A 144,179-nucleotide genomic window follows, 5' to 3' on the forward strand; every position below is an offset into this window, starting at 1 on the left:
TCTAGAGCAGTGGTGGCCAACGCGTGGCTCTTGAGCCACATGTGGCTCTTTCTTCATTCAAATGTGGCTCACAACACTCAGTAACGTGACCACAAGAGATCTGTAAATCGCTGCACTCCAGCCAGACATGCAGCAGCACTACGTAGACTGAGAACTGAGGAAGCCAAATACACATGAGGGAGCTGGCTGGAGTGACACAGGCGGGTGCTGGCTGGAGTGACACAGGCGGGTGCTGGCTGGAGTGACACAGGCGGGTGCTGGCTGGAGTGACACATGGGGGAACAGAAGCGTATTATGTGAATCTGGATTTTCAATATATTTTATGCAGATCTGGCTTTTTCAATTATTTGATGTAGAAGTGGCTTTTTCATTGTATTTTATGTTGGATCTGGCTTTTTCAATGTATTTTATAACAGGGGCGTGGCCTAGCAGGCACAAGGTCACACTCCATTTTTGCAAGTGCGCCTTCGGCTCGAAGTCGGCTCTTTGATGTACCTAACAAGATTTCTCGGCTCTTTGTCTCCGACTGGTTGGCCACCTCTGATCTAGAGGGTTACACGCTGTTCAGGAGAGACAGATTAAATAAACGGGGTGGAGGGGTATGTCTTTACGTAAAGCCATTTTTAAAACCTGATATACGGGAAGATATTCAGGAGGGGACTGTAGACACCGTTGAGATGTTATGGGTAGAAATTGCATGCGGGGGTAAAGGAATAAAAAAGTTAGTATTGGGTTTATGCTACAGGCCACCTGGTATTAATGTGTCTGATGAGGAAATGTTACTGAAGCAAATTGAAAGAGCAGCAGGAGTAGGAGACATAGTAGTGACAGAGATTTTAACTATCCAGAGATAAATTGGAAAAATGATTCATGTGATACTGCTAGGGGCAATATGTTTTTAAACACACTTAATGATAACTACTTAGTTCAACTAATTGAGGAACCAACTAGGTACAATGCAATCTTAGACCTGGTATGAACAAACAATGGGGAATTAGTCTCAAATATTATAGTAGGGGAGCCCATAAGAAACAGGGACCACAATATGGTCACATTCAATTTCAGTTTTCATAAGCAGTCCTATACTGGCTCAACTAGGACTCTAAACTTTAGCAAAGCCAACTTTGACATGATGAGGGAAGCTTTAAGGGATATTGAATGGGAAAGTTTGTTTCAAGGAAAAAATACTACGGAGAAATGGGATGTATTAAAATCACTGCTAGTTAAAAATACTCTCAAATGTATTCCCACGAGCAGCACAAAAAATGAATAAAAATCCCAAACCAAAGATAAAGGAATTTATGGGCAAGAAAAGGCGAGCATTCAAAAAATACAAATCTGACGGGAATGCGGAGTCATTTCAGCACTGTAAGGACTGTAACAAAATATGCAAAAAAAGAAATAAGGGGTACATTTACTAAGCAGTGATAAGAGCCGAGAAGTGAGCCAGTGGAGAAGTGCCCATGGCAACCAATCAGCACTGAAGTAACATCTATAATTTGCATACTATAAAATGATGCAGAGCTGCTGATTGGTTGATGGAGAAATTTCTCCACTGGCTCACTTCTCTACTCTTATCACTGCTTAGTAAATGTACCCCTAAGAGCGGCTAAAGTAGAAACTAAAAAACTAGTAGCACAGGAAAGCAAAGCGAATCCCAAAAAATTATTTAAATACATCAACAGCAAGAGATTAAAGAAGGAGAGTATAGGTCCTTTAAAAGACAAGTTGGGAGTCTTAATCAAAAATGATAATGACATAGCGGAGAAACTAAATGAGTTTTTTTCAACGGTATTTACAAGAGAGGACCAAATTCAGGGACTAACACACAATCTCAGTAATGATAATGTCCTACTGATAAGTGCTTATTTAAGTGAGGAGGTAGTCTGTAACCGATTAAAATTTTTAAAGATTAATAAGTCACCGGTCCCGATGGAATTTACCCAAGGATTCTAATGGAGCTTCACTCTGAATTTGAAAGAAGTAGTGCCAATATTCAAAACGGAAGTAAAGCTGATCCGGGTAATTATAGACCAGTTAGTCTTACATCTATAGTGTAAGTTAGACAGTCTATAGTGTAAGTTAGACAGTCAATAGGTCAACAGCATATGGTCGACATGCATTGCGTCGACAGGTACAAAATTCAACAGTAGTTAAGGTCGACAGTGGTTAAGGTTGGCCAAAGGTTTGTACCAAAAGGTCAACATGGCAATGGTCACAAGTCTTTTTGCTTTTTTAGGCCATTTCTTGTATATTCCATGTCATGTGACCACCATCAGCACAAACGTGTACCCTCGTGAGCTCACTTCGCTTGCTACACTTCGGGAAAGGAGGCTCACTCTGCTACCGCTGTGCTCACCACAGGTTACTACTCCCAGTAGATGTCCACGTGGATAGTGAATCAAGCAAACGTTGGCCAAACATGTGAAACCCCCAGCAAAACATGTTGACTATTTGTGTGTCGACCATTATCCTGTTGACCTTTTGAACCTGTCGACATTAAGCACTGGCAACCTTTCATCTGTTGACCTTTTATACCTATCGGCTTAATGCATGTTGACAATATGACGTCGACCTATCAACTGTCTACCTAGACATCGTAGATCTATCATCCGGATACCGATAAGACGTCTACTGTATATAAGTAATATTCAAATTCACAATGTTTCAAGTATCCTAGTCTCTTCATTAAAGGGTGATTTACTGGGTAGCCACTTTAAACGTTGTCTTTTAATCAATACATTTTGTGTTTTGAGCATCTACTGTTACGTTTTTTATACAGTAAATATATTTTATTAAAAAAAACTAATTCTGTAAATAAGTGTGGCTTTTTTGTAGGGTTATCCCCTGGTGTAACTTGTGTTCCTGTGTGTATATGTGAATTTACATTACACGTACATGTAGAGACATATATACCCACAAAAACGCCATTACACCGCCCTCATACCTTTTAAGAAATCAGTGTGTAAATTACAATACTAAACACGACATAGCAAATATAATGTAGAGAGACCAACGTCTATGTGCATCTGGGAAGCCTGAGATAATTGGGAGGCCAAATATTGGTGCCTCTTTTCGCTAATACTTGGGGGATACAAAGAAATGGGCAACTGAGCCAAGAAAGGTGAATACGATGCAGTAAAAGTACTGGGATCTCTTTGAGTTAAGGATAAGTGCCTGTCCAATTCATCTCAGGGTTCTGAGGAAGGTATGAGGGTCTTTGATGGACAGGAAAGATTCAGGACTCATTCATAATTATCTTGTATCACAGTGCATGTGGCTGAGGCTACGACTCAAGCCTAGTGTATCAGGAAGAGCCGAGCTGCTCTTACATCTATAGTGGGGAAAGTATTGGAAGGTATTCTAAGGGATAGTATTCAGAAGTTCCTTGAAGCCAATAAGGTCATTAAAAGGAATCAATATGGATTTGTGAAGGACAGATCATGTCAAACCAACTTACTTGGCTTTTATGAAACAGTAAGTGCGAACCTTGATCAGGGTAAGGAGGTGAATGTAATCTTTTTAGACTTTGCCAAAGCTTTCGACACAGTACCACATATGCAACTTATCTATAAGCTACAAGAAATAGGGCTAGTGAGCACAATATGCACTTACTGTAGGTCAAAAATTGGTTAGATAATAAGTAGCAAGCAGCGCGTTGTGGCTAATGGATCATTTTCAAATTGGACTGAAGTGCTAAGTGGTGTGCCACAAAGGTCTATACTAGGACCACTATTGTTCAACATTTTCATTAATGACCTAACAGTAGGTCTAGAGAGCATGGTGTCAATTTTTGTAGACGATACCAAATTGTGTAAGGTTATAAATACGGAGGGGAACGCTGAGTCTCTTCAGAACGACTTAGTTAAACTAGAAGCATGGGCAGCAAAATGTAGAATGCGCTTCAATACAGAAAAGTGTAAGGTAATGCACTGTGGTAGCAAGAACAAAAATAACACCTACATACTAAATGGGGTAATATTAGGGGATTCAGTACTGGAAAAGGACTTTAGTGTTCACATAGATAGCAAACTAAGCAGCAGTACCCAAAGTAGGAATGCGGCAAAGAAGGCTAATAAGATATTAGCATGCATAAAACTGAAGCAAGGGACAAGAGTGTTATACTAACATTATATAAATCACTAGTGAGACCACATCTTAAATACTGTGTACAATTTTGGGCACCATACTACAAAAATGATATCCTGGAGCTAGAAAAGGTTCAGAGGCGGGCGACCAAACTAATTAAGGGCATGGAGACACTGGAATACAAGGAAAGGCTTGCAAGGCTAGGCATGTTTACACTGGAAAAGAGGAGACTAAGAGGGGACATGATCAACATCTACAAATATATAAGGGGACAATGCGCAAGACTGTTTTTGGTAAGATGAGTACAGAGGACACGTGGCCACTCGCTTAGGTTAGAGGAGAGGAGATTCCGCACAATGCGGCGTAAAGATTTTCTAACAGTAAGGACAATACGTGTTTGGAATTCCCTGCCTGAGGGAGTTGTAATGGTGGACTCAGTCAACACCTTTAAGAATGGGTTAGATAAATTCCTAATGGATAAGGATATCCAGGGTTATGGTGCGTAGTCACGCACTATAGTTACTATAAAAAGAGGAATAAAACACAACGGCTGACATCAGCATCAGACAAAATTTAGACCAAAATAATCTTGCATAGGAGACCACAAATAGGTTGAACTCGATGGACAAATTGTCTTTTTTCGACCTTAGATACTATGTAAACGCTTTCCTTACACTCAACACTACCCAGCTACTAATAGTTGACTGTGAGATTCATACAAGCTTCAATAGAGCCATTAAAGCTACAGATCACTAACACATACTGTATCTTTCTACTGTACATCATAAATGAGTGTACTTCCCTTTTTGTGCCTCAATACTGGCCAATCTACAGCATTGATGTTCCTCAGTAGAAACTAAGATTCCATTGGGACTGAAACTTGATGTGTGCAAGAAGGTGGACGCGAAATTATTCAAATACATGTATAAGAAACAAACCTGAAGTTTTAGAGTAGGCCAAGACGTGTTGGTCCATGATTATAGAGTTGAGCAATGGCAATCTGGTCCTATAACCTCATGGTCGGGATCTCTAATGTATACAGATAATCGAGGGGACAATACATGGCAACGCAATGTAGATTAGATCCTAGACATCCAAGTAAAGGAGGTCGCAAACTGAATTCCAGAACCACGTCAGGTGCAGGATGTGACACTTTGTGTACTGGATGATCCTACAGAAGCTCCTGCTGTTTAGTTGAGTACTGGATAAGAACACAAACCTACAACTGGGCCTGACTCAGATGAGTTCGCACTGCCGATGCAGCAGCGATCCTTTTCAATGACGGAACTGCGAGGCAATGCAAGTGCAGCTGCCCACAAGTGAACAGAAACGCCCACCGAAGCCATCGCAACAATCTCATCAACTGCATACTCTGTCGCAACCGCTACACAAATGCGTGGAACATCAACTCCATGAGTATATCTACATTTGCGCAACAATGGGTGCTGGAGCTGCGAAGGTGGCACCATAATTTATAAGTACGAGACTGCAATCGCACGCCAAGACACTCCCTGAAAACGGTCACCACGTGCCTGCGTTTTTGCAGACACCCCCCTTACCTTCCCCAAATGGCCTCTTCCTGTCAATCACTATGCTACTGATTCTATTCTGATAGCGGTATCGCAAATTACCTTTGGCGCAAGCGCACTGTGGCCATGACACATGTACAGTCTACCGATAATCGCTCAGCTGTAACACCATCGAAGTTGCAACTGCATCTGAATCGGGCCCATTGTGTCAACTGCGTTTCATCTCCCGGACAAACACCACCTGAAATTATTTGTACCTCTGGATTCCATAACCAGTATCCAGAGAGAAACCAGAGTGGACTTGTAGCTAATATGTCGTTAAAACTCTGCAATACCTTGATAAAAAATTACCCAATATGTTTAAATGACCTTCCTTATCTATGAGGAAGAGATTTTACTCTAGGCCTAGGGGATGCATGTCCGTGGGTGTATGTTGTATACTGTATACTGGCGTATGGATATGTTTCCTGTGTAATCTGTTTCCTCCTGGTATGAAGTTAAAGGATCATGAAGTGGTTGCTGTTTCTCATCATCATTGTTCAATGTTTTATTCTGGTCCCCAAATACCACAGGGTCACAAGTAACATAGTATTCGAGGTTGAAAAGAGGCAAAATGCCCATCGCGTTCAACCTGTATTTTGTATTAAGTTGAGTCGATTTTAATGTACCTGCTGAAGAATGTTTTATGACTAGTTAACAACTGCAAATCATGTTACACCCAGATTAACAACTTCAATATTTTAAATGTTGTAACCTTGGATATCCTTTTCAATCACAAATTCATCCAATGCCCTTTTAAATGCATTTACAGTGTCCACCATTACCACCTTCCCTGGCAAGGAATTCTAAATCCTTATTGCCCTAACAGTGAAGAACTCTTTCCTCCGTTGCGTGTGGAATTTTCTCTCCTCCAGCCTCAGCGAGCAAGGAGCAGCCAGGAGCACTTACAACTTATGGGGACTCCAAGTTCAACCACCATTATTACCCCTATTGCTACACCACTAGTTAGTACACAAGAATATTTACAGTAGCAAGATTAAATCAGATCTAGCCATTATAATGAAAACCATCTGAATATGTATTTGTCCATTACATGTACAGTATTCTGTTCCACCCAATAACACATCTGTTTTAGTAATTAACAACTCAGACTCAGTGGAGGTAAAACCCTTTATTCAGAGACCAAAATGAGTAGAGGTTGAAACAAATATGGGGTCAGATAAGCACTAGGAGGTGTTACAGTCACCCCACCAACCCAGCACAGAACAATCCAATCTACAACATATTTCTGAAAACAGACAGAGGTGGACCAGACCCCACATGCTCTTATTTTTCCTGAATATAGCACCAGTATGAAAAAACAATACTAACCCCTGCACTACCAGAGTGTACCAAAATGTGAAGTCTGCCTGCACCCCCAAGTTCAGCGGAAGTGCAGAGGAGCGCAGTGTAGGACCACATCAGATACAAAGTGGTTAATCAATTCGATTGAATGTACAAAATAAAAATAATGGTCCCATTTACTGGGGGAGATTCAAATGTTTGAAAAGTCAGTTGGGAGTCTGTTTTTTCCTATCTAATAGACAGGACACCCAACCGACTTTTCAAACATTTGAATCTCCCCCACTGTGTTCTGGTCATTTTTGAACAAAAAATTATCATGGATAAAAAAATATGTTAAAAAATTCTTGGATTATATATCTGAAAAATGTAATTTACATAGCGGAGAAGAGTTTTTGTTGTGTACAATTCACAGGTATTTGTCTTCACGTGTTGAGTAAAACCTGTACATCTTTTATTTATAAATCACCAGGATCATCTGCATGGCATGTCTTCTACAGATGTCCTAACTGATAAGATGGGTGTGGCATACTAGATCTACAATGCCTAGTTAGACAGTCAATAGGTCAACAGCATATGGTCGACATGCATTGCGTCGACAGGTACAAAATTCAACAGTAGTTAAGGTCGACAGTGGTTAAGGTTGGCCAAAGGTTTGTACCAAAAGGTCAACATGGCAATGGTCACAAGTCTTTTTGCTTTTTTAGGCCATTTCTTGTATATTCCATGTCATGTGACCACCATCAGCACAAACGTGTACCCTCGTGAGCTCACTTCGCTTGCTACACTTCGGGAAAGGAGGCTCACTCTGCTACCGCTGTGCTCACCACAGGTTACTACTCCCAGTAGATGTCCACGTGGATAGTGAATCAAGCAAACGTTGGCCAAACATGTGAAACCCCCAGCAAAACATGTTGACTATTTGTGTGTCGACCATTATCCTGTTGACCTTTTGAACCTGTCGACATTAAGCACTGGCAACCTTTCATCTGTTGACCTTTTATACCTATCGGCTTAATGCATGTTGACAATATGACGTCGACCTATCAACTGTCTACCTAGACATCGTAGATCTATCATCCGGATACCGATAAGACTTCTACTGTATATAAGTAATATTCAAATTCACAATGTTTCAAGTATCCTAGTCTCTTCATTAAAGGGTGATTTACTGGGTAGCCACTTTAAACGTTGTCTTTTAATCAATACATTTTGTGTTTTGAGCATCTACTGTTACGTTTTTTATACAGTAAATATATTTTATTAAAAAAAACTAATTCTGTAAATAAGTGTGGCTTTTTTGTAGGGTTATCCCCTGGTGTAACTTGTGTTCCTGTGTGTATATGTGAATTTACATTACACGTACATGTAGAGACATATATACCCACAAAAACGCCATTACACCGCCCTCATACCTTTTAAGAAATCAGTGTGTAAATTACAATACTAAACACGACATAGCAAATATAATGTAGAGAGACCAACGTCTATGTGCATCTGGGAAGCCTGAGATAATTGGGAGGCCAAATATTGGTGCCTCTTTTCGCTAATACTTGGGGGATACAAAGAAATGGGCAACTGAGCCAAGAAAGGTGAATACGATGCAGTCAAAGTACTGGGATCTCTTTGAGTTAAGGATAAGTGCCTGTCCAATTCATCTCAGGGTTCTGAGGAAGGTATGAGGGTCTTTGATGGACAGGAAAGATTCAGGACTCATTCATAATTATCTTGGATCACAGTGCATGTGGCTGAGGCTACGACTCAAGCCTAGTGTATCAGGAAGAGCCGAGCTGTTAATCTACTGGGATTTAAGAGAAACTCGGCGGCTCACGGTTTTGTACAGGACACCACGATTTAGAGAAGAGTAGTCAGCTACGCGGAACAGGTTCCTGTCACTGAAGGCCACCTTGGAATCTGATGGAGCACCTGTGAGCAGAACTCGTAAATTATCCTCATGGGGCCGGTTTCCGACTGCCAAGACGTAGATCTCAATCCTAGCGTCTCGAGCAGCTTGCACTGCCTCTAATAGTTTTTCCTGTGCCTGCGTGTTCCCATCAGAGAAGAGCAGCAGCTTCTTGCTTGCCCCGGAGGTAGAAACTTCACGGAACAGTTCAGTCACTGCACTCAGTGCTGCTGGCACATCGGTGCCACCATTCAGGAATCTCATCTTGTCTAGAGCACTTACCACCTCGGTGTAATTGGACCAGTACTGTGGTTCCATTTCTATCTGATTGGCGCCACTGTACTGCACTATAGAAACGCGCACAGAGTCAATATCGGGACTCTCAGCCTCCAGGAAACGTTGTGCCAATCGCTGCACAAAGGTTTTGCTTGCTAGGAAGTTTCGGCTACCGACGCTGGCAGAACTGTCTATGAGAATGGTGATGTCAGCAGGAGCCTCAAATTTGACTGTGTGAGAGAGAGAAAGAGAAAAATGAAGCTGAAGTCATTATACAGCTCACACTACTAACACTGCACAGCACAAAACACAAGCTATATATGGCTTGTATGGTTGCTGTAGATCTCAGACATTGCTGGTAACTATGGGGTCCAGTCCAGTGGAGAAGTTGCCCATGGCAGCCAATCAGCATTGTAACATTTATAGCGCAACTGAATGAAGCAGCTGATTGGTTGCCATGGGCAAATTCTCCACAGGCTCACTTCTCCACGCTTTTCACTGCTTCAGGAATAAACCCCTATGGCTCATAACACTGAGTAAAAATATAGTACTTTATATGTGACATTACAAAGTCCTGAGATAAGTGTGAATGGGTGAAGTAGGGGGGAGCAGGCACAATGACTGCACCCACATGGACCTATAATCATGTCATTGGGTAACACCTAGCACAATGGTTCCCAAACTTTCTTAAATCACAGCGCCATATAGTGTTAGCATTATTTTCATGGCACCAATAGGCCCAAAGTGTCTTATTGAGAAATTCAGCAAAAATTCTTAAATTAATTAAATTATACTATATGTCATCCTTAGCGTTAGTTATGGGGCAGTGGACAGGGCGGCGCTTCTGTTTGTCCACAAATTTATGTTTGGGAACCACCAGCACTGGTTATGCTTATAACATTGACCATAAATAATTTTATTTGGTCCTGGACCACCAACCAGTGACCTTTGGCACCCAGTTTGGGAACCACTGACCTAACATATTATTTGGGGTACCCTATTAGCTATGGTAATTCACGATAAAAGCCTGATGGTCAATTCGGGCTATCCAACTTATTGCACGATAACACATAGGGTCTGCGAAAAGCAATGGACCTACAGTATGTGCTTTCGCTGCACTTATCGTGGGGAAAAAAATCATTTATTGGGGATCTGGTTTCGCCTGTCTGAGGCTGGTGACATAAAATCCCCACTATGGGGTATATTCAATACAACTTGGATCCTTTCCGACAAGAACTGTCGGAAAGGATGTGACAAAGCACTATTCAATGCGGCCAAATCCGACTGTCGGATTTGAGCCGCACCGGACCGTCAGCCGCTGTACAGGGGACACAGGAGTCTGGAGGAGGTGCTGCTGCTGCTGCTGCTGAGCCGCCCGGACCATCAGCTGCCGTACAGGGGGAAACAGGAGTCCGGAGGAGGTGCTGCCGCTGAGCCGCGCTGGACGTCAGCCGCCGTACCGGGGGAAACGGGAGTCCGGAGGAGGTGCTGCCACTGGGAGCAGGGAGGCTGCTTCAGGCACCGCCATGCCGCAGTGGAAGGGAAGGCGATAGGAGGTATCCGCATAGCCCGCCGTCTCTACCTACTAATCCTCCCCCGTCCCCACACCCATCAAAACATGTCCCCGCTCCCCTGTCTCATCTCCTCAATCCAACTTTTTTTAAAGTCGGATTGAGATTGTCGGAAACGGGGCCAAAACCTGTCAGATTTGGCCGCTTTTCCGACAAAAGCACGTGGATCCGTGGCTATTACGCCGATCCACGTGTTTTCCGACAAGTCGGGGATTTCCCAACTTGTCGGGAAAAAACAGCCCCTAATGAATAGGTCGGAACCCCTTCCGACCTAAATCTGTCGGAAGCTGCCATCTTTCCGACAACACAGCAGCTTCCGACACTTATTGACTATACCTCTGAGTACAGGTATCCTGGCTAATAGGATAGTCCCTGTTGAGTCAATTAGCCATGGTAAATTACCGTGGCTAATTGGATACTGCCCAATATCTTATATTGTACAGTATATTCAGCCATAATTACAATGCAAAGGAATAATAGGTTTAATCTAGTACAGTAAAAAATGGTCTGAGCCTGTGAAATGTGTAGATTACATGTGTAAACCAGGACACTGTAGATGATTGAAAGGGACACTTACTGGCACAGGTGTAATCCGGACACTTCTTGTCTGTAAAAAAGCAAAATGAAAGTTTTCACAACTGGAAAAGTGACGGTCACATGGTCCATTCCCAACTAGACATATCACCGGTGAGGAAACTACCACAGAGCTTGTATGGTATGCGGCCAGAATGTTGACATTCACAATGTGACAGCAGATGTCAACATTAATATTGTTGACATGGCTAAATGTCAACAACATTAATGTCATCCGCTGCAAAATATCCACACTGACAGAAAGTCAACATCGGAAATGCTGACTGTGTCATAAAGTTGACATTTCCATTACGGTTAGGGTTAGGGTCATGTAAGAAAGACATTGTCGACATTTCAACAAAAATAATGACATTATAGCAGTGGTTTCCAAACTGTTTTGAATCACGGCGCCCTAGAATATAAAAAAAAAATTCACGGCACCCCTAGGCCAAAAATTTCTTATTGAGAAATTTAGAAAGAAATATTACATTAAGTAGATTGCATTTTTATGTCATCCTTAGGGTCAGTTGTGTGGTGAGAGTCAAGATTGGCTCCTGTTTGGCCACATATTTTATGACTGGCAGCCACCAGCACTGGTTTTGCCTATTATACTGACCATGAATTATTTGAATAGGTCCTGGACCACCAACCCAGGGCACCCCTGCAAGTGTCCTGAGGCACCCCAGGGAGCCACGGCACACAGTTTGGGAACCTCTGCATTACAGCATTGTTGACATTACCATGTCGATCTAAAAAATGTCAACATAATATACTACACCCGTTAAAAGCAAAATACCCAAGCCCTGGGTAAAGACATTACTACAGGTTGGGTCTCCCATATCCGAAAGTCCATTATCCAAAATGAGATAGTGGCTCCTGTGCTTACTGCTTGGGCAGTGTACACAAACTGTGTGGGTAGAATGGATGGGTACAGCATAATACAAAGCATCCTTTTTAGATCGGAAGCCACTAGAATGTTCTATTGTACAAAAGACAAATATATATATATATATACACAGATATGTCCTCATACATCTTTGCTGCAGTCCTCCTGGCATGCTAGGTCACATGAGAATCTTCTAGTGTTGGGCGTCTTTTTTGCTTCTTTGCTGCCAAAAATGCATCTTAGTCATGATGCAATGTGGCTAAGACGCATGAGGAGACTGTGCTGATTAATTCGGTATATGACACTTGTATATCTGTGTGCGACTGAGTCCCTGAATCTGCATATGAAGTGCTACAATGTAGCAGCTGCAGTTTTTTTTCCAAATCCGCAGTCACACACAAAACACAAGTGTCACATATTAAATTAATCAGCACAGTCTCCTCGTGCATCGTCCGATTGTGCTGCGACTAAGATGCATTTTCGTCAAAAAAAGACGCACAATGTTAACAGAGTTGCACGTGCCTGGCGGCTCACTCACGCCAGGCATCTCACTCTGCATGGCTTATTGAGGCTAGATGTATAAAGACGCATCTGCATATGTGTGTGTGTACTGTATCTTTAAAATAAGAATTTACTTACCAATAATTCTATTTCTCGTAGTCCGTAGTGGATGCTGGGGACTCCGTCAGGACCATGGGGATTAGCGGGCTCCGCAGGAGACAGGGCACATCTAAAAAGCTTTTTAGGTCACATGGTGTGTACTGGCTCCTCCCCCTATGACCCTCCTCCAAGCCTCAGTTAGGTACTGTGCCCGGACGAGCGTACACAATAAGGAAGGATCTTGAATCCCGGGTAAGACTCATACCAGCCACACCAATCACACCGTACAACTTGTGATCTGAACCCAGTTAACAGTATGATAACAAAACGAAGTAGCCTCTGAAAAAATGGCTCACAACAATAGTAATAACCCGATTTTTGTAACAATAACTATGTACAAGCATTGCAGACAATCCGCACTTGGGATGGGCGCCCAGCATCCACTACGGACTACGAGAAATAGAATTATCGGTAAGTAAATTCTTATTTTCTCTAACGTCCTAGTGGATGCTGGGGACTCCGTCAGGACCATGGGGATTATACCAAAGCTCCCAAACGGGCGGGAGAGTGCGGATGACTCTGCAGCACCGAATGAGAGAACTCCAGGTCCTCTTTAGCCAGAGTATCAAATTTGTAAAATTTTACAAACGTGTTCTCCCCTGACCACGTAGCTGCTCGGCAAAGTTATAATGCCGAGACTCCTCGGGCAGCCGCCCAGGATGAGGCCACCTTCCTTGTGGAATGGGCATCTACATATTTCGGCTGTGGCAGGCCTGCCACAGAATGTGCAAGCTGAATTGTACTACAAATCTAGCGTGCAATAGACTGCTTAGAAGCAGGAGCACCCAGCTTGTTGGGTGCATACAATATAAACAGCAAGTCAGACTTTCTGACTCCAGCCGTCCTAACTATATATATATATATATATATATATTTTTAGGGCCCTGACAACGTCTAGTAACTTGGAGTCCTCCAAGTCCCCAGTAGCCGCAGGCACCACAATAGGTTGTTTCAGGTGACAACGCTGACACCCCTTTAGGAAGAAACTGGAGACGAGTCCCAGTTCTGCCCTGTTCAAATGGAAAATTCTAATATGGGCTTTTGTAAAACAAAACCGCCCATTCTTTTTGACAATCGCCTGGCCGAGGCCAGGACTAACAACATGGTCACTTTCCATGTGAGATATTGGTCAACAGCATGGTCACTTTCCATGTGAGATATTTCAAATCCACAGATTTGAGCGGTTCAAACCAATATGATTTTAAGGAATCCCAACACTATGTTGAGATCTCACGGTGCCCCTAGAGGCACAAAAGAACTGTATATGGAATACACCCTTTACAATCTGGACTTCAGGAACTGAAGTCAATTTTTTCTGGAAGAAAATCTACAGGGCCGAAATTTAAATCTTAATGAACCCCAATTTGAGGCTCAAAACACTCCTGTTTTCAGGAAGTGCAGAATCGACCTAGTTGAATTTCCTTCGTGGAGCCTTCCTGGCCTTACCCACGCAACATATTTTCACCACATGTGGTGATGACGTTGTGCGGTCACCTCCTTCCTGGCTTTGACCAAGGTAGGTATGACCTCTTATGGAATGCCTTTTTCCCTTCAGAATCCGGTATTCAACCGCCATGCCGTCAAACGCAGCCGCGGTAATTCTTGGAAAAGACATGGTACTTGCTGAAGCAAGTCCCTTCTTAGCTCCCCAGGCCCTTAGTCCTCTGTGAGCATCTCTTGAAGCTCCGGGTACCAAGTCCCTCTTGGCCCATCCGGAGCCACTAGTATAGTTCATACTCCTCTATGTCTTATAATTCTCAATACCTTGGTTATGAGAAACAGAGGAGGGAACCCATACACTGACTGGTACACCCACGGTGTTACCAGAACATCCACAGCTATCGCCTGAAGGTCTCATGACCTGGCGGAATACCTGTCCCGTTTTTCGGGCGGGACGCTATCATGTCCACCTTTGGTCTTTGCCAACGGTCCACAATCATGCTGAAAAACTTCCCTATGAAGTTTCCACTCTCCCGGGTGGAGGTCATGCCTGCTGAGGAAGTCTGCTTCCCAGTCGTCCACTCCCGGAAAGAACACTGCTGACAGTGCTATCACATGATTTTCCGCCTAGCGAAAAATCCTTGCAGTTTTGTCACTGCCCTCCTGCTTCTTGTGCCGCCCTTTCTGTTTACGTGGGCGACTGCCGTGATGTTATCCCACTGGATCAATACCGGCTGACCTTGAAGCAGAGGTCTTGCTAAGTTTAGAGCCTTATAAATTTGCTCTAAGCTTATTTATGCAGAGAGAATTCTCCAGACTTAATCACACTTCCCTGGAAATTTTTTCCCTGTGTGACTGTTCTCCAGCCTCTCAGGCTGGCCTCCGTGGTCACCGGCATCCAATCCTGAATGCCAAATCTGCGGCCCTCTAGAAGATGAGCACTCTGTAATCACCACAGGAGAGACACCCTTGTCCTTGGATATAGGGTTATCCGCTGATGCATCTGAGGATGCGATCCGGACCATTTGTCCAGCAGATCCCACCGAAGAGTTCTTGCGGGAAATCTGCCGAATGGAATTGCTTCGTAATAAGCCACCATTTTTACCAGGACTCTTGTGCAATGATGCACTGACACTTTTCCTGGTTTTAGGAGGATCCCGATTAGCTCGGATAACTCCCTGGCTTTCTCCACTGGGAGAAACACGTTTTTCTGGACTGTGTCCAGAATCATCCCTATGAACAGTAGACGTGTCATCGGAAAAAGCTGCGATTTCGGAATATTTAGAATCCACTCGTGCTGACGTAGAACTACTTAAGATAGTGCTACTCCGACCTCCAACTGTTCTCTGGACCTTGCCCTTATCAGGAAAGCGTCCATGTTTCCTTTTAAGAAAAATCATCATTCCGGCCATTACCTTGGTAAAGACCCGGGGCGCCGTGGACAACCCAAACGGCAGCGTCTGAACTGATAGTGACAGTTCTGTACCAGGAACCTGAAGTACCCTTGGTGAGAAGGGCAAATTTGGACCTGTAGGTAAGCGTCCCTGATATCCAGTGACACCATATCGTCCCCTTCTTCCTGGTTCGCTATCACTGCTCTGAGTGACTCCATCTTGATTTGAACGCTTGTATGTAAGTGTTCAAATATTTCAGATCTCACCGAGCCGGTTGGCTTCAGTACCACAATATAGTGTGGAATACTACCCCCTTCCATGTTGTAAGAGGGGTACTTTGATTATCACCTGCTGGGAATACAGCCTGTGAATTGTGTGAGGGGGAGATGTCTCGAATTTCCAATGTACACCTGGGATACTACATGTAGGATCCCGGAGTTCCCTTGCGAGTGAGCCCCCTGCGTACTGAAACTCTTGAGATGACCCCCTACCGCACCTGAGTCCGCTTGTACGGCCCCAGCGTTATGCTGCGGACTTGGCAGAAGCTGTGAGGGGCTTCTGTTCCTGGGAATGGGCTGCTTGCTGCAGTCTTCTTCCCTTTCCTCTACCCCTGGGCAGATATGACTGGCCTTTGCCCGCCTGCCCCTATGGGGACGAAAGGACTGAGACTGAAAAGACTGTGTCCTTTTTTGCCGATATGTGATTCGGGGTAACAAAAAGTGGATTTTTCAGCTGTTGCCATGGCCACCAGGTCCGATGGACCGCCCCTTTATACGGCAATACTTCCACATGCCGTCTGGAATCTGCCTCACCTGACCACTGTCGTGTCTTCGTCTGGCAGATATGTAAATCACATTTACTCTTGATGCCAGAATGCAAATATCCCTCTGCGCATCACGCATATATAGAAATGCATCCTTAAAATGCTCTATAGTCAATAAAATCTTGTCCCTGTCAAGGGTATCAAAATTTTCAGTCAGGAAATCCGACCAAGCCCCCTCAGCGCTGCACATCCAGGCTGAGGCGATTGCTGGTCGTAGTATAACACCAGTATGTGTGTATATACTGTCATGATATTTTTCAGCTTCCTATCAGCTGGCTTCTTGAGGGCGGCCGTATCTAGAGACGGTAACGCCATGTTTTTATAAGCGTGTGAGCGCCTTATCCACCCTAAGGTGTGTTTCCCAACTCGCCCTTACTTCTGGCGGGAAAGGGTATACCGCCCATAACTTTCTATCGGAGGAACCCCACGTATCATCACACACTTCATTTAATTTATCTGATTCAGGCAAAACTACAAGTAGTTTATTCACACCCTACAAAATACCCTTATTTGTGGTACTTGTAGTATCAGAAATATGTAACAGCTCCTTCATTGCCCTTAACATGTAACTCGTGGCCCTAAAGGAAAATTACGTATGTTTCTTCACCGTCGACACTGGGGTCAGTGTCCATGTCTGTGTCTGTCGACCGACTGAGGTAAATGGGCGTTTTTACAAGCCCCTGACGGTGTCTGAGACGCCTGGACCGGTACTAATTTGTCCGCCGGCCATCTCATGTCGTCAACCGTCTTGCAGCGTGTTGACATTATCACGTAATTCCATAAGTAGACCATCCATTCCGGTGTCGACTCCCTAGAGAGTGACATCAACATTACAGGCAATTTGCTCCGCCTCCTCACCAACATTTTCCTCATACATGTCGACACACACGTACCGACATACAGCACACACACAGGGAATGCTCTGATAGAGGACAGGACCCACTAGCCCTTTGGGGAGACAGAGGGAGAGTTTGCCAGCACACACCAAAAGCGCTATAATGTATATAACAACCCTAGAAGGTGTTGTTTCTATATATGCGCTCTTAATATATCATTATATCGCCAATTTATGCCCCCCTTCTCTTTTAACCCTGTTTCTGTAGTGCAGTGCAGGGGAGAGTGGGAGCCTTCCTCACCAGCGGAGCTGATCAGGAAAATGGCGCTGAGTGCTGAGGAGAATAAGCTCCGCCCCCTTTTCGGCGGGCTTTTCCTCCCGGTTTTTTAATAACTGGCCTGGGTTAAAATACATACATATAGCCTTAATGGCTATATGTGATGTATTTATTTGCCAAATAGGTATTTATATTGCTGCCCAGGGCGCCCCCAGCAGCGCCCTGCACCCTCCGTGACCGTGTCAGTGAGCCGTGTGACAACAATGGCGCACAGCTGCAGTGCTGTGCGCTACCTCTCTGAAGACTGTGAAGTCTTCTGCCGCCTGTTTCCGGACCTCCGTTCCGCCGTCTTTCTTCAGCGTCTGTAAGGGGGATCGGCGGCGCGGCTCCGGGACGAACCCCAGGCTGACCTGTGTTCCGACTCCCTCTGGAGCTCAGTGTCCAGTAGCCTAAGACTTCAATCCTCCTGCACGCAGGTGAGTTGCCAGTCTCTCCCCTAAGTCCCTCGTTGCAGTGATCCTGTCGCCAGCAGGAATCACTGATTAGAAACCTAAAAAAAAACTTTACTAAATAGCTCCTTAAGAGAGCCATCCAGTTTGCACCCTTCTCGGACGGGCACAAAAACCTAACTGAGGCTTGGAGGAGGGTCATAGGGGGAGGAGCCAGTACACACCATGTGACCTAAAAAGCTTTTTAGATGTGCCCTGTCTCCTGCGGAGCCCGCTAATCCCCATGGTCCTGACGGAGTCCCCAGCATCCACTAGGACGTTAGAGAAATAGCCTTCATCGGTCATGTGCCAGTACCTTTGCAGATATGTGCGGTCAGGTTCTGCAGGAAGCCATCATCTAGTAGCTCTGCGTAGGTGTTCCTCTGCAGAGACAGGCTCTTTATAGCTTTATGTGTTGGGCTTGAACAAGCAATCTCTTGCAGTTGGTCAGGGTTGGCGGGAGACTGGAAAATGTCTCCTACTCCAACTGAAACAACCTGTTGAAGAGAAGGAGTGTGAGCAAGATGACTTAATGCATAAGGAGGCACAGAGATAATAGGTGTCTTCTTACTGGAGCAACGTTGCACAGGGTGCTCAATGGCATTTTGTCTCTCAGGATATCAGAGTGGCCATCTGTCAGCACAAGTGCCACTCTCTTGTCAGATGCAAACCGTTTCATCAGGTTCTCATTAGTAAAAGCAAGGGCAGAGCCTGTCCACGTGCCACCTGCGATCCAGCGTAAGTTCTTTATCGCCCTACAGAAAGAAGGTTCAAACTCGTCAGCAGAAGAGAAATATAGGAATTCGCCATCCTGTGGTTTCTATTACTGTTGCAGGTATAGTTCTAGATGGTGTTAAGCCAGATACTATGTTGTGCAGGACTATTGGGGAGATATATCAAACCTTTGAGATATAAAGTGGAGACGTTGCACATAGCAACCAATGAACTCCTAAGTGTCATTTCATAGACTGTGCTTGATAAATGACAGCTGATTGATTGCTATGGGCAACTTCTCCACTTTTTATCTACATCTCCCCTTATGTATTGTACTATGGCCCTCATTCCGAGTCGTTCGCTCTGTATTTTTCATCGCATCGCAGTGAAATTCCGCTTAGTACGCATGCGCAATAATCGCACTGCGACTGCGCCAAGTAATTTTACAATGGAGATAGTATTTTTACTCACGGCTTTTTCATCGCTCCGGCGATCGTAATGTGATTGACAGGAAATGGGTGTTACTGGGCGGAAACAGGCCGTTTTATGGGCGTGCAGGAAAAAACGCTACCGTTTCTGGAAAAAACGCAGGAGTGGCCGGGGAAACGGGGGAGTGTCTGGGCGAACGCTGGGTGTGTTTGTGACGTCAAACCAGGAACGACAAGCACTGAACTGATCGCAGATGCCGAGTAAGTCTGAAGCTACTCTGAAACTGCTAAGTAGTTTGTAATCGCAATATTGCGAATACATCGGTCGCAATTTTAAGAAGCTAAGATACACTCCCAGTAGGCGTAGGCTTAGCGTGAGCAACTCTGCTAAATTCGCCTTGCGAGCGATCAACTCGGAATGAGGGCCTATGTATGGTAATTACTGTATGCAAGCTACATTTTTGGTGGTTGTTCCCCCTCCCCTTCTGCTTATGATGCTGGAAATAGTAACATTTCCATGCAGAATAAATGGGTCAGAGCGTCACTCACTCCTTCAGCTGGCCGATGGTCTGGATGTTGGCATCTCCCATGGCTACAGACTCTTCAGTGTTTCCGTGACTGTACTGCACCACCCCAATCCTGGAATCTCCAGAGTCAAACTGCATTTAGGGAACAAAAGAGAACATTTGTATTGTGAGGTCATGGAAACGGGTTGGGTATGTGTGACCGGTGCTTAAGAGACTGCCGGTCACAATACCGACAGTGGGATCCCGGCATTTAGATGGCCTGCGGGGGGGTGAGCGCAACAAAGCCCATTACGGGCTTGGTGGTGAGCTGCGCTTGCCACGGGTTCTATTCCTACTCTATTGGTTTTGTGGACACCCACGAGTGGGAATAGTCCCTGTTTGTCGGCATGCCGACCATCAGGATAATGAGGGGGCGGAATGTAGGTGCCGGTGTTGTGACCGGCGGTCTCCTGACTACATCCCATGGAAACATTTGCCTTGATGCAGCGATGAACTTACACCAATGTATGCAGTACAAATTGTGCAAATTCCCACTGCACATGCGCATAGAGAATGGACGCATACGTGTCAATGTAGACTTGCGCATATCTGCCAACTGCGCCTCATTACGGCTGCAGAGGACCAACGGGGCTACAGAGGGGTATGGTATAGGGTCCATCTCAAGATGCGTATGGTACCACGGGGGAGATTTATCAAGGCATGGAGAGAGGCAAAGTAAAACCAATCAGCTCTTATCTGTCATATGTCAAACAGCCTGCAAACTGACAGAAGCTAATTGGTTGGTACTTTATCTCTCTCCAAGCTTTGAGACATCTCCCCCTATGATTGAGAATTTCTTTAAAAGTCATTTGCACCCATTCCAACTCTGCAGCAGCCTTGTGATAAGTTGGGCAAAACTGAGCATACCGGAACCTTGTAAATATGTTAATAGCAAGTATATGGAAACTGCAGTTACGGTAAAAGTAAATGTATGGAAACATTTTATGTCTGGAAACATAAGAGTACGGCAATATTGTGAAACTATGGAAACATTTACACTGTAAATATGAAGCTAGCACCCAGCATTGCATAATAAGAAATGGTTTGGTGGCATGATTTCTTGTCTGTAATCAGTGAAACCAGTTCTCTCACCTTGACATGTTCATCCCTACTCAGCCGATCAATGACCTTTATGATAAACTCTTTGGAAACCTGGAAATTAGCGTGTCCAATACTCTCGGAACTGTCAACCACGAAGAGGACATCAATGGGACCACAGATGCAGTCTGCAGGACACACAGAAGACATCATGATATCACAGAAACAAACAGCACATTGCAGTAGTACTGCCAAATACTGTGCACTGTGTGAGCACCACCGGTGGAGCCAGCGTGGGGGGGCGGGGGGGGGGGGGGGAGCGGGAGGAGTAGAGGACATATGAAAAGGGTAAATGTGTGGCTGTAAGAACATGTAGTGACACTGGATAAGAGCGTGGACTGGCAGCCTATTGGAAGCGACCATGATACGATATTGATGGAAAGCAATGAGATTAAGTAGACATGAGTCTGAATATGTGAAAAGGTGTCAGCACACTGTAAGTCAGAATAACTATAAAGATGTGAAAAGAAGGCATACAGTAAGCAGGTTAAGTATACATGCAGGCGTAACCAATGCATACTCACCACAGCAAGCTGAAAAGGAAAGACATACCGGTTACACACCAATCAGAAACGGCTTGTCATATGACAACCAAACATGAAGGATACAGGCAAGAATGAGCAGGCCTGACATCACACAGACTAGAGAATAATAAGCAGACAGGAATTAAGTAACTCATCTCTCCAGACTGTTGTAGAACAGTTCTTACTGAGAACACCTAATATTAGAGAAGCAGCACTGAAATCAATGGAAGACTAATTTACTGGTAGCACAGTGGTTAAGCAGTGGAAGATTTTACCTAGGACTTCAGCCCCCTCCCCTCCCCCATCCCCACCAGGAAAATCTGCCACCCGCAGAGACTGCCTAGCAGTGCCCGTGACTTCCCACTGCAAGCGCTCTCTGCTAATCACAGCCAGACAGGCAGACCCAGAGGGAGGTCCTATTCCCCGACCTCACAGAAATGGCAAAAGGAGAGAGAGGGTGGAGCCAATTATGTGATTTGCATAGAGGCTCCGCCCTCTCCCCGTTCACTAACGATTTGCAGCATTATCCTTCCCACAGTGCCCACTTTGCTAGATGTGGGCCTTTTTTCATGGGAACCTGGACATTGTTAATCCGACTCTCACCCTGTACTATGGCCCTTATTCTGAGTTGTTCGCTCGCTAGCTGCTTTTAGCAGCATTGCACACGCTAAGCCGCCACCTAGTGGGAGTGAATCTTAGCTTTGCAGAATAGCGAACGAAAGATTAGCAGAATTGCGAATAGAAATTTCTTTGCAGTTTCTGAGTAGCTCGAGACTTACTCTGCCACTGCGATCAGTTCAGTCAGTTTCGTTCCTGGTTTGACGTCACAAACACACCCAGCGTTCGCCCAGACACTCCCCCGTTTCTTCAGACACTCACGCGTTTTTCCCAGAAACGGCAGCGTTTTTCCGCACACACCCATAAAACGGCCAGTTACCGCCCAGAAACACCCACTTCCTTTCAATCACACTCCGATCACCAGAACGATGAAATTTCTTCGTTAAGTCGTGAGTAAAATACCAAACTTTTTTGCAAATTTACTTGGCGCAGGCGCACTGCGAACGTTGCGCATGCGCAGTTTGCGACTAATCGCTCCGTTGCGAAAAAATCTAACGAGCGAACAACTCGGAATGAGGGCCTATGTCGGGTTTATGGCTTTATGCACAAGTATAGAAACATAGAATGTGACGGCAGATAAGAACCACTTGGTCCATCTAGTCTGCCCCCTTTTTTTTACCATATTTTTTATCTCAAACCTTATTTTATCCTTATTTTTTGTAAGGATATCCTTATGTCTATCCCATGCATGTTTAAATTGCTCTACTGTCTTAGCCTCTGCCACCTCTGATGGGAGGCAAATAGAAGCTGTTTAAAAATATACTATGTACTTGGCATTGCTATAAAGATAATTATATAACAGCTAGAAATTTTGACCCATCTTCAGAAGAAAATAGTCCACAAATTTTATGAAAGTGACATATGTTAAAAGCCTAAATGTAGGTTACTGTCTAAACCGATGATGGGAAGAAGTGTCAGGCAGGTCACCAGACAGTTGTACTCATGTCATTCATTTATGGCTGGCTGGACCAGACTCTTATAGGCCCTCACATTTTTGCCAAAAATAGTTCTCACTGAGTAGGAGATGTCTTACTCCTTCTAAAGAGGACACGTGGAGGAGGTGTCCATAGCAAACAATTACATTCTTCCCATCATTTTATAGAATGTACCAGATACTGAATATTTTGAATATTTTTTAAAACTCTTCTTTGAAAGAGACTATTCTCACTGGGGGTAATTCCAAGTTGATCGCAGCAGGATTTTTGATAGCAATTGGGCAAAACCATGTGCACTGCAGGGGAGGCAGATATAACATGTGCAGAAAGAGTTAGATTTGGGTGGGTTATTTTATTTCTGTGCAGGGTAAATACTGGCTGCTTTATTTTTACACTGCAAATTAGATTGCAGATTGAACACACCCCACCCAAATCTAACTCTCTCTGCACATGTTATATCTGCCTCCCCTGCAGTGCACATGGTTTTGCCCAATTGCTAACAAAAATCCTGCTGTGATCAACTTGGAATTACCCCCACTGAGCGGTGCTTAGGGCCTAATTCAGCATGGGTTGTAGATGTGCGAGAAATACACACCTACCACCCTTTACTCTGACATGCGGGGGGGATGCCCAGCATAGTGAAAATCCACCCCACATGTCAGGTCCTGCCCCCCCACCCTGCAAACATGCGAACACATAGCACGACGGCGATGCTCTTGCATGTTTAGGGTTGCCCTCTACCTACGCAGGCGGCTACCCGCCACGTTTAAGCTCCTAGCGGATGCGTGTGACATCATGCAGCTGCCGCGGCCCACCTCGGAAATGGTTCGGACATGCCAGCATTGTCCGGACCACGCCCCTAAAACGCTGCCGCAACACCCCATCCCATCCCGCGAATGCCACTACCTGATTGACTGTGCCATGCACAGTGAGGCTTCTGCACGTGCACACACTGCAGAGGGCTTCAGCATGGGAACGCTGTCGGAGCAGCATTCCACGTGATGGGCAACAGGCGGCCCTTCTATGTGCTTGCAGCCCCAAGCTATATTTTACTTTGTTGTCACATTTGCTTGCTATATCTTTTAAAGATAGTTTAAAAGACCTGCTGATGTTATTATAGAGTGGTGTCTCTTTCATTGATCAAATACATTAATTTAACGTACTACCGAGACTAAATATGCAGCGCTTTTGAAGGTTAGATGACCGCCCTATATGGCCCCCAAACTATAGCATGTTGCCTATTACTGGACCAGTAGAAAGGCAGCCACTCCTTCAATCATGACTTGGATCACAGCCTCTCTGCACTGAATCTATTCAGTTGCTTGACAGACAGTAAAGCCCATTCTTCAGCCTATCCCCATAGTCTACAATGTCACATCACGGGAACATTTGCAGAATCTTAGTTTTATTGCCTTTACAGGACCATAAAATGTTAGAACCATAATTAATCATAGATGTTTCTTTCCCTGGGATACCACTGTAGCTCACATAACAGAATGAAACTGGGTTAGTAGTACTTACAGCACATCTTCATTATAATGTCCAGAACTTCGCATTCCTGCCGAATACACATAGTAACGATTAGCTGAAATTGTAACTAAATGCATAAACCAGACCACAAACAGTAAAAGTCTTTAACACCGAATAGTTTCCAGGCTCCTGATTGAGCTGAAGAATGAGTCACTGGGAATATGTGTTTCATATGCCTATATGGGGTCTCCTAATGCCAGCAGCTGGCACAGAGGGTGGGTATAACAAGAGTGGCTGTGACGACTCACCAAAGGGTGGGTTACCACCACACACAGTAGCAGTGGAATCTGGCAACCGATACTATGAGTCTCTGGTTATTTGTCATCATAGTCATACTGCATAGTACTGGCTAATTCATTGTGCCACAACACTGCCATCAAGAATTAATTGTGACTTACATCTGGGCCTGGTGGTCCTGGAGGTCCTGGAAGTCCCTAGAAGGAAAGATGAACAAAGTTAAAAATCAATGAACAAAATGAGGACAATTAAAACCAGTCGGGAAGCACGGAAGGGCATCGATGTATAACACGCAGTGACAGCGGGATCCCTATTGTAAACTCAACAGTGAACAAAGAGAGAGTCTAGAAACTGGTATCGCGTGTTGGCATCTGTATGAGCAAGCCCAAGTCTAGAACTGGATACCTGCCCACTTAATTATAGGTTAATAAAGAAAAGACCCAATTTACTAACAATGGATTTATGTGTGACCTGCCATAGCAACGAATCAGACACTTGCTTTCATTATCTAACTTGCACTAGGCCGTTGCTATGGCTCAGTCACAAGTAATGCAGTATTAACTATGCCCTGGGCATGAGAAGCATGGCCTTTCATCAGTCTTTGTATTGTAGTAGTCACCTGTGGTCCTTCTGGGCCTCTGTAGCCCTTCGCGCCATTCAATCCTTTAGGCCCTGTAGCAGGATTCTGGGGGGGAAAAGGTAAAATATACCTGTCAATTGTAGTAATGTATTTACCATGTTACAAAGCTTTGGAGTAAAATGTAGAAGAAGACAATCCATCAGCAGCATGTACAGTGCTTAGCCAGTCGATTCCTGGTCCCTTCATTTTACTTGCACCAGCTTCCCAGTCACTAGAACTTTATACAACTCTCTACGGAAAATGGACACCGACCAATAATAAGAATTTACTTACCGATAATTCTATTTCTCGGAGTCCGTAGTGGATGCTGGGGTTCCTGAAAGGACCATGGGGAATAGCGGCTCCGCAGGAGACAGGGCACAAAAAAGTAAAGCTTTTACCAGATCAGGTGGTGTGCACTGGCTCCTCCCCCTATGACCCTCCTCCAGACTCCAGTTAGGTACTGTGCCCGGACGAGCGTACACAATAAGGGAGGCAATTTGAATCCCGGGTAAGACTCATACCAGCCACACCAATCACACCGTACAACTTGTGATCTAAACCCAGTTAACAGTATGATAACAGAAAGAGCCTCTTAAAGATGGCTCCTTAACAATATAACCCGAATTTGTTAACAATAACTATGTACAGTATTGCAGATAATCCGCACTTGGGATGGGCGCCCAGCATCCACTACGGACTCCGAGAAATAGAATTATCGGTAAGTAAATTCTTATTTTCTCTATCGTCCTAAGTGGATGCTGGGGTTCCTGAAAGGACCATGGGGATTATACCAAAGCTCCCAAACGGGCGGGAGAGTGCGGATGACTCTGCAGCACCGAATGAGAGAATTCCAAGTCCTCTTTTGCCAGGGTATCAAATTTGTAGAATTTTACAAACGTGTTTTCCCCCGACCACGTAGCTGCTCGGCAGAATTGTAATGCCGAGACCCCTCGGGCAGCCGCCCAAGATGAGCCCACCTTCCTTGTGGAATGGGCCTTAACAGATTTAGGCTGTGGCAGGCCTGCCACAGAATGAGCAAGTTGAATTGTGTTACAAATCCAACGAGCAATCGTCTGCTTAGAAGCAGGGGCACCCAACTTGTTGGGTGCATATAGTATCAACAGCGAGTCAGATTTTCTGACTTCAGCCGTCCTTGAAATGTATATTTTTAAGGCTCTGACAACGTCCAACAACTTGGAGTCCTCCAAGTCGCCAGTGGCCGCAGGCACCACAATAGGTTGGTTCAGGTGAAACGCTGATACCACCTTAGGGAGAAAATGCGGACGAGTCCTCAGTTCTGCCCTATCCGAATGGAAGATTAGATAAGGGCTTTTATAAGATAAAGCCGCCAATTCCGATACTCTCCTGGCGGAAGCCAGGGCCAGTAACATAGTCACTTTCCATGTGAGATATTTAAAATCCACCTTTTTCAATGGTTCAAACCAATGGGATTTGAGGAAATCTAAAACTACATTTAGATCCCACGGTGCCACCGGAGGCACCACAGGAGGCTGTATATGCAGTACTCCTTTAACAAAAGTCTGTACCTCAGGAACTGAGGCCAATTCTTTTTGGAAGAATATTGACAGGGCCGAAATTTGAACCTTAATAGATCTCAATTTGAGACCCATAGACAATCCTGATTGTAGGAAATGTAGGAAACGACCCAGTTGAAATTCCTCCGTCGGAACACTCCGATCCTCGCACCACGCGACATATTTTCGCCAAATGCGGTGATAATGTTTCGCGGTGACTTCCTTCCTTGCCTTAATCAAGGTAGGAATGACTTCTTCTGGAATGCCTTTCCCTTTTAGGATCTGGCGTTCAACCGCCATGCCGTCAAACGCAGCCGCGGTAAGTCTTGAAAGAGACAGGGACCCTGTTGTAGCAGGTCCCTTCTCAGAAGTAGAGGGCACGGGTCGTCCGTGACCAACTCTTGAAGTTCCGGGTACCAAGTCCTTCTTGGCCAATCCGGAGCCACTAGTATTGTTCTTACTCCTCCTCACCGTATAATCTTCAATACCTTTGGTATGAGAGGCAGAGGAGGAAACACATATACTGATTTGTACACCCAAGGTGTTACCAGTGCGTCCACAGCTATTGCCTGTGGATCTCTTGACCTGGCGCAATACTTGTCCAGTTTCTTGTTGAGGCGAGACGCCATCATGTCTACCATTGGTCTTTCCCAACAGTTTATTAGCATGTGGAAGACTTCTGGATGAAGACCCCCCTCTCCCGGGTGAATATCGTGTCTGCTGAGGAAGTCTGCTTCCCAGTTGTCCACGCCCGGGAAGAACACTGCTGACAGTGCTATTACGTGATTCTCCGCCCAGCGAAGAATGTTGGCAGCTTCTGCCATTGCACTCCTGCTTCTTGTGCCGCCCTGTCTGTTTACATGGGCGACCGCCGTGATGTTGTCCGACTGAATCAACACCGGTTTTCCTTGCAGGAGTGGTTCCGCCTGGCTTAGAGCATTTTAGATTGCTCTTAGTACCAGAATGTTTATGTGAAGAGACTTTTCCAGGTTCGTCCATACCCCCTGGAAGTTTCTTCCTTGTGTGACTGCTCCCCAACCTCTCAGGCTGGCGTCCGTGGTCACCAGGATCAAATCCTGTATGCCGAATCTGCGGCCCTCCAATAGATGAGCCTTTTGCAACCACCACAGAAGATATACCCTTGTCCTTGGCGACAGGGTTATTCGCAGGTGCATCTGAGGATGCGACCCTGACCATTTGTCCAACAGATCCCTTTGGAAAATTCTTGCATGGAATCTGCCGAATGGAATTGCTTCGTAAAAAGCCACCATTTTTCCCAGGACTCTTGTGCATTGATGTACAGACACCTTTCCTGGTTTTAGGAGGTTCCTGACAGGTCGGATAACTCCTTGGCTTTTTCCTCGGGAAGAAAAACCTTTTTCTGAACCGTGTCCAGAATCATCCCTAGGAACAGCAGACGTATCGTCGGAAAACAGCTGCGATTCTTGGAATATTTAGAATCCAGTCGTGCCGTCGAAGAACTACTTTAGATAGTGCTCTTCCGACCTCCAACTGTTCTCTGGAACTTGCCCTTTTTAGGTCGTGCAAGTAAGGGATAATTTAGATGCCTTTTTTCTTTGAAGAAACATCTTTTCGGCCATTACCTTGGTAAAAAGGCCCGGGGTGCCGTGGATAATTCAAACGGCATCGTCTGAAACTGATATTGACAGTTCTGTACCACGAACCAGAGGTACCCTTGATGAGAAGGACAAAATTTGGACATGGAGGTAATCCTTGATGTCCAGGGACACCATATAGTCCCCTTCTTTCCGGTTCGCTATCACTGCTCTGAGTGACTTTATCTCGATTTGAACCTTTTATGTAAGTGTTCAAAACATTTTAGATTTAGACTATGTGTCACCAAGCCGTCTGGCTTCAGTACCACAATATAGTGTGGAAAAATAATACCCTTTTCCTTGTCGTAGGAGGGGTACTTTGATTATCACCTGCTGGATATACAGCTTGTGAATTGTTTCCAATGCTGCCTCCCTGTCGGAGGGAGCCGTTGGTAAAGCAGACTTCAGGAACCTGCGAGGAGAAGATGTCTCGACTCTCCAATCTTTACCCCTGGGATAATACTCGTACGATCTAGGGGTCAACTTGCGAGTGATCCCACTGCGCCCTGAGACTCTTGAGACTACCCCCCCACCTTGAGTCCGCTTGCACGGCCCCCGCGTCATGCTGAGGACTTGGCAGACGCGGTGGAGGGCTTCTTTTCCTGGGAAAGGGCTGCCTGCTGCAGTCTACTTCCCTTACCTCTATGTCTGGGCAGATATGACTGGCCTTTTGCCTGCATGCCCTCATGGGAAAGGAAAGATTGAGGCTGAAAAGACGGTGTCTTTTTTAGCTGAGATGTAACTTGGGGTAAAAAAGGTTGGATTTCCCAGCTGTTGCTGTGGTCCCCAGGTCCGATGGACCGACCCCCAAATAACTCCTTCCCTTTATACAGCAATACTTCCATCTGCCGTATGGGATCTGTATCACCTGACCACTGTCGTGTCCCTGACATCTTCTGGGAGATATGGACAACGCACTTATCTTGATGCCAGAGAGCAAATATCCCTCTGTGCATCTCACATACATATATATAGAATGCATCCTATTAAATGCTCTACATGAATAAAATATTTTCAGTCAGGGAATCCGACCAAGCCAACCCAGCACTGCATCTCCAGGCTGATGGCGATCGCTGGTCGCAGTATAACCACCGTATGTGTGTATATACTTTTTAGGATATTTTTCCAGCTTCCTATCAGCTGGCTCCTTGAGGGCGGCCGTATCTGGAGACGGTAACGCCACTTGATAAGCGTGTGAGCGCCTTATCACCCTAAGGGGTGTTTCCCAACGTACCCTAATTTCTGGCGGGAAAGGGTATAACGCCAATATTTGCTATCGGGGTAACCCTACGCATCATCACACACTTCATTTTATTTTATCTGATTCAGGAAAAACTACAGGTAGTTTTTTCACTCCCACATAATACCCTTTCTTGTGGTACTTGTAGTATCAGAAACACGTAACACCTCCTTCATTGCCCTTAACGTGTGGCCCTAATGAGAAATACGTTTGTTTATTCACCGTCGACACTGTATTCAGTGTCCGTGTCTGTGTCTGTGTCGACCGACTGAGGTAAATGGGCGTTTTTAAAACCCCTGACGGTGTTTCTGAGACGCCTGGACCGGTCCTAATAGATTGTCGGCCGTCTCATGTCGTCAACCGACCTTGCAGCGTGTTGACATTCTCACGTAATTCTCTAAATAAGCCATCCATTCCGGTGTCGACTCCCTAGAGAGTGACATCACCATTACAGGCAATTTCTCCGCCTCCTCACCAACATCGTCCTCATACATGTCGACACACGCGTACCGACACACAGCACACACACCGGGAATGCTCTGACAGAGGACAGGACCCACTAGCCCTTTGGGGAGACAGAGGGAGAGTCTGCCAGCACACACCAAAAACGCTATAATTATATAGGGACAACCTTATATAAGTGTTTCTCCCTTATAGCATCTTTTATATATATACAATATCGCCAAAATCAGTGCCCCCCCTCTCTGTTTTAACCCTGTTTCTGTAGTGCAGTGCAGGGGAGAGCCTGGGAGCCTTCTCTCCAGCTTTTCTGTGAGAGAAAATGGCGCTGTGTGCTGAGGAGATAGGCCCCGCCCCTTTTTCGGCGGGCTCGTCTCCCGCTATTTTTGAAGTTAGGCAGGGGTTAAATATCTCCATATAGCCTCTGTGGGCTATATGTGAGGTATTTTTTGCCTCTAATAAGGTTTTTATTTTCCTCTCAGAGCGCCCCCCCCAGCGCTCTGCACCCTCAGTGACTGTTGTGTGAAGTGTGCTGAGAGGAAAATGGCGCACAGCTGCAGTGCTGTGCGCTACCTTTATGAAGACTCAGGAGTCTTCAGCCGCCGATTTTGGACCTCTTCTCTCTTCAGCGTCTGCAAGGGGGCCGGCGGCGCGGCTCCGGTGACCATCCAGGCTGTACCTGTGATCGTCCCTCTGGAGCTAGTGTCCAGTAGCCAAGCAGCAAATCCACTCTGCACGCAGGTGAGTTCACTACTTCTCCCCTAAGTCCCTCGTTGCAGTGATCCTGTTGCCAGCAGGACTCACTGTAAAGTAAAAAACCTAAGCTAAACTTTCTCTAAGCAGCTCTTTAGGAGAGCCACCTAGATTGCACCCTTCTCGTTCGGGCACAAAATCTAACTGGAGTCTGGAGGAGGGTCATAGGGGGAGGAGCCAGTGCACACCACCTGATCTGGTAAAAGCTTTACTTTTTTGTGCCCTGTCTCCTGCGGAGCCGCTATTCCCCATGGTCCTTTCAGGAACCCCAGCATCCACTTAGGACGATAGAGAAAAGAAATGTCGGGGCAGGAAAGAGATGGGGTGGCAGGTTCAATGGGGGTATTTATTTTTATTTTATTCCATTACATGCACATAAGGGGAGATGTATCAAGCCTAGAGATACAGGGCCTAGTTCATGTTGGTATGCAATGGGCGATGGTCACGCAATGGAGTGATTATCGTCAAACTGCGCATATGCTGCGATCGCAATGCACAAAAGGTGCGCTGTGATCCCGCTCACACTGAGGACTTTGTCGCAGGGTAATTGTCAGGAAGTGGCTGTTTGGAGGTGGTAACGGGGAGTTTATGGGGAGTGGTTGGGAAAACACAGGCATGTCATGGACGTTTTCGTGGGGGTGTATCTTCTGATGGCTGCGTGATCGTACATGCAAATACATGGCATCTCAGTCGCTACTGCTGTGGCCAGCCTGCATAGCCACAGACAAACCCTTAGCTTTAATATTCTCTGTATTTGCATATTGGCCGCTAATGTGTACGCAATTGTGAATGAGCTTGCGATGAGTCCGGTGGGCGTCTCTTTTCATTTCTGGGCGGCAGCGGCACTTGCTAACATTAGCAATTCCGTAGCCTAGAAAATTGCATTTGCTATGAGTTAGGCCCATACAGAGGAGGAGTTGCCCAAAGAAAGCAATCAGCTTCCAACTGTCATTTCATAGACTGTGCTAGATAAATGATAGAATCTGATTGGTTGCTTTCGCAACATCTCCATGTTATCTCTCTCGAAGGCTTAATACATCTCCCCATAAATGTGCCACAATTAAAATTTTTCTAAAAAAAATTTCAATCAGACGACAGCAATATCAGTGTAGGATTGTATCTCATGGTACCCACATCATCACCAGGATCACCAGCATCTCCCTCATCTCCTTTTGGTCCAGGATAGCCCTTTGTCCCCTGCAGGAGATAAAAGGTAAATTGTGGTATTCTACACACTGGGCATACACAAATCCTTTAGGGATAAGTTGAGTTGGTGTTCTAACGAAAGAGCATTTACTTACATTTTGACCACGATCACCTCGAGCTCCAGGGTATCCCTAGAACAGACACAGAAGCTTTACCAACATATCAGTGACATCTCCTGCAGTATTAATATTTGTCATAACATTTATTATATTGATGACTCCTTCTACGTAGAAAGGGTCCAAAACGTGTGCCAGCCTGACAGAAAGATAAGCGAGCATTGTGCAGGACTTAAAATATGCATTGACCTAAACAGTGGCCGCGCCAGGGTCAGTGACACCTGGTGTGGCCAATAGTCCCACCGCCAGGCGCCTTAAAAGGGACATGGCCTTACTGGAAGGGCCATGGTCTCATGGAAATTCCTCTGTTTATGTCAATACAGGTGCCTACCCAGCTTCCCCGGAGATACTGGCCTGCACCAGAGACCATGGCTGCTCTGACAGGAGCTGGGTGCTGCAGGGTAATGTCACACTGAGAAGCCGTCACTTTGGTGTAACCCACTGAAACGGTGACACGTGGGTGCAGTCTGCACCCCCCCCCTACCCCACTTGTGACCAAGTTGGTTTTGTCTTTAAACTCATTATCGCTTTAAATCTAGGGATGATCTCACAGGAATCACTCCGGCTCCCGCAAATTGTAGGCAATTACATTTGGCCCATCATCTTTACATTGAAAATGTTGATACTGCATCCGTTTATATGAGATGGTCTCTGTTGTAGGTCCCTAAACTTAGGGAGTGACTTCTGTCAGGCATGGCTACTACTGATCTGACCCCAGTGTAGGGTTACATTAGTGGGTATGTAATAAGCTGTTTACAGAGTTCAAGTTCATTACCGTCTAGGTGTCACCTTTAGGGTACATCACTTAAACTGATGAGCAGGATACATAAACAGACAGACAAGAATAGGGGTCATATTCTGTTAGCTGGTGGCCTTACCAGGGTAGCATAGCCTAGAATTTTAACACCTGGAGCTTTTTGATTTTAAGTCCATCTCCTCCCGCGGTAAGCCCAGGGCTAACAGACATTAATATATAGATTCCAGGGTAAGTGCCCAGAGCTCTGAGTTAATGCATTCCAGGTGACCGCAGTAAGGGCAAAAGTCTGCGGTATATGAAACCTGTGGGCTGCAACTGATTAGTACCGGGCATTTCTAGGAGCCCGCTGTAAGCCCTGTTATTAATTGAATATGCCACTAGGATTGCAAAAGGGGCATCGTCACCTGGTAGATATCTGGGCCTCCTTCTAATAACAAGTACGTTCTTAGTATTATTCAGTCCTTCTGATTCCAGGGGGAGATCAAGTTTTAACAAGTTGTGACATGACTCAATGGCATGCCCTGGAAATCAGTGCCCAGGTTTGCTTCCTAAGGCTGTATCTCACCACCCCTTGCGTGCCTTTAGGAAGATAGAAGTTACAGACTGTATCCCCCTCTGGCTGGGACGTTGACCTGTATAAAAGGCAGTCCGACATACATTTCTTCCAACACAGAAGACCCTCATCCTAAGCAAGGTGACTCTATCTATACCCAGGAGTCTTGTGGCTGCTAAACGAGGTAGAGGCCCGTAGATACGATTTAGACCATCAGAAATATCAGGCCAACACTTCACCCATAAACTCACCTGGAATCCAGGGAAGCCATCTGTGCCGTTTCCTGGAAGACCATCTTCTCCCTAATGACAAAAACATCCAATGTTAGGGGTGATATTAACATTGATTGATAGTGCCCTTATATAAGGTTATTATTACACACATAAACTTTAATGTAATTCAGATCAAGAATGTAAAAATAATATAAAAACACTCTCTAGTATAATAAGGAATCATTAAAGGAGAGGTTTACATACTGTACTTGCAGTTCAAGCACTGCCTGCAATTGGAAAAGCTCTGACATACCAATATATACAACATTACGTTCTTCCATAATATGCACTATTTAATGTCTAGAATCACTATGCGGCCACTTTCTATATATAGGAGTTCAAGGATGAAGCTAGAAGAGGGGGACGGGTGGTGCCAGCAAGGGGACCTGGGATTGGTCACTTACAGTTACTCCCCTGTCCTATGATGCACGGGCTCTGTGTGATGACACACTGGTCAGATCATCCATTAAATTTATGGAGTCCCAACATCTACATTTAAAAATGAAAGTCACATTTTTATCATTATTTGGCCTCTAGGGGGCACACTATACCCTAACAGATCAAACGTGTTTAGGTAGGTATGTGTGCATGAGGTGGGAGGTGGACACCGAGGAGAGTTTATGAAAACAAGCCTATATAGATTTGCCCACTTACTTTGCAAGTCTTTAAACGGAAGGTAAATTATATTCTGCACTGTCCAATATATTGAGCTCTCATAAACCTGCCTGTCCCATAAGAAGACGCAGAACTATGGTCTGCCTCTCAGCATAAACCCTGCACTACATACAAATGTATATATTAAGAGTACTCCTACGCTCCTCATCCTCCCAGATCTCATCACTCCCCTCTGTCTGTAGCACTCACCCTCTCGCCTGCCACTCCTTGTTCTCCGGGTAATCCTTTAGCTCCTCTCGGTCCTTTAGGCCCCTGAGTAATAAATAATAAAGCCAAAAATCAGTAGAAATAAAAGGAAAAAAAAAAAAGGATTTATAGCTAATGGGAAACAGAGAGAGACACAGGAAACAGCTGCAGATGATTCCAGTTTAATACACATGCCGGAGAGTCCAGCGGAAATCAGAAGCAGCTCATCATGTCACACTCTGGACAGTTCTCCCCCTAATACAGAGCACAGTGCGGAGCACAATATGCGGAGGACACAGCACGGAACAAAAGACGACACAGGCCATCATTGGTAAATGACGTATCTCAGGACAGGACCTTGAGTGCGTTGTATATAACACAATACGTGGAGACCAGAGTGACTCTGTAGAGGTTCCCAACATACTCTTTTCAAAGTCTATTCCTTGGCGACCCAGAATAGAGGCAGCCTTTCTGCAGTAGAACCAGAATTCATGAGAATGCAGTCGATCAATTCACTAGGAACTAGCGACATCACTGGGACAATTAAAACACTGAATGCTGGGCATGCCCACAAAATGGCTGCCTCCCATAGAAAGAAAGAATGCATGAAATATTCATTCATGACGATTTTTGCCTGTCCTCCCGGAGATGCCAGAGGGGGTGGCCTAATTGGAAGATGCATAGGGTGTCAAATTGCTTCATTGTGGCACACCCCCTCGCCCCTCTCAGTGAAATGCTGCAATACTTTGAATTGTACAGTGAAGGGGTCGGGCCATGATAATTTGATCCACTTCGAGCCCTTGGAGAGGTCAGTTCTCTGGTAAAGTGGGCGGATCCAATAAGCTGCTGCTCTACTCTCCCAGGAGTCAGGAACAACACTCCGAAAGTATTCTGCCGACACTGTACAGCAGGGGGCGGAGCCACAATGGTGCAATTGTAATGCCACACCCACGGACTGTCCACATCCCCGTCGGAACGCCCCCGGACAGCACACATTGACCATGACCACGCCCCGGACAGCCCATCATGCCGCCGGCCACGCCCCCATGCACCTACAACGCTGCCTCCTCCCGGCCTCCCGGAGGAGGGGGTAGCAAAGTAGGCAAGTATGAAGTATGTACATATAGTGTAACAATACTTGCATTGCACCGGTCTGCCATATTTAAATATTTATCTACAGGCCAGACCGCCCAATTCCACATTATTTTCCTTTACATACTGTATGTTTGATAGCAAAAAAAAAATAAGAATTTACTTACCGATAATTCTATTTCTCGGAGTCCGTAGTGGATGCTGGGGTTCCTGAAAGGACCATGGGGGATAGCGGCTCCGCAGGAGACAGGGCACAAAAAGTAAAGCTTTAGGATCAGGTGGTGTGCACTGGCTCCTCCCCCTATGACCCTCCTCCAAGCCAGTTAGGTACTGTGCCCGGACGAGCGTACACAATAAGGGAGGAATTATGAATCCCGGGTAAGACTCATACCAGCCACACCAATCACACCGTACAACTTGTGATCTAAACCCAGTTAACAGTATGATAACAGCGGAGCCTCTGAAAAGATGGCTCACAACAATAATAACCCGATTTTTGTAACTATGTACAAGTATTGCAGATAATCCGCACTTGGGATGGGCGCCCAGCATCCACTACGGACTCCGAGAAATAGAATTATCGGTAAGTAAATTCTTATTTTCTCTATCGTCCTAGTGGATGCTGGGGTTCCTGAAAGGACCATGGGGATTATACCAAAGCTCCCAAACAGGCGGGAGAGTGCGGATGACTCTGCAGCACCGAATGAGAGAACTCCAGGTCCTCTTTTGCCAGGATATCAAATTTGTAGAATTTTACAAACGTGTTCTCCCCTGACCACGTAGCTGCTCGGCAGAGTTGTAATGCCGAGACCTCTCGGGCAGCCGCCCAAGATGAGCCCACCTTCCTTGTGGAATGGGCCTTAACCGATTTAGACTGTGGCAGGCCTGCCTCAGAATGTGCAAGTTGAATTGTGTTACAAATCCAACGAGCAATCGCCTGCTTAGAAGCAGGCGCACCCAACTTGTTGGGTGCATACAGTATAAACAGCGAGTCAGATTTTCTGACTCCAGCTGTCCTGGAACATATTTTCAGGGCCCTGACAACTCCTAGCAACTTGGAGTCCTCCAAGTCCCTAGTAGGTGCAAGGCACCACAATAAGCTGGTTCAGGTGAAACACTGACACCACCTTAGGGAGAGAACTGGGGACGAGTCCGCAGCTCTGCCCTGTCCGAATGGACAAACAGATATGGGCTTTTTTGAGAAAAAACCACCAATTTGACACTCGCCTGGTCCAGGCCAGGGCCAAGAGCATGGTCACTTTTTATGTGAGATGCTTCAAATCCACATATTTGACTGGTTTTAAACCAATGTGATTTGAGGAATCCCAGAACTACGTTGAGATCCCACAGTGCCACTGGAGGCACAAAAAAGGGGTTTGTATATGCAATACTCCCTTGACAAACTTCTGGACTTCAGGAACTGAAGCCAATTCTTTCTGGAAGAAAATTTACAGGGCCGAATTTGAACCTTAATGGACCCCAATTTGAGGCCCATAGACACTCCTGTTTGCAGGAAATGCAGGAAACGACCGAGTTGAAATTTCTTTGTGGGGCCTTCCTGGCCTCACACCACGCAACATATTTTCGCCACACGTGGTGATAATGTTGTGCGGTCACCTCCTTTCTGGCTTTGACCAGGGTAGGAATGACCTCTTCCGGAATGCCTTTTTTCCCTTAGGATCCGGCTTTCCATCGCCATGTCGACAAACGCAGCTGCGGTAAGTCTTGGAACAGACATGGTACTTGCTGAAGCAAGTCCCTTCTTAGCGGCAGAGGCCATAAGACCTCTGTAAGCATCTCTTGAAGTTCCGGGTACCAAGTCCTTCTTGGCCAATCCGGAGCCATGAGTATAGTTCTTACTCCTCTACGTCTTATAATTCTCAGCACCTTAGGTATGAGAAGCAGAGGAGGGAACACATACACCGACTGGTACACCCACGGTGTTACCAGAACGTCCACATCTATTGCCTGAGGGTCTCTTGACCTGGCGCAATACCTGTCCCGTTTTTTGTTCAGACGGGACGCCATCATGTCCACCTTTGGTATTTCCCCACGGTTTACAATCATGTGGAAAAAACTTCTCAATGAAGTTTCCACTCTCCCGGGTGGAGGTCGTGCTGAGGAAGTCTGCTTCCCAGTTTCCATTCCCGGGATGAAAAACTGCTGACAGTGTTATCACATGATTTTCCGCCCAGCGAAAAGTCCTTGCAGTTTTTGCCATTGCCCTCCTGCTTCTTGTGTCGCCCTGTCTGTTTACGTGGGCGACTGCCGTGATGTTTTTCCCACTGGATCAATACCGGCTGACCTTGAAGCAGAGGTCTTGCTAAGCTTAGAGCATTATAAATTTACCCTTAGCTCCAGTATATTTATGTGGAGAAAAGTCTCCATACTTGATCACACTCCCTGGAAATTTTTTCCTTGTGTGACTGCTCCCCAGCCTCTCAGGCTGGGCTCCGTGGTTACCAGCATCCAATCCTGAATGCCGAATCTGCTGCCCTCTAGAAGATGAGCACTCTATAACCACCACAGGAGAGACACCCTTGTCCTTGGATATTGGGTTATCCGCTGATGCATCTGAAGATGCGATCCGGACCATTTGTCCAGCAGATCCCACTGAAAAGTTCTTACGTGAAATCTGCCGAATGGAATTGCTTCGTAGGAAGCCACCATTTTTACCAGGACCCTTGTGCAATGATGCACTGTTTTTAGGAGGTTCCTGACTTGCTCGGATAACTCCCTGGCTTTCTCTTCCGGGAGAAACACCTTTTTCTGGACTGTGTCCAGAATCATCCCTAGGCACAGCAGACGTGTCGTCGGGATCAGCTGCGATTTTGGAATATTTAGAATCCACCCGTGCTGATTGTAGCAGTATCCGAGATAGTGCTACTCCGACCTCCAACTGTTCCCTGGACTATGCCCCTATCAGGAGATCGTCCAAGTAAGGGATAATTAAGACGCCTTTTCTTCGAAGAAGAATCATCAATTCGGCCATTACCTTGGTAAAGACCCCAGGGTGCCGTGGACAATCCAAACGGCAGCGTCTGAAACTGATAGTGACAGTTCTGCACCACGAACCTGAGGTACCCTTAGTGAGAAGGGCAAATTTGGGACATAGAGGTAAGCATCCCTGATGTCCCGGGACACTATATAGTCCCCTTATTCCTGGTTCGTTATCACTGCTCTGAGTGACTTCATCTTAATTTGAACCTTTGTAAGTGTTCAAAAACAAATTTTTAGAATAAGTCTCACCTAGCCTTCTGGCTTCAGTACCACAATATAGTGTGGAATAATACCCCTTTTCTGTAGTAGGAGGGGTAATTTAATTATCACCTGCTGGGAATACAGCTTGTGAATTTTTTCCCATACTACCTCCTTGTCGGAGGGAGACTTGGTAAAGCAGACTTCAGGAGCCTGCGAAGGGGAAACGTCTCGACATTCCCATCTGTACCCCCGGGATACTACTTGTAGGATCCAGGGGTCCTGTACGGTCTCAGCGCCATGCTGAGAACTTGTCAGACGCGGTGGAACGCTTCTGTTCCTGGGAATGGGCTGCCTGCTGCAGTCTTCTTCCCTTTCCTCTATCCCTGGGCAGATATGATCTTATAGGGACGAGAGGACTGAGGCTGAAAAGACGGTGTCTTTTTCTGCAGAGATGTGACTTAGGGTAAAAAACGGTGGATTTTCCAGCAGTTGCCGTGACCACCAGGTCCGATGGACCGACCCCAAACAAGTCCTCTTCCTGTATACGGCCATACTGTGCCGTTTGGAATCTGCATCACCTGACCACTGTCGTGTCCATAACATCTTCTGGCAGTTATGGACATCGCGTTTATTCATGATGCCAGAGTGCAAATATCCCTCTGTGCATCTCGCATATATAGAAATGCTCTATAGTCAATAAAATACTGTCCCTGTCAAGGGTATCAATATTTTTAGTCAGGGAATCCGACCAAGCCACCCTAGCTCTGCACATCCAGGCTGAGGCGATCGCTGGCCGCAGTATAACACCAGTATGTGTGTATATACTTTTTATTATATTTTCCAGCCTTGTCAGCTGGTCCTTGAGGACGGCCCTATCTATAGACGGTACCGCCACTTGTTTTGATAAGCGTGTGAGCGCCTTATCCACCTTAAGGGGTGTTTCCCAACGCGCCCTAACTTCTGGCGGGAAAGGGTATACCGCCCATAATTTTCTATCGGGGGGAACCCACGCATCATCACACACTTTATTTAATTTATCTGATTCAGGAAAAACTATGGTAGTTTTTTCACATCCCACATAATACCCTCTTTTGTGGTACTTGTAGTATCAGAAATACGTAACACCTCCTTCATTGCCTTTAACGTGTGGCCCTAATAAGGAATACGTTTGTTTATTCACCGTCGACACTGGATTCAGTGTCCCTGTCTGTGTCTGTGTCGACCGACTAAAGTAAACGGGCGTTTTAAAACCCTTGACGGTGTTTTTGAGACGTCTGGACCGTACTAATTGTTTGTCGGCCGTCTCATGTCGTCAACCGACCTTGCAGCGTGTTGACATTATCACGTAATTTCCTAAATAAGCCATCCATTCCGGTGTCGACTCCCTAGAGAGTGACATCACCATTACAGGCAATTGCTCCGCCTCCTCACCAACATCGTCCTCCTACCTGTCGACACACACGTACCGACACACAGCACACACACAGGGAATGCTCTGATAGAGGACAGGACCCACTAGCCCTTTGGAGAGACAGAGGGAGAGTTTGCCAGCACACACCAAAAACGCTATAATTATATAGGGACAACCTTATATAAGTGTTTTCCCTTATAGCATCTTAATATATATATAAGCATATCGCCAAATCAGTGCCCCCCCTCTCTGTTTTAACCCTGTTTCTGTAGTGCAGTGCAGGGGAGAGCCTGGGAGCCTTCCCTCCAGCATTTCTGTGAGGGAAAATGGCGCTGTGTGCTGAGGAGATAGGCCCCGCCCCTTTTTCGGCGGCCTCGTCTCCCGCTCTTAACGGATTCTGGCAGGGGTTAAATATCTCCATATAGCCTCCGGAGGCTATATGTGAGGTATTTTTAGCCAAAATAGGTATTCATTTGCCTCCCAGGGCGCCCCCCTCCCAGCGCCCTGCACCCTCAGTGACTGCCGTGTGAAGTGTGCTGAGAGGAAAATGGCGCACAGCTGCAGTGCTGTGCGCTACCTTTAGAAGACTGAGGAGTCTTCTGCCGCCGATTCTGGACCTCTTCTTACTTCAGCATCTGCAAGGGGGCCGGCGGCAAGGCTCCGGTGACCATCCAGGCTATACCTGTGATCGTCCCTCTGGAGCTGATGTCCAGTAGCCAAGAAGCCAATCCATCCTGCACGCAGGTGAGTTCACTTCTTCTCCCCTAAGTCCCTCGTTGCAGTGATCCTGTTGCCAGCAGGACTCACTGTAAAATAAAAAACCTAAGCTAAACTTTCCTAAGCAGCTCTTTAGGAGAGCCACCTAGATTGCACCCTTCTCGGCCGGGCACAAAATCTAACTGGCTTGGAGGAGGGTCATAGGGGGAGGAGCCAGTGCACACCACCTGATCCTAAAGCTTTACTTTTTGTGCCCTGTCTCCTGCGGAGCCGCTATCCCCCATGGTCCTTTCAGGAACCCCAGCATCCACTAGGACGATAGAGAAAAAGGAATATATTTAGTTGTTTTATTTATATGGATTGTAGTGGACTTGGGCTAACAATCTCAATGGTGCTGAAAAGAGGATTCGAGGGGGTTAGGACAATAAACATGGCCAAGGGGGGATAAAAAACAAATCTGCTACCTGAGCAGGGCTGTCTTTAGAGCAGTGTAGGCCCCTGTGCAAAGCAATGCACTGGGGTCCCTAGCCATCCTCCAGTAGTAGGGGTGGGGGTGCTATCAGCTTTGAAGTCCTGCGGGCGGTAGGGGGTGGAGTAGTAATTTCTGCTAATTACTCCTTTACTGCACAGATGGTGGGATATGGGGCAGGAGGGAGAACACTAAACTGTAGAAGGGGGCATTGGGATGAATGAAGGAGCACCGGTACATGACTTCCAGGGTGGTAGGGGGTGTTTAATACACAGGGAAGAGGTGGATAGTGGAGTGGGCTTAATATTCCCCATTTTCCGGTGGGAGGGCAGCTTGCCTGACTGCAGATATCTCCAGTTTCTGGAAATAGATTTCTTATAGACATATTTTTTTTATTATGCAATAGAATGCACCAGACCACAATATTCTGCAATTTTGCTGAAAAATACATTTGCCTATCCTGATTCATCCCATGATGCCTACATCTTCAGCAATTCATCCCTGTCTGAGAAAAATCTTGTTGGACAAATGCCAGAGGGGGGTGGTATTCAGTATACCGGTTGTTGGGATCCCAGCGCCGGAATCCCAACAACCAGCTTACTGACACCTTTTCTCCTTATTGGGGGTCCACGACCCCCCTGGAGGTAGAATAGATAGCGTGGTGCGCGTAGCGTGCCTGCAGCGTGGTGAGCTCAGCGAGCCCACAAGGGGCTCATATGCACTCGCCCCGCTGTCAGCAAGCCGGTGGTCGGGATCCCGGCGCCGGTATGCTGGCCGCCGGTGACCCGGCTGCCGGCAACTCATACTACACCCCCAGAGGGATGATTGTTGTGTAAGACAACAGTATGTGTACATAAAGTATCTAATAAAGAGGCACATATTGCCACCCAATCCATGACAGAATGCATTTTTTTTTATTTATTCAAAATGCATATTTTTATATAATTTTGCACACAAAAAAATCGTCATTGTGCTCTGCTGTCGTCAATTGCATAATCACACAAAAAACACTCCCAAAAAAAACACATCAATTTTGTTCTCATGTTTAAAACAGTTTAAAACAGTGTAAAGAGATAGCTTCCCCTTTAATTTGTGTGCATGTGATACATTTGGGCCAATAGGAAGCAATGAGGTTGTTCTATTTGATTTTGATTTTACATTCAATTTTTCTGGGGATTTCAATGGGGATTTGAGGTTCGATTTAGGAAGGGATTTCATACATTCAATTCTAAAACCCTCCCAAACATGAATCCACATCGAATGTGATTTCAAAATTGAATGCAAAATCGATTTTTAGTAAATAAGGCAAAGTTTAGAATCACCAAAGGAATCGATTTCAATCGATTTAGAAGATTCATAAAGTCCTTCCCAAAATCGAATTTTAGTAAATATACACCCTGGTAGTCCTTGACTTACTGCAGACAACATCATGAAAATGTTACTTAATTTTAATTCTAATATTTTATCATGCATTTCATCAACATGAAAATTCAGGGAAGTTTCAAGAGAGAAACATTTTCTAGGACAAATCTTTAAAACTGGGGACTGTCCTTGGACATTAGGGACAGTTGGAAACTATGCCTTTATTTGCTGCCCCCATTTCTATCTCAGACAGCCCCTACAAGTTGTCGGTTTGTAGGCACACCACTGCATGGAATACAGACAATACCTGCCTACTCAGCAATTCTCCTCTCTGGAAGTTCCTGGAGGGAAGATAGTGAAGGCATATGCAGGAGGCATCGAGCAACCATTAGCATAGTTGTGGCCTTGCCCCATACTGTGAATGGGGTGTGGTATACAGTGTCTAGGTAGACAGTCATTAGGTAGACCTCATATGGTCGACATGCATTAGGTCAACAGGGTCAATAAGTCGACAGGGACAAAAGATCAACAGGTAAAAGGTACATGACAATGGTTGACACAGAAATGATTGACACATATGTGACCACACTTAGTTGAAACGTGTACCCTTGCGGGCTCGCTTCACTCGCCACATTTCAGGCTAGGTGGCTTGCTATGCTCGCCACAGATTACTATTCCCAGTTGAAGTCCATGTGGATAGCAAATCAAGCAAATGTGAAAACGTAAAAAAAATAAAACGTGTGTTGGCCATTTGTGTGTCGACCATTGTCATGTTGACCTTTTGAACCTCTAGACCCTTTGTACCTGTCAACCTTAATGCATATCAACCAAGGGTGTCGTCATATTGACTATCAACCTCGAGACTGTTGACCTATCAGACGGTCACCCTGTGAATGCTGTGCTTTGCACCATCAGGCCACAGGAGGCGGGCCATCATTACATCATTCCCCAGAAATCACATCATCAAGCTCCCAGGCCGCCACTCAGGCTGGTCTACTCTGGACATTCCAGTAGAATGGGCTGGTATATAATACTATTCTTATCATCAGTCAGTTGCTTACCAGTCATTGTGATGGTTCTCCACTGACATTTACCACATTACCAGAATCATCCTGCGTTGTTTGTTTAATGAATGTTGTTACTGAAATGTGTTTTTCTATAAACATTTAGCAGTATACCAACCTCAGGTCCACTGGGTCCCTCGTCCCCTCTGTATCCTTTGGCTCCTGCTGGCCCTGATTCACCCTGTAAAACAATAAATAATTACATCTGTCCTAGACAGTAGAATATCAACCAACATAAATCCGCAATGAAACTGAGAGATTTTGAAAGTGGAAAATGACTCTTGAGAGAAAGGAAACCACAACTCAGGCTGATAAGATTAAGAAAGGGAAAATAGTTATAATTCTCAGAGCTTATCTGCAGCCTGACATGACGCTCTGCAGAGCTGGAGGAGACGAGTGCTGGAGGGACGGGAAGAAAATTATCATTTTTGAGGGATAAAAGAAAAACTTCTGGAGTGAAGAAGACAATGGAAGAGAGGCATGATAGAATAACTGTACTGGAGTAACCCAAGGGAGCTCCACATAAACTGCAACCTTATTTTTAGCAAGGGTGTAACTGCTGGAGTTGCAGCTGCTACTAAGTCCATGACTGATGAACCCTGTTCCCCTAGGAGGTGTCTCAGACCACCGTGCGCCGCATCTGCAGCCTGGCCCCACATACGGTATGGCAGTACCAAAGTAAAGGGGCTTATGCAAACATTTTGGGAACTTGACACCAGATACCTACACCCTCTTCAGATGGTGTTGGTTTCTGGACCCACTGGCATATCTATAATTGGAGCGCCCATATTTAAATACTTATTTCTTCGAAAATGCCACGATCTATTCGCTGCAGCAGCACGAATCACCAGGAAAATGGCACAGCGTCCACTATTGTGGATGCGCAGTAGAGAAAATTTCCGGGAACAAGGTGTGGACGCCACATTCCCGGAGAACCACACATGTGCAGTAGTCTACTGTATCAGGGAGGAGGGGGCCCACACGGATCCCTCCGTAGCATGCGCATTATCTTTAAACGCATGTTGACTAACACTCACTAACACCCATGAGACAGCATATTTTTCTGATAGTTATCAGGTCACCTCCCACCCACCACTTACAATTAACTATGGTATGCATTCGCCATCTCTAACGCTAAAGATCACAAACGCAACTGTGACTGCCATTGTACAGTTAGGTTCTCATATACGCAGGAGTTTTTGCGCAATAGCAGAAAAAACGCTCAGCTGCGCAAAGCATCCACCTCTGAATCAGGCCCATAGTGATGGACATCGACCACCAATGTTGAGCACACATCAGTGGTTTCCTTTCATAGGGTCGTGTTTTGAATGACAGATTCTAATGTTTGATGGCACTTTCGATGGCAGAGTTCCAGTAGTGATGCAGCAATATTTATTTCTACCTGCAGCATGATGCTTAGCCCCTCACTGCCATTAACTGTCCCATAGCCTCGCCCACCTTCTCTAATTGGCTCACTGCCATCACATATCCTCAGTTGTGCCGCCCACCAATGGTTCAAACCGTCAATGGTTTTCCATTGGATGGAGACCATTGATAGTGAACATTTCAATGCCCATCTCTATTCAAATAGTGGAATCGGGAAGAAGGGCATGATAACAGCACACCTGGGGTGTGGCAGCATCATGGTAGGTGTGGCCACTAGAGTGTGGCCGCAACATGGTGGGTGTGGCCATGTCTGCAATCAGTGTTCTAGCAAAAAAAAAAAACATAGAAACACAGACCACTGGGAAATAACTCCAAACATTCCACTCAAACCCATCCCCCCAAAAAATTGTGACGAATGTCTGACTCCTGAACACGGGCCTGTACCATTGAAATCATTGTTATTTGCTAGTGGCATATTTATCCAATGAACTTTGTGTGAAACAGATGTTTTCAGGGAATACCTGCAAAAATGCAGCATCCCCAGGATGTATGAAGGGGTGACTGCAGCAGATTTTAGCGATATCTGCTACAATCCCTCCTTTTTCAATTACAAAAGCAGCCCACATACAGTAGGTTTTTATGAAGGCTACTAAACTGAGAATTTTAGCAAGTTCCGGAAAGCATAGCATGTCTCTGAAAGTTAATGCCATCTTCAGAACGCTTTAACCATTGAAGCCTGTGGGCAGAGCCATCCCTAGGCATATGTAAACTAGGTAAATGCCTAGGGCATTTTGTATGCTATGGGGCACCAGCAGCTTCTGTTGATTAAAATGATATGCGGCATGCCTATATTCTCTGTGTAGCATTTCGTATGCAGATACAGCCACAGTCGCACACAGAATGGGTGTGGGTCATAGGGTCGACATGCATTAGGTCGACCACTATTGGTCGACAGTGAACAAAGTCGACATGGAAAAATGTCGACATGAGTTTTTTGGGGGTTTTTTGGTGTCGCTTTTATCGTAAAGACAGGGAAGCCCAATTAGTGCACCGTGTCCGCTCGCGTCGGGCAAGGTGCCTCATTGTGCTCGGCACAGGTTACTATTCCCAATCGTAGTCCACGTGGATCGTAAAGTATGAAAATGTTCAAAAAAAATTTGTTGTTTTTTAAAAACACATGTCGACCTAGTACATGTCGACCTAGTACATGTCGACCTAATGACTGTCGACCTAAGTGTGGGCGACCTAATGACCGTATCCCCACAGAATATAAGCATGCTACATATCATTTTAATCAGCAGAAGCTGCTTGTGGATTCTAGCCACATAGCAATGCATTTTCATAAAAAAAAAAAAGGTGCCCAACGTTAGCAGAACTGCCAGCTGACTCACGCCAGGCATCTCCTGCTGCATGGCCTATTGAGGCAAGATTTATGAGGACACATCTGTATCCAAGTAGAGGCAGAGGTCACAGTGTTAGCAGGTGTGTGAGTGCTGTGTGTGAGTGGGTTGGTTGTGCAATAGTGTTCGGCATATGTGTAAGGGGCATTATGTGTGTCATTATGTGTTTAAGGGTATTAATAATGTGCGGTATATGTGTAAGGGGTACTACTGTATGTGTGTCATTATGTATATAAGGGCACTAATAATGTGCAGCATACATGAAAGGGACATTATGTGTGTCATGTGTATAAGGGAATTAATAATTTGGGGCATATGTGTAAGGCGCATTATGTTTATAAGGACATTAAGAATGTGTGTCATATGTGTAAGGGGCATTACGGTGTGGAATTATGTGTATAAATGCATTACTAATGTGTGGCATAATGTGTATAAGGTGCTCTACTGTGTGGTGTTACGTATAGAAAGGGCACTACTGTGTGGTCTATTGTGAGTAAAGAGCAATATGGTTTGATGTCATGTGAATAAGGAGCACTACTGTGAGGAGTGAGAATTTATCAAGCCTTGGAGAGTGATAAATAGTACAGTGATAAAGTACCAGCCAATCAGCTCCTAACTTCCATGTCACAGGCTGTGTTTGAAAAATGACAGTTAGGAGCTGATTGGTTGGTACTTTATCACTGTGCTATTTATCACTCTCCAAGGCTTGATAAATCTGGGCCTTCATTTCTAACTACCACCGTTTGCTGTGCTTCAGACTCCCGCCTCTCCAAATCACAAATGAAAAGCAGAAGTCCTTGGCATGAGCGCTTTCTAAGGTGGCACCTCTTTGCTACTTGTGTGATTACAGTAATGCCTGAACAGAATTTATCTGTCATTTAATTTGGTCCGAAACACAGATCTTGTTTATTATTTTTATTATAATGGAGGAACTCCAATTTCTTTCTGAAACGCAGAACATTCACATTCTGGCTAATTTTCTGGTTCATGTCTCCAACATCTCGGCTACTGCGTCTCCTTACAGTGAGTGCACTACAAGTGATATGCCAATGTTTATATTAAGAGCTTTCAGACTGAAATGTTTTTTACAAGGAGAAAATAAGGTCAAATAGGAAGGATTTAGAAAGAAAATGAAAGAGCTTTTGCAAGAAGAAAATTAGATACAGTAAATCAGTGAGCTGAGTTTTTTTTTTTCTCCAGAAGATGTAGATATGTATCTACACATATAAAACTATACACAGTAAAATAGTAAGAAATCATAGCAATACAATCAGAAAGATAAATTGGCAAATATCTATTATCAGTGTTAACTTTCCATGGCCATTGTCCAAAATTAATAACTTCATCTTTCATATCACTAAACAACACAGGGACTAAGGCCCTCATTCCGAGTTGTTCGCTCGCTAGCTACTTTTAGCAGAAATGCAAACACAAAGCCGCCGCCCTCTGGGAGTGTATTTTAACATAGCAGAATTGCTAACGAAAGATTAGCAGTTCTGCTAATATTAGCAGCGAGCGAACAACTCGGAATGAGGGCCTAAGAGGATAATTCTGAGTTGATCGCAGCAGCAAATTTGTTAGCGGTTGGGCAAAACCACGCGGGTCATTCTGACCCGATCGCACGCTACAGTTTATCACAGCAGTACGATCGGGTCAGAACTGCGCATGCGCCAGCGCCGCAGTGCACCAGCGCATGCCAGATGGCCGAAGGCTGTCGCTGCGCTACGATCGCCTTTGCCTGATTGACAGGCAGAGGCGGTCGGTGGGCAGGGGGGGGACCAGATCATGCGTGGCCAGACCGTGCGGGCAGCAGCGGCTGCGTGAAATCACACGCACCCGCTGCAGGCCAGGGAGCGACGAGTAGCTCCCGGTCAGCCCGCTAAAGCTGCACTGGCCGGGAGCTACTCCTAAAGTGCAAAAGCATTGCCGCTGTGCGATGCTTTTGCACTTCTGCAGGGGGGGGGGGGGGGGTAGGGGGCTGCACTGAAATGCGGGGCGGGATAGCCCTGTGCTGGGCGTCTCCCCACATGTCTATGGTCATGATCGTAGCCCTGCAACATTTTGCAGGGCTACGATCAACTCGGAATCACCCCCCATGTGCACTGCAGGTGGGGCAGATATATCATTTGCAGAGAGAGTTAGATTTGGGTGGGTTATTTTGTTTCTGTGCAGTGTAAATACTGGCTGCTTTCTTTTTACACTGCAGTTTAGTTCTCAGTTTGAACACACCACACCCACATCTAACTCTCTCTGCACATGTTATATCTGCCCACCCCTGCAGTGCACATGGTTTTACCCAACTGCTTACAAATTTGCTGCTGCGATCAACTATGAATTACCCCCTAAATCATGTTTAAACACAAAACTGATGTTACCGCATCTGAGTAATTACCGGAATACTGCGCTATTGCTGCGATCACACCGTGCACGTGCCGACATACCATTGCGATTGCGTTCTCACTGACATTTTACGGTAGATGTAACAACTAGTGATATTCTTGTTATCACTCGTTTCATATGATAAATGGTGCTCCAGCCAATTACCTCCTGTCATGTGTTTGAAAAATGACAGCTAGGAGCTGATTGCCTGGAGCTCCATTTATCATTCGTAACGAGTGAAAACAAGAATATCACTCATTGTTAGATCTGCCCCTTTATATGTAGAGCGATTGACAAAAAGGGACAGTTTAGGGAAGGTACCCAGGAGTGGCAGCAAAAACTCAGGCCTGACTTGGACATTTTCAGGGCGTGTATATGCCGTCAGCTGCGATCATGCATGTAAGAAAGCATTGCATATGTATCACTACTGCAGTGTCTACCCTAGCAGTCGATATATTCCTCGTTATTGCGCATAGTCTGCATGTACGCAGTTGTGAATGATTTTGCAATGGATCTGAAGGGTGTCTGCCTTCTTTTCTGGGTGGCAGATTCACTTGAGATGATTAACAATTCCATAGGCTAAAAAATCGCAGCTGCGAAGGCATGTACGTACAAACATAACTTACTGTAGGCCCACAGTTCAGAGGAGGTCAGTGGTCAACTGGAAGCATATTACAGCACAGGAAGGTATATTGTATTTTACAGAAGTACATCATAATGCTATATATATCAGAGACAAGCACATGATCTAATTTGCCCTAATACCTCCCAAATGTCTTGATTTGCAGAAGTCATAAGGGGTGTGTCATATAGGAAATGGGTGTTACCTTGCAAGATATGCACATGCTATTGGCTGTCGGATCAGGGCGTAACCTTCTCTACATGTCCAAACTAATCTTATGGTTAAAGACATAGGGGGCTATTCAATTAGTGCCGGTATTTCTGCCAGTCGGAAATACCGGCACTTTTCTACAGGAATAGGGCGAATTTGCATTCAATCTATTCAGTGCAAGTGCCGTTTTTCTGACTGTCGGAAAAACTGCCAGTTGTCAAAAACCACGTGGATCGGCGGATTAGCCGCGGATCCACGGGTTTTGTCGAATTCACAGCCAATTCCAACAGGATTTTGGCCCGTTTTCGGCAATGCTGATCCGACTTCAAAAATAAGTCGGATCAGCATTGTCGAGAAATGGACAAAACCTGCCGGAAATTGGCCGAGAATTGAATACTGCACTGTCGGGTGCTCTCCGTCAGAGAGGATACGACATGCATTGAATACCCCCCATAGGAGTAGATGTTACTGTAACAAAGTTCTACAGTAAAAAGATGGCAATAGGTTGAGAATTTACTTTTGGCTACAGAGAAACAGAATTTCATGGCTTATAAAGAAATTATTGGTCCTAGTTGGGGATATTTTCATTTTCTTTTCCATTCCTTACTGTAAGATTTATAAACAATGTAATTCTATGTGTCCCAGTGGCATCTGCTGGGAAACTGATACACAGTACAATCACTTATAGGGGCTGAACCCCAACTATCATCTCTTACTGGGTCTCCACTGGGACCAACAGGCCCGTCCCGTCCTTGGTCTCCTGCCTGTCCTGCTTCTCCCTAGAATGAAAACAAACAATGTGAGAAAGTAGATGATCCAATATGTAGTGACCACACACAGTAACAAAGTCGGTAACACTGACTATATAAGGAAAGAATAAAGTATACTTGTGTTTTATTAACAGACGTAACAATGTGGTACAATGATACAAAGAGCAGAGGAGATCGGTAAAGAAAGCTGCAACGGGGCACTTTTGTAACAGATAAAATATAACTTTCATTGTATTCCCTTTATGTGAATATGGTGATTATTATACAAATATTCCAGTGCAGAAATCACCACACTGTTTGTATAATAATGTAGTTATTACATGGCTCCAAAGGGTCAGTGGAGCCCATTATACAAGCTGGAGATGTATGCCACAATTAAACATTATGTGTAACATTAGCATTACTCTTTATCTGCACATGTCACATACAAACTTTACCAATAGAATAATCGACATTTCAAGGTGATGCGGAACAATATCTGAAGTCATCGGAGTCAGCTGATTCTTACGGCAAAGCATAAGTCTTTTGGGACACCTGCTTACTTCCATAATGTGTTCATATGATTCCTTACTCAGATCCCTCTATTGATTCAATTTAACCTTAGGAATTATGTGCTGCTATATCTGTAGTGTGCAATATGAATTTGCATTCACAGGTTAGGGAGAAACATTTTATTTTAAATGACCAATTATTAAAATGAAAACGAGTTTCTTGAATGGCATAACTCTCTTGAACTTGTTACAGTACCCACTGCCTTGAGGACTGCCGTACCAATGGTTAGCTATAGGGTCATATGAGGTATGTGCATAGCTGTGCCAAGTGTTTGTGATTTGCACGGCCAATCCCATGTATTTGTGAACCTGTAGAAACTCAGTACTTCTTCTCGTGTTCTCAGTATCATGTAATGCGTGATGTATAAAAAGAGGATTTTCCAGTTGCATCCGCAGTTACATACATTCTGCTAGAGATCATTCAGTATGTAACCAGCTAAGTCAGGCATGTCCAAACTGCGGCCCTCCAGCTGTTGTGAAACTACATATCCCAGCATGCCCTGACACAGTTTTGCTGTCAGAGAATGCTAAAACTGTGTCAGGGCATGCTGGGATGTGTAGTTTCTCAACAGCTGGAGGGCCGCAGTTTGGACACGCCTGAGCTAAGTAGACAGTCAGATGGTCCTAAATTACCTTGTAAATATGACCCCTTGGTAGGTATCATTTAGAATGTCCTAATTCAGGATCCACTTTATTAACTTGCCCTCATGCAACTTTGATGTACTAGAGGCAAGTTGATGCATGTTAAACTATAGTATAGGGAAACTGGTATAAAGAGACGAAATGCATATACTGTATCTCACTATGAGGTCTATTTACTAAGCCTTGGAGAGAGATAAAGTACCAGCCAATCAGCTCCTAACTGCCCTGTTACAGGCTGTGCTTGAAAAATGGCAGTTAGGAGCTGGTTGGTTGGTACTTTATTTCTCTCCACTTTATCACCCTCCAATGCTTAGTACATCTCCCCCTCTGTTAGTAAATAGAGAAACCCCAAGAGACTATAACTATTATTAGCAGATAAATAAAAAAAACCTTGGAGCTAATGATTAGAAGAGGGAAAGACTCATATATTTGGGGGGGGGGCACTCTTGTATATCAAGAATGTAAAACTTAACTTTTATTTAAGTGTTTAGAAAGTGACATAATAGGACACTAATAACAAGTAATAAAAAATGAATCAACAGTCAATCCCTTATCTTTTTGTCTTCCTTGTGAACTTTTCAGTTTTCAGTTATCGCTTAATTGTATCTGTATTTGGGTAGCGGTCGTTAGGTCGACATGCATTGGGTCGACCACTAAAGGTCGACATGCACTAGGTCGACAGGTTCGTTAGGTCGACATGTGCAAGGTCGACGGGTCAAAAGGTCGACATGAGTTTTTCACCTTTTTTTGTTCATTTTTTTACCTTTTTCATACTTTACGATCCACGTGGACTACTAATGGGAACGGTAATCACCTTGCCCGAAGCATGGCAAGCGAAGCGAGCCATGCGAGGGTACGCGGTGCACTAACTGGGGTTCCCCGTCACTCTACGAAGAGAACAACACCAAAAACAGTCTAAAAACCCATGTCGACATTTTGACCTGTCGACCTTGCACATGATGACCTAGACACCCTGTCGATCTAGTGCATGTCGACCTTTAGTGGCCGACCCAATGCATGTCGACCTAATGTGTCGACCCAATGACCCATACCCCTGTATTTTTGTTAGCCATCTGCTCACTGGAGGGCAGTCAGAAATGCCAACATTCACAATGTCGGTAACAGAAGGGTGTCGTTGATGTGAACAGCACTAATGTCGACACCGGCAAAATGGTAACACTGACACAATGTCAACATTTCCATTAGAGTTAGGGTCCGTGGCTCTAGGGGGCGGATACCACTGCTGCTACAGTAGGCTGCCTTTTGGATGTACTCTGTTAGAGAAGAAGAATACCAGCATTGTTATTTTGATTTTGGGGGACTGGCTTGGGGACTCATGAAGCTTATTGTACTTGTTTTATATAACCAACATTCTAATGTGGGGGCAATGGCATATGGTGCACTACAGTGTAACGGCATACAGAATGGGGCACTACAAGAGTGGAGACATATGGGGTACTTTACAAATGGGCACATATTTGGCACTACAGTATATGGTCATATGGGGAATTATAGTGTGGGAGCATGTGGGGCACTACAGTGTGGGGGCATATAGGGCATTGCAATGTTGGAGCATATTAACTGGAGCACTACTGTGGGGCATACTAACTGGGGCACTACTATATAGTATTAATATTCTTAGTTTATGTTTCATTGGCTCATAGCCCTAAAAAGCATACTGTACCTCCCAAGCATCCTGATTTTGGCAGGACAGTCCCCCACGCCCCTTGCTGTGAGACCGTGCCTCCTTTTTGAGGCTGTGCACAAACACCCTTACTTGGTAGATCGTAAAAGATTTTCAACCTTTAGAGTAAATTACCAAACTCAAAAGTCTGTCCATCCCTGGTGTATGAGGACACATTTGCAACATATGCCTCAAAAACTCACTAATAGTAGGTTACATGGCTTCTTTGGAGTTTGTTTCGAACCTTTTGCAAAAAGTACCATTTTGTAATAGAACATAACCGACATCTCTCTTGCGATAAGCCCCTCCCTCTTGTGCAGAGCCCCTCCCTCATCCTTGTTCCCAGTGGTACCAGAGCCGTTGCAATCTTCTGTGCTGGCTCCATCTTTCTGATTACATTGCTGCAATTAATATGGTATCGCAAAGGGCAAACATTTCTCCTGTGTGTAGACCCCGTAACTGAGCTCCTCTTGACCATGCACAAATGTAGAACATGTAACTGCTTATTTCACTGCTGGGTCAGTCTTTGGTAAGCTTTGTTTCTACAGCAAAGCTAAAGACTGAGGCCCTGCCCTACCAAGAACATAGAGATGGTTTACAATGTTGGTGTTTGAAAAAAAATAATTCTACTTTTACATTTAAATCTCTTTAAGGCCCCACTCGGCACAGATTTGTTAAATTAGTCAGTACCTAAATCCAAGACTAAGGGGGACATGTACTAAGCAGTGATAAAAGTGGTGAAGTGAGCCAGTGGAGAAGTTGCCCATGGCAACCAATCAGCTGCTCTGTATACGTATATAGTATGCAAATTATAAATGTTACGTCAATGCTGATTGGCTGCCATGGGCAACTTCTCCACCGGCTCATTTCTACACTTTTATCACTGTTTAGTACATCTCCCCCTTAGTACCAGCCAGTCATCTCTTAACTGCCATGTTACAGGCTGTGCTTGAAAAATGACTGGAGCTGATTGGCTGGTACTTTATCTCTCTCCACTTTATCTCTCTCTGAGGCTTAGTACATCTGCCCCTGTTTAAAAAAAAAAATGACAACTAGGAGCTGATTGGTTGGTAATTTATCTTTAAGTACTGTACAAACAGGAATCTTGATATTAAAATACTGTACAGATTAACTGTGAATTTCAAAGAGGCTAACTGCAAGGTTTATCATGACCACTACCTTGTCTCCTCTGAGTCCTCGTACACCAGATACCCCAGGAGGACCCCGCTCTCCTGTACCTCCCTGTTGAAAAATAAGAACAATTAGAATAACATTGTATACAAACTATATACATTGGTATACATAGTGGCATGTTGCTCTCATGGGCCCTCATTCCGAGTTGTTCGCTCGCTAGCTGCTTTTAGCAGCATTGCACACGCTAGCCCGCCGCCCTCTGGGAGTGTATCTTAGCTTAGCAGAATAGCGAACGAAAGATTAGCAGAACTGCTACTAAATAATTCTTTGCAGTTTCTGAGTAGTTCCGGACCTACTCACAGATTGCGATCAGCTCAGTCCGTTTAGTTCCTGGTTTGACGTCACAAACACGCCCTGCGTTCGGCCAGCCACTCCCCCGTTTCTCCAGACACTCCCGCGTTTTTCCGACATGCCTGCGTTTTTTAGCACACTCCCGGAAAACGCTCAGTTACCACCCAGAAACGCCCCTTTCCTGTCAATCACTCACCGTTCAGCAGAGCGACTGAAAAGCGCCGCAGAATCCACAGCAAATCTACTAAGTTTTTAGTTAAATAACTAAGCGCATGCGCCCTGCATGCCTTGCGCATGCACATTTTGCAACAAATCGCAGCATAGCGAAAATCGTCAACGAGCGAACAACTCGGAATGACCCCCATGGTCTCTACTAATCAGGTTTTAAAAAGATTAGGATGTATTGGGTGGTTCATGAGTGTTATAGTTATTTAGAGTAATATGCCTATTCTGATTCACTGAGATGTCAGCACATTGTACTAGACATTGCTTGGGTGTATTCTGTAGAGCAACATAACATGACACATGGAAGAGGGGGCTGGGATGGGGATATGAGCACTGGGTAGGTCCTAAGGACGTGCATGGTGGCTATAGGGACTGCGAGCTGCCCTTCCAGGAACTCTGCAAATCAAAATATATGTGCCGTTGAGGCAGTGACAGTGCGGGTGTAGTATGGCTGACCGGCGGTCTCCTGACCGCCGGTCAGCTTACCGACGCCGGGATCCTGGCAGCATACCGACGCCGGGATCCCGGCGGGGAGGGGCGAGTGCAGCAAGCCCCTTGCGGGCTCGGTGGCGACCTATGGTCGCCACGGGTTCTATTCCCACTCTATGGGTGTCGTGGACACCCACGAGTGGAAATAGTCCCTGTTGGTCGGCATGCCGACCATCGGGATAGTGGGGGTCGGGATGCTGGAGGATGTCATGTGACCGTCGGTCTCCTGACCGTCGGTCACATGAATACCACCCGACAGTGCTGCCCCCTTTGGCCTTGTGCCCTGGGTGGTGATACAGAAGCATACCCCTAGTTAAGACCCTGTATACATCTGACTAGCTGTTACCATCCAGTGTTCTGCCTTCTATGTCTTTTTTTGAAATGCATTAACAGGTTAACAAAACAAATACAATCTTCACACCTACAGATACAGTAATTGTTGTAATGTGTATAAGAATAATCATTATTTCAATAACCCGACTTAATGTTTTAGTCTAATATTGGTTCATAGTTCTTCAAGGTTGGAACTTGATTGTAGAATTATTTTTTAGTTTATGCTGCTGCTACATGGATTCCTTTACATGACCTTCCCATTTGGTACTCTTTTCTTTTGGAACATGTACATAAGCCTTGCTCCCAAATATTCTAAAATTCTGAAGGTCAGGCTTCTTTCTTTTCTATTGTTCATATGAATTTTCTCTGCAGAATTATTAGATAAACAACTGTGGAAATAAAATTGTGTAATTTTTACCAAACCACAGCAGGTCAGTGGAATGCCAGCATGAAAGACCATACTTTTCTCTGCTATACTATTCTGTTTGGGGGTTATGGTGCAACACAACTCCATTCTTTTTCAACAAGGACTGTGTTTTGACAAGTTGTTTTGCCATCTTTTGCACCTGCAACTTTATGCTAATCCTTATATCAGCCTTCCCCTGGTGTACAAGAGTGCATTTGAATGTGCAAGGACTGAGACACTCATTTTGAGCGTCTTTAGACACAGTAATATGCTTGATATGGCTTTAGAGGCAACCATGGTCACACAATGGACACTTGCAGCAGCCCTATGTAGGGTGCAGATTCTCCATCAGAGTATGGTCACCAATGTACGCAATGAAGCGTGAGTTAGCAACCAGTTATGTAACACACCCACAATGCTCCCATGACATGCAAATAAGTGTATCTCTATGTGTTTGATTAGCCACCACCCAGTCACCGCCTAGGAATGGCCAGCACATTTCCAGTACAGTCCATGCATCTCAATTTCTACTGCGCCACTGTGCGTATACACCATGGGATGTATGCGCTGTGCGACTTTTTAGTGATCATTTGCGTGAATATTGGTATTGTTTGTGACTCAGAATCCGGCCCTAATTGTGGCTTTGATCTGTATAACAGTAATCATAATGTTGCGATTTCTCTTACCCGTTCACCTGAAGGTCCATCAGGTCCAGCATTGCCCTGCAAAGACCAAAAACAAAATTCACAACCTTTAAAGCTACCAAGAATTCCCTGTTTGCAATCTGTTATATGTCCTTACAGCCACTCACCTCGTCACCTGACTCCCCTTTCTCTCCCAGTGGTCCATTTGTGCCAGGGTCTCCCTGTAATATAATCATGGCAATGTTATCTTCTAGTCAACTGCAATCAAAATGTTTGGAACATGGAGACATATTTAAAAGTGTAATTTTACTAATTGTAGAAAACAGTTGAACTTGACGAGATCTTGTAGCCGTTTAATGCTGTAACACATAAATACTGGAAACATTTTCTGCTGTAAGTCTTCTTTCTGCTTTTTGGCTACAGGCTAAATACAGTGTGTTTTTTTCACATCTATTTTTTTCCACATTGTGCTGGCAAATGATTACATATAGCAAACAGAACACATGATCTATCTCCTAAGCATGTGCTAGTAACTTTATTTGTCTTATTTAGATTCAGCATTTAGGTTTAGTTTAATTTGTTTTTGATTTTTCATAGCATGCCTTTTTATGCTTCAAAGCCATGGATGTATCTTGGGAAATTCTGCATTTATCATTGGTAGCCATCATAAGATTCCATGAATTCATCAATGGGAAAAAATGGCTATATCATAGAAAACAATGGAGTTATAATTGATGGCAATTGATTCTACATAAAAAGCCATGAAAACATCAATGGAAGCCAAAGAAACATCATTGGAAGCCAAGAAACCATCATTGGAGCCATGCAGCCATACATGAAAGCCATGGAGCCATCATTGGAACCCATGAAAATATTATTGGAATCCATGGAAACATCACTGGAAACCATGGAGCCAACATTGGAAACCATGGAGCCATCACTGGAAACCATGGAGCAAACATTGGAAGCCATTCATTTATCACTGGAAGTCACTAATTCTTCAAAGAAGCCATGAGTTCATAATTTGCAGTCCCAGATTTACCATTAATTTTTATTGGTTCATCATAAAATCACACGTATTTATCATTGGTAGTTATATATTTGCTATTGAAGCTATAAATTCATAATTTAAAATAATATGTCCAACACTGAAAGCCATTTATCATAATAAAAAGCCATATATTTATTAATTAAAACAATAGCTTTATAAAATAAATAAATAAATATTATGATACTATAATGTGACCTTTCCATTGGTATTCATGAAAGCAATCCATATATTATTGAGTCATGGCTTCATGACTGGAAGCCATGCATTCATCACTGGAAAGCCACCATAGATTTATCATCAGAAGTCTTGTGTTTATTGTTAAAAAAAACAATAATGTATCATTAGAAACCCACGGATGTACCAATGCTAATCATTAATTTGTTATTGATACACATGGATTTGCCATTAGAGTTCATCCATTTATCAGTCGGTCAGTCACTAAATCTATGGACTCATCAATAATGTAATTCATTTAAAATTAAAAGAATTTATCATTATTATATAATACATAGAGGACAAGAAGTAGATGTACTATAGCAGCGGTGGCCAACCAGTGGCTCTTGAGCCGCATGCGGCTCTCTCTTTATTCAAATGTGGCTCCCAACACTCTAAAGCATGTGACCACAACAGATACAGAAACTGCTGCACTCCAGCCAGACATGCAGCAGCACTACAAACTGAAAACTGAAGGAGCCAGATACTAGCGGTGAGACACCCACTGGAAAACAGAGGACATATAAGTGGCTGCTGCAATCGCACGAGTTGGTGGGGGGGGGGGGGGGGCTGTAATGATACACGAGAGTGGGCTAGAGTGACACAAGGCGGAGCTGGCTGGAGTGACACTGGAGGGTCATGGCAGGAGTGTAACATGGGGGAGCTGACTGGAGTGACGCAGGAGGGTGCTGGAAGTAGTGACACGTGGAAGAACTGGCTGGAGTGACATAGGAGGGTGGTAGCAGGAGTGAAACATGGGAGAGTTGGCTGAGGTGACACAGCAGGGTCCTGGCAGTAGTGACACATGGGAGAGTTGGCTGAAGTGGCACAGGGGGGTGCTGGCAGGAGTGACACATGGGAGAGTTGGCTGAGGTGACACAGCAGGGTCCTGGCAGTAGTGACACATGGAAGAGTTGGCTGAAGTGGCACAGGGGGGTGCTGGCAGGAGTGACTCACGGTGAGCTGGCTGGAGTGACATAGAAGGGTGCTAGCAGGAGTGACACATGGGGGAGCTGGCTGGAGTGACAGCAGGGTGTTGGCTGGAGTGACACATAGGGGAGCTGAAGTTTATTATGTGAATCTGGCTTTTTCAATGGATCTGGTGTTAAAAATGTATGTTATGTACTTCTGGCTTTTTCAATGTATTTTATATCAGGGACGTGGTCTAGCAGGTACAAGACCACATTCCATTTTTGCATGTGCGCCTTCGGCTCGATGTCGGCTCTTTCACGTACCTAGCAAGATTTTTTGGCTCTTTGTCACTGACTGGTTGGCCACCCCTGTACTATAGCTTCTAAAACTGATTAGTGGTGTTGTTTTCTATAGCAAACTATCATATGCTAACTGTCATTTCTCTATTGCATTTTAGAAAGTGACAGACGGAATCTGATTGATTGCTATGGCCAACACTTGTCTGTTTTAGAAGCTTTAGTGAATCTACTCTCAAAGATTTATAATTTGGTGCCATGGATTTACCATCGGGTATCTTTGACGTATAATTGGTAGTAAAAAAATAATTATTGGAAGCCATTTCATATACAGGTATTAGTAACATGAAGGACATACAATGAAACTCCACCGGCCTGAAGACTTGCTTTAGTGATTCATCTGCCTTATATGGCCTCTTATAATTCTTTGGTTACGTTTCCAGAATTAGGCAGTTATAAGGTCTACTTCGGTCACAAGCTTCCCCAACCGTAGGTAGGCTTGTGACCTAAGTAGGAACGTATAAGTACAATGTGGCAGCAGTAATATAGGCCAGCTGGGAAGCCTACATGAACAGAATGGCAAACTATCGTCTGAAGGAATGAGTAATTATCACCAAGGCCCGGGGAAGCGAAAATAATAAGAAGGGTTTCCCATTTCTCCCCTGTGTCATCTAACTAGACCAACAAAGCACAGGTCATATGGTGTCCATAAGGGTGTGATACAGTACATGTGCCTGGCGGTCGTGATGCCGGCGGACACATGAGCGACACTGGTATCCCAACCTTTGGAATGCTGAAAGATTGGGTAATATTTTACCCATCCTCTGACCCCTACCCTAACCATAACCCACCTGGGGTGGCGGCTTGGGCTAAGACACCGGAGTTCCATAAATGCAGAAAGATAAGCCCTGTTATTATACTATACTATAGGTTCACATAGTTAATGCTTATTACTCCTATTATTATCCTAAGGCTTTGTCAGATTTGATGACCATGTAAGTGTTGAGAAGTGTAATTCCAGATACACCAACATTCTTAACAGATCTCTTAAAATCTTACCTTGTCACCTGTATTCCCAGCACTACCAGTTTTTCCAGCACTCCCAGGGGCTCCAGCTTCTCCCTGCAAAGAAAAGATATATACAGTATTGAAATCAGAAGCTGGCCAGCACTTTGTATCTCTGTCCGGTGCATGTATACTTTACCTGATATTGCTTTGCTCTAAGCTTTTTCATTCTCTCTATAGATTTAGCAACATTAAGCTAGCGCCGGTTTGTGTCACTCTGTCTGCTGTGTAATGCTATGTGTATTGTGTACCAGGTGACATTCTTGGTATTCTTGTCTACTATCAAATTAGGACCTTCCTTTCAGGAGTATATTTACCTTACTTCCTTTTACTCCGTATGATCCGGGGTCTCCTTTAGATCCAGGAGGTCCAGATTCTCCCTGTAAAGACAACAGGTGAACATTAATTTGCAGGTAAAAGAAGAAACGCTTGATATGGAAACGTATCACTCACTAGGGCATAGGGATCCCATATTCTCTCTCTGCACCTCACTTTGGAAACCAAAGTTTCTGAATTAGATGGACCTCAGAACCATTTAGTGGCCTACATACAGTATGCACAGAAGATTGAATACATGTGGCATTAAAGCAACCACCTTTGTCCCAGGTTGGTCTCGCAGTACCTAGTAAATTATTTAATTATGTATAATGGAATACTTGGTAGATTTAGAAAGTGACAAGTTACTCATTACTACTATGCAATTAGGAGGCCATAGTTTTTGTCCAGTAAAGCACCTAGACAAACTCTAATTCTGCGACCTTCTTCCCTCCATCATGCTTGTCTTGAAATTATACTCTTTGCTGAGCTAAATTTATTCCAGGATATTGTTTGCCTTTTGTATTTTCAATTATAAATTGTATTGTTTCAGCAATTTAGTTTTAAAATGCACAACATATTGTCTGAAATTTTTAAATTTAAGAAATTACTAAACAAAATCAAGAAAGTTGAACATGATTGACCTTGTTAGAGCCTGTCCAACCATCTATGAGCCTGTTTGACAGTTTTCCAGTCTGTTTTCCTCATATGCCATGTGAGCATGGTGAAAGACAATCATACATTTCAAACTGCAAGAGCGACATTCAATCCAGTTGAGAATTTTTATATACAGAAGATAGGGCTGATGTTATGGTGTTTCACCTTGATAAGTCCCTAACATAAATTGCGCTCACATCTCCTAGGTGTGAGGCCACTGTAACTCCCTCTATAGTATACTAGTAAACAGACTCAGCATATGCCGGGTCACCTCAGTCGACCCACTACTCTACTCTGTAACCCTTCTTTGTCCCATCTGCCCCACTCTTTATCCATTGCTCCTCTCTGTCCTGCCCTGCCCCCCACTTTGACCATTGCTACGTCCCCTACTCTGTCCTGCCCTGCCTATTCTGTCCAATAGCTCTGTCCTACTGCATTCCGCCCCCTCAAATTCGGCTGCATACTTACCCATTCTATTCCTGGAAGGTCTACCTCCTCTCCACTAGGCTGAGGTCTGTCCTATCACTCTAGCAGTGGGAGCTGTTGGAGAGGAGGCACGCTCCCCAACTCCCACTGCACACACATGTTGGAGAAGGGACAGACCTTGGAAGATTATTATATAGATGCACCCGTAATAAAATCAGTGAGATATTTTCTTATAGCAATGTAGGAAGATTCAGCACAAACTTCAGATAAACACCAGTAGCATGGAGGATGATGTATCAAACAGTGAAAAGAGTGGAGAAGTTGCCCATAGTAATCAATCAGCTTCTGCCTATTAGTTTATAAAATTAACTTGATAAATAATACCTCAAAGCTGATTGATTGGTTGCTTGGTTTAACTTTTGCACTGGTTCAATTCTCCACTCTTTTCATTACCTTCAAGGGTGATCCTATAGTGCAGATCCAGGAGTGAGGTGGAGGGGGCTTGTCAATGCATTTCATATCATGATGCCCTGTCCACCACTGCACAATGCCGCAATTCGTAGCATCAGGTGGCAGCAGGCAGGGCGATGATGACAGAATCTACGGCAACTGACATCATCAACCCCTACTCTATCCACCTCAACAGGGAAGAGGAGGGTGCCCTGCTCTTCCTGAAGTCCATGAGAACTCCCTAAAATTAGTGAGTCTCCCTCAACATTGCAGAAGAGTACATAATGGCCTCAACAGAAAATGTCAAAATAGATGTAAGTGCATTAATATTTACCTCAAAACCTGGAGATCCTTTACAGCCGCCGAATCCAGGTACTCCGTCTCCCCCCTGTTAGAAATATACCAAATGGGACATGTATAAAGAAGCCTCAAAGCAGCTCATACTTCTCGGAACGGCTGCGTTTGTTAAATAGACAGATTCACCGCTTTCATACTCTCTCCAACTACTTGGACCATTAATACAAATATTGTAGATTTTTTTTAAAAACGTAATCTGAAAGCGCAGAAGTGATAGAAGAGTCGCATTTTAGCAAGTATGGCCGTTTTCCTGTTTTACATATATTGGCAACGTATGTAACGTTATATATAGACTTCATTTTTTTAACCTTGATGAAGAAAAAAATGCTGTTACATTACAGGCAATGTAGAAGACATTACTACTTCCACTACACCTTGAAAAATCTACACGGTTTTAAGCTATTCTCCCCTCCAACAAAACAATATCTGATTGAAATCATTTAAGTGCACATTACTGGACATAATTGCAAGTATCATGTTGTCAACGTGGAATGCTTTGGGCAAAAAAAGACAGAAATGGAGGGACGAAATCTCCCTCAGGAGCATATTCAGTCCAGGTCTGCAGGAAAACACAATTATAAAAGGCATAGCTCATCCCAGAGTGGAGATGCAGCTGACTGGTAATGGGGGTGAGGCCGGCACTTCTCATCATTAGGCTCCACCCCCCTCACAGCATAATGCCGTCAATTTCAAGTCTTTGAAGAGGCGAAGGGGCCAAAATGTCATATTAACTCTGCCCCATCCCCATGAACCAGTGATTTGCGGCATTATACTCCCCATAGTTTGCTAGGAAGTGGACGGGATGAGGAAGGGCCACTTTACACAGGGGTAAGGGGGAGTACTCTAACATTCAGAAATCTCCTGGATGTTCAAAGGAGAGAAGGCAAGTATACACAACACAGTTCAAATCTATGGCTTTTATTAAAAATACAAATAGGACTATGGAGTGGTCAATTGGCTTTGGGATGAGAGGGTGTAGTCCAGTGGTGAGGCCTGGACTGTCCAGGCTCAGAAGAAGCCACCTCTCTGTTCTTTTCAGATCACAGCATGGGGGCTGTGAAGGCTTCAGCAGCTTTTCTGTGTACTTAACCAAATGTTGCTATGGGTTCCGGCAATGCACCGTTTCACCCCAGCACTTTGACCAGTAGCTTTAATAAACTAATAAAAGGGACACGCTAATTTTTTTCAAATGGGGCACACTTTTACCCCTGGGTTTACATTTAGAAAGAGGACTGGTCTGCGAGGAAATAATCTATGCGGGACCCTGCAGTACAGAGCTCTGAGGATGGCCAGGTTACCCTCATCCAGAGCACAAATTTACTCCTTTGCAAAACAGATCATTCAATCAGTCTGACCTGATGTAAAAGCACTGAACGGCAGCCTGATTACATCGCAACAGGGACAAAAAGGCTCCTCAAAGCCAACAAGCTAGTTTACGCTAGTGACTCTCATTGTGTAGACATGTAATTAATACTCACTTTCTGTCCATCAATACCATCGATTCCTCTCTTTCCTTTGTCACCCTGTAAAAAAAATAAAAATATAGAACCTTTAGAAAATACATACAAAATTTAGGGAAACCATTGGAAGAAGGTCCTATATTAATAAGGTTAAGCACAAAAGTATTAATGTGAGGCAAGAAAAAGGCTATAACTGCAGGGTTGATTGATTGATTGATTGATTGATTGATTGTGTGGGGGGGGCATTAAGGGAAGGAAAGGAAAAGTTATACTTTGAATAGGTAGTTTGGTAAAGTGATAATGAAATGTTGGACTCCGGGCTAATGGCTGGATACAATGACGACAGAGTTCAGCCGGCATTCTGCACAGCCGCTGAATGCAGGCGTAATTACATCCGGCCCCAAGCAACAGAAAAACATGGAGAGAATTCTGTGAACTGGTGGCTACTGGTATACAGTATATTACTCCAGTTCATGGTTGGTAGGCAGGTTTTAAGATACATGGTAAAAATACAATCACATTATGGATGCTGTTCCGGTACTAGTTGGGGTTCACAGACCTTGTTCTTAACAATCTCACCTTAAACTAACAGCCTATGGTTGTATGCTACTTGAAATCACATTTTGTATTGTAGTCTTTATTAAGGTTATGGGACTTGTTCATAGTCGCTGTTGGATGGCAACAATGAGAAACTAAAGGGGCTATTGTTGCTACCAGTTGTCCCAGTGATCAAGTTACAAAGGCTGATGTTGGATGACTGAGGAATCACAGATTGGATGCACAGGGCTGAATAAGCTAGAGCAAAATGAAGCCATAATGTTGTTAATGATGTTAGTGCTTTTCCCTGTATATAGTCATTTGGTGATGAGGTTGTAGAGTGGCAGCCTATCACAGCTTAGGGCATGGATTTTGCAGGGTCACCTGAGTGATCTCTGTCAATCATCCCTCCTCTTGCCTGCTGGAAACCCTCCATCCCTTTTTGCGTGCTCTTTTTGTGTCTCGTTGTGGTGGCGGTAAGAATGGCTGCAAAGATGATGTGTTAGTTATTCCTTAGTTGAGTGCACTCTCCTCAGCTAATGATATATGATTGTCCCATCAGGGCATTTGGCATTGCCCATCCAGGTGTGTCTAATCTTGGAGAGTTGTACCCCAATGACAGAGTTTGGGAAGCATGAGTGTCTTGTTTAATGTGTCCATTCTTGTTGTCCATCACCACACTAACTTTAATCATTTGAAAGAAACGTAATCGTCAATCAAATTTTGACCAAATTTTCAGCCATCTCCTCTTCCCTTGTGTTCTGTTTCAGTAGATAAGTATGTTGTATATCTTTATGGTTATAACCACATTCATATCAACAGTGTGTAGGACATAGCATTCAAACAGAGATGGGCAACAATGGAAATACTGGTTTAGATGGCAATATAAAGATCATATTAATGCTTAATTATGAAACTGAGGAGGGACATGCAGTGTAAACTACTGCGTGAAGGCTGGGAATACTTACTTTTGACCCCTTTGCTCCTCTTCCACCCTGTCAGAAACAAAAAAAACAGGACAATGAGTAAATCAATCATAACGGATTACACTGTAAATCAGTAGGGATGTTAATCTTTAGTTATTCAATAGACCCCCTAGATTATGACCTCTACTACAAGCCACAAATGGAAAACTATTGTTTCTCAGCAGACACATTGAGGGCTTTCACATACAAATCCTCAAGGTCTCTGCTTGGTTCCATACAGTTACCCTTCCCCTTCAGCTACAAATATAGGTGGAGGACTCTTTCCGGGATAAAGTGTGGATAGCGAAGGACTCCCTGTGCCCAACTCACCTTTTCTCCTCTGACACCTTGGTCACCCTACAGAGGTAGAGAATAAAACACAGATTAAGGACCTGATCAATGAATCATCTACAGCGATGGGTTACAGGTACAGTACAGAGATCGTACCTTCATTCCCTGATATCCCACAGGTCCAATGTCACCTTGACGGCCCTGCAGAAAGACACACACAAGGTTCGATTTATATGTTCCAGCCATAGGGTATAAACACTATTCAGCATTAGCTCTAGGAAATGTACTCACAGGGTCTCCAGGTGGTCCACGGTCTCCGGGAAGTCCTGTCTTACCAGTTTCTCCCTAAAGATGCACAGACAGTAAGATGTAAGGAAAATTTGGTCACTTTTGGATTTCTACTACCCTCCTTGTTATACCCCTTACCTCTTCCCCTGGGGGACCTAGTGGTCCTGGAATTCCACGGGAAGGCTAAGGAAGAAAGAAGACAATATTAAAAGAAGGTCCTTGAAAACCGCCCTCCTCTTTAGTTACAAACTCCACGGTTGCAAATAAACTTGATTCTCTCTTCTATTAATTAAGCATAAACATATTTCGAATCAGGCTTTTGTACTCCGACTTAGTAGCAAGAAATCTAAGTTATGGGGTCCTACTTATTTAAATTGGGCCAAATAATTATCTCTCCAATTGCTAAAATATTGAAAGCTTTAGGTTCCTCCATGTTACAAGAAGTACATTTTACATTTATTAACAGGGCATATGTCTCACAAATACAGAGAAGTCATATATTTCCAGAGGAACCTGGTCTTTGCCGAAATGTAAGGCCTCACATGCAGATTTTATCCATAACATGTGGTCTTGCCCTAAGATCCGTCGATTCTGGTATAAGATTCTATCATTCATTAACCAGACTTTCAATCTATACTTATCATTCCATCCTATGCCACTGTTATGTGCCAACTTTAACAGATGGAAAACTGACTTTAACATAACGAACCTACTTCCTATCCTGACAATAATAGTCACAGTAGCCAAAAAGACAATTCTTCGCAAATGGTTAGATAAAACCGCACGCTTAGTCAGTGATGTTAAAGCTATTCTCCTCGATCTAATTTATTATGATCAAAGAGATACTTCTTCCGATTTAAAAAAGGGGGTTCAACGCTTTTACAAGAAATGGGATCCCTATATTGTGACCCTGCCTGACACAATTCAGTCATATATTGTGAAGATATTTGAATCCACCACATGGTTTATGTTGCGCCAAATTGATAAGTGGAGTTGTCTCTTCTTACAAGTCTCTTCTTACTGTCACGAACCGGTCTCTTACCTCTGCGGGTTCTGGGGTTCATCCGTTGCCAGTGCGGTTGCTCGCGGTGCTGTGCGCCCGTGTGGGGACACGGCGTGATCAATGGCACAGGTAATGCAGAGTCTGGGAACTGTGAGTGTGGGGACCAAATGGCCTAAGGCACTGCGGTGTGTCTGCTGTATAGGAGGTGGCCATGTTGGAGACCAAATAGCTAATACAGAGCACTTGTGAAAACACCTGTGGGCAGGTGTAAGCCAATCCCGTGCTTGTGCTGCCTTTAAGTAGGCTGGGATTATGTTACTCTGGGCCAGTGCTTTGTTGTATCAAAGCTGTGCTCTAGCTCTGAGCTCTCTCCGTGCATTCCTGTGTGATTCCCGTGGTCCAGATATCGCCTCCGTTCCCAGAGGTCCGTCTGCAGCCTTCACTGCTGAAAGATCCACCGGCTCTCCGCTGTGCTGTCAGTTAATTGCACTCCTATTGGAAATAGTTGGATTCCCAGTGTCCTGCATGAGGTTACCTTGTCAGTCTGCCTATCATTCAAAGTCTGGAGGATTCTGTTTCTCTCAGCTGTTCGTTTGTTCAGCTCTGCATTTAACCCATTCATCACCTTGTCTTCTACTACAGTTTCACAGTGATCTCCGGAACCCGCAAGTAACCCAATTCAGTACTTTTATTTGCTATGTTGTCATTACAAGGATAATTCATCACAGTCTCTCAGTTAACTCTCAAAGCTCCATTGCCAATTCTTACAGTTAATTCTCCATGTCTGCATTAACCAGTTAAACACAATCTGCAGTTCAGCATCAAAGCTTGTTTATATTTGCTATGTTGTCATAACAAGGATAATTCTTCAGTCTCTCAGTTAACTCTCAAAACTCCATTGCAAATCCTTACAGTTATCTCTTCATGTCTGCATTATCCAGTTAATAACATTCTGCAGTTCAGCATCAAAGCTTGTTTATATTTGCTATGTTGTCATAACAAGGATAATTCTTCACAGTCTCTCAGTTAACTCTCAAAACTCCATTGCAAATCCTTACAGTTATCTCTTCATGTCTGCATTATCCAGTTAATCATATTCTGCAGTTCAGCATCAAAGCTCGTTTATATTTGGACAATCCAACATTTATTCATCAGCTTGTTTTGCATATGTTTCCATGAACATTTCTTTTATGTATTTTTTAGTTTTCTCTTGCATATTATTCCTGCAATACTTCAGTATAATATGATGATTAACAACTTGTCAGTTAACTCTTTACTGAATTGTTATTTTGAATAAATATATGAATCGGAACTTTCTTCGTCCTCCCTGCTTTCTTCATAGCCCAGCACCTACACCTGTGGTTGGTCCCGGGTTAACGGATTCACAAAAACACCCAGACCTGACAGTAAGCACTGGCCACATGGATCCGTCAAGTGACCAATTCGCAGGAGGCGGTGCTACGTCAGATATCCTTTCCCGTCTGGAAAACCAGGAGTCTATACAGACACAAATAGTGCAGTTTATGCAAACTATGGCAGACCGTTTAGAGACTCTTCATACGGCTATTAAAACGTTCCAAGTCCAGATTCCAACCCCAGATGTCCCAGTTACCACTACAGCTTCTCCTGTGACGCTGCCTACGTCCCGCTTGCAGTTACCCTCTCCGAGTAAGTTTGACGGAACTCCAAAACTTTGCAGAGGATTCCTGAATCAATGCGAGATTCAGTTTGAACTGATGTCTGCCAGTTTCCCATCAGCTCGTTCTAAGGTTGCATATATTATTGCCCTCCTCTCCGGTCAGGCTCTGGAGTGGGCATCACCATTATGGGAGAGAGGTGATCCTATCCTCTCTAATTACAAAGAGTTCGTATCTTCCTTCCGGAGAATCTTTGACGAACCAGGCAGGACCACCTCAGCATCCTTGGAGATTCTCCGTCTACGTCAAGGTTTACGTCCTGTCAGTCAATATATTATTCAGTTTCGCACGTTGTCTTCAGAGTTAAACTGGAATGAGGAGGCCCTGATCGCCGCGTTTTGGAATGGACTTTCAGAAAGAATCAAGGATGATTTAACTATCCGGGATGTGCCAATTAAACTGGATGAATTGATTTCTCTCTGTAACAAACTTGATCTACGTTACAGGGAGCGATGTTTAGAGAAATCCAGGGCAGAGCGATCCAGTCCACGTGATCATCCTAGACCTCGACAAGATTCTTCATCACAGTCTCCAGTAATGACTGAAGAACCTATGCAGATTGGGCACTCTCGCCTCACAGAGGAGGAACGACTTCGTCGTCGACAGGGTAACCTCTGCATGTACTGTGGGTCCTCCGAACATTTAGTTAAATTCTGCAAACTCTGACCGGGAAACTCTCGCCTCCTAGCTTATTCAAGAGAGGTTAAGCTAGGAGTTACTTTAGAATCACGTTCTGGGAAAGAGCCAACCTTGTCTATTCAATTAGAAGTTCCAAGTTCTACAGTGAAAGTTTCAGTCCTCCTAGATTCCGGGGCAGCCAAGAACTTCATCTCCTCAGCCTTTGTCATACGGTCTAAAGTTCAAACCATGCCCCTGGAAGCAGCAGTTGCTGTTACAGCAGTGGATGGAAGTCGAATTCCAGATGGTATAATTACTCATCGAACCGTATGTCTCAAGATGAAAGTTGGTGAGCTCCATTCCGAATACCTCTCCTTCTACGTGATTCCCAAAGCCTCTCAAGATGTGATACTTGGTTTACCTTGGCTGCAGAAACATAATCCTCAACTTAATTGGCAAACCATGGAAGTCCTTTCATGGGGTAAATCTTGTACCAAGGACTGTGTAGCTACAATTGTACCTCTTCGGTCAATTAGCCTTTCCGATCTACCTCCGGTGTATCAATCCCTTGCGGATGTTTCCAGTAAGCAAGCAGCAGACTCTCTACCTCCTCATCGTGAATGGGACTGCCCAGTCGTCCTGGTTCCGGGCAAGACCCCTCCTAGGGGACAAATTCATCCGCTATCCATCCCAGAGACGCGAGCTATCCGGGATTGGTCCACTCCTACAACTCTCAAGGGGATTCAGCGATTTCTTGGCTTTGCTAATTTCTATAGGAGATTCATTAAGAATTATTCTACGTTAGCTGCTCCTATCACAGCCCTAACTCGCAAGGGAGCAAATCCTACGAACTGGTCTTCTGAAGCAATCAAAGCCTTCTCTGATTTAAAGCAAGCCTTTGTGTCAGCCCCCATTCTTCGACAGCCTGATTTGAATCATCCCTTTCTACTAGAGGTGCATGCATCTACAGAAGCAGTAGGAGCTGTGTTGTCACAAGTCTTTGAAGATAAAAAGGTCCATCCCTGCGGATATTTCTCCCGTAAGTTCCTCCCGGCAGAACGTAATTATGCAATCGGTGAGCAAGAGTTACTTGCCATCAAGTTGGCATTTGAGGAGTGGAGATACCTTCTAGAAGGAGCACAACATCGCATTACAGTTTATACTGATCATAAGAATCTTCTGTATCTGCAGTCAGCTCAGTGTTTGAATCCACGACAAGCTCGATGGGCGCTTTTCTTCTCACGATTTGATTTCAAACTCACCTATCGTCCAGGGTCTCAGAACAAAAAGGCAGATGCCCTTTCCCGGTCCTTTGCTTCTTCTGAATTAAATGATGCTACCACGAATCAAGCCATTGTGAATCCTACGTCCTTCTTAATGACTCGAACCTCTCCAGTTCCTCCGCCTGGCAAGACCTTTGTCGCCACAAGTCTTCGAAAACGGCTGCTTACCTGGGCTCACTCCTCTTCCTTCATGGGTCATCCTGGGGTTCTAAAGACTCTCAAATTTATTCAACAGTCTTATTGGTGGCCACGTCTCAAAGCCGATGTCCAAGAGTTTATAGCAGCATGTCCTAAATGTGCCCAACATAAGAGTCCAAGAAGTTCTCCACCAGAGTTTCATCCATTGCCAGCCCTAGAGGTTCCAGCAGCAGATCAAGAGCTTCAACGTCTATCTAGCATCTGGAGTTGTGTACGTAAGTCCTTGGTCAAAACTTCCGCTCGTTATAAATCTTTTGCAGATAGAAAACGTAAAGCTGTACCGAGTTACAAAGTGGGAGACCAAGTTTGGATTTCTACGCGCAATCTCAAGTTCAAAGTTCCTTCTAAGAAATTTGCTCCCAAGTTTATTGGTCCATTTCCCATTGTTAAGGTACTCAACCCTGTGTCATACAAAGTCAAGTTGCCACCGTCTTTGAGAATTCCTAACGCCTTTCATACATCTTTACTGAAGCCTTTGATTCTCAATAAGTTCCGTACTACCCAGTCCAAATCTCCTAAAGTTCACTCTTTGCAGAATGAGGAATTTGAAGTTAAAGAGATTGTGGACTCACGTTCCCGATATGGACATTTACAGTTTCTGGTCGACTGGAAGGGTTACGGTCCAGAGGAAAGATCCTGGGTTTTCTCTGAAGATGTTCATGCTCCAAGACTGGTACAGAAATACTTCTCCAAAAATCCTGCTAAGGTTCAAAGGTGTTCGGAGACCACCCTTAGAGGAGGGGGTACTGTCACGAACCGGTCTCTTACCTCTGCGGGTTCTGGGGTTCATCCGTTGCCAGTGCGGTTGCTCGCGGTGCTGTGCGCCCGTGTGGGGACACGGCGTGATCAATGGCACAGGTAATGCAGAGTCTGGGAACTGTGAGTGTGGGGACCAAATGGCCTAAGGCACTGCGGTGTGTCTGCTGTATAGGAGGTGGCCATGTTGGAGACCAAATAGCTAATACAGAGCACTTGTGAAAACACCTGTGGGCAGGTGTAAGCCAATCCCGTGCTTGTGCTGCCTTTAAGTAGGCTGGGATTATGTTACTCTGGGCCAGTGCTTTGTTGTATCAAAGCTGTGCTCTAGCTCTGAGCTCTCTCCATGCATTCCTGTGTGATTCCCGTGGTCCAGATATCGCCTCCGTTCCCAGAGGTCCGTCTGCAGCCTTCACTGCTGAAAGATCCACCGGCTCTCCGCTGTGCTGTCAGTTAATTGCACTCCTATTGGAAATAGTTGGATTCCCAGTGTCCTGCATGAGGTTACCTTGTCAGTCTGCCTATCATTCAAAGTCTGGAGGATTCTGTTTCTCTCAGCTGTTCGTTTGTTCAGCTCTGCATTTAACCCATTCATCACCTTGTCTTCTACTACAGTTTCACAGTGATCTCCGGAACCCGCAAGTAACCCAATTCAGTACTTTTATTTGCTATGTTGTCATTACAAGGATAATTCATCACAGTCTCTCAGTTAACTCTCAAAGCTCCATTGCCAATTCTTACAGTTAATTCTCCATGTCTGCATTAACCAGTTAAACACAATCTGCAGTTCAGCATCAAAGCTTGTTTATATTTGCTATGTTGTCATAACAAGGATAATTCTTCAGTCTCTCAGTTAACTCTCAAAACTCCATTGCAAATCCTTACAGTTATCTCTTCATGTCTGCATTATCCAGTTAATAACATTCTGCAGTTCAGCATCAAAGCTTGTTTATATTTGCTATGTTGTCATAACAAGGATAATTCTTCACAGTCTCTCAGTTAACTCTCAAAACTCCATTGCAAATCCTTACAGTTATCTCTTCATGTCTGCATTATCCAGTTAATCATATTCTGCAGTTCAGCATCAAAGCTCGTTTATATTTGGACAATCCAACATTTATTCATCAGCTTGTTTTGCATATGTTTCCATGAACATTTCTTTTATGTATTTTTGAGTTTTCTCTTGCATATTATTCCTGCAATACTTCAGTATAATATGATGATTAACAACTTGTCAGTTAACTCTTTACTGAATTGTTATTTTGAATAAATATATGAATCGGAACTTTCTTCGTCCTCCCTGCTTTCTTCATAGCCCAGCACCTACACCTGTGGTTGGTCCCGGGTTAACGGATTCACAAAAACACCCAGACCTGACACTTACCTTTGTACTATCTATCTCCTTATGTCTTTATGCCTATGTATAATTTTGAGCTGTGGTAATATGTATATTATTATATTTTTATATGATTAATACACCCATATTGACATTCTTTGCTTCGTTTTCAATATACGTCATAAACTGAACCTGTCAGACGATGCCTTAGGTATCTTTATTGTTGATAATGTCATGTGGAATCTGGTGCTTAATAGTATATATCTCCTCTTGTTTCCCCCAACTCTTCTCCCATTCCTATCCTCAATCCCTGTTCTTTTCTCACCCTGGAGCAGATGTACTAAGCCTGGAGAACAGGGCCGGATCTAGGGGGGGGGCGAAGGGGGCGACCGCCCCCCCAAACACAGTCATAGCCACGCCCACTTTTGAGCAGAAGAGAGCTCTCCTGGGAGAGCCTGAGGCAGAACGATGTGCTGCAGCTTATACCACAGCAGCACAGAGGAGCCAGGAGAGCAAGGGTTACAGAGCATTTGCTCCTCACTTGCTGGTGTGTGGGTACTAGGGCTAATAAATACAATTACCCCATAGCACAGTCACATGTACATAGAACAATCACGAAGCTCTATCTCAGTCTCACTCAAAAAGTTCAGTCAGAATTGAGAGAGGAGGAGTTAGGATTGCAGATGGGAGGAGTTGGGACTGTAGAGGGAGGAGTCAAGATTAAACAGTAAACCGCCCCCCCTAAAGAAAAGTCTAGATCCGTCCCTGCTGGAGAAGGGATAAAACGGTGATAAGTGAGAGGTGATAACGCACCAGCCAGTCAGCTCCTAACTGTAATTTTTCAAATCTGTTATGATTGGCTGGTGCGTTATCACCTTGCGCTTATCACTGCTTTATCACTTCTTTATCCCCTCTCCAGGTTAATACATCTGCCCCCTATTTTTACTCCTATCTGTTCTAAAAAGAAAAAAATCTTTGTTGACATTGAATTTTTGCTCGTACCATGTATCCTATACTTAAGAGTCTTGCTGACGACTAAAATGATGTAAGCTATTTTGTTATTGATATGAGACTCTTTGACAATGTTACAATAAAAATTGTTATACAAAAAGAAAAAAAAGAAAGTCCTTGAGAATTGTTGAAACACATTACAGCTGTCGGCATCCAATCTAGGTTTGTAAGAAGCCCATGTAATGGCGATGGCTGCTCTTAATAACTTTATCTGCGCGGTGAAATAGTGCATTGCAGAACACCCCCCCACAGACCACTTATAGCACCCTGCTTGTATGAACACCTTACCTGACACTCATAGGTGCAGCACTGCAATAGTGAGAGAAGAGAGAGAGTAGCGTTATCATGTTGTCATACAGGGCTGTCATGTATATTACTATATGTAATGATTCACATATACTTTTATACTTTAGATTACGTTTTGTGACACTTACCTCTTGTTCACCATTAGCAATCTGAAAAAGAAAGAAAGAAAGAAAGAAAGAAAGAAAGAAAGAAAGAAAGAAAGAAAGAATATAGATTATTGAAGCATCACACAATGCTGCAGCAGTATTACCTGGTCATTACTGAGTACCCAATAACAAGACTTCTAAATACTGAAAACAAATACCTGTTACCAGATAACTTCATACTTGCCTACTCTCCCGGAAGTTGCGGAAGGCTTCCGATTTTTGGAGTAGACCACCGCACCCCCAGAAGAGCAGTCAGATCTCCCGCATCCTGCCTGCACCTTAGTGAAGCGGGCAGGACGGAGAGATAATCTCTGGCATGTGTAGGTCCGTGGGGTGGGGGCGGGCCTAAAATGGCACAATTTGCATCACTTTAGCCCCGCCCCCTACCTGCACACCTGTGAATCACAGCATTTTCCCTGTGTGGGAGCGTGGCTTAATGATGTCACCGCACTGCCCCCTCCCCCCCGTGAGGAGAAATAAAATGTAGGTAAGTATGGATAACATGCAATACAAATATTAAGAAAAAAATGACCCTCTGTTGCTGAAATACATAGTACTACAATATATCTATATAATAATTGCAGGAGGTCTGTCCCATTTTCTCAATGAGCATCCTGCGGAATCCAGGACGTAGGCTCCAATGGCTCCTACTATGAGGGAAACGGGACAGATTTCAGGAAAGCAGGACAGGCCACCAGGGTAAGTAAGGGAGTGAGAGGGGAGAGGAGGGCAGTGGGAGGCGACTGGGGGGATGGGTCAGGAGTCAGGACAGTGAAGGGGACAGAACCATGATGGAGCATGTGTGTGTGTGGGTGGATGGCAAAGAGGGGGCGGGTCCAGCAGAAGTGGAGGGCAGGGCTGAGCAGGGGGCTTATGCCGGTATCTTAAAATACCTTTGATTGCATGAGTAATATTTATCATCCAAGAGCCACCAACTGGCTATCCACAGTACCTTAAAACCAGCCACACTGCCCATGCCACAAACCATGGGTCAATGTACTACAGAGTGCTTTCTTATGATTGCTGTTCTTTTGCAATCATTTCAAACTTCACACTATGGGCCTAATTTATATTTACACAAATATGATGTCTGGGGGTCTGCACAGACGCAAGGCCCATTGTGCGCATGTGCAGAACGGGTCTTGTGGCTTGCAGCCCTCTGTCAACCACAGCATGATTGGTATGTTACGGCATTTGGGGGGTGCGGGACCTGACACCGTTCTTCAAAACTGGGATGCGTCAGGTTCAGGGTCTGTGTCATCGGACGCACACTTAATGGACCCAGATATCCAGATCCAACCACCAGCATGAGTAAGCTTTAGATTACTTAGGCTGGCCGGTGCCTAAAACCATCGACAGCACTCGGATCCCCGCCTCCGGCTGCATTAGTATTTCAATGACACAGAATTGCACAGCCTTCTTCCTTGCAGCTGTGCAATCCTTACAGATATGAATCAGGCCCAATATACATTAAAAAGCTATAGTCTTATGTGCAATTTAATACACTATAAATCCAACCAGTGGTTCCACACACTCATACAAGTGGGTGGAGCTTATTACATTACATCTTCCTACCTATGTGATGTGTCACATAGCATAGTTAGTCTGTCACACTAAACCATTCTGTTTAGAGTGACTTGTGTTCAGGTGTATAGAATCCAAATGACAGAGAACAAAGGAAACATTTTCTAATTTCTTCTGGCTAGCAAAACAGATTTATATAAATGCTTACAATATATTTAGGACACACGTATTACTTACAATGGTTTCTATAATGGTATCAATGGTGCTTTCCATCTCCTGACTGGACAGGCCGGTAACACTGGTGGCTGTGAAGTTCCGTCGGTAGTTTGGATCGAAGGCGATGACACCGAGACGTGGTTCCTGTAGACATAACCAGAGAGGAGGTCATATATAATTTGCGCATCCTGTGGAAATATTGCTCTCTCCAGGTGCTGTGCTATCGTATATAACTTACCAGGTGGTTTGGTGAGATGGCGACAGAGAAGATTTTAATGTTTAGGTTTTTGGCTTCATTAGATGCATCTTCTAGACCTCCGCAGGGCTCCTTGTATCCTTCCAGGGGATGGCCATCTGTCACCACAACTAGGTACTTGTTATCGGACTGGTGAGACCCCCTATCAGGTGAGAATCGTGTTGGATGTCAATCGAACAGAACAAAATCTACCCATGTTGCGTACGGAAGATTTTTTCGAGACACAAAACATTTAAAATAAAAAATCCTACCTAGAAGTAATAGACGTTTACTGACTGTTATACTAACCCAATCATGATCTCCTCAATGCCCCTTTTGATGGCACAGTCAGTGTGGGTCCCTTTGCCGATGTACTCCACATTATCAACTTCCTTCTTCAGGGCGTCCCGGCCTTGGGGCAAATTGGTCAGGGACTTGATTAACTTGACTTCGTCACTGTAGTGCAAGGCTCCGGCATTCCATGCAAGGTTGCGATCACAGCGATAATACCTACAGTCACAGAGGTGTGATACAGTTATTGTGGCATACTGTAAAGTTGTGTTTTAGTTAGACCAGTTGTGGGATGTAAATTCTAATCTAGTGCTCATTGTCTGCAGGGTATAAATAGAGATGACATGTCACAAATGGAGACTACTGGCTCTTTCACAATAACATAAGGACATAAGGATGGTTTAATAACCAGAGGCTCCAATAAACATTTTGGGCCCTGGTACTGTCACTGTCACGTGTCTGTGTGTCTCCTAGTCCCCAGAGTACCCGTTACTCTTCCACCCTCTCACTTGTTAATAACTTTATTCATTTTAATACACAGTATTTGACGTACTTAGGTGTACAGGTCCTATACATAATCCTTTACTTCACTTCATTCAATATATAGAATTTAAATGGCCCAGTTACAATTAGTGATTTTATTATATGTGCCATTCTAGGCCTTATATTCATTGGCATTGACACAAGCCGGGATATTCAATTATCCCCGTCGGGTGATAAGTTTCGCCGGGATGGGGGGGGCTATCTAATTGGCCCTTATAAGCCGGCGCGTGCCCTGGCTTATCTAGGATTTTGTTTCACCTGCCTCCAGCAGGCGAAGCAAAATCCCCAATAACAGACCCGTTTTCTTCCGAAAACGGGGCTATTTCACCCGTTAACAGACAGGTTTCACTGAATATGTGTGTTTACGGGTGTAAAAGCACGTTTTACTGGCTGAGCTAATCGAATAGCCCGACCGCAGCACCCAAAGAAACATCTGGGGTTTTTACTCCCAATGTCTCTTCGGGGCAAATTGAACATCCGACAAAGTGGTTTACTATCCTTTAACAGACATGTTAATATGCCCCTTTCTATCCAATGCACACATACCCGTTTGCAGTTTTACATGTTTCTGTCATCAGTTGTGTTGCGCTGCAGTTTTTTTACAGTTGAAAAAGTCCCTTTGAAATGGTTTTGCCTTGTAAGTGATTGCCTCTTTTAAAAAATGTCTGAGTTCGTCCGGTATCCCGCACAGCCGCTGAACTCGGGCGGCATTACACCCTTAGTTTGGGCACAATAATTGTACATAAAAAATTATGCAAATATGGATGAGACCGTTACATAAAGAAAACTAGGCTAAAAAAAAAAACTTTTTTAAATTAAGTCCCCTGTCTCTTTATGGGTGGTTAGAGATGGAACGGGCACTATAGTGTAGTATCTTCTGGCTGGTGGTATAAAAAAGAAAGTGGTGCATGCGTACCAAAAATATGAGTATTATAACATTTTATAAAAATATACTACACATTGTGGATATATGTATATACCCACATGCGCTGCTGCTAAGCTGACCCATCCATGAGACATGGTATTTAAAGGAACAGCAGACTATTTGCCTTGTACGCACATCTAGCACGCTGACACTTTGTGGTTTATACCTCACCCCGTCAGGCCCAAAGAACATTTGGCAATATTATACTATTGTGTTCTCTTTTGTTTATTGTAACAATCTCTTCTATGAGATGTCTTCTAAGAGCACCATACACCCACTGAAACACCTGGAAGTCCTCCGATTGACCATAAAAGGAAGAAAACCCCATTACTGACAGAAAAGCAGATTTACGCATATTCTTTGTACGCGTTCACTAACAACACTTTTTGTTTATATCACTATGCAGCAGACACTACGCTATTAGGCACATGTTTAATAATTAATGAAATCCAGAAAACATGACCTGTTGGGGGTACTTGAGGAGTGAAGTTGAGACCCCTACTATAACCGTATCAATGACTATAGTATAGTTGTATACTGTGACTGTGTTATTTTCTCCCACGGTGTAACTAGTACACTCAGTGTTGGAGCAAGGCTATTTTGTACCACCACCTGAACGCGTGACATAATGACATGACCTAAACATGTGTCATTAGGATGCTCTGGGCAGCTGAACAAGCAGCCGGGTGCCTGCCACTTCCGGGCACCCTACACTGCAGGGCACATGCAGTAACCATGGGACAGCCTTGGTGCTGCCCGCTCGTTCTCCCCTAGTTACCGTATGGCTCACTCATTCCCTTATAGCGTTATAGCCATTGGCGTATCTATAATGGGTGCAGGTTGTGCAATGGGCGGCTCACCGTGCACACAGTGCACCCATTGATAATACTTACCTGTCTATTGACACCAAGGAGATCACTGTAAAAATGGTAGATCAGCTCATGCACAGTACACTACTAGCGAGTGATGGTGGCCCTGCATGGAGGCTGCACATGTGCCTCCTCCTCACTTAATCCTCCCCTGTTCAGATCATCTTTGGTTTTTAGCACCAGTGCACCTAGATAATAAGCCTGGGCCATTTACAGGTGTCGCGTAATGGTCACGTGGACCTGGGTTTGTGGGAAGGCAGAAATATCTAACATTGTTATGACGGCCCTCATTCCGAGTTGATCGCTCGCTAGCTACTTTTAGCAGTCGTGCAAACACATTGTCGCCGCCCACGGGGCAGTGTATTTTCGCTTTGCAGAAGTGTGAACGCCTGTGCAGCCGAGTGGCTGCAAACACATTTTGTGCAAAACAAGACCAGCTCTGTAGTTACTTATTCTGTGCGATGATTGCTGCGACGAGTGACACGGTAGTGACGTCAGATACCCGCCCAGCCACGCCTGCGTTTTTCCAAACACTCCCAGAAAACGGTCAGTTGCCACCCAGAAACTCCCACTTCCTGTCAATCTAGTTGCGTTCGGCTGTGCGTTTGGAATCGTCATTAGAACCTGTGCAAAGCCACAAAGCACTTCGTACCCGTACGACGCACGTGCGCATTGCGGAGCATATGCATGCGCAGAATAGCCATTTTTTTAACTGATCGCTACGCAGCTAACAACAGCAGCTACTGATTAACTCGGAATGAGGACCGACATACTGTAAGAAGTCTAAATATCTGCCAGAAGAAACAGTCTTCTGATGGGCCGGATTAGCCGGCATGATGAGAAGATCACGTTCCCATGACTTATGGCACGCCCCCATGCTGCATGGTCATGCCCCATGACCTGTTACCACGCCCATGTGACTCATGGCCACACCCCCTTTTCCGTAAAAAAATACCTGGTCCAATTGATGCCACCAGTCTGTAACTGGCTCAGCGTCATTTCTTAAATTAATCACGAGTGGGCACATAAATCAACTCACAAAACTAAGTGGACATCAGATCTTTATTATATAAAACCTGTAAGTGAGTCTGGTGCATTTTTATATTGGACAAAGCACAAAAAAGTGCTATTGGGTGCCATAAAATCTGGGTCTTCACAAGCTGAGAGCTGGCACAAAACTCTTTTCCAGAGTGACAATGGGTGTGGGACACTGCACAAAGCAAGTAATTCTCCTAAATATGCTCCCTCTTCTCCGCTTTTACTCATTTTAATAATCCAACAGTGTGTGTACTCCATACTCAGCAAGTGACAATGGGGCAGATGTATTTAGCCTGGAGAAGTGATAAAGCAGTGATAAGTGCAGGGTGATAACGCACCAGCCAATCATATATTGGAGCTGATTGGCTGGTGCGTTATCACCTTTCACTTATCACTGCTTTATCACTTCTCCAGGCTTAATACATCTCACCCAATATTGCTCCAGCCAACTCCTCGTATCTACCCAGGGGCACATCTCTGGTATGCCGGAATTACATTGAGTGGCCACATCCAGAAAGTAATAGTGGATGAAGACTGGCAATATTGCAACAGAGTTGATCGCAGCAACAAATTTGTTAGCAGTTGGGCAAAACCATGTGCACTGCAGGTGTGGCAGATATAACATTTGCAGAGAGCGTTAGATTTGGGTGGGTTTGGTTATTTTGTTTCTGTGCAGGGTAAATACTGCCTGCTTTATTTTTACACTGCAATTTAGATTTCAGTTTGAACACACCCAACTCAAATCTAACTCTCACTGCACATGTTATATATGCTCCCCCTGCAGTGCACATGGTTTTGCCCACCTACTAACAAATTTGCTGCTGCGATCAACTCTGAATTACCCCCATTGTCTGATCAACAGTACACTGATAGAACATATTCACTGATTGCATACTTCCCAACATGGGCCCTCATTCCGAGTCGTTCGCTCGGAAAATTTCTTCGCATCGCAGCGTTTTTCCGCTTAGTGCGCATGCGCAATGTCCGCACTGCGACTGCGCCAAGTAAATTTGCTATGAAGTTTGGATTTTTACTCACGGCTTTTTCTTCGCTCAGGCGATCGTAGTGTGATTGACAGGAAATGGGTGTTACTGGGCGGAAACAGGCCGTTTTATGGGCGTGTGGGAAAAAACGCTACCGTTTCCGGAAAAAACGCAGGAGTGGCTGGAGAAACGGGGGAGTGTCTGGGCTAACGCTGGGTGTGTTTGTGACGTCAAACCAGGAACGACAAGCACTGAACTGATCGCAGATGCCGAGTAAGTCTGAAGCTACTCTGAAACTGCTAAGAAGTTTGTAATCGCAAAATTGCGAATACGTCGTTCGCAATTTTGAGTTGCTAAGATTCACTCCCAGTAGGCGGCGGCTTAGCGTGAGCAACTCTGCTAAAATCGCCTTGCGAGCGAACAACTCGGAATGACCTCCATGACCTCCAGGAGGGACAAAATGCTCTGCTTCTGGACTTTTCTCTTAAGTTATGATTGCAGGCACCTGTGTTGAACAGGTTAATGGATAAGAAAGTTGTTTCAGCACAGGTGATGGCAATCATAAATTAAGGGGGTAATTCAGAGTTGCTCGCAGCAGCAAATTTGTTAGCAGTTGTGCAAAACCATGTGCACTGCAGGTATGGCAGATATTACATTTGCATCAAGCACTATAATTTGATATCAAAGGGGGCGTAGCACCTGTCAAAATCAATTAAGAGTGATAGAAAGGTGCTCTCTATCTACTATTATTGTATAGTACAGATGAGTAACCTGCAGTTTTCCAGGCTTTGTGGGACTACAAGTCCTAGCATGCTCAGACTGACAGTACCACAAAAGAAGGTAACACATTTTGTTATTCGTTTTTTTCTCTAAGTGTTGTGATAAAAAAGCAGTGGTGGACTATGTGGGATGAAGAAGAGACCATGCAACTCTTTTATTTACTTCATTATAATAAATATTTTTGGAATGTTTATTGCATTCAGTTAATATATATTTATGTTACAGGTCTATGTGGCATGTTATTTCTAGCTTACTTAGACATTATGGAAAGATAGGGGTCATCTGGACCTCTTCTGCATTGTGCATGGAACTCAGGTGATGCAAAGCTGCAGTTCCAGAGAGTCATTCATTCATTATCAGTTCTCCACTGTCTCGACCAGCCATGAAAACTGCCATTGCTGGTTTAATAGTGTCACCAGTCCTTCTCTGACTTTTCTAATAGTGTCACCAGTCCTTCTAAAGCTGGTTTCTCCATATCCTTGGACTGTGAGGGTCTGGATTATATTAAAATGCACTGGCATTCCCCTCCCCCTTATCTGAGCTCCAGGAACTGCATCCTGGGAGGAGACATAGTGGTTCGGCATTAAACTGCTCGAGGAGAGCTTGCAACTTCCTACTGATCCACTAGCCCATCTGCGGAATGCTGTATTCCCAGAAAGAACAGTTCCCAGGTCTCAAAGCATTTGCACAAGTCCTGCCATAGGCCCCATACATGACAAGCTTCCCATGATAAAACATCTGCCATTTTGCAGAGTTAGAAATAATACAATTAAATTGATCAAAATACAAACACGCTTCTATCCCTATGTTGAAGAAAATATTTCTTAAAAAAACTATTTCACAAAGCCCAGCACCAACCAAATACCAAGGAACAATTATGAGTTCCTGAATGCCCAACATATTGAGACTTATTGTTGCAACGGAACCTGAATAGGGTCAGGTCACCCACTGCTGAGGTGTACAGTACTACACAGGCAAAGATAACCACTGTGTGTCAGTTTATGAACTACTTATTTTTATTTCTTCCTTGAAAGCCCATTATTCTCAGCTCCAGCACAGCCATAATGCAGTGTGTAGCTACTGAGGTAGAAGCTGGAATGGAGCCAGGCAGCTGAGAAGGCACATCAGGCCCAGTGTGGCTTCTAAACATCAGGACTGCAGAGACTTCAGGTGGGCCCGGGTGATGGGAGAGGCCTAGCCACTAGAGTGGCACAGCTAGTGGGCACAGCTTGTTGTAAACACAACTTTGGTGGGCACTGCCAGAAAGCTGAATCACACACATGGTGGACGAGGCTGCACTATTGTGGGATATGTTCCCCTACAGAGGCCCAGGCCTGGCTAAATTTGTATATAATAGTACATAATAGTGCCCCTTTAACATCTCATTTGGAAATGTTACCTTGTTGTGAGTTTGTCTATAAATTGTTTGGTAAATTCCTTGACTTGGGTCACAAGAGTCTTGAATGGTTTCACACGAAGAGCAACACTTTCTGAGGTGTCCAACACGAAGAAGATATCCACGGGACAGTCTGCGGGCAAAGAAATGGTAGATCAATGAATATGACCCCAATAATTAAGATGAAGCATTGCACAGTCCCTCATTGTTTTATTATTAGACACTGACAAACAGTACTGTGTTACACACAAAAACATTTTTTACATAAATATCCAGCAACGGTACAATTTACTCAATTACCAAATAAACTGCTGCCCTGGCAAGCTCCACCCACCTGTTGTTTAAAATACTGCATATAGACCCAGCCATTTTGTGTCACTGTTAAATCACCCATTGGGGTCCAACATATCTGCTTCCAATGTGAGTTGGAAGGGGAATCTTGAAAGTACATCTAGCATGCTACAGTATATTGCACATGCCATTGCCATACTCCCTAGAATGACCAGGAGACTCCTAAATTGTGGGAGCGCTCTACCGGGATCCCAGGAGAGCAGACCAACCTGCCGTATCCAATCAACTTCTGCAGTGAAGTGAGATGGGTGGCGCCAGGATAATTTGCTGCAAATTAAATCAATATAGCCACGATTCTCACTAGAAATGCGCAAATCACATTTTCCGCTGGCACCGCCCCCACCACGATCTCCTATAAGGAAGACCCACTATGTCAACAAATATGGTCACTGTATGTTCTCAGTATCAGAAGAAGGTAAAGCATAACACTATAAGGAATGAATATATATATATATATTATGCATATATATATATATATATATATATATATATATATAGTGTCGTGACGGGAACCAAAGATGAGCCAAGCAGCTGCCATGGTTGTTGTGTTTTCAAATGTGAGGTGCTGGACACAGCATGACTCCTTATTTATGATAAAAAAAAATACATATACTATTTCAGTCTCTATTTGCGATCAATTGGAAATAACACAGATTGCTATTGTGAGGAAACTCGCCTTAACTGAGGTGTCTAAAATATCAGCTCAATACCACATGCACACAGGGTGCCATTTTGTTAAACTTAGGTCATTTAAGAAAACTGGTGCACAGTAAAATGACAGTGAGCCTGCATGTTTGAGTGTATAGTATTTGACAAGATGGATGTTGAGAAAGTGAAAATGTTGTATAGACATAGCTGTAATATTTACCCTTTTAACCATCCTTTTATTTCCTAATTCAAGGCGTGAGTCAGGCAAAATGGCTGCCCACATGAGTCTTACTTCAATGATTTGATAGCAGATATTACAAAATGGCCGCCACCATGAACATAACAAAATAATTAGGCAATGGGAGAATACCTGCGTTGTTAAGATTAGCTAGTATTCTCTAAGGTGGACATCAATGTACTGTATATGAGCACTTGAAACACAATGAATGAACCATTCTGGAGGTTTGTATTACAATGCCAAATGTATAGTGTTTTGTAGCTTAATACCTGCTTGTTACCTGTGAATACGCCAGATTTGTTCTACCTACAATTTATACAACTGGCAAAATAGAAAATAACAAGTTATTTGTACTATTTAATTGTAGGCAGGCATTTTCCCTTAAATTCAGATAACAGTGGTACTATAGACCTCTAGAAATAAAAGCTATGCCTTAATTCAATAAGATGCCTGGAACTCAGCAGCAAAGTCACATTTCTGACTAATACAACCAATAGGGACACCTGATACGTAATGTAGACATGTCTTCTGCACCTTAAACAAGTCTCCTAACATTTCCAAATGCCAAAGTAGGAAACGTATGGTATTATACATAGGCAGGAATACCAACCTTCATAGACAAAACAAAAAAGTGCTACAGTACCTCTGAATGCAATGGTCACATATACAACCCAGCTGTAATAGTAATGTAATGCTGAGCTAGTAGCATCACTTTTATGTTTAATAAGTAATAAATGCTACACAGGGACACAGTCAGTGCAAGCTTCACTAGCTAACAGTGTTCTTTATACATGTGCTATATGTTTGTATTGGGAATATTTCCATTACTGGTGTCACCGAGCAATAACTGTCATATGGCTTATTGTGTGCATACAACAGAATGGAACACTTATTTTCCCAGGATTCTGTCTTCTGGTGGCCCTGGATCAGTAGTTCCTCTTGGAATATACATTATATATATATATACATTATATATGTATATATATATATATATATATATATTAGCTGTACTGCATTTCACATAAAAAAGAAAGGAGGGATGACAAATGTAAGCAAAGTAGGAATAGAAGATGTATGTCCGGGGGTGTCTTAGTGCCTGCTTCAGGAACTTGGAAATACGGTACCTTTGTATAATATAGTACACAGTGTACAATGTTAGTTGATTGTAATAGAGCAGGCCATATATATTTAATGTAAACATGACAAAAGTGTTATTATAGATATGTGGAGTTCTGTTTTATGTATGTATGTATGTATATATATACTGTATGTACAGTATGTACTGTATTTAAGTATGTATGTATGTATGTATGATTGCACTGTATGTATGCATGTATGTATGTATGTATGTATATATATATATATATATATATATATGTACTGTACTGTATGTATGTATGTATATAGTGTATATATATATATATATATATATATGTATGTATGTATGTATATAGTGCAGGTAGCAATTAGAGAGAAATAGAGAGAAATAGACACATACTGGACCCAAAAGTGCAATGCAAGCACCTAATGCTAAATTCATGTCCTGAAGAGCTTTCACTCTAACGTAATTATGTCTGTGGCCGCTGACACAGTGGCCTACCCATGACACACAGTAAGTGCATGGCATGACAGTATGTGTACATTTTGAGCAATGCTCAGATTATGGGACCGGTACTAAATAAAATATTCAGCTGTAAAACTTCCTTTTCCAAAAAATTGCTAGTGAAAGCTACACCCTCTTTTGTTCCCCCATTGTAGTACAAAGGTATTATATTCCATTATGGTCCAACTCCTCCCACTGCTCCAACAAGCTCATTGCTCCTCCCACAAGTATCTTTCAACGACAAACTGCAGAATTTCAGATTACAGATGTGGGTGGATGATACCTATTCGCAGTCTGAGAGATCTGTCTTAAGGACACAGCTAGCTCTCTGTATACAATAATATTGCTAACACTGAAAGAGAACACAAAATAATGTTACTTAGAGAAGTTTTACAAGGAAGTTCCAAAACAAAGAACTGTAAAATATCAGAAGCTCACAGTACAATTCCAGGTGCTCTGCAGCCGTTACACAGCCTTGTAACCAGTAGGACGATGTTTAAAGACAGGCAAACTTCTATGGGAGAACTACACATGCCATAATGACATACCACCCTGGGACTTGTAGTTCCACAAGAGCCACATATAGCTTAGGTGGAGGTGGCATATGGTCACTGAGGACCAGGGTATCGCATGCAGGCTATAAAGTAATGATGTGACATGTATAGGTGACAGTGTAACAAGGTCTAATCAATGTAAAATCTGTGTAACACAAACGTCCAGTGATCAAGGGCTAAGGGAAGCAGCATCCTCTACTGTTACCTTGGTAGGAAGATCTGGGTCTGTCCGGGTCAAAGCCAATGATAGTGCTGTTAGGTCCAGTGGCAGGTTGAGAGGGGTCCTTGATTGGGTCCTTGATGCCCCCCTGCTGAGCGATGCCCCCTTCAAACAGAAGGCAGAGGTGCAGCAGGGCCAGTGGCAGGAATCCCCGCAGCATCTTCATGGTAGTGATCCCCTGCAGGAGGGGAGTGAGAGTCTCAGTGAGTGCCCAGCAGTGCAGCAGCAGAGAGGGCTAACAGGGATGGGGAGTGCTGCTGCTGCTGGCTGAGTGCTGGCTGGGAGGGAGGGGGGAGTGCTGCTGGATGGGACTCAGAGGGTGGAGTGTCAGGGGCTGGTTATTGGGGAAAGGAGTAACTTACAGACTATGAGGCTGACAGAGGAGTGCCATGGCCAGACAGTGTCCCACCACCACCTTCCTCAGGTCTATGCCTGGTGGGGCTGGCTGGGGGGGTGCTGCATTGTGTGAGAATTGGGGGGGTCAGGGCTTGTACAGTATGTGTCATGGTAATATAGTATGAGGGATAATGCTGACATGGAAGAGGAGTGACTGCATTTCCATGAGTAATAATAGTATTACTATTACTGCATTTGTTAATATTATTATTACTACTATTTTAATTATGTCTGAAAAGTACAAAAAGTAACTAAAGATCATGACTTGTTAGTAAATGAAATGTTAGTAAATGCACAGAGGCAATGAGCAAAATACTGGACCTATGTAAATGAGATAAAAAGAGAGTTTGACATAAAGGACACTGGGGGAAATTTATCAAAGCTTGGTGAGGGAGATAAAGTGGAGAGTGATAAAGCACCAACCAATCAGCTCCTACCTGCCATGTTACAGTGTTTGAAAAATGACAGGAGCGGATTGGTTGGTAGATTATCTCTCTCCACTTTATCTCCCCCCAAACTTTGATAAATCTCCCCCCTGATTTTGAATCGCACACAGGTCAGTGCTGCAATCTGATAGTTGCTGCCTATGGGGGAGTGTATTTTCACTTTGCAAGTGTGCGAACGCTTTTGCAGCCGACGGCACAAAAAAGTTTTTTGCAGTTTCTGAGTAGCTCTGGACTTACCCAGCCACTGCGATCACTTCAGTCTTTTTGGTCCCGGAATTGACGTCAGACACCCGCCCTGCAAACGCTTGGACACGCCTGCATTTTCCCAAACACTCCCAGAAAACGGTCAGTTGACACCCACAGATGCCCTCTTTCTGTCAATCACCTTGCAATCGGCTGTGCGAATGGATTCTTTGTTAAATCCATCGCCCAGCACCGATCCTCTTTGTACCCATACGACGCGCCTGCGCATTGAGGTGCATACGCATGCGCAGTTTTGCAGAGAATGAACCTGATCGCAGCGCTGCAAAAAGTTGTTAGCGAGCGATCAACTCGGAATGACCCCCATTGTGCGGCCGCTTCTCGCTGTCCCTAAAATGGGCATTTCTGGGTGACATTTGGGCGGCTACCCTGCGAAGGCACACAAGACACCCATTTCATGAGAGCGTGGTAGGCGTGATACCATACCATGGGACCTGTGTATGACCAGCACCGTGTAGCTGTAAGTGCTGTTACTAATGATTACGGTTGTGGTCAGAAAAGTAGCGGCCATTGCGGCTAAGCGCATATAGTCTTGCGGACACTCACATTAGCATAAGGTGGTAAATCTGTCTGCTGCAGCCATGTGCACTTGCGTCTGCTTCATGGGATTTAAAACTTACATAATGGGGTAAATTTACTAAGGTGGGAATTTTTTAGAACTGGTGATGTTGCCCATAGCAACCAGTCAGATTCTACAATTTATCTAGCTGCTTCTGGAAGATAATAGAATCTGATTGGTTGCTATGGGCAACATCAGCAGTTCTAAAAACCTCCAACAACCTTAGTAAATGTATCACTCTGTGCGAGCATGAGAAATGCATTCATCACTGAGTAATGAACTTTCCATAGAGCATAGGGGGTCATTCCGAGTTGATCGCTAGCTGCATTCGTTCGCTGTGCAGCGATGAGGCAAAAAAATGGGACTTCTGCGCATGCGTATATGGCGCAATGCGCACACGCGTCATATAATTGCAATGAACGATGTAGTTTTACACAGGGTCTAGCGAAGCTTTTCAGTCGCACTGCTGGCCGCAGAGTGATTGACATGAAGTGGGCGTTTCTGGGTGTCAACTGACCGTTTTCAGGGAGTGTTCGGAAAAACACAGGCATGGCTGGGCGAACGCAGGGCGTGTTCGTGACATCAAAACAGTAACTACACAGTCTGAAGTGATCGCAAGCGCTGAGTAGGTATTGAGCCACTCTAAAACTGCACAAAAAAAGTTTGCCGCCGCTCTGCGATCCTTTTGTTCGCACTTCTGCTAAGCTAAAATACACTCCCAGTGGGAGGCGGCATAGCGTTTGCACGGCTGCTAAAAACTGCTAGCGAGCGAACAACTTGAAATGACCACCATAGTGTACAATGGCCCAGATTCAGAGATGTGTGCAAACCCGATGGCTTACGTACATCTCCGATAAGGGCCGGACTGCCCATCTGGCACTTATGACAAATGCCAGAAGGACTGATGGGCCGGACCGGTCTCACAGAGAGACGGGTTGGCCGAGCAGCGCAGCCTTCCAGCACTCTGCTCAGCTTCCCGCCACACGGAGAGTAAGACTGCCTGGGGAGCTCATCCTCTCTGTACTCTGCTCAGCTGCCTGACATACAGAAACATGAGGGTGTGCAATGAGGCCACACCCCCATGAGCTGTGACCACACACCCTTTCAACCACTACTATGTCAAAGCCCCTGTTTAACCCCAGTCCTTCCCTGCTACTAGCCAGGGCCGTCTTTCCGTATGGGCTCAATGGGCTCTTGCCCAAGGGCCCCAGGAGTATAAGGGCCCTAGGCTGATAGCTGAGGGTCCCCTCTTTCCAGGGGTACCAGATTTTTTGAAAATCAGGCCAGGGGAACCAGAGATATCCGACTTCAAAGCAGTGGTCTCCGTCCAAGCCTGTTAATTGCTCTACCCAGCCAGATATCTCAGATTCTGTTTGACTTACAGTGTTTTTTGATGGTATACTCCAAAAGCTTTTGGTGAACACTGGCAGCTTGTCTCTACTATGCCCAGAACCAGAGATATCAGCCTTCCAGCAGCTGATCCCTGCTCCAGCTCCACACGTCTGGTATACAGTTTTATATTTTCGTTGGTGGATTGCTCTGGCTCCTGAACTCTGATCCCCAAGTCCCCAGTACCTGCTGATAGACGGGACTCTCTAGTGTTTTTATCCCATTGAAAGCTAAGAAATCTATTTCCAGGTACTGGAGATATCTGCAGTCAAGCAAGCTGCCCTCCCACCGGAAAATGATGAATATTAAGCCAACTCCACTATCCACCCCTCCCCTACGTATTAAACATCCCCTACCACCCTGGAAGTCATGTACCAGGGCCCCTTCATTCAGCCCAATGTCCCCTTCTACAGTTTAGTGTTCTCACTTCCGCCCCATCTGTGCGGTAAAGGATTAATTAACAGAAATCATTGCTCCAGGTCCTACATGCTGAGCGACAGATAGAACACCTCCTACCGCCTGCGGGACATCAAAGCTGCCGCTGATAGCACCCCCCCACCCCTACCGCTGGAGGATAGGTAGGGGCCCCAGTGCATTGTTGTGCCCAGGGGCCCACACTGCTGTTAAGACGGCCCTGTTACTAGCTGCAGCACAACTGACATGCTGCAACCGTTGGGAACGGGGACGGGGCGGCAACGGCTGTGCGGAGGCCAGTGGATGTGTGAAGGCGCAGGACATCCTGAGTAACTTGAGGGTTAGTCAGAGGCCGGTGGTCACACAGAGTGATCCAATGCTGATTTTCGGACGCAGCAGCAGGCCACAGAAGCCGGAATACTTTAGCACAGCCGCAGCGTACAAAGACACAGCGGCTGCGCTACTGCGTCCATCCCAGAATCAAGCCCAATAAACTTAATGATCTTTCCCAATATATTACCGAGCATTTACACATCTGAACACTCCAGATATCAGCATGAATATAATGTGCACACCCCTGAGCACCAAGTATTTGTTCTCATGAAGGGTAACATTCTACACGCTGGATTACCCCTAAATACACACTTATGCGACCCAGTATTTCAACCCTGGTCGCGAGCAGGGTTGAACTCGTGTTCAATCCGGCTCACTGTGCGGTGTGAACGGAGCCGAGTAGATGCGACCCGTTCACTGTGTGTATACTGGCGGCGCTTGGAGATCATGTGCTCCACAAGCCCCAATCAATATGCCAAGTTGCATACTGGGAGCTCCCATGTCAGGCTCCTGGGTGCGACCCACCTCAGGCGGTCTGAAATGGGTATACATAGCAAAACCAGGTTGATTTTGCTTTGTAAATGATTGCCGCTTTAAAAAGATGTTCATTCTCAACTGAAATTCCGCACCTCTGGCAAATTAGGACCCTATTACATTTAGCCCCTGGTGTGTGTTAGTAGAGTGAGTGGGTTCAGGGGGGCCCACACCGCACACACTGCACCCATACATTATACTGACCCCTCCAGAGTCCCGCAACGGTGTCACTGCTGTGCGGGCACAGATCACTAGGAAAATGTCCGCCGCGGCCATTTCTGAGTGATTTGCACATGCGCACTGAAGGTGTCCCCGGGAACAAGGCATGGCCGCCATGTTCCCGGAGACCTGCGCATGCGCAGTAGACTCTGGCATTATGCATTACGCCAGAGTCTACTGCTGCCGGAGAGGAGGGGGGCCCACGACGCCCCAGCCCTGTGCTTTCTCCTTATACATTTTTAATTTTACCAACCAGCAGCCTATGATCTGGAAACTGTCATGTGAATCTGATGTCTATGGTTTATGTACTTTAAGTAGTTAATGGGTACATTACATTTATACAGTCATTTATCTGTCTTTAGTGTACTGCAAACTTTCGTTTCTTTGAGTTGATTCATTTTTTCTATCTTTTGGCAGAGTAGGCACCATAGCCGGTGCCTACTCTGCCTACGTGGTAATCCGGCACTTACAGGACAGTATATAAAGAGACAGCATAGATCTGTATATACAGGCATATTTATGGTTGGGTGAATTTCTCACTCCAAACATACGCATGAATATGCGCAGTGTCGGACTGGGCCATGAAGGGCCCATTGGGCGAATGCAGCTATAGGGGCCCATACTTAGGGGTGTGGCCAGTCTACAAAGGGGGTGTGGCCAGCCTCCACTGAAAATACACAATAGTTTAGTGCAGTGTAATGCGACATATCTACCATGCATAATACAAGTGCACAGTCTGGAACCTGATACCTAGAGGAAGCAATGGGGCCCACCGGTGGTTTCCCTGGTACCCCTGTGGTCCATTCCGACTCTAAATATGCTGTCAGTCATAGCATACTGACATGTACTAGGAAAGTGTTTATGCCTCAGACACACAACTGTTACAGCCCATGAAAGGTAGAGTCACGGCCTGACATTGCTGCATTACCCTATTGGTACACAATATAATGTAATGAACTGTAATATACACAAGAAAGAATAGTGTATTCACCAGGGACAGACTGGAGCTGTGAATCAGCCCTGGCATGTGACTGTGCATGTCGAGGGGGTGTGGCCGTGGGTCATGGGGTGTGCCACGATTCAGGGGGGCCTGGCCTCGTGGCACCCCCCCCCCCCCCCCCCCCTTCCCATCTGTCTATATACCAGCCACAGATGGAAGGGAATGCAGGCATAAGGGCAGAGGAGCAGTGAGCCAGAAGGCTGCACTGCTCACAGCCCCACACTCTGTAACCAGACCGGCCCATCTGGTCATCAGCCCTTGTAGCATTTTCCAGAAGAGCCAAATGGCCAGTCCAGCCCTGTTCTCCACCATAGATATGGATTTCAAGAGAGATTATTTGTGCACGTCTGCAGGGCCGAAGCTAGGATTCTTGTCACCCTGAGAGAGGGGGGCCTGGGGGTACCTTTTTTCTCTCCGACTGTGTCGGCGCCACCTCAAATAGGACGCCCAGGGCACACACACACACACACACACACCACTGAATTGCGTCCTTGACACCTAGATAAGGGGCACCACCTTGGGGGTTATGCCCAGCACTCACTACTGTGCATGAGTACTGCATATATTCACCCGCCACTTTGCAACAGCAATATAGCCACAATGCTAATGGGTGGAGTGGATAATATTTAATCAGCCAATCAGAAGTAACAGAATGGCGCTGCTGGGGTCTTCTTCATGTGTCGGGAATATAGGCTAAGTGCGGTTTCCTGAATTCATGTCAGTAACAATCCAATCTCAAATAACAGACACAAGCCCATATAGGGAACCCATGTGAGCACTGTAGCTAAAACCCTTAACCATTGTACCCGCTTCTTACATTGGGCAGTAGTGGGTACCGGGCACCGGCTCATACCCCTCTATTTAATTCTAACAACAATATTGGCTCCTGATACTTTTGTGTACAAGTTCCAGAGTTAATATGAGAAATGTTTAATTATGGTCAGACTCATAAAACAGCAACAGCTTCTTCTATTCTTTGGTATGAACTTAAGTTCCAGGGATATTTTGCTGCTGGATATTCCCCAAATTGTTCAGCAAAATATTCCCCTTGTTATCCCTTTTTCCGCAGAATTGAACATAGTTTGTGTTCCAATTCCTACCCTGGCTAGACCCCCCAGCAGATTGGATTGTCGCCTCAGCTCTATTGATGAATTATTAATTCTACCAAATACAAATGTACAAATACAGTGAGTAACGGTTTTCAGTGGAACAGCAAAGCAAAAGCAGAACCTGAAGATGCATTACAATCGCAATGAAACATATGGTTGCCATCTCTTGTACAGATGTAAACCAAACAGGATACCAGCAGTGAGAGCAGTGCTGCAAAACACAGAATACACTTCATTCTACATTGATTCTTCTCCTGTTCAACTAAAGTATTTAGAATTCTCCCCTCTCCCCCCACTTGTATATCCTTTTCCCCGCCATAGGGTCTGATTCCGAGTCAGGCGCTGCAGCGTCCGTGTGTATGCCTTTTACCAATATTGCTTTTACCATTTTTCTACAAGAGGGGATGGTTAGGGTTAGGTGTAGGGTTAGGAACTAGGGGGAGGGTTAGGGTTAGACTGTGGGAGGGGAAGGTTAGGTGTAGGTGTAGGGTTAGGCAATAAGGGGAGGGTTAGTGTTATACTGTGGGAGGGGAAGGTTAGGTGTAGGGTTAGGCAATAAGGGGAAGGTTAGTGTTATACTGTGGGAGGGGATGGTTAGGGTTAGGTGTAGGGTTAGGAACTAGGGGGAGGGTTAGGGTTAGACTGTAGGAGGGGAAGGGTAGGGTTAGGCACTAGGAGGAGGGTTAGTGTTAGACTGTGGGAGGGGAAGGGTAGGGTTAGGTGTAGGGTTAGGCACTAGGAGGAGGGTTAGGGTTAGACTGTGGGAGGGGAAGGTTAGTTTAGGTGTAGGGTTAGGCAATAAGGGGAGGGTTAGTGTTATACTGTGGGAGGGGATGGTTAGGTGTAGGGTTAGGGTTAAATATAGGGCGATGGTTAGGGTTAGACTGTGGGAGGGGATGGTTAGGGTTAGGTGTAGGGTTAGGCACTAGGGGGAGGGTTAATGTTAGACTGTGGGAGGGGATGGTTAAGGTTAGGTGTAGGGTTAGGCACTAGGGGGAGGGTGAATGTTAGACTGTGGGAGGGGATGGTTAGGGTTAGGTGTAGGGTTAGGCACTAGGGGAAGTGTTAATGTTAGACTGCGGGAGGGGATGGTTAGGGTTAGGTGTAGGGTTAGGCACTAGGGGGAGGGTTAATGTTAGACTGCGATCGGGGATGGTTAGGGTTAGGTGTAGGGTTAGGCACTAGGGAAAGTGTTAATGTTAGACTGCGGGAGGGGATGGTTAGGGTTAGGTGTAGGGTTAGGCACTAGGGGGAGGGTTAATGTTAGACTGTGGGAGGGGATGGTTAGGGTTAGGTGTAGGGTTAGGCACTAGGGGAAGTGTTAATGTTAGACTGCGGGAGGGGATGGTTAGGGTTAGGTGTAGGGTTAGGCACTAGGGGGAGGGTTAATGTTAGACTGCGGGAGGGGATGGTTAGGGTTAGGTGTAGGGTTAGGCACTAGGGGAAGTGTTAATGTTAAACTGCGGGAGGGGATGGTTAGGGTTAGGTGTAGGGTTAGGCACTGGGGGGAGGGTTAGGGTTAGACTCTGGGAGGGGAAGGTTAGGGGTAGGTGTAGGGTTAGGCACTAGGGGGAGGGTTAGCATTAGACTCTGGGAGGGGAAGGTTAGGGGTAGGTGTAGGGTTAGGCACTAGGGAGAGGGTTAATGTTAGACTGTGGGAGGGGATGGTTAAGGTTAGGTGTAGGGTTAGGCACTGGGGAAGGGTTAATGTTAGACTGCGGGAGGGGATGGTTAGTGTTAAGGGTAGGGTTAGGCACTAGGGGGAGGGTTAGGGTTAGACTCTGGGAGGGGAAGGTTAGGGTTAGGTGTAGGGTTAGGCACTAGGGGATGGGTTAATGATAGACTGCAGGATGGGATGGTTATGGTAAGGCTACCGTTGGGTGTGTTAGGGTTACGGTTGGTGTTACAGTACTCACCAAAATGTGTCAGGATTTTGAATGTCGACATGCTGCTGCCTGGATTCTGACTGTCGGGATGGTGACCTCTGGAATATCGTACCCAACCCATGTACACAACCAGTATTAGCGACACAGGCACGTCACTCTCATAACACACTCATAAGATGGGCCATCTCTGACCATCCAGGAACATCCAGTACATTTGATAAACATTTCCGAGACTGTGCGACTCCCGTGCAGCTCAGCCGCTGCGACTCTGCGTATGGACAGTAAATGCACGCACAGTGCAACTTAGATGCATGCACAGAAGAAGAAAGAAATGCTTCACTGTGCCTGACATCGTCAATACATCCAACTCAGAACCAGGCCCATAAAACATAACTGGCTATAGTCCCAATTTCAGTTATACTGTACCAATGATTGGATCCAAACAGGCCTATCAGAAAGTGGATGCGGCTTTACGTTAATATGTGAATGGTTATCAGGTGAGATGTAGAAGGCAGCAGGGTTTAGGACCATAAATGGGGTTTGTTATTCCAAACTTCCCTCTCTGTAATATTTTAATGTCTGACGGTATAATGGAGCAGGTTACCGCATTACGTTTCAGCATCTACTTTTCAAACCCTTCGTTTTCTGAAAATTGAACAGGACTCCGGAGAAAATTGGAAAGGCCCAAAGAAATAGTAGTAGTCAAGGGTCTGCATGGATGTCACATTGCCAATGCATGATATTCTCCTTATCATACCAGTCTAAGGCCACATAGCCGCTGCCACAGCTTTCACAAACGTAGTAATAGATATGTCAGAGGTATTTTGTGTGTGACTGTATAGTACATGTGTCTCACTTTCATAGTACACGTTGACGTTGCTATACTAATTGATGGGGAAACACCAAAAGACCACCACTGCTTCTTATATACACTGATCCCCTTCTGCTTACATTGGTGTGTATGAATGAACGCTGTCTTGCATTCCTAAAAGCTTCTATTTCGCAGCATTTTTAAAGGCGCCTCCAGTGCATGTGTCTGACCGACAGCCCCAAAAAAGTAATGGAGCTTTATCCTTAAGAGTTTCATAGTTGCATAGTATGCATTTACTCATTTAGACGATACTGTGTGCATTCTGTAATCAGTGTCACAGCTGGACGCAGAGGCACCCTCAACCGGCAACCAATCAGATTCTAGCTATTCTCTTCTAGAAGGTGCTATATAAATGATACGTAGAATCTGATTGGTTGCTATGGGCACCAGCTCCACTTTTTTAAACCAGCATTTTAGTAAATATACCCCCAGGACCAGTATGTATTTGGTAAACGCATAAAGACAATACAAACTCCACATAAACGGTACTGGTGATTTGAACTAAAGACTGCTAACCACTGTGCCACAGTGCCCCAGGACCACCCAAATGTAATTTCTACTTTAAAACTCTTGTTTATTACTTTTCTATTACATCAGTATCTATACAATCCATCACCCGCTCCAACGTATTACAGAAGAACATTGCTTTGATTAAATCTAACCCTTGTCCACAGACAGAACCCACCTAGTAGTGATTTAGCCACGTCTCCCACCTGCGGGAGTATTCAAATGTGGGAATTCCCTCTTTGTTTGCACCATATAGAAGATCATTGTCTACAGTAATCCTAATGTGCCTTGTTTCATCTCTCTTTACCCTAACATAATGCCTCAGCAGGTACAGTATCATAGATCTGGTAACATGCAAACAGACTTCTTGCAGAGATTTATCATATGGATGCTGACCTATTGTATGGAAGGCATTTTCTTCACTTGTGCAGCTAAAACATATGAATACAAATCTCCCTGATCTCACATTCTTACTTTGAAGAATCAACTGCTGCAATAACTCCAGGAAAGAGCATCTGACACAGGCAGTGTCTGCAGTCAATCTATCTCCATATATGGTCCTTCTACCACATCTGGGAATGATCAGAGACATATGCTTTCAGCAGCCAAGCACATCTGTGCCAAATCTTTGCACATTTAGCTAATGGGCCATGGAATCGGACAGAACCACACTGCCACCTGGAGTACACTTGGAGAATTGCAATTATGAGGTTCAATTCAATGCCTTCCAATGAAGTCATTAAGCATCCATTCCCAACCACTATATACATGTAATCCCAAAATATATTCCCTTCCCCCTACACTGTACAATTCTTTCACCTCCCTAAGACTGTGTAAGTCTCCAAACCCCCCTCTACACTGTATAATTTTGGCAGGACATATGTTACAACTTACACACACCCTTCCCCTGAATAGTCCCCTCTCCCCATCCACTGTAAAACTATAGCAGCTGTTTAGAGTTGCAAAGTTATAAATTCATGTAATATACATAAATACAGTTTACAGTTCACATGGAAATAGGGCAATAATTCACCTTTATTATGAATAGCTAGAACATTCCCCATATAATGACATTACTTAGCTAAGCCCAGAAATTCAGAGCTTTGTTTATGGCATTGAAAGGGTGTTTGTACCCTTCTCGCTGCTGCTTTGCACATCTGCTTAGAATATTTTTTTAATAACTGAGGCCATGGGATAGTTTTGGCCAACGTTCAGGGGGGAAGGACGGGAGGGGCAGTTGACTGTCTACTGGAGAGGGGGATAAAAGAGGGGGATGAACAAAAGGAAAAGTGCAAGTATGGGAGACGTGGGCAAAGGGCTTTCTTGCGAAGTTGGGAGGGGAGGGGATGGTGGGGTTTAGCATCTGGCTTCCAGCAGCCTGGACCACATCACATCTGGGGGAAATATACAAAAAAGAGACTTATTAGTGGGCTGGAGACAAAACCATGAGAACAGAGAAGACATGAGCTCCACTCAGGTCATCTTGACGTGCACCATCATATTAGTATTTTGGAGATCCTCAAACACTATGATGTCATGGGAGTGTGTTTGTGTTTGATTAGAGGGGATTATGTCCAGAGACTAATGAATAACAAATTGTCTTTTATGATTCCAAAAAAAAAAAAAAGCGCAAAGCTATTAATTACAGTACAATAATCAGTCAATGACATAGCCAGAGACCATGGAACACTTGACTCCTGATATGCACATTATGGTTTCTGAGCAATAGGCAATCTGATTTCAACTAGAGATGAGCGCCGGAAATTTTTCGGGTTTTGTGTTTTGGTTTTGGGTTCGGTTCCGCGGCCGTGTTTTGGGTTCGACCGCGTTTTGGCAAAACCTCACCGAATTTTTTTTGTCGGATTCGGGTGTGTTTTGGATTCGGGTGTTTTTTTCCAAAAAACCTAAAAAACAGCTTAAATCATAGAATTTGGGGGTCATTTTGATCCCAAAGTATTATTAACCTCAAAAACCATCATTTCCACTCATTTTCAATCTATTCTGAATACCTCACACCTCACAATATTATTTTTAGTCCTAAAATTTGCACCGAGGTCGCTGGATGACTAAGCTAAGCGACCCTAGTGGCCGACACAAACACCTGGCCCATCTAGGAGTGGCACTGCAGTGTCACGCAGGATGTCCCTTCCAAAAAACCCTCCCCAAACAGCACATGACGCAAAGAAAAAAAGAGGCGCAATGAGGTAGCTGTGTGAGTAAGATGAGCGACCCTAGTGGCCGACACAAACACCGGGCCCATCTAGGAGTGGCACTGCAGTGTCACGCAGGATGTCCCTTCCAAAAAACCCTCCCCAAACAGCACATGACGCAAAGAAAAAAAGAGGCGCAATGAGGTAGCTGTGTGAGTAAGATAAGCGACCCTAGTGGCCGACACAAACACCGGGCCCATCTAGGAGTGGCACTGCAGTGTCACGCAGGATGTCCCTTCCAAAAAACCCTCCCCAAACAGCACATGACGCAAAGAAAAAAAGAGGCGCAATGAGGTAGCTGTGTGAGTAAGATAAGCGACCCTAGTGGCCGACACAAACACCGGGCCCATCTAGGAGTGGCACTGCAGTGTCACGCAGGATGTCCCTTCCAAAAAACCCTCCCCAAACAGCACATGACGCAAAGAAAAAAAGAGGCGCAATGAGGTAGCTGTGTGAGTAAGATAAGCGACCCTAGTGGCCGACACAAACACCGGGCCCATCTAGGAGTGTCACTGCAGTGTCACGCAGGATGTCCCTTCCAAAAAACCCTCCCCAAACAGCACATGACGCAAAGAAAAAAAGAGGCGCAATGAGGTAGCTGTGTGAGTAAGATAAGCGACCCTAGTGGCCGACACAAACACCGGGCCCATCTAGGAGTGGCACTGCAGTGTCACGCAGGATGGCCCTTCCAAAAAACCCTCCCCAAACAGCACATGACGCAAAGAAAAAAAGAGGCGCAATGAGGTAGCTGTGTGAGTAAGATAAGCGACCCTAGTGGCCGACACAAACACCGGGCCCATCTAGGAGTGGCACTGCAGTGTCACGCAGGATGGCCCTTCCAAAAAAACCTCCCCAAACAGCACATGACGCAAAGAAAAAAAGAGGCGCAATGAGGTAGCTGTGTGAGTAAGATAAGCGACCCTAGTGGCCGACACAAACACCGGGCCCATCTAGGAGTGTCACTGCAGTGTCACGCAGGATGTCCCTTCCAAAAAACCCTCCCCAAACATCACATGACGCAAAGAAAAAAAGAGGCGCAATGAGGTAGCTGTGTGAGTAAGATAAGCGACCCTAGTGGCCGACACAAACACCGGGCCCATCTAGGAGTGTCACTGCAGTGTCACGCAGGATGGCCCTTCCAAAAAACCCTCCCCAAACAGCACATGACGCAAAGAAAAAAAGAGGCGCAATGAGGTAGCTGTGTGAGTAAGATAAGCGACCCTAGTGGCCGACACAAACACCGGGCCCATCTAGGAGTGGCACTGCAGTGTCACGCAGGATGGCCCTTCCAAAAAACCCTCCCCAAACAGCACATGACGCAAAGAAAAAAAGAGGCGCAATGAGGTAGCTGTGTGAGTAAGATAAGCGACCCTAGTGGCCGACACAAACACCGGGCCCATCTAGGAGTGTCACTGCAGTGTCACGCAGGATGTCCCTTCCAAAAAACCCTCCCCAAACAGCACATGACGCAAAGAAAAAAAGAGGCGCAATGAGGTAGCTGTGTGAGTAAGATAAGCGACCCTAGTGGCCGACACAAACACCGGGCCCATCTAGGAGTGTCACTGCAGTGTCACGCAGGATGTCCCTTCCAAAAAACCCTCCCCAAACAGCACATGACGCAAAGAAAAAAAGAGGCGCAATGAGGTAGCTGTGTGAGTAAGATAAGCGACCCTAGTGGCCGACACAAACACCGGGCCCATCTAGGAGTGGCACTGCAGTGTCACGCAGGATGGCCCTTCCAAAAAACCCTCCCCAAACAGCACATGACGCAAAGAAAAAAAGAGGCGCAATGAGGTAGCTGTGTGAGTAAGATAAGCGACCCTAGTGGCCGACACAAACACCGGGCCCATCTAGGAGTGGCACTGCAGTGTCACGCAGGATGGCCCTTCCAAAAAAACCTCCCCAAACAGCACATGACGCAAAGAAAAAAAGAGGCGCAATGAGGTAGCTGTGTGAGTAAGATAAGCGACCCTAGTGGCCGACACAAACACCGGGCCCATCTAGGAGTGTCACTGCAGTGTCACGCAGGATGTCCCTTCCAAAAAACCCTCCCCAAACATCACATGACGCAAAGAAAAAAAGAGGCGCAATGAGGTAGCTGTGTGAGTAAGATAAGCGACCCTAGTGGCCGACACAAACACCGGGCCCATCTAGGAGTGTCACTGCAGTGTCACGCAGGATGGCCCTTCCAAAAAACCCTCCCCAAACATCACATGACGCAAAGAAAAAAAGAGGCGCAATGAGGTAGCTGTGTGAGTAAGATAAGCGACCCTAGTGGCCGACACAAACACCGGGCCCATCTAGGAGTGGCACTGCAGTGTCACGCAGGATGGCCCTTCCAAAAAACCCTCCCCAAACAGCACATGACGCAAAGAAAAAAAGAGGCGCAATGAGGTAGCTGTGTGAGTAAGATAAGCGACCCTAGTGGCCGACACAAACACCGGGCCCATCTAGGAGTGGCACTGCAGTGTCACGCAGGATGGCCCTTCCAAAAAACCCTCCCCAAACAGCACATGACGCAAAGAAAAATTAAAGAAAAAAGAGGTGCAAGATGGAATTGTCCTTGGGCCCTCCCACCCACCCTTATGTTGTATAAACAGGACATGCACACTTTAACCAACCCATCATTTCAGTGACAGGGTCTGCCACACGACTGTGACTGATATGACGGGTTGGTTTGGACCCCCTCCAAAAAAGAAGCAATTAATCTCTCCTTGCACAAACTGGCTCTACAGAGGCAAGATGTCCACCTCATCATCATCCTCCGATATATCACCGTGTACATCCCCCTCCTCACAGATTATCAATTCGTCCCCACTGGAATCCACCATCTCAGCTCCCTGTGTACTTTGTGGAGGCAATTGCTGCTGGTCAATGTCTCCGCGGAGGAATTGATTATAATTCATTTTAATGAACATCATCTTCTCCACATTTTCTGGATGTAACCTCGTACGCCGATTGCTGACAAGGTGAGCGGCGGCACTAAACACTCTTTCGGAGTACACACTTGTGGGAGGGCAACTTAGGTAGAATAAAGCCAGTTTGTGCAAGGGCCTCCAAATTGCCTCTTTTTCCTGCCAGTATAAGTACGGACTGTGTGACGTGCCTACTTGGATGCGGTCACTCATATAATCCTCCACCATTCTTTCAATGTTGAGAGAATCATATGCAGTGACAGTAGACGACATGTCCGTAATCGTTGTCAGGTCCTTCAGTCCGGACCAGATGTCAGCATCAGCAGTCGCTCCAGACTGCCCTGCATCACCGCCAGCGGGTGGGCTCGGAATTCTGAGCCTTTTCCTCGCACCCCCAGTTGCGGGAGAATGTGAAGGAGGAGATGTTGACAGGTCGCGTTCCGCTTGACTTGACAATTTTCTCACCAGCAGGTCTTTCAACCCCAGCAGACTTGTGTCTGCCGGAAAGAGAGATCCAAGGTAGGCTTTAAATCTAGGATCGAGCACGGTGGCCAAAATGTAGTGCTCTGATTTCAACAGATTGACCACCCGTGAATCCTTGTTAAGCGAATTAAGGGCTCCATCCACAAGTCCCACATGCCTAGCGGAATCGCTCCGTGTTAGCTCCTCCTTCAATGTCTCCAGCTTCTTCTGCAAAAGCCTGATGAGGGGAATGACCTGACTCAGGCTGGCAGTGTCTGAACTGACTTCACGTGTGGCAAGTTCAAAGGGCATCAGAACCTTGCACAACGTTGAAATCATTCTCCACTGCGCTTGAGACAGGTGCATTCCACCTCCTATATCGTGCTCAATTGTATAGGCTTGAATGGCCTTTTGCTGCTCCTCCAACCTCTGAAGCATATAGAGGGTTGAATTCCACCTCGTTACCACTTCTTGCTTCAGATGATGGCAGGGCAGGTTCAGTAGTTTTTGGTGGTGCTCCAGGCTTCTGTACGTGGTGCCTGTACGCCGAAAGTGTCCCGCAATTCTTCTGGCCACCGACAGCATCTCTTGCACGCCCCTGTCGTTTTTAAAAAAATTCTGCACCACCAAATTCAAGGTATGTGCAAAACATGGGACGTGCTGGAATTTGCCCATATTTAATGCACACACAATATTGCTGGCGTTGTCCGATGCCACAAATCCACAGGAGAGTCCAATTGGGGTAAGCCATTCCGCGATGATCTTCCTCAGTTGCCGTAAGAGGTTTTCAGCTGTGTGCGTATTCTGGAAACCGGTGATACAAAGCGTAGCCTGCCTAGGAAAGAGTTGGCGTTTGCGAGATGCTGCTACTGGTTCCGCCGCTGCTGTTCTTGCGGCGGGAGTCCATACATCTACCCAGTGGGCTGTCACAGTCATATAGTCCTGACCCTGCCCTGCTCCACTTGTCCACATGTCCGTGGTTAAGTGGACATTGGGTACAACTGCATTTTTTAGGACACTGGTGAGTCTTTTTCTGACGTCCGTGTACATTCTCGGTATCGCCTGCCTAGAGAAGTGGAACCTAGATGGTATTTGGTAACGGGGGCACACTGCCTCAATAAATTGTCTAGTTCCCTGTGAACTAACGGCGGATACCGGACGCACGTCTAACACCAACATAGTTGTCAAGGCCTCAGTTATCCGCTTTGCAGCAGGATGACTGCTGTGATATTTCATCTTCCTCGCAAAGGACTGTTGAACAGTCAATTGCTTACTGGAAGTAGTACAAGTGGGCTTACGACTTCCCCTCTGGGATGACCATCGACTCCCAGCATCAACAACAGCAGCGCCAGCAGCAGTAGGCGTTACACGCAAGGATGCATCGGAGGAATCCCAGGCAGGAGAGGAATCATCAGAATTGCCAGTGACATGGCCTGCAGGACTATTGGCATTCCTGGGGAAGGAGGAAATTGACACTGAGGGAGTTGGTGGGGTGGTTTGCGTGAGCTTGGTTACAAGAGGAAGGGATTTACTGGTCAGTGGACTACTTCCGCTGTCGCCCAAATTTTTTGAACTTGTCACTGACTTATTATGAATGCGCTGCAGGTGACGTATAAGGGAGGATGTTCCGAGGTGGTTAACGTCCTTACCCCTACTTATTACAGCTTGACAAAGGCAACACACGGCTTGACACCTGTTGTCCGCATTTCTGTTGAAATACTTCCACACCGAAGAGCTGATTTTTTTGGTATTTTCACCAGGCATGTCAGTGGCCATATTCCTCCCACGGACAACAGGTGTCTCCCCGGGTGCCTGACTTAAACAAACCACCTCACCATCAGAATCCTCCTGGTCAATTTCCTCCCCAGCGCCAGCAACACCCATATCCTCCTCATCCTGGTGTACTTCAACACTGACATCTTCAATCTGACTATCAGGAACTGGACTGCGGGTGCTCCTTCCAGCACTTGCAGGGGGCGTGCAAATGGTGGAAGGCGCATGCTCTTCACGTCCAGTTTTGGGAAGGTCAGGCATCGCAACCGACACAATTGGACTCTCCTTGTGGATTTGGGATTTCGAAGAACGCACAGTTCTTTGCGGTGCTACTGCTTTTGCCAGCTTGAGTCTTTTTATTTTTCTAGCGAGAGGCTGAGTGCTTCCATCCTCATGTGAAGCTGAACCACTAGCCATGAACATAGGCCAGGGCCTCAGCCGTTCCTTGCCACTCCGTGTGGTAAATGGCATATTGGCAAGTTTACGCTTCTCCTCCGACAATTTTATTTTAGGTTTTGGAGTCCTTTTTTTACTGATATTTGGTGTTTTGGATTTGACATGCTCTGTACTATGCCATTGGGCATCGGCCTTGGCAGACGACGTTGCTGGCATTTCATCGTCTCGGCCATGACTAGTGGCAGCAGCTTCAGCACGAGGTGGAAGTGGATCTTGATCTTTCCCTAATTTTGGAACCTCAACATTTTTGTTCTCCATATTTTAATAGGCACAACTAAAAGGCACCTCAGGTAAACAATGGAGATGGATGGATACTAGTATACAATTATGGATGGACTGCCGAGTGCCGACACAGAGGTAGCTACAGCCGTGGACTACCGTACTGTACTGTGTCTGCTGCTAATATAGACTGGATGATAATGAGATGTCGTATGTATAAAGAAGAAAGAAAAAAAAAACCACGGGTAGGTGGTATACAATTATGGATGGACTGCCGAGTGCCGACACAGAGGTAGCTACAGCCGTGGACTACCGTACTGTACTGTGTCGGCTGCTAATATAGACTGGATGATAATGAGATGTAGTATGTATAAAGAAGAAAGAAAAAAAAAACACGGGTAGGTGGTATACAATTATGGATGGACTGCCGAGTGCCGACACAGAGGTAGCTACAGCCATGGACTACCGTACTGTACTGTGTCTGCTGCTAATATAGACTGGATGATAATGAGATGTAGTATGTATAAAGAAGAAAGAAAAAAAAACCACGGGTAGGTGGTATACAATTATGGATGGACTGCCGAGTGCCGACACAGAGGTAGCTACAGCCGTGGACTACCGTACTGTGTCTGCTGCTAATATAGACTGGTTGATAATGAGATGTAGTATGTATAAAGAAGAAAGAAAAAAAAACCACGGGTAGGTGGTATACAATTATGGATGGACTGCCGAGTGCCGACACAGAGGTAGCTACAGCCGTGGACTACCGTAGTGTGTCTGCTGCTAATATAGACTGGATGATAATGAGATGTAGTATGTAATGTATAAAGAAGAAAGAAAAAAAAAACCACGGGTAGGTGGTATACAATTATGGATGGACTGCCGAGTGCCGACACAGAGGTAGCTACAGCCGTGGACTACCGTACTGTGTCTGCTGCTAATATAGACTGGATGATAATGAGATGTAGTATGTATAAAGAAGAAAGAAAAAAAAAACCACGGGTAGGTGGTATACAATTATGGATGGACTGCCGAGTGCCGACACAGAGGTAGCTACAGCCGTGGACTACCGTACTGTACTGTGTCTGCTGCTAATATAGACTGGATGATAATGAGATGTAGTATGTATAAAGAAGAAAGAAAAAAAAAACCACGGGTAGGTGGTATACAATTATGGATGGACTGCCGAGTGCCGACACAGAGGTAGCTACAGCCGTGGACTACCGTACTGTACTGTGTCTGCTGCTAATATAGACTGGATGATAATGAGATGTAGTATGTATAAAGAAGAAAGAAAAAAAAACCACGGGTAGGTGGTATACAATTATGGATGGACTGCCGAGTGCCGACACAGAGGTAGCTACAGCCGTGGACTACCGTACTGTGTCTGCTGCTAATATAGACTGGATGATAATGAGATGTAGTATGTAATGTATAAAGAAGAAAGAAAAGAAAAAACCACGGGTAGGTGGTATACAATTATGGATGGACTGCCGAGTGCCGACACAGAGGTAGCTACAGCCGTGGACTACCGTACTGTGTCTGCTGCTAATATAGACTGGATGATAATGAGATGTAGTATGTATAAAGAAGAAAGAAAAAAAAACCACGGGTAGGTGGTATACAATTATGGATGGACTGCCGAGTGCCGACACAGAGGTAGCTACAGCCGTGGACTACCGTACTGTACTGTGTCTGCTGCTAATATAGACTGGATGATAATGAGATGTAGTATGTATAAAGAAGAAAGAAAAAAAAACCACGGGTAAGTGGTATACAATTATGGATGGACTGCCGAGTGCCGACACAGAGGTAGCTACAGCCGTGAACTACCGTACTGTGTCTGCTGCTAGTATAGACTGGATGATAAATAATGATATAAAAAATATATATATATCACTACTGCAGCCGGACAGGTATATATTATATAATGACGGACCTGCTGGACACTGTCAGCAGAATTAGTTTTTTAATTTTTATAGAATAAAAAAACACCACACAAGTCACACGACGAGTGTACTTTTTCAGGCAGACAATCACAATATACTATACTGGTGGTCAGTGTGGTCAGGTCACTGGTCACAGTGGTCAGTGGTCAGTCACACTGGCAGTGGCACTCTGGCAGCAAAAGTGTGCACTGTTTATTATGTACTCCTGGCTCCTGCTATAACCTATAACTGCTCCCCAGTCTCCCCCACAATTAAGCTGTGTGAGCACAGTCAGATATTATACATAGATGATGCAGCACACTGGGCTGAGCACAGATATGGTATGTGAGTGTGACTGAGTCACTGTGTATCGTTTTTTTCAGGCAGAGAACAAGAACAGAACGGATTATTAAATAATAATAAATTATAAAACTGCACTGGTGGTCAGGTCACTGGTCATCAGTCACTAGTATAACTCCTCCTAAGCTCCAGTAAGTAAATGAAGTGTCTCACTCTCACTCTCCTATCTATTTTAATTTCTAAACGGAGAGGACGCCAGCCACGTCCTCTCCCTATCAATCTCAATGCACGTGTGAAAATGGCCGCGACGAGCGGCTCCTTATATAGAATCCGAGTCTCGCGATAGAATCCGAGCCTCGCGAGAATCCGACAGCGTGATGATGACGTTCGGGCGCGCTCGGGTTAACCGAGCAAGGCGGGAAGATCCGAGTCGCTCGGACCCGTGTAAAAAAACATGAAGTTCGGGCGGGTTCGGATTCAGAGAAACCGAACCCGCTCATCTCTAATTTCAACATCTGCTAACGCCGGAAACAGGCGGAATTTGTTTCATACTGGCCCTATTTCCACGTTCTGGGATGTCTCGGTCTCATAGGACAAACCCTCAGGAACTCGCGGTATCTTTTCCACCCACAGACAGCTAATTATCAGGTCAGGGATTACAGCATAAACAATATGCCTTCTGTATACTGTAACTAGCTTTGGTTCAATGTCATTTTTCAATTTCTAAACATTTCTAATACGACAGTTTCTAATTGGAATTCAGGTGATTTGTTTAAGTTGTTGTTTGACGTAAGGTGGACATACACTATACAGTTATCTGGCAGATTATCTGGCTGGTTGGAATGAAAATCTGGTAATGGATGAGAGCAAAGGACAATTGACCATTTGCTCTCAAACACTGGAAAACGAACAAAAACTGTTGTTCAGACAAATTGGTTACATTACGGACAGGTTGTGTCCATTTTCCATTGTTTGGGAGCAAATGGTTGACACTCTGCCTCTTGACAAAGCCGCCCTTGTGCGGAGAAACGCGTTGAGAAACAAGGTAAGGGGTCACCGCTGTGTCTCATAGAAGCTGGCTGTTTGTACCAATTGGGATCCCATTTCCCCACAGTGACGGCTTCCTGCGCCGCTGCTAACACTGCCCGGCATTAAGCAGACACGACCAGCGGCTCCCTGCACCACAGGAATAACCGCTGCAGCAGCGGCTTTCCACACTGCTGATACCATCGCCAGACAGTGAGTGCACGGCAGCTTCACACATCACCAATCAGCCGCTGATACCGCTGTCTGGGTAATGGGCCCTACAGACACGGCGATACCCTGCCGAGCTGCCTGACCGCCGATACGGCAGACGGGCGACCCAGCGGCGGGGAGGGCAGTGAAGGGGGGAGTGAAGTTTATTCACTCCCCCCGTCACCCGGCTCTGTAGTAGTGCAGGCAAATATGGACGATCTCGTCCATATTGGCCTGCATGCACAAGCGACGGGGCACCAGAGATAAACGAGCGCGGGGCCGTGCATCGTTCACCGCTGGTGCCTCCACACTGAAAGATATGAATGTTATCTCGTTCATTAATGATTGAGATCGTTCATATCTTGCAGTGTTATCGCCCAGTGTGTAGGGCGCATAAGTGTGCTGCGAGTAGCGGCTACTATGGACACTGCAATCACTGTCAGTACCTTTACACAGGGCCGTCTTAACAGCAGTGTGGGCCCCTGGGCACAGCAATACACTGAGGCCCCTACCCATCCTCCATGGGTGTGGGTGCTATTAGCGGCAGCTTTGATGTCCCGTGGGCGGTAGGGGGTGTACTATCTTCCGCTCAGCATGTAGGACCTGGAGCAGTAATTTCTGCTAATTACTCCTTTACTGCACAGATGGGGTGGGAGCGGGAGGGAGATCACTAATCTGTAGAAGGGGAGTTGGGCTGAATGAAGGGGCCCCGATACATGACTTCCAGGGTGGTATGGGGTGTTTAATACATAAGGGAGAGGTCGATAGTGGAGTGGGCTTAATTTACATCTTTTTCTGGTGGGGTGCAGCTTGCTTGACTGAAGATATCTCAAGTTCCTGGAAAAAGATTTCTTAGCTTTGAATGGGATAAAAATTAGAGTCTCCCACCTTTCAGGAGGTACTGGGGATACCTGTTAGGAGGAAATTGGGACTTGGGTATCAGAGTTCAGGAGCCAGAGCAATCCACCAACAAATATATAAAACTGCATATTAGGCGTGTAGAGCTTGAGCAGGGACCAGCTGCTTGAAGGCTGATATCTCTGCTTCTGGGCATAGTAGAGACAAGCTGCTAGTGTCCACCAGAAGTGGAGAGCCCCAGCTTTTGAAATGTACCCTCGGAAAAACTCTAAGTCATACAGAGCTAGAGATATCTGGCTGGGAAGAGCAATTAACAGGCTTGGATGGGGACCACTGCATTGAAGTCAGATATCTCTGGTTCCCTAGGGCCGATTTTCAAAAATCTGGTACCCCTGGAAAGAGGGGACCCTCAGCTATCAGGTTAGGGCCCTTTTACTCCTGGGGCCCTTGGGCAAGAGCCCATTGAGCCCATATGAAAAGACGGCCCTGCCTTTACACGGAGGCCCCGTGCATCGCTGTTAAGCACCAGCTGAGAAATGACAGGTATAATCAGTGGCCTGTTGCAACACCACCCGCTGTTCCTCCAGTTTGTAGCTGTAACCAACAACAACTGCCGCTATTGTATAAACGGCCTACCATTTATCAACATATTTGGCAGCTTTCACTGGCATCATTACAGCTACTTATTACTAAACACAGAACGCCTGGCACACGGGTGCATCTCATAATCTTTGCTGCTCCCTTATATTGAGAAGAAAGTGACGGTGGATGGATCCATTTTTATAAATACATATAGACTGCTACTTCAGTATTAATCTAATACTACTGGCCAGCGGCATTGTACAAGCGTTTGAGACTGACTGAACTATACTGAGAGTCTCCGCTTGCCTCATTCTTCCGGTGGTAAATATATTTGGTTTTATATGTATACGTCTGTAACCCCAGGGACCCTTTAAACACACACACTGAAAATGTGTGTGCGACTTTGCAGTTGATTGTATGATTTAGCTCTTTTCTCTGACGTCCTAGTGGATGCTGGGGACTCCGTAAGGACCATGGGGATATAGCGGCTCCGCAGGAGACAGGGCACAATAATAAAAGCTTTAGGATCAGGTGGTGTGCACTGGCTCCTCCCCCTATGACCCTCCTCCAAGCCTCAGTTAGATTTTTGTGCCCGGCCGAGAAGGGTGCAATCTAGGTGGCTCTCCTGAGCTGCTTAGAATAAAAGTTTAAGTTAGGTTTTTTTCTTTCAGTGAGACCTGCTGGCAACAGGCTCACTGCTACGAGGGACTTAGGGGAGAGAAGTAAACTCACCTGCGTGCAGGATGGATTTGCTTCTTAGGCTACTGGACACCATTAGCTCCAGAGGGAGTCGGAACACAGGTCTCACCCTGGGGTTCGTCCCGGAGCCGTGCCGCCGACCCCCCTTGCAGATGCCGAAGTTGAAGAGGTCCATAGATCCAGAAACAGGCGGCAGAAGACTTTCAGTCTTCATAAGGTAGCGCACAGCACTGCAGCTGTGCGCCATTGTTGTCAGCACACTTCACCAACAGTCACCAACTGTCACTGAGGGTGCAGGGCGCTGGGGGGGGCGCCCTGGGCAGCAATGTATAATACCTTTTTATGGCTAAAATACATCACATATAGCCCTTGAGGCTATATGGATGTATTTAACCCCTGCCAGATCTCACAAACTCCGGGAGAAGAGCCCGCCGAAAAGGGGGCGGGGCCTATTCTCCTCAGCACACGGCGCCATTTTCCTGCTCAGCTCTGCTGTGAGGAAGGCTCCCAGGCTCTCCCCTGCACTGCACTACAGAAACAGGGTTAAAACAGAGAGGGGGGGCACTTATTTGGCGATATGATTACATATATAAAAATGCTATAAGGGAAAACACTTGTATAAGGGGTTGTCCCTGTATAATTATAGCGTTTTTGGTGTGTGCTGGCAAACTCTCCCTCTGTCTCCCCAAAGGGCTAGTGGGGTCCTGTCCTCTATCAGAGCATTCCCTGTGTGTGTGCTGTGTGTCGGTACGTGTGTGTCGACATGTAGGAGGACGATGTTGGTGAGGAGGCGGAGCAAATTGCCTGTATTGGTGATGTCACTCTCTAGGGAGTCGACACTGGAATGGATGGCTTATTTAGGAATTACGTGATAATGTCAACACGCTGCAAGGTCGGTTGACGACATGAGACGGCCGGCAAACAAATTAGTACCTGTCCAGGCGTCTCAGACACCGTCAGGGGCTTGTAAAAACGCCCATTTACCTCAGTCGGTTGACACAGACACAGACACGGACACTGACTCCAGTGTCGACGGTGAATAAACAAACGTATTTTCCTTTAGGGCCACACGTTTCATGTTAAGGGCAATGAAGGAGGTGTTACATATTTCTGATACTACAAGTACCACAAATAAGGGTATTATGTAGGGTGTGAATAAACTACTTGTAGTTTTTCCTGAATCAGATAAATTAAATGAAGTGTGTGATGATACGTGGGTTTCCTCCGATAGAAAATTATTGGCGGTATACCTTTTCCCGCCAGAAGTTAGGGCGAGTTGGGAAACACACCTTAGGGTGGATAAGGCGCTCACACGCTTATAAAAACAAGGGGCGTTACCGTCTCCAGATACGGCAGCCCTCAAGGAGCCAGCTGATAGGAAGCTGAAAAATATCCTAAAAGTATATACACACATACTGGTGTTATACTACGACCAGCAATCGCCTCAGCCTGGATGTGCAGCGCTGAGGGGGCTTGGTCGGATTTCCTGACTGAAAATATTGATACCCTTGACAGGGACAAGATTTTATTGACTATAGATGCATTTCTATATATGCGAGATGCGCAGAGGGATATTTGCATTCTGGCATCAAGAGTAAATGTGATGTCCATATCTGCCAGACGAAGACACGACAGTGGTCAGGTGATGCAGATTCCAGACGGCACATGGAAGTATTGCCGTATAAAGGGGCGGTCCATCGGACCTGGTGGCCATGGCAACAGCTGAAAAATCCACCTTTTGTTACCCCAAGTCACATCTCAGCAGAAAAGGACACAGTCTTTTCAGTCTCAGTCCTTTCGTCCCCATAAGGGCAGGCGGGCAAAAGGGCCAGTCATATCTGCCCAGGGGTAGAGGAAAGGGAAGAAGACTGCAGCAGGCAGCCCATTCCCAGGAACAGAAGCCCTCCACAGCTTCTGCCAAGTCCGCAGCATGACGCTGGGGCAGTACAAGCGGACTCAGGTGCGGTAGGGGGTCATCTCAAGAGTTTCAGCACGCAGGGGGCTCACTCACAAGTGGACTCCTGGATTCTACACGTAGTATCCCAGGTGTACATTGGAAATTCGAGACGTCTCCCCCTCACAAGTTCCTGAAGTCTGCTTTACCAACGTCTCCCTCCGACAGGGAGGCAGTATTGGGAACAATTCACAGGCTGTATTCCCAGCAGGTGATAATCAAAGTACCCCTTCTACAACAAGGGAAGGGGTATTATTCCACACTATATTGTGGTACTGAAGCCAGACGGCTCGGTGAGATCTGAAATATTTGAACACTTACATACAAGCGTTCAAATCAAGATGGAGTCACTCAGAGTAGTGATAGCGAACCAGGAAGAAGGGGACGATATGGTGTCACTGGATATCAGGGACGCTTACCTACATGTCCAAATTTGCCTTCTCACCAAGGGTACCTCAGGTTCGTGGTACAGAACTGTCACTATCAGTTCAGACGCTGCCGTTTGGATTGTCCACGGCACCCCGGGTCTTTACCAAGGTAATGGCCGAAATGATGATTCTTCTTAAAAGAAATATGGACGCTTTCCTGATAAAGGCAAGGTCCAGAGAACAGTTGGAGGTCGAGGTAGCACTATCTTAAGTAGTTCTACGACAGCACGAGTGGATTCTAAATATTCCAAAATCGCAGTTTTTTCCGACGACACGTCTACTGTTCCTAGGGATGATTCTGGACACAGTCCAGAAAAGGATGTTTTCTCCCGGAGAAGAAAGCCAGGGAGTTATCCGAGCTAGTCAGGAACCTCCTAAAACCAGGAAAAGTATCAGTGCATCATTGCACAAGGATCCTGTGAAAAATGGTGGTTTCTTACAAAGCGATCCCATTCGGTAGATTTCACGCAAGAACCTTTCCGTGGGATCTGCTGGAAAAATGGTCCGGATCGCATCTTCAGATGCATCAGCGGATAACCCTGTCTCCAAGGACAAGGGTGTTTCTTCTGCGGTGGCTGCAGAGTGCTCATCTATGAAAGGGCCGCAGATTCGGCATTCAGGACTGGGTCCTGGTGACCACGGAGAGTGTGATCAAGTCTGGAGACTTCTCTCCACATAAATATACTGGAGCTAAGGGCAATTTACAATGCTCTAAGCTTAGCAAGACCTCTGCTTCAAGGTCAGCCGGTATTGATCCAGTGGGACAACATCACGGCAGTCGCCCACGTAAACAGGGCGGCACAAGAAGCAGGAGGGAAATGGCAGAAACTACAAGGATTCTTCGCTGGGCGAAAAATCATGTGATAACACTCTCAGCAGTGTTCATTCCGGGAGTGGAAAACTGGGAAGCAGACTTCCTCAGCAGGCATGACCTCTACCCGGGAGAGTGGGGACTTCATCGGGAAGTCTTCCACATGATTGTAAACCGTTGGGAAAAACCAAAGGTGGACATGATGGCGTCCCGCCTGAACAAAAAACTAGACAGATATTGCGCCAGGTCAAGGGACCCTCAGGCAATAGCGGTGGACGCTCTGGTAACACTGTGGGTGTACCAGTCAGAGTATGTGTTCCCTCCTATGCCTCTCATACCAAAAGTACTGAGAATCATAAGAGGGAGATGAGTAAGAACGATACTCGTGGTTCCGGATTGGCCAAGAAGGACTTGGTACCCGAAACTTCAAGAGATGTTCACGGAAGACCCGTGGCCTCTACCTTTAAGAAAGGACCTGCTCCAGCAGGGGCCTTGTCTGTTCCAAGACTTGCCGCGTTTGACGGCATGGCGGTTGAACGCCGGATCCTGAAAGGGCATTCCAGATGAAGTCATCCCTACCCTGGTCAAAGACAGGAAGGATGTAACCGCAAAACATTTTCACCGCATTTGGTGAAGATATGTTGCGTGGTGTGAGGCCAAGAAGGCCCCTACAGAGGAATTCCAACTGGGTCGTTTCCTACATTTCCTGAAAACAGGACTGTCTATGGGCCTAAAATTAGGGTCCATTAAGGTTCAAATTTCGTCCCTGTCGAATTTCTTCCAGAAAGAACTGGCTTTAGTGCCTGACGTTCAGATGTTTGTAAAAGGGGTACTGCATATACAGCCTCATTTTGTGCCCCAGTGGCACCTTGGGATCTCAATGTTGTTTTGAGTTTCCTAAAGTCACATTGGTTTGAACCACTCACCACTGTGGACTTAAAATATCTCACATGGAAGGTGACGATGCTATTAGCCCTGGCTTCAGCCAGGCGTGTGTCAGAATTGGCGGCTTTATCATATATAAAGCCCTTACTTAATTTTTCATTCTGACAGGGCAGAATTGAGGACTCGTCCTCAATTTCTCCTTAAGGTGTTTTCTGTTTTTCACATGAACCAACCTATTGTGGTACCTGCGGGTACTAGGGACTTGGAGGACTCCAAGTTACTTGACGTTGTCAGGGCCCTGAAAAATATGTTTCCAGGACGGCTGGAGTCAGAAAATCTGACTCGCTGTTTAGCCTGTATGCACCCAACAAGATGGGTGCTCCTGCTTCTAAGCAGACGATTGCTCGCTGGATTTGTAATACAATTCAGTTTACACATTCTGTGGCAGGCCTGCCACAGCCAAAATCTGTAAAAGCCCATTCCAAAAGGAAGGGGGCTCATCTTGGGCGACTGCCCGAGGGGTCTCGGCTTTACAACTTTGCCGAGCAGTTACTTGGTCAGGGGCAAACACGTTTGCTAAATTCTACAAATTTGATACCCTGGCTGAGGAGGACATGGAGTCTCTCATTCGGTGCTGCAGGGTCATCCGCATTCTCCCGCCCGTTTGGGAGCTTTGGTATAATCCCCATGGTCCTTACGGAGTCCCCAGCATCCACTAGGACGTCAGAGAAAATAAGATTTTACTTACCGATAAATCTATTTCTCGTAGTCCGTAGTGGATGCTGGGCGCCCATCCCAAGTGCGGATTGTCTGCAATACTTGTACATAGTTATTGTTACAAAAATCGGGTTATTCTTGTTGTGAGCCATCTTGTCAGAGGCTCCTTCGTTGTTATCATACTGTTAACTGGGTTCAGATCACAGGTTGTACGGTGTAATTGGTGTGGCTGGTATGAGTCTTACCCGGGATTCAATATCCTTCCTTATTATGCACGCTCGTCCGGGCACAGTATCCTAACTGAGGCTTGGAGGAGGGTCATAGGGGGAGGAGCCAGTGCACACCACCTGATCCTAAAGCTTTTATTATTGTGCCCTGTCTCCTGCGGAGCCGCTATATCCCCATGGTCCTTACGGAGTCCCCAGCATCCACTACGGACTACGAGAAATAGATTTATCGGTAAGTAAAATCTTATTTTCTTGAGATATATTGGTTTTTGGTTTTTAGTGTGTATTTTGATTGTTATTGTGACATATGTATTAAAATGATCAATTTTGTTAAGATCGCTTCTCTGGTTTTGAGCGCCTACCTGGTACAATTTACAGATTCTGGACGGGATGTACTGTATTAGCATACATCGCCACCCTCACCGCCCATCGCAGCGATGTTGATCGCATATGTACTAACATATGCGATCAATATCGCAGTGCGGTGATGGAGGCACCCCGCTATACCTGTGACGTGGTGTGCGGGGGGGTCTCTGTCACCTCCCCGGTCTCTTACCTGCTCCCCTGCCTGGAAGCAGGCAGCAGGCTGTCCCCGGCGCCTACTCCTCACCCCTGCAGGCGGAAGAACCTCCGGCTGCGTTGCTAGGGGGAGGAAGAGATTACCTTCCGGGTCCAGGCTTCCTAGAGGAAGGTATGCCGGGTGGGAGGGGGGGTCGGTGTCTGCGGTGGGGGGCAGTGGAGGCGGCAGGTTGCGACAGCTGGCGATAAGAATCCCATAGGCTTCTTTAGGGTATCGCCGTCTAAAGATGGCGATACCCTGTGCGGTAAAAACACGGCAATTGGGTATTTGTACATACGAAAATGCAATAAAACCCCCGAAAACAGGGGTTTTATCGTATTTTCCCTTTAGTACATCCCACCCTCTGAGTGTTAGCTATACGGAAGAGGTTGGCTACCTCCTCACCAGGTGGCTGCTGTTCCACAGCGCCAACAATCCTAATTTTCTGTCTGTGTTTGGGAGCAAATGGTCGATTTGCTCTCATCCAGTACCAGGTGTTCATTCCAACCAGCCAGATCTGGCAGATTATCTGCCAGATAACTGTACAGTGTATGACCAACTTTACTAATACAAAGCAGAGTAACTGGCGTATCGATAATGGGTGCAGTGTGTCCAGTGCACACACTGCACCCATACTTACCTTTCCAGCGTCCATCGGTGACTGTGTGTGGGCCCCCTCTTCTCCCGTAGCCGTCACCGCCGCTGCTAGCGCACTGAGCACTAGAGACTCTGGCACAGTGCCACAGTCTACAGCCCATTGCCAGGACTCTGAAAAAATGGCAGATGCGCATGCGTTGTAGACTCTGGCACTGTGCCAGAGTCTCAGTGCTGAGAGCGCTAACAGCAGCGGTGACGGCTACAGGAGAGGAGGGATAATCAACTGCAGTCAGCAACTCATAGCACAGCAGAATAACAGCCTCCAAGAGAGACATTTACTAAAGTCAGGTTTCAAATCACAAGGAAAACAAAAACATATTAGACATCAACAGCCCGCTTTCTGCTGCGGGGTACACTGGGCTCCACAAGTCTGGACAGTGGGGTGTAGAGTAGGATCTTGATCCGAGGCACCAACAGGCTCAAAGCTTTGACTGTTCCCAGAATGCACAGCACCGCCTCCTATATCACCCCTCCTCCCAGCACAGGAGCTCAGTTTGTCAGTTGGTGCTGCAGTAAGCAGGCACTTAACAAAGGGGCTGCTCCAAGCAGCCCTGAGAAAAGCTTTTTATGAGGTAAAAAGTGAAGACTTCAAGGGCAGCAGCGGTGGTAAATGTCTTGTGACATTCACTGCTGCAGCTCCAGCTCTCGCCAGCGGCGCTGTACACTCCCGAGCCCTGGTTGCCAGGTACCTACAGCGGAGGCTCCGGTTTTCTTCATGTTAGACACACACGGCTGGGGCTCTCCAGGATCGCGTGGCCGCGCTTCGGGAGGTGGTAAGTGGGTCCCGCTTGTGGGACCCAGTCTTTATCGCGATCCAGCGCGGTCAGTGGGAGGCGGGCCACGCGCGCTGGCGGTGGACACTGTAGATACAGGCGATCCCACTAGATCACCAGGGCATGGGCGGAGGTCAGGTTTTCTCTTAAAACCGATTTTAATATCGCCCACAGTACCCGGTGGTTTTGCCAGCAAGGGGGATAAGGCTTAGACCTGAAGCCCCTCCCCCAGCCCCAGGGCGCCATTTTCAGCAAGTGTTCCCGCCCTGGAGCTGCATCTCTGTCTTTCCTCACTCCCTGTCAGTGTCTGCGGCGTCATTACTCCTCAGCTCACTGTTCCTGGGACTGCTTGGGCAAATCCTCCTATGTAAAGCCGCCTGGTTGTCAGCGCTGTGCCTTTACATGACACTTAAGTATTCTACCTACCTTTTTAGTCAGTGTTAGTAAGAAAGAGTGCATTTAGTCAGGGGTTTATAGTACAATTACCCTGTGATAGAAACATAGAAACATAGAATTTGACGGCAGATAAGAACCACTTGGTCCATCTAGTCTGCACCTTTTTTTTTATCCTTTAGGTAATCTCAACCCTTTTTGAACATTAATTCTTTGTAAGAATATTCATATGCCTATCCCAAGCATGTTTAAATTGCTCTACAGTCTTAGCCTCTACCACCTCTGATGGGTTCCTATTCCACTTATCCACTACCCTTTCTGTGAAGTAATTTTTCCTTAAATTTCCCCTGAACCTCCCCCACTCCAGTTTCAGTGTATGTCCTCGAGTTCTAATATTTCTCTTCCTTTGAAGAATGTTTCTCTCCTGAACTTTGTTAAGACCCTTGATATATTTGAAAGTTTCTATCATGTCCCCCCTTTCCCTTCTCTCCTCCAAACTATACATGTTAAGATCTTTTAGCCTTTCCGGGTACGTTTGTGATGTAGGCCATGCACCATTTTAGTTGCCCTTCTTTGTACACTCTCTAATGTATTTATATCCTTCTGGAGATATGGTCTCCAGAACTGGACACAGTATTCCAGATGGGGCCGCACCAATGACCTATACAGTGGCATTATCACTTCTTTTTTCCTTCTACTGATTCCTCTCCCTTTGCAACCAAGCATCTGACTTGCCTTTCTCATTGCTTTGTTGCATTGCTTTCCTGCCTTCAAGTCACTTGAAATAGTGACTCCTAAATCCCTTTCCTCCTCAGTAGTTTCCATTATAGTACCCTTGATACTATATTTAGCCTTTGGTTTTTGAGACCCAAGTGCATGATTTTGCATTTTTTAGCATTAAACTGTAGTTGCCACGTTCTTGACCATTTCTCAAGCCTACCTAGGTCATCAATCATTTGTTTTACCCCTCCCAGTGTGTCTACCCTGTTGCATATCTTTGTGTAATCTGCAAAAAGGCATACCTTTCCTTCAATACCATCTGCAATGTCACCAACAAAGATATTAAAGAGAACTGGACCAAGTTCAGATCCCTGGGGTACTCCACTGGTAACATTTCCCTCCATAGATTGCACTCCATTAACTACAACTGTCTGTTTCCTATCCTGCAACCAGGTTCTTATCCATTTAACTGTTTTATAATCCACCCCCACGCTTTCAAGTTTATTTAGCAGTCTGCGATGTGGGATAGTGTCAAATGCCTTACTAAAGTCTAGATATGCTACATCTACAGCTCCCCCTTGATCTATTATTTTTGTCACAGAGTCAAAAAAGTCAATAAGATTTGTTTGGCATGATCTACCACCAGTAAATCCATGCTGTTTTGGATCCTGTAAGTGGTTTGATTTAAGATATTCCACAACTCTTTCTTTTAATAGTTTTTCCATTACTTTCCCCACTACTGATGTAAGGCTTACTGGTCTATAGTTACTTGCTTCTTCCTTGCTTCCACTTTTGTGCAGTGGAACTACATTTGATCTTTTCCAGTCCTCTGGAATAGCACCTGTATTTAGTGACTGGTTAAATAATTCTGTTAACGGTGTAACCAGCACATCTTTTAGCTCTTTGAGTATCCTTGGGTGTATCCCATCTGGTCCCATTGATTTATCCACTTTTAGTTGTGAAAGTTTTGTTAGGACCTTCTCCTCTGTAAATGTACTTTCAACTACCTTATTTTTATGAATGTCCTTGCAACTTAACTGTGGCCCCATCCCTTCTTCTGTAGTAAATACTGAGCAAAAAAAATTATTTAGGTGATCTGCTATTGCCTTGTCACCCACCACCAAATGCTCACTCTCTGTCTTAAGTCTTATTATTACTCCATTTGATTTTCTCCTTTCACTTATATACTTAAAAAAGTTTTGCCCCCTTTATCTACTGACTGGGCCATTTTTTCCTCAGCTTCTGCCTTTGCACGTCTGATCACTTTCTTAGCATCTTTCCGTCTGTCAAGATACACCTCTTTGTCATACATCCAGTTTGTGTAGTGTTATATCTATTGACTATATAGCTGTGTAAGCTAGTCCAGTGCAGTATTATTGTCTGTAATAACCTCTGCATTGTACAAACTGTGACTATCTGTGTGTGCATTTGATAGCTGAGTGTTGTCCATCTCGTGTCTTTCACTCAACTTGCTATCCCTATATTCTATAACCTGAGGGGGCTTGGTGCGTCAGGTGTTATTTGATATAGGATTTTCACAAAGATATACTGTATTACGTATTTCTCTGACGTCCTAGTGGATGCTGGGAACTCCGTAAGGACCATGGGGAATAGCGGCTCTGCAGGAGACTGGGCACAAAAGTAAAGCTTTAGGACTACCTGGTGTGCACTGGCTCCTCCCCCCTATGACCCTCCTCCAAGCCTCAGTTAGATTTTTGTGCCCGGCCGAGAAGGGTGCATTCTAGGAGGCTCTCCTGAGTTTCTTAGAAAAAGTTTAGTTTTAGGTTTTTTATTTTCAGTGAGACCTGCTGGCAACAGGCTCACTGCATCGAGGGACCAAGGGGAGAAGAAGCGAACCTGCCTGCTTGCAGCCAGCTTGGGCTTCTTGGCTACTGGACACCATTAGCTCCAGAGGGACCGAACACAGGCCCAGCCTCGGAGTCCGGTCCCAGAGCCGCGCCGCCGGCCCCCTTACAGAGCCAGAAGCAAGAAGAGGTCCTGAAAAATCGGCGGCAGAAGACATCCAGTCTTCACCAAGGTAGCGCACAGCACTGCAGCTGTGCGCCATTGCTCCTCAGGCACACTTCACACTTCGGTCACTGAGGGTACAGGGCGCTGGGGGGGGGCGCCCTGAGCAGCAATAAAAACACCTTGGCTGGCGAAAATACATCACATATAACCCCCAGGGCTATATGGATGTATTTTAACCCCTGCCAGAATATAGCAAAAAGCGGGAGAAAAGTCCGCCGAGAAGGGGGCGGAGCCTATCTCCTCAGCACACTGGCGCCATTTTCCCTCACAGCTCCGCTGGAAGGACGTCTCCCTGACTCTCCCCTGCAGTCCTGCACTACAGAAAAGGGTAAAACAAGAGAGGGGGGCACTAATTAGGCGCAGTATTAACATAACAGCAGCTATAAGGGGAAAAACACTTCTATGAGGTTAATCCCTGTTTATATATAGCGCTCTGGTGTGTGCTGGCATACTCTCCCTCTGTCTCCCCAAAGGGCTAGTGGGGTCCTGTCCTCTATCAGAGCATTCCCGGTGTGTGTGCTGTGTGTCGGTACGATTGTGTCGACATGTTTGAGGAGGAAAATGATGTGGAGGCGGAGCAATTGCCTGTAATAGAGATGTCACCCCCTAGGGAGTCGACACCTGAGTGGATGGGCTTATGGAAGGAATTACGTGACAGTGTCAGCTCTTTACAAAAGACGGTTGATGACATGAGGCAGCCGGCTACTCAGCTTGTGCCTGTCCAGGCGTCTCAAAGGCCATCAGGGGCTCTAAAACGCCCGTTACCTCAGATGGCAGACACAGACGCCGACACGGATACTGACTCCAGTGTCGACGATGAAGAGACAAATGTGACTTCCAGTAGGGCCACACGTTACATGATTGAGGCAATGAAAAATGCTTTACATATTTCTGATAATACAAGTACCACTAAAAAGGGTATTATGTTTGGTGAGAAAAAACTGCCTGTAGTTTTTCCTGCTTCTGAGGAATTAAATGAAGTGTGTGATGAAGCGTGGGTTTCCCCCGATAAAAAACTGATAATTCCTAAAAGGTTATTGGCATCATACCCTTTCCCGCCAGAGGATAGGGCACGTTGGGAAACACCCCCTAGGGTGGATAAAGCGCTCACACGCTTGTCTAAACAGGTGGCACTACCCTCTCCTGAGACGGCCGCCCTTAAGGAACCTGCTGACAGAAAGCAGGAGAATATCCTAAGTATATTACTGACTATAGAGCATTTAAAAGATGCATTTCTATATATGCGAGATGCACAGAGGGATATCTGCCGACTGGCATCAAGAGTAAGTGCGCTGTCCATTTCTGCCAGAAGAGGGTTATGGACGCGGCAGTGGTCAGGTGATGCGGATTCCAAAAGGCATATGGAAGTATTGCCTTATAAAGGGGAGGAGTTATTTGGGGTAGGTCTATCAGACCTGGTAGCCACGGCAACTGCTGGGAAATCCACATTTTTACCCCAGGTAGCCTCTCAACATAAGAAGACGCCATATTATTAGGCGCAGTCCTTTCGGACCCATAAGGGCAAGCGGGCAAAGGGCTCCTCTTTTCTGCCCCGTGGCAGAGGGAGAGGGAAAATGCTGCAGCAAACAGTCGGTTCCCAGGAACAGAAGCCCTCTCCCGCCTCTGCCAAGTCCTCAGCATGACGCTGGGGCGTTACAAGCGGACTCAGGCACGGTGGGGGCCCGTCTCAAGAATTTCAGCGCGCAGTGGGCTCACTCACAAGTGGACCCCTGGATCCTTCAGGTGGTATCTCAGGGGTACAAATTGGAATTCGAGACGTCTCCCCCTCGCCGTTTCCTAAAGTCTGCTTTACCGACGTCTCCCTCCGACAGGGAGGCGGTATTGGAAGCCATTCACAAGCTGTATTCCCAGCAGGTGATAATCAAGGTACCCCTCCTGCAACAGGGAAAGGGGTATTATTCCACGCTGTTTGTGGTACCGAAGCCGGACGGCTCGGTGAGACCTATTTTAAATCTAAAATCCTTGAACACTTACATACAGAGGTTCAAGTTCAAGATGGAGTCACTCAGAGCGGTGATTGCGAACCTGGAAGAAGGATTATATGGTGTCTCTGGACATCAAGGATGCTTACCTCCATGTCCCGATTTACCCTTCTCACCAAGGGTACCTCAGGTTTGTGGTACAGAACTGTCACTATCAGTTTCAGACGCTGCCGTTTGGATTGTCCACGGCACCCCGGGTCTTTACCAAAGTAATGGCCGAAATGATGATACTCCTTCGAAGGAAGGGAGTTTTAGTTATCCCTTACTTGGACGATCTCCTGATAAGGGCAAGATCCAGGGAACAGTTGGAAGTCGGGGTAGCACTATCTCAGGTAGTGTTGCGGCAGCACGGTTGGATTCTCAATATTCCAAAATCGCAGCTGATCCCGACGACACGTCTTCTATTCCTAGGGATGATCCTGGACACAGTCCAGAAAAAGGTGTTTCTCCCGGAGGAGAAAGCCAGGGAGTTATCCGAGCTAGTCAGAAACCTCCTAAAACCAGGCCAAGTCTCAGTGCATCAATGCACAAGGGTCCTGGGAAAAATGGTGGCTTCCTACGAAGCAATCCCATTCGGCAGATTCCACGCAAGAACTTTTCAGTGGGACCTGCTGGACAAATGGTCCGGATCGCATCTTCAGATGCATCAGCGGATAACCCTGTCACCAAAGACAAGGGTGTCTCTCCTGTGGTGGTTACAGAGTGCTCATCTTCTAGAGGGCCGCAGATTCGGCATTCAGGACTGGGTCCTGGTGACCACGGATGCCAGGGAGCAGTCACACAGGGAAGGAATTTCCAGGGCTTGTGGTCAAGCCTGGAGACATCACTTCACATAAATATCCTGGAGCTAAGGGCCATTTACAATGCTCTAAGCCTAGCAAGACCTCTGCTTCAAGGTCAGCCGGTGCTGATCCAGTCAGACAACATCACGGCAGTCGCCCACGTAAACAGACAGGGCGGCACAAGAAGCAGGAGGGCAATGGCAGAAGCTGCAAGGATTCTTCGCTGGGTGGAAAATCATGTGATAGCACTGTCAGCAGTGTTCATTCCGGGAGTGGACAACTGGGAAGCAGACTTCCTCAGCAGGCACGACCTCCACCCGGGAGAGTGGGGACTTCATCCAGAAGTCTTCCACATGATTGTGAACCGTTGGGAAAAACCAAAGGTGGACATGATGGCGTCCCGCCTCAACAAAAAACTAGACAGGTATTGCGCCAGGTCAAGGGACCCTCAGGCAATAGCTGTGGACGCGCTGGTAACACCGTGGGTGTACCAGTCAGTGTATGTGTTCCCTCCTCTGCCTCTCATACCCAAGGTACTGAGAATTATAAGACGGAGAGGAGTAAGAACTATACTCGTGGCTCCGGATTGGCCAAGAAGGACTTGGTACCCGGAACTTCAAGAGATGCTCACAGAGGACCCGTGGCCTCTACCTCTAAGAAGGGACCTGCTCCAGCAAGGACCCTGTCTGTTCCAAGACTTACCGCGGCTGCGTTTGACGGCATGGCGGTTGAACGCCGGATCCTGAAGGAAAAAGGCATTCCGGATGAAGTCATCCCTACCCTGATCAAAGCCAGGAAGGATGTAACCGCAAAGCATTATCACCGTATTTGGCGTAAATATGTTGCGTGGTGCGAGGCCAGGAAGGCCCCTACAGAGGAATTTCAACTGGGTCGATTCCTGCATTTCCTGCAAACAGGAGTGTCTATGGGCCTAAAATTGGGGTCCATTAAGGTTCAAATTTCGGCCCTGTCGATTTTATTCCAGAAAGAACTGGCTTCAGTTCCTGAAGTTCAGACGTTTGTCAAGGGGGTGCTGCATATACAGCCTCCTTTTGTGCCTCCAGTGGCACCTTGGGATCTCAATGTAGTTTTGGGGTTCCTAAAATCACATTGGTTTGAACCACTCACCACTGTGGACTTAAAATATCTCACATGGAAAGTGGTAATGCTGTTGGCCCTGGCTTCGGCCAGGCGTGTGTCAGAATTAGCGGCTTTATCCTATAAAAGCCCTTACCTGATTTTTCATACGGACAGGGCAGAATTGAGGACTCGTCCTCAATTTCTCCCTAAGGTGGTTTCAGCGTTTCACCTGAACCAGCCTATTGTGGTACCTGCGGCTACTAGGGACTTGGAGGACTCCAAGTTGCTAGACGTAGTCAGGGCCCTGAAAATATATGTTTCCAGGACGGCTGGAGTCAGAAAATCTGACTCGCTGTTTATCCTGTATGCACCCAACAAGCTGGGTGCTCCTGCTTCTAAGCAGACTATTGCTCGTTGGATTTGTAGTACAATTCAGCTTGCACATTCTGTGGCAGGCCTGCCACAGCCAAAATCTGTAAAAGCCCATTCCACAAGGAAGGTGGGCTCATCTTGGGCGGCTGCCCGAGGGGTCTCGGCATTACAACTTTGCCGAGCAGCTACTTGGTCAGGGGCAAACACGTTTGCTAAATTCTACAAATTTGATACCCTGGCTGAGGAGGACCTGGAGTTCTCTCATTCGGTGCTGCAGAGTCATCCGCACTCTCCCGCCCGTTTGGGAGCTTTGGTATAATCCCCATGGTCCTTACGGAGTTCCCAGCATCCACTAGAACGTCAGAGAAAATAAGAATTTACTTACCGATAATTCTATTTCTCGTAGTCCGTAGTGGATGCTGGGCGCCCATCCCAAGTGTGGATTGTCTGCAATACTTGTACATAGTTATTGTTAACTAAATCGGGTTATTGTTGTTGCTGTGAGCCATCTTTCCAGAGGCTCCTCTGTTATCATGCTGTTAACTGGGTTCAGATCACAGGTTGCACGGTGTGATTGGTGTGGCTGGTATGAGTCTTACCCGGGATTCATGAATCCTTCCTTATTGTGTACGCTCGTCCGGGCACAGTATCCTAACTGAGGCTTGGAGGAGGGTCATAGGGGGAGGAGCCAGTGCACACCAGGTAGTCCTAAAGCTTTACTTTTGTGCCCAGTCTCCTGCGGAGCCGCTATTCCCCATGGTCCTTACGGAGTTCCCAGCATCCACTACGGACTACGAGAAATAGAATTATCGGTAAGTAAATTCTTATTTTTTCTCTGTGATTTAGTCACCATATCTTTCCTTTATCTCTGCTGGTGCTGGCTACACTGCGAAGGGGTTTGGGTTTAGGGATATTGTGGGACTGTGGCAACGGAAGGCACATACTGACCCTCCGTGGGCCACTTTTTCCACGCTTCTGCATACGCTAGTTCATAAACTAACGCCCCCTATGGGACTCCCAATGCCGGTACAACCGTATGTGGTCCCTGCAGCTAACCCGCCGTGGGCGGACGATTTATCTGCTCAATTAAAGAAGTTGAACCAGTCCCTGACTACTAAAAAGTCTGACCATCGCTCGCCTAAGTCCAAGAGGACACCTCGTCTCAGTGTTCATACTTTCACTCAGGGTGTGTTGCGTATCCAACCTCCCTATGTCCTGCCTGTGGCTCCTTGGGACTTGTCGGTGGTTTTGGAGGCGTTGCAGGAGCCTCCATTTGAACCTCTTGGTACAGCTGACCTTAAGTGGCTTTCCCTTAAGGTGGTGTTCTTGCTGGCTATTGCCTCTGCTAGAAGAGTGTCGGATTTGGGTGCCTTGTCTTGTAGTTCCCCATATCTGATTTTTCACCGTGACCGGGCGGTTCTTAGGACTCGTCCCGGATATTTACCTAAGGTGGTTTCTTCGTTCCACCTTAATCAGGAGATTGTGGTTCCAGCTTTTGTCTCTCCTGATTGTCTCCCAAAGAGTGGTCTTTGGATGTGGTACGGGCTCTCCGTATCTATGTGAAGAGAACTGCTTCTATTCGAAAGTCTGATTCTCTCTTTGTTTTGTTTGGATTTCACAAACGTGGCTGGCCTGCTCACAAGCAGACCCTGGCCAGGTGGATTAGAATGGTGATTGCGCATGCTTATGTGAAGGCTGGTCTGTCAGCTCTTGTTCATATTACGCCCATTCTACTCTGTCTATTGGACCTTCTTGGGCGGCCCAACGTGGTGCGACCCTTGATCAATTGTGCAAGGCGGCTATGTGGTCCTCCGGGAACACGTTCATAAGGTTCTATGCCTTCAATACTGCCGCTTCCCAGGATGCTTCCTTTGGACGCCTGGTTCTTGTGCCCGCTACAGTGCGTCCCCTCCCATAAGGAACTGCTTTAGGACATCCCCATTGTCCATTCCTTGTGGAGCCCAGTGTACCCCGCAGAAAACGAGTTTTATGGTAAGAACTTACCCTTGTTAAAACTCTTTCTGCGAGGTACACTGGGCTCCACAAGGCGCCCACCCTGACGCACTTAGCTTCTTTGGGTTGATATGGTATTAGCCGCTGACACTTCTCTTGTCGTGAGAGTGTGGTGTGTGTGGCTACTAATCGTTGTCGTCTCTTTTCCTCCTACTGCATTGGGCTGGTTAACTAAACTGAGCTCCTGTGCTGGGAGGCGGGGTGATATAGGAGACGGCGCTGTGCATTCTGGGAACAGTCAAAGCTTTGAGCCTGTTGGTGCCTCGGATCAAGATCCTACTCTACACCCCATTGTCCAGACTTGTGGAGCCCAGTGTACCTCGCAGAAAGAGTTTTAACAAGGGTAAGTTCTTACCATAAAACTCATTTTTTTTAAGAGAAATTCCTGAAGCTCCAGTTTTCAAAACTGCTGGAAAACATGGCAGAAAATAAGAGGTGGTGGTTAGAGGCGGGATTGCTCAAATTGCAGCCCCTTGGCCTATAATAGTTTTTTTTTTTTTTTGTAAATATATTTTATTGGTTTTCCAATGAAAATAGAAATAGTCATTTACAGTACCGAGAAGGAATAAACAAGTACAAATAAGCCAGTGGCTTGCATAGACAATGAAATTCTCAACAAAAACAATCATACCACATTAGCTGGAAGATTAGGAGAAGATATGTATACAATAAATTCCAGAGACCTATTGGCAGACATAATATCAATTAATATGAGTGTCTGACACTAATCTTCATGTTACGGTACGGTAAAATTAGAAAAACCAAATAAGAGGGGGGAGAGACAGACAAAACGACACATAGCACTATAGATAACAATCAAGGGAGGAAGGGAAGGGAGCAGAAGGGGGGGGTGGGGTGAAAAAAAAAATTCTTCGGCAAACAGGGGTTCATAACTCAGTCATATATGATATTAGAAAACAGCTATATATCTGTGACACAATTAAGAATCGGCAGAGAGATTCCTGAGCAAGTTCCAGGTAGTATTTTCGAATAATTTGAGAATATAAGTTTGTGTCTGTATTTCCAAAGTATTAATAAAATATTCCCATTTACGGTAAAATTTCTCCACGCCCACATCAATATCAGGGATAGTAGCCCTTCGTTCATAGTACAGTATTTGCAATAATTTTTGTTTGACCTCTGATAACGATGGAGAGGAGGAATGAATCCAATGAATGAGAATAATCTTTTTGGCAATTGTGGTGATTAAAGACAATAATTGGAGTTTAACTTTCCTATCGGGGCCTAAGTCCCAGGCTTTGAAATTCCCACAGAGACAAGCCAATGGGTCAGGGCGTACATGAGTAGAAAACATAGCATTTATAAACTGAATCACTTTATTCCAAAACCGTTTAATTTTGCCACAATCCCAAATACAGTGAATAAATGTTGCATGTGACATTTTGCATTTAATGCATGCACCAGATTCGAGGGGCGTCATATATCGTCGTTGTGCAGGTGCTATGTATGCTCTGTGTATTATTCTAATGTGGACTTCCTGCAAATAGGAAGATTGTAGGAATCTAAGCGTGTTATCATATGAAGATAACAGGTCTGGTAAAAGTGTGATATTGGGCACATCTAGAGACCATTTCTTCAGGGTGGGTTCCCAGTGAGCCGAGGCTGACAAGGAGGCCAGAGAAGTATATAATAAACTAATTTTATAAGGCACAGAGGCAATAAGCTTAAGTATGGAAAGGAGCGTGTTCGATCTGTTGTCAGTAGGCGATGGGACAGATAGGGATTGAATATAGTGACGTGCTTGAAGAAACATATAGAAGTGTTGTGCAGGAATGGAGTATCGAGACTGAAGATCTGCAAAGGAATAAAGGCGGCCACCAGGGTCAAATACCTTAGCTATCGAGGCTAAACCCTTATCTTTCCATTGAAGAAAACCTACATTAGATAGTGAGGGGGGAAAAGCCGGGTTTCCCCATAAAGCCACATACGGGGAATAGCTGGAATTACCATGAAATTTTCTATTTATATTAATCCAAGTCCGAAAAGTATCTATGAATAAAGGATTGTCTTTAATAAATGGAGGAATGTCCGCTAATCTGGAATGTAACAGTGCATTAGGGGAGTAGGGGGCAAATAGAGCAGAATCCAATTGATTATCTGTGTAAGAGTCAGTCTCGAGCAACCAGTCACCGATATATCGAAAAAATATTGCATCTGAATATATGGCCAGATCAGGAAAGCCGAGACCTCCCTCTTTGCGGGGTAATCTTAATTTAGCGAACGCAATTCTTGGACGTTTCCCTTGCCATAGAAATCTTGAAAAGAGGGTATTCACGTTTTTGATATCCTTAGCGAGGAGTCTAAACGGGAGCATTTGCATTACATAGAAGATTTTAGGAAACAGTATACTCTTTATAGCTGCTATTCTGCCTAAGAGAGAAATAAGCAGGGATAGCCAATTGTCTAGGTATGATTTTAGTCTGGCGATGACGGGGGTAAAGTTAAGGGCATAAATGTCCGATAATGAAGACGATATATGGATACCTAAATATTTAATAGAAAACTGGGCAATGTGGAAAGCTTGAAGAACGGGTAGTGTTTGAAAATAGGGGAGTGGGCCACTAATGGGGAGGATCGCTGATTTGTCTAGATTGACTTTGTAACCAGAGACCGCACCAAAAGAGGAGATGAGGGTTAGAACAGCTGGAAGAGAGGATGCCGGGTTGGAAAGAAAAAGTACCATATCGTCAGCATATAGGGAAACTTTGAGTAATTTGGAACGGATGGCAATACCTTCAATTGTAGCAGAAAGCCGTATAGCTATTGCCAGGGGTTCTATGGCGATGGCAAAAAGAAGGGGGGATAGTGGGCAGCCTTGGCGTGTCCCACGTGAAATGTCGAAAGCAGACGATATGGAACCGTTACAGGAAATTTGTGAGGAGGAGGAATGGTATAGTGTTTGTAATATAGAAATAAAAGCTGAGGGGAAACCAAACCGGTGTAAAGCATTGAAAAGGTATTTCCAACTAACTAAGTCGAACGCTTTTTCCGCGTCAAAAGAAATTATCAGACTGGGAGGGGTGGAAGGGTTAACGTACTGAATAGCTGCCAAAATTTTTCGAACATTAACTACAGAATGTCTACCTAAAATGAAACCAGTCTGGTCCGGGTGAATAATTTGGGGTAAATATAATTTCAATCTATCAGCCAGAATTTTTGTAAATATCTTATAATCAAAGTTTAATAAAGAAATAGGTCTATAGGAACCAGGTAGAGATAAATCCTTGCCCTGCTTGGGAAGCAACTTAATGATCGCTGAGTTAAAGTAGAGTGGAACCGATTTGGAAGCAATGATACCATTATAAAAGGCAACTAGGCTTTCCCCACATCTAGGCAACAGGATTTTGTAAAATTCCGCTGATAGACCATCTGGGCCTGGGGCTTTCAAGGGTTTTGATTGCTGAATGACCTTAGTAACTTCCTCTATGGAGACCGGGGCTCCCAGTAAATGAGAACATTCATCCGGAAATTGGGGAAGGGGTGGAAACGTCCAAGAAGTGAGGGGAACTTCGCCAGTGGAAGGGGGATCAATATCTTGAGGATCAGAGTATATAGATTCATAAAAATCTTTCATAACATCAGTGATCTGGTCGCTCGAGCTTGCCACAGAACCGTCATTTCGACGCAACGGGTGGACTACCATAGGTGGTTGTGAGCCTTTTAAGAGATTGGAAAGGAGACGGCCGGTCTTGTTTCCAAATCTATGAAATTTATAATTAGTGGAGAAAAGGGAGCGATCACTTTTAATTTTAAAATATTCGTCAAAATGAATTTTTGCAGTGCAGTACACCGACTTATTGGAAGGAGTAGGGGCCGCCTTAAAGGACTGGTAGGATTCCGTCAATTTACATTGTAAATCAAGATACATGGCGGTTAAGCGTTTATTCTCAGCCGCCAAGTAGGAGATTATGACACCGCGGAGGACCGCTTTGCCCGTCTGCCAAAACAAAAGTGGGTCTGAAGCTTCACAATCAGTATTAGCATGTTTAAAGTCCATCCAAGCGGACTCTAATTTTTGCCGAAAAGAAATGGACTGGGACAAATAGTTAGGGAATCTCCATAATCTATAAGGGCCCTTATTTACTGTAGTTTGAAGCGATAACCATACTAACGCATGGTCAGATAACCCTATAGGTTCAATAACAACGTCCTGCACTTTGGGGAATAAGGAGGAGGATAATAAAATAAAATCTATGCGGGAGAGTGTCTGGTGAGCAGCAGAGAGGCAGGTGAATTCTTTTTCTATTGGGTTCATAGCACGCCAAGCATCAATCAAACTAAGTTGCTTGGAAAGCGCTGGTATACCCAATTTAGGGAGCGAGACGGGAGTCTTTGAGGTGTAGGATCTGTCAAGAATCGGGGAGGAGATAAGGTTAAAATCCCCTAATAAGATCAGAGATTTTGAACTATGTGGCAATAATTTGGTCAGTAAGGTATTAAAAAAGGATCGTTTATATACATTTGGGGCATAGATCGTGCAGAGGGTATATGAGGAATCGTTGATTACAATATCAGCTATCAGGTACCGCCCTTCTGGATCAATAATTGAATTAGAAATAGAGACGGATAAGGATTTTTTGGCCAAGATAGCTATGCCTCGGGATTTAGAGTTATAAGGTGCTGTAGCTAACAATTTCCAACCTAGTGTTTGCAATTTCAGGGATTCAGTGTGAGTCAAATGTGTTTCTTGGATACATATGATATCTACCTTCAGTTTGGAGATGTAGGTAAGAATCTTGCGTCTTTTAGCCGGGGAGTTAATTCCCCCGACATTCCATGTGCCTAAGCGTACAGACATTTAAGTGATAGGTGAGTAATGCAGGAACCGGTTACGAACATCCCCACCGAACCTGTCAAGTGAACAAAAAATGGGAGAGGGGATGGGAGAGGAGACAAAAGGGAAGAGACAGACACAGACATGGGAAAACATGTAATGAGCACAGACATAGATCTGCAACGTCAAAACCAGTGCCATTGAAATCATGGCAAACTTTCAATAAGTCTAGCAATAAAACACAACGGGCAAGATAAGCCTCTAATAATAGAATCGATGTGAAAAAATTATTAACTAGGCCTCAAGCTCAGAAAGAAAATATATTATCAGTAGTATACTTGTAATACCAGAGAATAAGGCATATCAACATAACAATTCGTAGTGACCTTTTAACGAAGAGATGCATTTTTTTTTTCTTTTTTCGGTGGAACAAACAATGTAATAGAACAAAACATAGTCCCTACGAACAGACAGAAGGTCAGCGAGTAACCAGGGGGGCATCTGCAATATCGCCTTGAGGTGCAGAACGGTTCTCTTCTGTCAAGAAAGCCTCAGCATCAGCGGGAGTGTTGAAGTCTTTGTAAGAGGAACCATCAAACAGTCTGAGCTTGGCTGGGTAGATCAGGGCAAATTTACGTTGGTCTGCCACTAAGCGGGAGCATACTGGAGAAAAGGCCTTACGGGCCCGAGACAATTCCACTGAGAAATCTTGAAAAAGGTACAATTTCGACGACTCCCATGGAATAAACTTCTTGTTGCGGGACGCTGACCAGATCGTCTGCTTATGTAAGTAATTAAGACATCGAAACAGGACAACTCGGGGACGGGTAGATGTAGCAGCAGAATGTTGGCCCACTCTGTGAACGCGTTCAATGATGAGATCGCGACATTCCGATTCGATTCCTAAAAGGTTCGGGAGGGTGTTACGAACAAAATGAGCTAGAGCCGGGCCCTTAACTGTTTCCGGGAGCCCCACTAGTCGAATATTATTTCTCCTAGACCGATTTTCAAGGTCATCTACCTTGTTCCACAGATAATAGGTGTCCTTTTCCAATTTGGGAACCACTTGCGTGAGATGAGAGACATCTTGAAACAGGGTACCGACCCTATGTTCCGTTTCAGCAACCCGGTGGGTGAGGTGTTGTAGTTGGGAAGTTATATCCGAAACTGCTTGTGAGAGTAGTGGGCCCATAGTCGCCTTAATAGCATCCACCACGTCATTATATGTAACATAAGAGTCCTGAGGGGCTACCGATTTTTTTGCGGCAGGAGATTAGGCAGCAATAGCAGAATCTGAAGACATGTTGGGGTCCGCCCTCCTCTTTTCCTGGCGTGGTTGAAGAGGTTGTGCTGAGGCAGGAGACGTAAGGAATTTTTCCATATAAGCGGCAGCTAGGGTACTATATTCAGATAAGACCCCGACAGGCAGTAACAGTGACAAATGGAAATGTCTCTACTGAAGTTAGTAAGATGAGGCCGGTGAGAGAGGCTATCAGCTCATTGCGTAGATAAAATGACATTGCAGAGTGCTTGAGTATATATTCCTGTGAGAGGGCCTTCAGAAGTATATGTAGGTATATGAACAATGCAAAAGGACACAGTAACAGCCTGACCAGCAGCGCTGCTAAGGTCTTCATCCAGAGCAGAAAGCTTCTGAGGCCAAGAGCGGGTAATGCAAAAGATAAATAAATATGGTAATGCAAGTCACAGGAACCAGGGGGGGTTAATGTGAAAGGTGACGAGCTTCACATGTGGCTGCAGACTGGGAATGTTAGGGAATAGCAAAGGATGCACCCAGGTATTACATTTAGGGATATCTTATGACCTCCAGCAATATGTTGAAATAAGTCCCAATACTGTAGATAGGTTAGGGAGAGGCTCCAGCAGGAGTAGATAATAAGATATAGGTGACAGTCCAGCAAAAGTGTTCCCAGATTAGGCTGTATTGTAAAGTGTTAGGAAGAAAATGGCCGCTGTGCTGTGCCTAGCCTAAGTGCAGCAGAGTTTGTCTTTGTTGCTCACCTCCTGTGTTGTGTCGTCTGAGGGATGTAAAGCTGCTGGCTATGGAGGTCGTCAGGCCATGAGAGAGGGGAGGCAGAGAATAAGTGAGGGACTAACCAGAGCTGGCGTTCGCGGCTCCGTTCTCCCGCGATTCTCGCCGTGGAGCTCAGCCGGCGGGCCGGAGCAGGTACTTGAGTCCCCGGCTTTTCCGGCGGGGAAGGCCGCAATCCGGAGAGACCCTTGATAGCGTCTCCCGGCGTCGCCGCTCGCCCCGCGCTAGATCACGGTGGTGGCAGGTGATGAGGACGGCAGGAAGAGGGTACAGAGCTGGCGTCCGCGGCCCCGTTCTCCCGCGATTCTTGTTGTGGAGCTCAGCCGGCGGGCCGTAGCGGGTACTCGAGTCCCCGGCTTTTCCGGCGGGGAAGGCCGCAATCCGGAGAGACCCTTAATAGCGTCTCCCGGCGTCGCCGCTCGCCCCGCACTGGATCACAGCGGTAGCTGGTAGTGAGGACGGCTGGAAGAGGGTACTTTCAGAGGGGAAAAAGGGGGAAAAGTGGTTATAAGGAGGGTAGCTGTTCAGGAGCTCACTGGAAGCACAGCTACTCCCTTTCCCAGTCAGGCCACGCCCCCCCGGCCTATAATAGTTTAAAAAGGCCCCCAAACCTGTTTGCAACTGTTGGTATGTAAAAATGTCATTTGTAGAAAATGGGTAAATGCAATTGTGCACCAGTTAGCCTGACGTGATGTGGAGAAGAAGAGGAGGAGGGAAGAGGAGCACCAGTGCCGGGATCTGTGGAGGCTTTTTAGAGTGCGCTTGGATCTTTGGATCCCTCTCGGATAGGTTGTGCAAACATTTGTCCTTAGCTGTACAAACCTCCAGTATGCAGTAACAATGTTAACTTTCAGCATATTCCCATTCACAATGTCGACATTTATGCTGTTAACATGGTTAAAATGTCAACATCATTAATATCGACACCTGCCACAAGTAGACATTGTCATAATGTTGACACTTCCAGGAGGCTTAGGGTTAGCACTAACGTTAGGGCTAATGTTAACATTAGGGTTTGGGACAGAAAAAGTTGTTGACATGCTAACAATGTTGTGTCAACACGCCGACTGTCAGCGTGGTCAATGTTGAAAACATGAACATGTAGACATTTTCCATGGCGACATTACCACCATCTCAACACTGAGATCATTGAACCTATATCCCACACTCCAAACCTCTTGTATCTTTCTGATAAGATGAGAGATGATTTGGGGGTCTATTTACTAAACCTTGGATGGAGATAAAGTGGACGGAGATAAAGTACCAACCAATCAGCTCCTAACTGCCATGCCACAGGCTGGGTTTGAAAAATGTCAGTTAGGAGCTGATTGGCTGGTACTTTATCTCTCTGTCCACTTTATTTCCATCCAAGGCTTAGTAAATAGACCCCTGGGAACCTTTACCTTATGCCCCAATGCAGTGTCTGGTCTGCACAGATTATTGACCAACTCAACCCAGGGCAGAGACTTATACCAAACATCACCACTATCACTCTATAAATGTGCAGGAGGTCGGTGATGCAAACATGCATGTAATGAATGCTGTGGTTGGTTCCATATCTAGTGGCAGTCAGATATGTGATACAGCAGTGATAAAGAAGTGATAAGTGGAAGGTGATAACGCACGAGCCAATCAGCTCCTGTCTCTCTGACTAGATTGCTTAGAAATTAGCTGAACATCGCTCCGTGTGGGGGGGTGCCGGCGACAGCGATGCGCGGTCTCACGCATCGTTATCACTGGCGAAATCTTCCCCTCAGTACGGTCCTTTACACCTTGCACTTATCACTGCTTTAGCACTTCTCCAGGCTTAATACATCTGCCCCAGTGTTCAATCCACAGACTCCCGCATAACAAAAAACGAAGCCACACGGACAAGACCATCTTAATACAGCAACACCTGAATTTTATATTACTGGCAATAGTTTTACCGGACCTTATATTTTATTATCCACTGTTTTTTATTTATTTGTTATTTTATTTATTTGTTATTTATTGCTGCATTAAAATGGGAACTGCTGACTGACAGGAAGCACACGAGGTACTTTGTGCAGTGATTTATGAGGCTGAATATTGCAATATGGAAAGATGGTGTTGGAGCATTGCACCTGGCTCACTCCTCAGTCACTGATCACCGTGTCTGGGACACATAAAGCTTTTGAAAAATGCCCAACTCATTTTAATGACAAAAAAAGCCCTAGCACTTGGAAACATATAATGACCCTTTCTGTAATAACTGTGGTAGTGTTAGAGTCATCTTTTCACTAATTTCAGTGACTTCTCTCATCTGTGTGCATATGTTCTTTGTCTCAATTTTCAGCGACCACCTTGAATTTTTAAGAAACATTAATCTTATCTTGTCTTCTTATTCTACCAGGGCTGAGACCAGGGGGTGTGGTATGTTTCCCCGACGCTTGAGACCCCAGCGCCCAGCATGCCGGCAGCGGGGCAAGCCCAAAAGAGCCCATTTCGGGCACGGTGGCACACTATGAGTGCCACGTTATTTATTCTCCCTCCAGGGGTGTTGTGAACACCCCAAGAGGGAGAATACTTGTCGGTATACTGGCAGTCGGGATTCCGGCATCGATATGGTGAGCGCCGGGATCCCGACAGCCGGTATATCAAGTGCCACCCGTGACCAGGGGTGTGCAAGTGGTGCCATCGCACATGGAGCAAGGCAGAGGTGCAGTAGCAGCACAAGAACTGCACCACTGTAGTTGCCTTGCAGGATGACCGCAACAGCACTGTTCAGCCTGGAGAGTTGAATGGGATTTGCTGGGAGCGTCCTATGCTCATCGCCCTGATCATCTCTTCCATGATGTCCTCATGTCACATGTGCAGGGAGGGGGGGGGGGGGGGGGGGCAAGGGGGGCTGGCCCAGGGCGCATTAGTGCTCCAAGTTCTCCTCAGGTAATTATTATTATTATCCTTTATATGGCGCAACATGAGATCCTCAGCGTCCAAGTACAGAGTTAACAAATAAACAAAACTGAAGACAGTGACTTACAGTTCAATACAATATAGGACAAGTACAGGGTATATAAACATTGCTGCGTCAGTAAACAGCACTGAAATAAGTACCAGGGTGGCAGAAAACCGAAGGATTTGGTGCCATCAAAGGGAGTATTAAAGAGATGATAGGTTAAGTAAGAGACGTAAAAGCACATGAGGGAAGAGGACCCTGCTCGTGAGAGCTTACATTCTAAAGGGGAGGGGCACACAGACAGGGGTGTCACAGACGGGGTAGAAAGTGAGCGTGGGCTTAGGATGAGAGAGATGGCTGGGTTTGGTGAAGAAGTGGGTCTTGAGAGCCTGTTTGAAGTTTTGTAGAGAGGTGGAGAGTCTGAGGGGGAGAGGTAGAGAATTCAAGAACAAGGGAGCAGCACGTGCAAAATCTTGGCGGTAGGAGTGAGAGGAGCTACTCAGAAGGCAGGAGAGGCGGCGTGCATTAGCAGAGCGAAGAGGATGGGTGGGAGAGTAAAGGGAGATAAGGTCAGAGATGTAAGTGGTAGAGGAGTGGGTGACGGCTTTGTAAGTGAGTGTGAGTAGCTTGAAATGGATTCTGAAAGGGAAGGGGAGCCAGTGAAGGGCTAGTAAGAGAGGGGAGGTGGATGTAGTGTGTTTGGTGAGGAAAATGATCTGGGCATCAGCATTGAGGGTAGATTGGAGTGGAGAGATGTACGTGTTAGGGATGCCAGTCAGGAGGAGATTACAGTAGTCCAGTCTGGAGATGACCAGTGAGCGTATAAGGGTCTTGGTGGCATCCTGGGTGAGAAATGGTCTAATCCTGAAAATATTTTTCAGATGAAAATGACAGGTTTGTAGGAGAGGGAGGAGTCAAGTATTACTCCAAGACGGCACACTTGGTGGCTAGAGGCGATAGTAGTGCCACCAATAGATATGAAATTGTGGGAGGTGAGGATGTGCGGGAGAGTGGGAAGATGATCAGCTCAGTCTTAGACATGTTAAGTTTAAGAAAGCACTGGAACATGCAAGAAGAGATAGCAGAGAGACAGTTGGATACACGAGTCAGGAGAGCAGAAGAGAGGTCAGGCGGAGGAAAGGTAGATTTGAGTATCATCAGCATAAAGATGATATTGTAAGTCAAAAGAGCTAATGATTTCTCCTAAAGAGGATGTATAGAGAGAGAAAAGGAGAGTGTTAGGCGCCGGGGTCCGCTCGTCTGCGCGGCCCGGCGCCTAGCAACTAGAGACGCCGTGCGCGTACAGCCGCCGGCTCCCTAGCAACGCTAGACGCCGGGCGCGCTGAGCCGCACGGACCCTAGCAACGGGGACGCCACTGGCGGACCGCGTTCCCCGTTGCTAGGCTGAAGGGGTTAAGTTATTCACCTGCTTTCTGGCCGTGCAGCAAGGCAGCTGCACGGCATTTACCCCAATCAGCCTTTTAGCAGCTGATTGGAGGACTTCTTGTTAAATACATTCCCAGGGCTTCTCACAGACGCCGGTAATAGCTTCCTGCATGCTGCCTTTGTTTGCTGAGAGTCTGTTTCCAGTCCTGCTGTATCCGGTCATTCCAGTCCTCTGAAGTCCTGTACTCGGGAGTTATCATCTCGTCCCTGGAGTCCTGACTGATCACCGTTTAACATCCAGTGGTGTTCGTGAGTCGCGGCTCTGCCGTGTGTAGCGGCTCGGCCGCTTTACCCTTTATGTTTTGTGTTTTGGAGCTTTTGCGGAGGGTTCCGCTTCCACAGGTCCACTCTGGTATTCGGCGGTGCCGGGTAGGAGTATTGGACAAGTGGATTTTGGTTGTCCTTTTCCCTGGCGGTTTCTCCGCACATACTTTAGGTTTTGTAGTTAGCTCATAGCCCCTGGCCTGTTTGTTTAGTTAGAGGGCCTCTTGTCATCATCCTGTCTCGGATTTCCCTTTGTCTCTCACTAAGACCGGGGGGCATCGGAGTTGGGCAGACATAATCCGCCCTTCAAACGCGGCTGCCAAGGGCTCAAGAAACCATAGTCTCGCAAGGGATTTCTGACAGCACGGGTGAGACAACAGAGTTAGGGCGCCAGGGGCTATTGTTCTTTCCTGCTCCCTTCCCCAGCATTCCGTTCCAGCGCTCCGGTCCTTGCCATAAGATCTCCTCTGACCAGGAGTGCTGGAATCATAACATTATTACCGGCCATACCAAAACTTAAAATTAAACGGGGTTTAATTTTTTCTCATTCAGTTTTGTGAGAGTTTATCGGCCTCATGAATCCGACAGGTTTAGAGCCAAATCCCGGTCAGTTCTTAGTCAGCCAGATGCAAGAACTTACTCAGATGTTTCAGGATCTTTCTCTTCAGGTGAGATCGCAGGAAGATCTTTTGCGAGCCTCCCCGAAGGTAGTCCCTGAACCAAAGATGCATTTGCCAGACCGTTTTTCTGGCGACAGAAAATAATTTTTTAATTTCAAGGAATCCTGTAAACTATATTTCCGTTTAAGACCTACTTCCTCTGGTAATGAATCTCAGCGGGTTGGGATAATTATTTCTTTACTCCAGGGGGATCCTCAGACCTGGGCATTCGGTTTAAGGGCAGAGGATCTTGCGTTGTTGTCAGTAGATGCTTTTTTTGAGTCTTTAGGGCTTTTGTATGATGACCCTGATAGAGAGGCGTCCGCTGAAAGTCAGCTGCGCGCTCTCAAACAAGGTAGAAATCCTGCGGAGGTTTATTGTACGGAGTTTCGCCGCTGGTCGAACGACTGTGGCTGGAATGACCCAGCCCTGCGCAGCCAGTTTCGCCTCGGCTTATCAGAGTCTATAAAAGACAGTCTCCTCCAGTACCCCGCTCCTGAGACTCTCGATAGACTCATGGAGCTTTCTATTAAGATTGATCGTCGCCTCAGAGAGCGGAGGACTGAAAGAGGAGCACCTATAAGGTCAAGACCGTGTGTATATTCCATTCCTGAAGACATAGAGGAGCCCATGCAGATGGGTCTCTCCCGGCTGTCCCCTGAGGAAAGAGCCAGAAGGCAAAAATCCGGTCTTTGTCTGTACTGTGGGGGTAAGGGACATTTTGCTCGAAACTGTCTGAACAAGTCGAGAAACGCTTTTGACCAGGTGAATTGTGAGGGGGTTCACCTAGGTCTGCAGCTTATCTCCTCGAATAACTCCCTTTTAGTCCCAGTTAAGGTTTCCTCTGGCAGCCTCAGTTCTTTGGTGTCGGCTTTTGTCGACAGTGGAGCTGCAGGAAACTTTATGGATTTAACTTGGGCTAAGGCCTTAGGCATTCCTCAGTTACCTTTGTGTCACCATGCATGGCTTAGATGGGAGTCCGCTGTCCAATGGGGTTATTTCTCTCCGTACACCCCCTGTACTACTTACAGTAGGAGCTCTACATTCCGAAAAGATCGAGTTCTATCTTACACATTGCCCAGCAGTTCCAGTTGTTCTGGGTCACCCTTGGCTGGCCTTTCATAATCCCACCATTGATTGGCGGTCAGGGGAGATTTCACAATGGGGTACTTTTTGTGCTAAGGAATGTATTACGTTTCCCATCAGAGTAGCAGCTATCATTCCAGAACTCATCCCTGTGGAATACCGGGGGTTTGCTGATGTTTTCTCCAAAGGCAATGCGGACATTCTACCTCCCCATCGGCCTTATGATTGTGCTATTGAGCTAATTCCTGGTGCCGCTTTGCCAAAGGGAAGATTATATGCATTATCCGGGCCAGAAACTGCGGCTATGAATGATTATGTTAGGGAGAGCCTAGAGAAAGGATTTATTAGACCATCAAAATCTCCTTTAAGTGCAGGCTTCTTCTTTGTGGAGAAAAAGGATGGCTCGCTTAGACCTTGCATTGACTTTAGAGCCCTGAATAAGATCTCAGTTAAAAACACTTATCCTTTGCCGCTGATTTCTGTACTCTTTGACCAGTTACGTTCGGCTGTGATTTTTTCTAAAATTGACCTTAGAGGAGCGTACAACCTCATCCGAATTAAATCTGGAGATGAGTGGAAGACGGCCTTCAGTACTCAGTCGGGTCACTACGAGTACCTGGTGATGCCGTTCGGCTTGTCTAATGCTCCAGCAGTTTTTCAAGACCTCATTAACGATGTGCTCCGTGACTTCCTAGGGAAATTCGTGGTCGTTTACTTAGACGACATCCTGATTTATTCTGAATCAATGGAACAACATGTTACCCAGGTGCGTCTGGTTCTTCAAAAGTTACGTGAAAATCATCTATATGCCAAGCTGGAGAAGTGTGAGTTCCATGTCACGGAAGTATCTTTTTTAGGGTACATTATTTCCCCTCAGGGATTTTCCATGGGACCAAAGAAGCTCCAGGCCATCCTTAGTTGGGCGCAACCCACCAATTTAAAAGCAATTCAGCGCTTTTTAGGGTTTGCGAATTATTATAGGAGGTTCATTCATTCTTTTTCTGACCTGGTTGCTCCCATTGTAGCTCTGACAAAGAAAGGAGCGGATCCTACCAACTGGTCGCGTGAAGCTGAGTTGTCCTTCCGGGCCTTGAAACAAGCCTTTGTCTCGGCTCCAGTCCTCAAACATCCCAATCCGGAATTGCCCTTTGTTGTGGAGGTTGATGCCTCGGAGGTTGGAGTGGGGGCTATCCTTTCTCAAAAGGATCCGGAGTCTCTGGAGCTACACCCTTGTGCCTTTATGTCCAGGAAATTCTCCTCCGCTGAATCCAACTATGACGTTTGTAATCGGGAGTTACTGGCGGTAAAGTGGGCTTTCGAGGAGTGGAGGCATTGGCTGGAGGGAGCAAAACATACTATTTCAGTATTGACTGACCATAAGAACCTGCAATACATCGAATCGGCTAAGCGGCTTAATGCCCGGCAGGCACGTTGGGCTTTATTTTTTACTCGTTTCAAATTTATAATCACTTTCAGGCCTGGTTCCAAGAATACTAAGGCTGATGTCCTGTCACGCAGCTTTCTTCCGGTTCACAATAACAGTCCTGTTACTCCCATACTTCCATCTTCGGTCATCTGGGCAGGCCTCACACAAGATTTATTTACCCAGTTAAAACAGCTTCAACATCAAGCTCCTGGAAATACTCCTGCTGGTCGTCTTTACGTCCCTGAGTTTTTGAGAGCTACTGTTTTAACGGAATTCCATGATAACAAAGTTTCCGGGCATCCGGGAATCTCTAAGACTTTGGAGTTAGTCTCTCGCTCAGTATGGTGGCCTGGTCTTTCTAAAGACGTTAAGGAGTTTGTTTATTCATGTCAGGCTTGTGCACAGCATAAGGTTCCCCGTTCCTTGCCTATCGGGCAACTTATGCCCTTAAATGTTCCTCTCAGGCCATGGTCTCATATCTCCATGGATTTTGTGGTTGACCTTCCCCTTTCAGCCGGATTCCGAGTCATATGGGTGGTAGTGGACCGTTTTAGCAAGATGGCTCATTTTATTGCTCTTCCCCGATTGCCTTCTGCCCAAGGGTTGGCAGTTTTGTTTCTCTACGCCATGTTTTCAGACTTCATGGGTTGCCTACTGACATTGTTTCTGATCGGGGTCCACAATTCATCGCACAATTCTGGAAATGTTTTTGTGCCTCGTTAAAGATGAAGTTGTCGTTAACATCCGGTTATCACCCACAATCCAATGGGCAAACCGAACGAGTTAACCAATCATTGAAACAGTATTTGCGTTTGTATTCAGCCAAACTCCAGAATGATTGGTCCGAGTTTCTTCCGTTGGCGGAGTTTGCTTACAACAATTCTTGTCATTCCTCCACGAAAGAGTCTCCATTCTTTTCAGTTTTTGGTTTCCACCCCAGAGCTAATTCTTTTTTTCATCATTCCTCAGTCTCCTCGCTAACCTTAACCTCCCATCTCAGAGCCATTTGGAAAAAGGTGCACCTTGCTCTCAGAAAAGCGGCCTTTCGTGAGAAGAAATTTTCTGACAGGCTCCGACGTCCTTGCACTTTTAAGGTGGGAGATAGGGTGTGGTTGTCGACTCGCAACATCAGGCTTCGACAATCCTCGGCTAGACTGGGACCCAAATTTATTGGGCCATTTCTTATTATTAAAAGAGTCAACCCAGTTGCCTTTCGGTTACGTTTACCAAGATCTCTCAGGATTGGAAATACGTTTCATTGTTCCCTGTTGAAACAATACGTTTCTTCCAGTAGATTTCCTCGGAAGATCTCTCAGGGTAGATCTCCAGTGGATGTACAGGGACAACAGGAGTTCTTGGTAGAGAAGGTTCTCGATTCCAAATTGTCCCGGGGTCGGCTGTATTTTCTAGTTCACTGGAAAGGCTATGGTCCGGAGGAAAGGTCTTGGGTCCTGGATAAGGATCTTCATGCTCCGAGGCTCAAGAGGGCATTTTTTCGGGAGTTTCCTAAGAAACCTGGCTTTAGGGGTTCCTTGACCCCTCCTCAAGGGGGGGTACTGTTAGGCGCCGGGGTCCGCTCGTCTGCGCAGCCCAGCGCCTAGCAACTAGAGATGCCGTGCGCGTACAGCCGCCGGCTCCCTAGCAACGCTAGGTGCCGGGCGCGCTGAGCCGCACGGACCCTAGCAACGGGGACGCCACTGGCGGACCGCGTTCCCCGTTGCTAGGCTGAAGGGGTTAAGTTATTCACCTGCTTTCTGGCCGTGCAGCAAGGCAGCTGCACGGCATTTACCCCAATCAGCCTTTTAGCAGCTGATTGGAGGACTTCTTGTTAAATACATTCCCAGGGCTTCTCACAGACGCCGGTAATAGCTTCCTGCATGCTGCCTTTGTTTGCTGAGAGTCTGTTTCCAGTCCTGCTGTATCCAGTCATTCCAGTCCTCTGAAGTCCTGTACTCGGGAGTTATCATCTCGTCCCTGGAGTCCTGACTGATCACCGTTTAACATCCAGTGGTGTTCGTGAGTCGCGGCTCTGCCGTGTGTAGCGGCTCGGCCGCTTTACCCTTTATGTTTTGTGTTTTGGAGCTTTTGCGGAGGGTTCCGCTTCCACAGGTCCACTCTGGTATTCGGTGGTGCCGGGTAGGAGTATTGGACAAGTGGATTTTGGTTGTCCTTTTCCCTGGCGGTTTCTCCGCACATACTTTAGGTTTTGTAGTTAGCTCATAGCCCCTGGCCTGTTTGTTTAGTT

General features: G+C 45.6%; 1 protein-coding gene across 1 annotated transcript; it reads right to left on the reverse strand.

Annotated features, from left to right (window-relative positions):
* Positions 1–6,774: 6,774 nt before the first annotated feature.
* COL6A1 (collagen type VI alpha 1 chain) lies at positions 6,775–87,622 on the reverse strand. Its single transcript, XM_063933282.1, has 35 exons — positions 87,304–87,622; positions 83,708–83,837; positions 77,189–77,389; positions 76,883–77,042; positions 76,666–76,788; positions 74,887–74,907; positions 74,741–74,761; positions 66,689–66,733; positions 66,554–66,607; positions 66,419–66,463; positions 66,302–66,328; positions 65,975–66,001; positions 64,488–64,532; positions 62,987–63,040; positions 61,122–61,184; positions 60,799–60,861; positions 57,435–57,488; positions 57,310–57,345; positions 54,865–54,927; positions 50,755–50,817; positions 44,160–44,222; positions 34,729–34,791; positions 33,844–33,894; positions 32,262–32,297; positions 32,095–32,157; positions 25,355–25,420; positions 24,897–24,932; positions 24,490–24,526; positions 21,416–21,424; positions 20,886–21,019; positions 19,777–19,886; positions 18,657–18,840; positions 18,402–18,582; positions 11,287–11,316; positions 6,775–9,368 (listed from the first exon to the last, which is right to left on the reverse strand). The coding sequence occupies exons 1-35, from the start codon at positions 87,482–87,484 to the stop codon at positions 8,758–8,760; spliced, it is 3,150 nt and encodes a 1,049-aa protein (XP_063789352.1). The 5' UTR covers positions 87,485–87,622; the 3' UTR covers positions 6,775–8,757.
* Positions 87,623–144,179: the final 56,557 nt, after the last annotated feature.

This window comes from Pseudophryne corroboree, chromosome 7 (genome assembly GCF_028390025.1).
Source record: "Pseudophryne corroboree isolate aPseCor3 chromosome 7, aPseCor3.hap2, whole genome shotgun sequence".
In the NCBI taxonomy this organism is placed as follows: Eukaryota; Metazoa; Chordata; class Amphibia; order Anura; family Myobatrachidae; genus Pseudophryne; species Pseudophryne corroboree.

Bases quoted from the DNA above. Each gene is read 5' to 3' on its own strand.
- COL6A1 (XM_063933282.1), bottom strand. From the start codon at position 87,484: ATGAAGATGCTGCGGGGATTCCTGCCACTGGCCCTGCTGCACCTCTGC. The intron at 77,390-83,707 runs GTAACATTTCCA...CTGTGACTGTAG, and splicing joins ATAGACAAACTCACAACAAG to GTATTATCGCTGTGATCGCA. The intron at 66,329-66,418 runs GTACGATCTCTG...CTACCTCTGTAG, and splicing joins TGGGATATCAGGGAATGAAG to GGTGACCAAGGTGTCAGAGG.